The 144179-nt window shown below is 43.1% G+C and overlaps 2 protein-coding genes across 2 annotated transcripts; one reads left to right on the forward strand and one right to left on the reverse strand.

Annotated features, from left to right (window-relative positions):
• The first annotated feature begins 32764 nt into the window (after window positions 1-32764).
• On the forward strand, window positions 32765-112299 carry SCAF4 (SR-related CTD associated factor 4). Its single transcript, XM_075263442.1, has 20 exons — window positions 32765-33071; window positions 48485-48568; window positions 52148-52192; window positions 56152-56313; window positions 58817-58952; window positions 59503-59645; window positions 62120-62266; window positions 62349-62446; window positions 62711-62831; window positions 62926-63096; window positions 63816-63895; window positions 64771-64961; window positions 65547-65647; window positions 65760-65873; window positions 67011-67167; window positions 67267-67412; window positions 68211-68505; window positions 72973-73059; window positions 76188-76352; window positions 110743-112299. Exons 1-20 carry the CDS (start codon window positions 33042-33044, stop codon window positions 112014-112016), a joined length of 3747 nt encoding a protein of 1248 aa, XP_075119543.1. The 5' UTR covers window positions 32765-33041; the 3' UTR covers window positions 112017-112299.
• A 5827-nt stretch (window positions 112300-118126) lies between these two features.
• On the reverse strand, window positions 118127-127263 carry SOD1 (superoxide dismutase 1). Its single transcript, XM_075262565.1, has 5 exons — window positions 127156-127263; window positions 122737-122830; window positions 121918-121987; window positions 119377-119491; window positions 118127-118423 (listed from the first exon to the last, which is right to left on the reverse strand). The coding sequence occupies exons 1-5, from the start codon at window positions 127219-127221 to the stop codon at window positions 118316-118318; spliced, it is 453 nt and encodes a 150-aa protein (XP_075118666.1). The 5' UTR covers window positions 127222-127263; the 3' UTR covers window positions 118127-118315.
• Between the last annotated feature and the right edge of the window lie 16916 nt (window positions 127264-144179).

Here is a 144179-nt window from a genome sequence, read left to right on the forward strand (position 1 = left end):
CAATACAGATGAGCGAACACTGTTCAGATCAGCCGATCCGAACAGCACGCTCCCATAGAAATGAATGGGAGCGTGCTGTTCGGATCGGCTGATCTGAACAGTGTTCGCTCATCTCTAAAAAGCAACTATTAGGACAGTATGTGTGACTTTCCTACGGGCTTCCTTTTTACAGCGTTCACTGTGCAGCCTAAATGACCTGTCACCTGTATTCTGTGTTTCGGTACGATTCCAAGGATACCAAATTTATATGGTTTCATTTACATTTTAACCCCTTAAAAAAAATAATCCAAAACTGTGGCAAAAATGTTTTGCCATATTCTGACACCCGTAACTTTTTTTATACTTCCGTTTTGCAGCGTAATTTTTAGTTCTACCATTTTGGGAAATTGCTTTTGCTTTGGCCATTTTTTATTACATTTTTTTATCAAAAGCAAAACAGTGAAAAATCGGCGGTTTGGCACTTTTGACTTTTTTTCCCACTACGGCATTTATCGTACAGGAAAAATATTTTAAGCGATTTTTAGACCGGATGTTTTTGGACACAAGGATATCTAATATGTACGTATTTCACAGTATTTAAGTACTTTTATATGTGTTCTAGGGAAAGGGGGGTTATTTGAATTCTTAATACTTTTTATTTTTTTATATGTATTTTTTTTTTTACTTTTTAAAATGTTTGGTTTTGTATTTATGAGATCCCTTAGGGGTCTTGAACCCCAGGGAGTCTGATCACTCATGCAATGCATTACAATGCTAATGCATTGCAAAAAAACGTCATTTCTATTGCAGGCTGCATAGAGTAGCCTGCAATAGAAAGTATAGAATGACAGGGCGGAGAGCCTTCACAAGGCTCCCAGCTGTCATAGGAACAGCATGCAGGCCTCAGAGCTTGCTCCGGGTGCCTGTGATCACCAGAAAAATGGCAGCACCTAGCTTTGACCGAGGTGCCAGAGGGGTTAATGCCAACAATCAGTGCAGGCACTGACCGTGGGCATTACCGCATGGTGTCTACTGGATAACACTGGGCAGCCATGGCAGTCATATGGCTCCCGGATGGCCACCATAGTTAAACACCCAGCATCCGCCGTACTAATACAGCGGATATCGGTAAGGACTCATTCCCACAATGTAACGCACCGTGCATTCAGACACGTATACACATGTCAGAGTGTGAGCGCTCAAAACAGATGCCATTCATTTCAATGTGTGCCGGCTCACGCGCTCTACACATTGAAATCAATGGGTTAAAAAGCCTCCCATTGATTTCAATGTGTAGCGCGCATGAGCCAGCACACATTGAATTGAATGGCATCTGTTTTGAGCGCTCACACTCGTGTCTGAATGCACGGCGTTACATCGTGGGAACGAGCCCTAAGGGGTTGAGGCTTAAGAAATTATAGTATACTCAGTACAATAATTTTAGTAGACTATAGTACAGATAGAAATGTCCTGCAGTTATATCTCAGGCAGATATGTAAAGGATTACAGATGTGGTCTGGTGGGACACAAGAAGCCACAAAAAAGTGCATCCACTGCTCTGTCTCTCTGAGGCTACTTTTGGGTAGTGTACCTTTTGGTGAAAGATCATTTATTGAAGGATATGCCCGTATGACACACTCAAGGGGATTCTGACCAGTTGACAGACTTTATGAGGGGGTGAATCATTGAACTGAGACAAGCAGAATGGCCATTTTGACAAATTGTCCCCATAAAGGCCTTTCTGATCTAGCTGTTAGCTGTGGATGAAAATCAGTCCGTGGTCACATGATGGACACACAGGTGCTCAGCATTTTGACTCACTGCACAGTAATGAAGCCTTGTAGCGAGCATGGACTGCATACTCTGGACACAGTGAATGACAACAAGGATCTACAAATCCAAGATACAGGAAGTATTTCCTGAAACTGAACAATCCCTTTAAAGGGGTATTCCCACGTCGCATACTCACCAGTCTTCACTGCTGTAAAATCTTCTTTCTTCCTGGTTTCTTGCATTATTTGGTGGGCGGGGTTTCATATGCAACCTGTTGTTTAGCTCCACCCCCAAATTAGCGTGTAGCTCCGTCCACCGCATAGCGTGATCCTATGGGGCGGCTGAAGGGCCTGTGATGTCATCAAAGGTCCTCAAACAACACTATATGCAGAATATTGGACTATGAAGTACAGGCAGGAGCAACTCCATTCTGTGTTACATACAGAGACCGCCTGTCTCTGCCATAATGAACACAACTGAATTAGCTAGCCTGATAATTGGGAGAACAGAAGACGAGTTCAGAAATGAAAGCAGCTCCTCTCCTCTATCTGAGAGCAGGGAGTTAGGTCACATGTGGTGCAGACACAGGAATAGCTAGAAACACAGGCTCGCTCCCGTGCACTTAGCCCCTCCCCCCTGGCAGCAGGCAGATACATCACTTGACTTTTGAGCAGATAAGTCAAGGGCTGTGTCAACAATGAATTGAATAAAGTAAGATAGTGATCAAACAAAACATTGCTGAAGCAGTGTATTTAGGAAAAGTCTTACATCCACATTAACAAGCAGTGTAGATAGGATCCTTGTGATGGTATCATGGATCAATCAGTCAGTCCAAATTAATAAGCATGTTTAAACTACTAATAATGACACAGACACTGAGTTCCATATCACATCAGCCATGCTAGCCCCTTAGCCCAGCTCAGCACAACTGACTCTTTATTGAAAGTACACACACTTAAGAGACAAAGAAAGGAGGGGTTACTGCCCCCTTTGGCATTCCTGAGTTGCTGTCCATCTCCCATTGGCTCCAAACTTCAATGTCCAGCCAGACACCTCCTTGCTCCAGTCTGTGGAATTCTGCTACTGGGTGTGTCAAAAAGCAACCAAGCTCCATCTTGGTTTTAAGATCCTTTGTCTCTGATCCATGCAACCTCATTAAGGAAAAATTAGTATTTCTACAACAAACATGCAATACAAAGTATAAGAATCTTGATTCATGTTCTCAGACTTGACATTCCCCCCTAAATACTAATTTTTCCCTGAGCTTATGAACCCCCTGATCTGTTCCAATGTGTTTCGATCCACTTCACCTCTTACATGACAACTTATCCCTTGTAGATAAGCTCCCACTTAAAGGGCTTTCACATAGGAAGGTCAGATCCTAACTGTCCCTAAAACAACTCCGTGTATTCTCGAGGGGAAACTGGACCATAAACATGCTTCTTTCCATCTATCTAGTTTCGATCAACTTTTACTGCCGTCTGTGCCTCACTGGGCAAAGTATGTTTACACTTAAACACCATAACATGATCACTAAAGAGAGATACTACACCGATGCAGCTGCTCACCGGTGGTAGGCTTACAATTGCACACAAGATTCCCTACTTCTCACCAAGGGTCTTATGGCCAGGTCCCCAAACCTAAAACTGCAGCTCTACGTGTATCCCCCACACTCCACCAGGGAGTGTCTTGCCTCTAGCAGATGATCTGGACCTTAAGGGTTCCGTGGACACCTGTCCTGATTCCTTCCACAGACGTGACAGCCTCTATGTCCAGTAATTATGTTACGGCATGAGACGTAATACCTTTCTTAAATAAACAGACAGCTTCCAACTATCTCACTTCACTTAAACTTTCTCACTTACATCATCATACACCTTAATTGTCTCCATATCAGCCTCAAGTCTCATTGTCTAAACCCACAGCCTCGTTTATCATCCCCTTTAGACACGGGAATACACAGATTGATATCACTAAAAGGATCAGTCTCTACGTTGCATAAAACATAACAGGAACACAAGTGCAGATTCATCCAACAGTCCTTGATATTTCTCCTCTCAGGATCTCATATCTCATCTCTTTATCTCCATCCAATCTTTGGGTTTAGTTCATAAGTTCCTTCCACTGACTCAGACTCTGGAGGGAAGGGAAAAACTCAAGAATATAAATTAATCATATGTTTTTGATAATTCGTCACATAGTCAGTCAGCACATCATATTACATCTGAGACAATTTGGAAAAACACAATCCAAATATAGGGCTAAGGCTAATTTCTCCTGTCTAGAATGTACCTTACAGAAAACAAATACATGTGACAAGTGATAAATACTTCCAATACTCTGGGAACTACATAGGGGTGTGAAACATTTATTATATACCCATAAGGGTGCATTCACACTGAGTAAACGCTAGCTTATTCTGAACGTAAAACACGTTCAGAATAAGCGGCGTCTAAAGCAGCTCCATTCATTTCTATGGGAGCGGGGTTACGAGCGCTCCCCATAGAAATGAATGGGCTGCTTCTTTCACTCCGTGCAGTCCCATTGAAGTGAATGGGGAGTGCCGGCGTATACGGCAAGCTCTGCTCATGCCGGAGCGTACACGCCGGCACTCCCCATTCACTTCAATGGGACTGCACGGAGTGAAAGAAGCAGCCCATTCATTTCTATGGGGAGCGCTCGTATCCCCGCTCCCATAGAAATGAATGGAACTGCTTTAGACGCTGCTTATTCTGAACGTGTTTTACGTTCAGAATAAGCTAGCGTTTACTCAGTGTGAATTCACCCTAATATAGCATAGTATTTTCCTTATTACCCATATGGTAAGTTCCATTAGCACTTTGATGCTCTCGGGGATACTACTCACACTACATCTTCAGTAGCCGTCTATCTGCAGTCTCGTTTATGGTGATTTTCTTCACCAGATATGCCCCAGACCATCCTGAAGAGAAACAACTACACAAGCACATACTCATACCGTCTCACCTTTAGCAACAGCATATACTTAACCTGCAATCCCTGGAACAGGTACAAGGGCTTCAGGCCTGACTCTTTGGCCTAACGCATGCTATATGGGCTTACATATATATCTGACTATAGTGATGCTAGATCCTGCAGCTGCCCATCCTCCGCTCACCAGGTCACACATGGCTACTTCTAAACAGTGCACTTAGTAAGAAGCTGCTTATGCCATAAATGGGGACAATGTTCTCAGTACATACTCTCTTACCACCAGACACCAGGACTTGTACATCCTCTTTCCAAGTCTCCTCTCCTCCTGGACCATTTTCGGTGCATCAGTGTCGTAAAACCTGAAAAGAGAGCTAAAAACGTTTGGGTCCCCTAGGCTTGTGCAGCTGGGCTAATGGCAGTATCTGCCCACATGTTACCCTACTTTCTTTCCTATCAGCCTTGGTGTGTGGCCTGACTTCTGACTATACCCACCTATGAGCAACGGCAGAATCTCTATCACACAAAATGTTCTTGCCCTCCAGATCGGACCATAATTCTACTATATCAAACACCTACCCTCAGACATTGTACCATGTTCAAGTGATGGCTTCAAGTTCAGCTGAGACCCGTGGAGTCCCATAATAGGTCTCCTTACGCTTGGTTTACCTCATATACGGGGACTGTGGCATATCTGATGCAGGATCCACCATCTTTCCCAAATCAAGAAACATCAAATCTGCAAAGAACTCAGAAAGTCAACGTTAACAATAGGTTCATAATTCAAATAACTAACAGTCTCTTGTGACATATAATCATGTTGTTCTATTCTATATTGTCAGCAGAAAATACTTATATATTTCAGTTACTCCCCCCTTGAACCTATTGTTAACAACTACAAACAGTAATAAACAGGATGGGGTGTGCTAGAAAACAAATAAGTTTACACAAACAACTCAGGGCCTAATAGTTAGAGCAGGGTGGAAAGGTTACATGAGGAACCATCACAGCAGCCATTGTTATCTCTGTCTGCAATACAAGATATACGACCCCTGCCTCTCCTGCAAGCAAGCGTTACAGCCCACATGGCCTTGCCCCCCCCTCCCTCTGACTTCTGCGTGTAAGGAGGACTACAGGAGTCAGCAAGCTCCAGGCACACTTCTTAAAGGAACAGAAACACATTCATACAATCTCATTAGCAGAGAAGACAGAAACACTGAACAAAGGATCACATCAGTCTCCAGATCACATAACACAATTACACACAAAGGACATCACACAACAGACATAGAGGTGGCTTCTAATTCACCTAGTATAGAACAAAATAAGTTTCCTCTCTTTTTACTTCCTAAAACCAAAACATCATTACAAAAATAATCTGTGCTACATCTTTTGATCAATCAGCATACACACACACATGTTGCTTGTTGTTTTTTAAAGTTCAAAACTTGGGACACCTTTTTAAATTTTCATAACCGTTATCCTACAATGGGGAACAATCCTGATTTATAGGAGCATGGTTCATCACAAAATAACACAGAAGGTAACAGAGCAGAGTATACTGTGGACGTCTGGGAGGGTCCAGTGTTAAAATCAAAGATGGCGTCGAAACACTAGGGCGACACCCCTCCTCCTGCATTCCATTGTGGAACAATGACACCAAATCCTTAATGGCGGATAGTGAATGTTTACACAGCACAGATATGGATATATATATACTGCTGAGACAAAGAAAGGTGTGATTAGCATAGTTAAAAGAACAGAACACAAGATAAAGTTACAACACAAGTTTAACACACAACCATTGAACATAGACACATAAATAAAATCAGAATATCCTTTGTTCCCTGAACTCTGGCACAAAAATTGTAACTTGGGATAAAACCCCAACTAGTGGATTGCGGAGGCGACGAAAGGGGAGTGGCCAGTTCCCCCTGCGTGATCTCCCATACCCATGCTACAAAGATTCAAAACTTTTCACTATCATCTTTTTGTTTCCCTTTCATTCAGGTGCAACAGTTTAAATGAAAATAACAGACAAACAATATAACATAACCATCATATATTTGGATATATCCCTGTATACACAGTCAGTGCATTTGACTGAGATTAGCCCTTTGTGTGCCCAACCATGTTCCTTTGAACACCATGCAACTTTATGAACATTTTCATAGCAAACCCCACTTTATAATCACCACAGATGTTCAGAACCTCTTAAACTATACTTTTGCATTTTTCTCTACTAGATCCCAACCAAAGTTTAAACATATAATCCTCTAAACATCATAATAGTAGTATACAGTGAGGTCTGTTATAGCTGAACTTGTCACTGGTTTTACAAGGATTCACATTCAACTTCCAAAAATCCCTCTCTTGTTATAGCACACGCCTCTAAACCATGCTGTGAACATTCCATTGTCTCTCACTACGCCTCTGGGACTAACTACAACTTCACATACTGTTAACCTTTTCATTGCCTGTAACATGCTGCTTGCCTGCACTCTTCACAATAAAATCATGGGGGTTATTCATGTCCCTCAAGGACAGGCTCTTTTGACTTAAACATGGACCATATACATTCTCAACTTTCAGATTCAGTCCATCTACTGAGAACCCTGACTGATTGAGCCACATGAGACACAAAGCAGTAATGCCGAGTTCTAATTACCTACCAGAAAAGAGGTCCAGAAAGCCCGTCCCATATGGGCCTCAGGCATCTGACCCATCTGAACACCAAATCTACGATCCATCACTTCCCGATTCACAGGTGGGGATACATATATATATAATATAAGTAAACTCACCGTGATCAACTGAGATTCCGGACTCTCATCGGAAAATGATGGGGTTCAATTAAGGTGACGCGGGTGTGGGTCAGAGCCTCACTGGATCTCCTTCTGCGTAGTCCTCACACGGGGCACCAATATCATGGATCAATCAGTCAGTCCAAATTAATAAGCATGTTTAAACTACTAATAATGACACAGACACTGAGTTCCATATCACATCAGCCATGCTAGCCCCTTAGCCCAGCTCAGCACAACTGACTCTTTATTGAAAGTACACACACTTAAGAGACAAAGAAAGGAGGGGTTACTGCCCCCTTTGGCATTCCTGAGTTGCTGTCCATCTCCCATTGGCTCCAAACTTCAATGTCCAGCCAGACACCTCCTTGCTCCAGTCTGTGGAATTCTGCTACTGGGTGTGTCAAAAAGCAACCAAGCATCTTGGTTTTAAGATCCTTTGTCTCTGATCCATGCAACCTCATTAAGGAAAAATTAGTATTTCTACAACAAACATGCAATACAAAGTATAAGAATCTTGATTCATGTTCTCAGACTTGACAATGGGACAACCCCTTTAAAGCTGATACTGGTTGCTGATGGTGTGGGCACCGTAAACAAAGGAAGTTAACAGGAATAAACCATCACCTACACTGTAAACAACTCCTTGAGATTCATCTTCAGGACAGACCATAAATACATGATTAGTGGGGGTCTGACAGGTGATCCCTGGACCGATCAGGTGTACGATGCCGCTTCAGGCGCCTTTCCTATTCATTATACAGGGCCAGAAGTAGAGAGCTCTGTATAGCAGCCGGGCGCCATCATTGACTTCAATGAGTGCTGAGCTGCACTGATGGTGCCCAGCTGCTATACAGGGGATGGAGCTTTCTGCTTCTGACCCTATATAGGATAGGATGTGTAATGAAATCAGCTCCATATAGCTGATCGTTCTGGGGATAGGCCATAAAAACCTTAACCCAGGGCAACCTTTTTAATATAAAAACCTGATTTAAAGTGTCATTTTACGATAACTTATTCCCTTTAAATGTTAAAAACACCTTTTAGGGTTAAACTATTTTAAAACAAATTGTAAATTTTAAACGTCATAAAAAGATGAAAAAAAAATTGTTTATTATAATCCTAAAATTGCATTTGACCAAACGAATAAAACTAGGAACGATTGTGTTTTAACTATTTTTTTTTTAAATCACTTAGTATTCAAGATCCATTCTTACAAGTGACAGACTCCACTTACAGACATTTTTACTGTCATTTTACTTCTGAAATGATATAATTTAAGACCTATTATCAAACTACTGACTGTCTTTGACGATTTGGTGTCTAAATGAGTCCATATGGAGAATAGATTTCTCACATTTAACCTAGTAAGGGTGCCTTCACACGGTGTAGTGCGCCGCTCCTTTAGACATGTATACACATATCCGAGCGCGGCGCTTCAAAACAGAGCCCATTGATTTCAATATACAATATACGCGTGCTACCCATTGAAATCAATCGGAGGCTTCTTTACCTATTGATTTCAATGGGTAGCGTGCGTATATTGGCACCCATTGAAATCAATGGGCTCTGTTTTGAAGCGCCACACTCGGACACGTGTATACGTGTCTAAAGGAGCGGCGTGCTACACCGTGTGAAGGCACCCTAAAACTAGATGGGGATGGAGATGGGGAGGGTGTTGGTATCTTTTTATCGTCTGTCTCAGACAGCAGAGAAGGGGGGGGTGCTAGTGGTAACATTACAGTGAATACAGTGCAGTAATATTTTGTTACTTACAGGAGACGTCTTCCCACATTTCCCGTCTCTTGCCTTTGGACCGACATGACCAGTTCTTCAAGCTGTGACTTGACTCTGTGAAGTTTACAACACAGACATCTTTGACTCCTCATTTCTCCACTCTCCACAGTGGGGCGTAATAGAGGTTTCAGGGAGCCACTGTGGGGCATAATAGAGGTTTCAGGGGGCCACTGTGGGGCGTAATGGAGGTTTCAGGGGGCCACTGTGGGGCATAATAGAGCTTTCAGGGGGCCACTGTGGGGCATAATAGAGCTTTCAGGGGGCCACTGTGGGGCGTAATAGAGGTTTCAGGGGGCCAAGAGAATGATGTCTACTTAGTGTAGGGTCCCTTCTGAATGAGGTCGCCTTGTTGTGGCAGACGGGCTTTTACAGTTTGATCATAATGTAAGCGAAAAACCTTAAATTATATACGTATATAACTATAGCAGTACTGCAGTTTAAACTTTACATTATTATTATGCGTAGGGTAGCAAGGTGGCTCAGTGGTTAGCACTGTTTACTTGTAGCACTGGGATTCTGGTTTGAATCCAAATGAGGACAACATTTCCTTGGAATTTGTATGTTCTCCACGTGGTTTTGTAGGTTTCCTCCCACATGCCAAAAACATACATATAAGTAAACTGCCTTCCTGTAAACAACTGACCGGGGATGAGTGCCTTAAAGGGGTTGTCCCATAACAAGGATCCTATCTATACTGCTAGTTTATGTGGATATAAGACTTTTCCTAAATACCTTGCTTTATCAAAACTGCTTTGTTTGGTCGCTATCTTAATTTATTCACTTCATTGTTGACACTGGCCCTTGGGATTATCTGCTTATTTGTCAAGTGACGTAGCTGCCTGCTCTCAGGGGGAGGGAGGGGCTGACAAGCAACAGAGCTCCTCATATAGGGGAGGGGGAGGTGAGAGCTCAGGGATTACTGTGCTGTCTATCTTCAGCTTTTCCACTTATCAGCCAGTTTAATTGAATTTGGCTGATAAGGGCTGAGATAAGGAGTCCGTTACCTCTGTATGTAATGTAAGCTGACTCAAATCCAGCTCTGCTACATCAGTTTCCACATCAGCGTCATACTGTGGATCATAGCAGATAGCAGAGCAAGTGAAACCCCGCCCACCAATGTGCGAGAGATCCAGGAAGTGAAGAGAGTACAGAGCCTTCAGGCTGCAGAACAAGAGTTATGGGAATACCCCTTTAACAGAAACCACTAAGGGCTCGTTCACATAGAATCGACGTCATAATTCGCCCCCTCACAATGGTGGTCAAAAGTGCCAAACTTTTTCACTGTTTTTGATTCTGATAAAAATTTGAATAAAAAGTGATCAAAGCAATAGCATTTCCCAAAAATGGTAGAAAAGACGCCTTATGCATCCCCGTACACGGACGTATAAAAAAGTTACGGCTGTCAGAATATGGCGACTTTTAGAAAAAAAAAAAAATTGGTAAAACCTGATGCGGCCCAGCCTCACCCAGACTCTACCTCCAGTGGCCCCGGGGTAAATTGAGTTTGAGACCCCTGTTTTAGTGGGTGCAATATGATCAGATAATAAGTCGGACATTTTCAGAGTGAAATTTCAATCTGATAAAATTCAGACTGGTGCAATTTCAGTATCTGAGACTCCTTTACTCATGCGCGGCCATAGTTCCAAGGCCGCAATTGCGAGCATGCGCAGTCGGCACTACTAGTGTAAGAGCCGACAGGTGACGCTGCTGAAGAAAGAAGAGGAGGATCCAGCAGAAGACAGAGGCGGCGCAGGATCCTGTTCTCGGGCAGCGGTGGGGACGCCCTCATCGCATTTTAAGTGCTGGGGCCCGCCCCCATCGCTGCCAGAGAACTAATTTACATACCGGTAAAAAACTGTATTACTAAGGAACAGCGCGGCAGAGATCCCATCTAAAGGTAGGAGACAAATAGCCTTTCTAAAGGCTATTCCGACGTGTTATCCACAGAAAAAAGTTTTTTAATGGTAGAATCCCTTTAAGGGGTGGATTTCGCCCTGAATCCGGAGCAGATTCCTTCCGGAATACGCATCCCATTGTTTTCAATGGGAGGCAGAGATCACAGCAGGACGCAGAAAAAAAGAAGTGTCCTGCTTGATCTTGTGGCGAATTCCGCGGCTAGAGACTCCCTCCTCATTAGGCCCATTCATCCAAGCCTAACCGGGAGCACTGCAACGGCGTCCCGTCATGGCTAGACCATGGTGAACATGCCGGCAGCAGAAAATGAAGAGGGATTCCTTTTCATTTTCTGAAGTGTGAACATACCCTTAAGGCTAGTTCACACGGGGGAAGTTGGCAGCGGAATTTGACGCGGAATCTGCCTCAAAATCCGCTGCTCCCATTGAGTTAAATGGGAGCCGCTCACTTCTTTTTTTCCAATAGCTTTTAGCAGAAAAAAGAAGCGAGCTGCCCTATCTTGCCGCGGATTCAGCAGCTGCGGCCCATTCATTTGGGCCTAATCCATTGCAGAATGCTGCGACAGGATGCCAGTGCACAGAATATGTACACGTGGAACCCTGTGTGAACTAGCCCTAACAGGCATACCCTGCACTCTTTAATAAATAGTGCAACATTTCCTAAATTTCAGCATAAACTGGAACGCTATATATTTAGAGGTACAATAGCACCATCTAGTGCTCACTTTATTCTCATACATTTACATTAGAGTTACAGAATCTGAGAAGCCTGGATATTCTTCTGTATTAATAACTATTCTATGGTCACTGTTCTGTTCACGCTTTTTATTTTTTTCATCCTGACAGGTGGAAACTTTTCTTATCATATTCAGGAACAGCTTGTTTCCATAGCACCGGCGACGGAAGGATTTTCAGATTATTACATGATTCAACTTTATGGCCTCGTCTCTCGCAGTAATACTATGCTTTCGAAGTAATGGTGACCCTCACATACCCTTATTGAAGAGACTATTATTAGTGTTACGCCTCTCGGTATGGCTTAGTTTACGTCCAGGAATTTTCACTAAAACCCCAGAGAATTCTGTATAATAAGAAAAATTGCTATGTTTAATGAGCAATATGAGCATGCCCACCATAACCGATCATTATCTAATACGGAATAAAAATTCCTCTAATTAAATTACTGCAGCCACATATAACACCATGCAAATCAGAAGGGAAACCGCATTATAAGGGACTGTGTAGACTAACAAACGCTTAGACCTTGGAATCTCCCCCTCCCGTATAAATAACTACGCAACACTGATTTAAACTCAAAGTGGACGGGGTAGGCCACAGCTTTATTAATTGATTGTAACTTGACTTTACGTCATACTTTAACCTTCATACTTAACTCCCAACGTACAACTTTCCACGAATTACGTGGTGATGTCATAAAGGGGTGGGGTGACGCGATATGTCAGACGCAGGAGTCCCTGCGTACAAATCCGCCATCATCCCACATTAACCATAATACACCGCCAGCTGTGACTTGAAAACATCAGAAACCCATACATCAACGGTACATTCAAAGGGGAGGGAGGGCGGGAAAATTGCTCTGGCAAGGGCTGGAAAGAGGAAGAGGAGGTAAGACTTTATTATTAACCAGGAAGAACCACTTGCCACTGAATGGGGGGGGGGGAAGTTGGGGCGGAGTTACCCCTTTAATAACCAAACCTCAAACAGTAACTGATTTATACCCCTCTGACTTGGACTCATCCAAAGCTGTATCATGCAAAGAGGGAGAGATAAGCCTCCAATCTTTTACATTCTCAACCAACCTGCTCCACAGTCAGTAACGCTTTCCATATAACTTCGGCTTTATGCCAGTAAGTTCACGTGTAGTTTTTTGGTGAGGATTTTGAGGCTGTATCCGCCTAAAAATCCTGACCAAAAAGATGGCTCCCATTGAAATCAATGGGAGCCACTCCGGATATTTTTCTGGGAGCCATTTCTTCCGGCTCCCGGAAAAAAGAAGCGAGGTGCTCATTCTTCAGGCCTGAGTCACCTCGCGATTCAGCCAGAAGACACTCCCTCCTCCGGACTAGGCCCATACATTGGGCCTAATCCGGAGCAGAGTGCCCGGCTGGATGCCGTGCAGTGCACCGGCTTTCAGTCGCGGCTATCCAGTTTTTGGATCGGAACCTGAGGCGGTCTTACCAGTAAGGGGGTCCTTACCAGTTGTGACATCCCGTGTTCCTTCACATGACGGCTGAGGCCAATTCGTGGTCTAAAGAAGGGACGGGGACGTCACAGATAGTGACATCCAGTGTCTTTCCTTGAGGCCGCTGATTAGCCACAGCGGTCATAGGCGGTGAATACTTCTGTCGGAAGGGGTTGTGTAGCGACAAATCATGCATCATGCTGATGACCTATACACAGGATAGGTTTCATCCAGGAGCGTAACTACCGTGGTAGCAGCAGTAGCAGCTGCCACAGGGCCCGGGCCATTAGGGGGCCCGGTGACAGCCGCTACCGCTGCGTTTTTTTTTTTTTTTTTAAATAGTCCGTTACGGGCCCCATTCACTTGCCGATCCTGGCTGGGTCGGGATCGGCAAGTGACACCGCGGGCCCCACAAACACTATCATTATACTCGGGGGTCTTTGCAGACCCCCGAGTATAATGATCAGCGGACCGGGAGACATAAGGAACATAAACTGTGTTACTTACCTCTCCACGATCCTGCCTCCAGCCTCCCTCATTCGTGTTTGACGTCTCTGACGTCACATGACCCGGGTCTGCTACCCGGGTCATGTGACGTCCGACGTCATTAATGCAGGACAAGAGCGGCAGCCGGTAGCCGACAGCCTAGGAGCCGGGCACAGGTAAGCAACTCTTTTTTTAAAAAATGTTTTTATTCCCCCGGGTCTCCAATTATTATACTCTGGGGTCTGAAAAGACCCCAGAGTATAATAATTGTTTATGGATGTCCACAGTGGGACATAATACTGTGTGCAGGGGTCACTATTGGGGTTAATACTGTGTGCAGGGGACACTATTGGGGTTAATTCTGTGTGCAGGGGACACTATTGGGGTTAATACTATGTGTGCAGGGGCCACTATTGGGGTTAATACTGTGTGCAGGGGACACTATTGGGGTTAATACTGTGTGCAGGGGACATTATTGGGGTTAATACTGTGTGCAGGGGACACTAATGGACATAATACTGTGTGCAGGGCTTACTAAGGGACATAATACAGTAGAGTTCTGAGGAGGGGGTCGGTTGAGGTCTTCGGCGTCGGTTTTGGGGGGGCCCCATGTTAAAAGTTCGCCTCGGGGCCCCGCCATTCCTAGTTACGCCACTGGTTTCATCAGTATTTGATATGTTGGGATCTGAAACTCAAACTCTGCACAGATCATCTGTTGTAGTTGTTTGGGTGCTGAATGCTGCTAGAGGACGGGTAGCATATGCTACACTGTTCCTATACACTATACAAGTAATAGAGGCAGCACTCCAGCTCCATCCAATGCATAACAGTGGTTCCTATTACTTGTATGAGAAGGGTGCTGCGCGCCACCCTTCCACTAGCAGCTTCCAGCACTCAAGGCGGGTAGAACAGATGATATGTGCAGGGCCTAGGTATCAGACCCCGGATTATCACATACTGATGGGTTATCGTTATGAATATTCGATTTGGGGTCGGGCAACCCCTTTAAATAAAATATTATTCATTTTGCTGTACAAAGCAGAGTTGGGTACATATCGGGTACCAGTGATGTTATTGGCAGTGACATCAACGGTATCCAAAATGAGTCTGATGAGGCCAGTGACTACTTGCAGTGGTCACCTGGTACTATCTTATATTTTACCTGACCCCTAGTTAGTTTTTCAATTTTCCCTTGCAAAAGTAAAAGCTGGCGTTAAAGTGGATCAAGTGAAGATAATCGCTCACAGGGAATCTGCAGAACCTTACAGAACAGTGGCAAGGTGGGAGGCCAGGATTATTCACGTTGTTGGGGGAATGCCCCAAGGTAGATGCTGCTGGTTTCCGAATTTGGGAAAGATGTGTGCGAGTGCTCGGAGAACACAGACTCAGACATACACTCAGATGCTGTATACCAGGCATGTCAAACTCAGGGTACCCCGAGGGCCACATGAGTAACAAGAGGTTGTTGCGAGGGCCGCACACAGCAGCTAATGTCACACACGTATTTTAACAGCAGTCATGAAAACAAGATATGAAGTAGTAATATGTAACAGCAACTAATATATCTAACAAAAATACAGCAACTAAAAACTAAGCATTTATTTGCTATCATTTTTTTTCAATCTTTTTTAGATTATAAGTGGTGATCAGTCAGCCGTGTTCTCTGAGATTTTGTTAGTTTCATAAAAGAAAATTATCTGTTTACATATACACCCTTCATCTGCCCCAGATTCATGTCCCCCCATCTCTGCCCCCAGATTCATGTCCCCCCTCTATCTCTGCCCCCAGTTTCATGTCCCCTCCATCTCTGCCCCCAGACTCATGTCCCTCCCATCTTTGCCCCCAGATTCATATCCCCATCTCTGCTCCCCAGATTCATGTCCCCCCCATCTCTGCCCCCAGATTCATGTCCCCCCCATCTCTGCCCCCAGATTCATGTCCTCGCATCTCTGCCCCCAGATTCATGTTCCCTCCATCTCTGCCTCCAGATTCATGTTCCCTCCATCTCTGCCCCCAGATTCATGTCCCCCCTCCATCTCTGCCCCCAGATTCATGTCCCCCCTCCATCTCTGCCCCCAGTGTCATGTCCCCCCTCCATCTCTGCCCCCAGATTCATGTCCCTCCATCTCTGTCCCCAGATTCATGTCCCTCCATCTCTGCCCCCAGATTCATGTCCCTCCATCTCTGTCCCCAGATTCATGTCCTCCATCTCTGCCCCCAGATTCATGTTCCCTCCATCTCTGCCCCCAGATTCATGTCCCCCTCCATCTCTGCCCCCAGTGTCATGCCGTCCTCTCCATCTCTGTCCCCAGATTCATGTCCCCCATCTCTGCCCCCAGATTCATGTTCCCTCCATCTCTGCCCCCAGATTCATGTCCCCCCTCCATCTCTGCCCCCAGTGTCATGTCCCCCATCTCTGCCCCCAGTGTCATGCCGTCCCCTCCTTCATCTGCCCTCAGTTTCACGTTCCACCTCTATGCGTACACACATTATACTTACCTTCTCCGACGACTCCGAGACCTCGCTCCCCCGCCGCACTCTCTCTCTCGGGCTAGTTCACATGTGAACTGCCCGCGTGGGTTTTGACACAGAGAGAGACTCGGCGAGCCGAGTCTCTCTCTTGTCAAAACCCGCCTGCCGCGACCATTGCGGTCGCGGCTTTCCCCTCCGTTGTCGGTTCAAATGAATGAGCCGACATAGGAGGGAGCTGCCGGGGGCGGAAGCCGCGCGGCTCAACCCGCGCGGCTTCCGCCTGAAGATTTAGATGCGATGTGACGTCATCACGTCACATCACGTCTACACAGCAGCGTGTAGTAGCGAGTTGTTCTGTCCCCACATGAGGCGAATGAAGATGTGGCAGGTGGATAGGGGCTGGGAGAGGTCCTACCTTCGTTTCCTCAATGCAGGGCAGACAGGACCATGTTGCTCAGCGTCCGGAGAGATGATGCACATCAGGAATGGTGAAGTTCAGGCTTGTTTATTTGGAAGACTGGACATACAGCATGTGATGGTAATGCAGCACTTCTCCAGGAATACAGGTGTAACAAGCAGGATGGTACAGCAAGTTTGAGCAACTACTCATAAGTGAAGTTTGTGATAAGTGAGTGAGTATGTGTGGTCGAAAACTGATGCCTTCTGCTGCTCAGTCCAAGTGTGTCTCTCTCCCAGAGAAAATGGAGACTAATGATAAGTGAAAACAGGAAACAGTTACCCTTGAACCAGGAAGTGAAGGCATGTACAGAATTAACTACAGGCTGTCATACAGAAAAAGGACAGCAGGTGGCAGCATGGAATACAAAGAATACAATCTATGTGTGAACGGTATGACTATATCTAGATGAAACAGCACACTCCCCGTCTGAAATTCTGTAAGGGATTTCACTATATATTTTTTTAAAGTCCAATAACCTAGAAAACAAACACAAATATGCATACAATATAATAATAACTTCAAACGAGGTAAATGACAGGCAGTTCCTGAGATAATCCAAAGATACCCATCTTCGGATCGGAGAAGCCGCACTAGGCCAAACTATCTCCGACCCAGTTGTAATCCAATGAACGAAGTATTAGGGTAGTGTTCTGTTCATGGTTCATCCTACCGGAATGTCCTCAACTGGTAGTATCAGTACAAGCTCGTGGATTGGCCTCTGAAATGTCTTGGGCTCACCTTTCCTAAGGACCTTCAGCTCCACCTTCCGTACCTTACCGTCTTGACTTGGGAAAGTCTTTGTAACGATTCCCATAGGCCAGTCGATTCTTTGAGCTTGTGGTTCCTTCATTAGCACCACATCTCCTTCTTTCAAGTTTGGTTTATTCTGTCGCCATTTTCTTCTTCCTTGGAGAATGACGAGATATTCCTTTCTCCACCGGTTCCAAAAGTAATCAGCGAGGTATTGCACCCGTTTCCATTGCTTCTGATAGGTGTTTGCATGAGTAAACTCTCCGCTGATTGTTAGTGGGTTCCCAGACTTTTGGGTGAGAAGAGTAGCTGGCGTAAGAATGGTCGGCATTTCGGGATCCATTGACACTGGGACGAGTGGTCTTGAGTTGATTATGGCCGAAACTTCAGCCAGGAGAGTGACCAGAGTCTCATGGGTGAGCCTTGAAGAGTTCACGTCCATAAGCATAGAGTTTAAGATGTTGCGTGAGATTCCAATCATCCTTTCCCAGGAACCTCCCATGTGAGAACTATGTGGAGGATTGAAGATCCAGGTACAACCTCCTTCTGCCAGTTGATCCTGAATTGGCTTGATGTTGATATCCAGATCTCGACAAGCACCAATGAAGTTGCTTCCACGGTCGGACCTTAACTGTTTCACTGGTCCTCTGATCGCTAGAAAACGCCGGAGAGCGTTGATCAGGCTGGATGTGTCCATAGACTCTATTACCTCTATGTGGACGGCACGTACACTCATGCAAGTGAATAATACGGCCCAACGTTTGCTGTTGGCATACCCGCCTCGAGTTTTGCGTGCGGATATCATCCATGGCCCAAAGACGTCTAGGCCAACGTAGGTGAAAGGCGGTTCGGCACTCAGTCTGTCAGAGGGCAGGTCAGCCATTTGTTGACGTACCTGTTTTCCCCTGGTTTTACGACATTGAACACAGCGATGTAGTGCTCCTGCTACACGTCTTTTCATACCTATGATCCAAAGTCCTGCAGACCGTAATTTGCCTTCTGTAATCTGCCTGCCTTGGTGTTCGGTTTTTTCATGAAAGTGCCGGATTAATAGATCAGTGATATGATGTTTACTGGGTATGATGCAAGGATGTTGCTCTGAAGCCACAATCTTGGCTTGATTCAAACGACCACCGACTCTCAGCAAACCAAAACTGTCCATCACTGGATTTAAATGAGCAATGGGGCTTTTGAGAGGGATTTGCTGCTTGTGGTATAGGCATTTCCATTCAGTACTGAATACGCTCTGCTGGACGCAACATATTATAAGGGACTCACAGTGAGAAATGTCCTCGGCAGAGAGTGGTTTATGGCAAACGTGCCAACCGTGACAGTCTTTGTCTTCATGTGAGTTGTTATAAGATCTCGCAATGTGGACTAACCTTGCTATAGACTTGACAAGTTTCATCCAATTGGAGAAGCGTTCAAAGCGCTGGCAACCGAGGCTGGAGGTTGTTTTAGTGTTTGTTGTCAAAGCACTAACCTCGGAGCGGACTTCTGGGTCACCATCCGGATCCTGAATGCTGAAGACTTCCTGGACACATTCACTTCCCTTCTGTTCCAACAGAAACTTAGGACCTGAAAGCCAAGAAGAGTTAGCGAAGGAACTTATAGACATACGTCTAGTGGCATGGTCAGCTGGATTAAGTTCGGATGGGATATAGTACCATTGTTCGGGCTTGGAAGATCTCCTTATTCTCTCAATGCGGTTACTGACGTACACATAGAAGCGTCTTGTTTGGTTGTAGATGTAACCTAAGACGATCTTACTGTCACTGTAGTATTGTACGTTATCTATGTTGACGTCCAGCTCGTGCTGTATAAAGTCTGCGAGTTCTACTGCAAGCACGGTGCCACAGAGCTCAAGCCTGGGAATAGTGTGTTCAGGCTTAGGAGCCAACTTAGCTTTGCCGAAAACAAACCCAACGTGATCTTGATTGTCGGGTCCCGTTACCTTCAGATAGGCAACTGCTGCAATGGCCTCCATGGATGCATCCGAGAACACATGAAGTTCCCTTCTAGTGCTAGCAGCGAGTGAGGTTCTGGCGTAACATCTTGGTATATGGATTTCATCCAAGGCACACAAAGATTGTTTCCAGGTTTCCCATTTTGATTCCTTATCAGGGGGAAGTGGGGCATCCCAGTCTTTGACTGTTTCGGAAAGTTGTCGCAGAAGAGATTTACCTTGTATGGTTATTGGTGCTACGAATCCCAGCGGGTCGTATAAGCTATTCACCACTGACAGGACACCACGTTTAGTGAATGGTTTATCTGCGCAATTGATTTGGAAACTAAAGGTATCGGCTGACAGGTTCCACCTCAAGCCTAGGCTTCTCTGCACAGGTGGACAATCTGATCCCAGGTCTATGTCCTTGAATACTGGAGCGTAGTCACTCGACTCAAAGGCTCTCATGACAGCCGGACTGTTTGAAGCAATTTTGTGCAGTCTAAGATTAGCTCGGTACAGCATACCTTGGGTCCTCTTGAGTAGGTCGATCGCCGCTTCTTCTGTGGGTAGAGATTTTAGTCCATCATCTACATAGAAGTCTTTCTCTACAAAGTCTCTGGCGTCTATTCCATATTCGGACTCTCCTTCTTGTGCGGTTCTCCGCAGACCATAGGTTGCCACTGCGGGGGAAGGGCTGTTCCCGAATACGTGCACCCTCATGCGATACTCCACCATCTCTTTGTTGGGGTCATTGTCCTTGTACCACAGGAACCTGAGGAAATTCCTATGGTCCTCTCTGACTATGAAACAGTGAAACATCTGTTCAATGTCAGCGGTGATGGCAATGGGCTCTTTCCGGAACCTCATCAACACTCCTACTAGGTTATTTGTTAGATTAGGACCTGTGAGGAGGACATCGTTGAGAGATACGCCTTGATGTTTGGCACTTGAATCAAAGACAACTCTAATTTGCTTAGGTTTCCGTGGGTGATACACTCCGAATGAGGGTAGGTACCAGCACTCCTCATTTTCCTTTAAGAGAGGCGCTGGCTCCGCATGGTTATTCCGGAATATTTTGCTCATAAAGGTGATAATGTGTTCTTTCATCTCTGGTTTGTTGCTAAGTGTACACTGGAGGGAGTTGAATCTGGACAAAGCTTGTTCACGATTGTTTGGGAGTCTTACCCTGGTGGCTCGGAAGGGTAAGGGAAAAACCCAGTGATTAGTCTTGTCTTTAAGGAACTCATTGTCCATTATCCTGACAAATTCCTTGTCTTCCATTGATGGGGCTACCTTGTTGTCATCCTTAGTTGTATGAAACACTGATTTTCCCAAGTCGTCTGCATAGGGAGAAGGAATGGCATCAGGTAGTTGTACGGGATCTGGGGGCTTCTCTTTCACATCATAGTGACGAGGGCATGGTTTGCAGAAAGTAGTTCGACCGTCCCGGCGTACATAGGTCTTAAAGGAATCAACACATGTTCGGTCCAAGCACACATTTCCTATGATTACCCACCCTAAGTCAAGTCTCTGTGCGTAGGGGGCGTAGTCAGGACCATTGCACTGTTGGCGGACCTTATGTATCCTTAAGTTGTCTCTGCCAAGCAGAAGTAGGATTTCAGCGTCTGTATCCATAGGTGGGATAACGTTGACTAGGTGCCTTAGGTGTGGTTGATGGAACGCAGCTTCTGGGGTAGGAATCTCATCCCTTTGGTTTGGTATTTGATCGCATTCAATTAGCGTAGGTAGGGGTATTTCTACGCCTCCATTGATGGGAGAAGCGATGAAACCTTGTGCCCTCCTGCCACTAGTTTCTATGCGGCCTGAGCAAGTGTTCAGAGTGTAGGGCATCGCTGGTCCTTTGATTCCAAAGACTTCAAAGAACTTAGGTCCAGCTAGGGATCGATTGCTCTGATCATCAATGATGGCATACATTTTTACTGCATTCTCTGGTTGCCCTTCTGGATAAACTCTGATTAGGCATATCCTAGCACAACATTTATCACTTTGGCTCTCCCCACATACTTCTGAGCATGAGCAGGAGACCGCTGTGGTAGACTTGGTGTTAGCCTGTGGCTCCCCGCCATGGTTTGTAGCCGGACTAGAGGAAACTGCGACTGCTGGATCACTGGTGGCTGAGGTTGGATGCAAAGCTGATGGGTGTTTGTCACTATGACACTCTTCACACTTAATGGCAGATTTGCAGTCCTTGGCCATGTGTTCTAAAGAGGCGCAGCACTTGAAACACACCCCAAGTTCACAGAGTATTTTCTTGCGCTCCAGCATAGTTTTGGACCTGAAGCCTCTACATTTGTTCAACGAGTGTGGTTTTTTGTGAATGGGACACTCACGATTGAAAGATTTATCTCTTGAGGAAACAGTGCGCTGTTTATCAGTGGGTACCGCAGGTAGTGGCAGGTTAGTCTTTCTGACACTTACACTGCTCTTCAAATCCTTGCGTTTATGTGTGACGCTTTCATACCTTGGTGAGGATGTTGCTGTGGCTGCGGTGTTAGACTCCAGGAAGTCTAGGCTAGGGTCATTCCTCATTTGGGCCTGTTCGTCGATGAACTTGCAGAATTGAATGAATGGAGGAAAGGTGACATCATGTGACCGTTTGTACCTGGAGACACATACCGCCCACTTCTCTTGCAGACTATGTGGCAGCTTTGAGACGATTGGGTTCACCCCATGGGCGGTGTCTAGGTAGCACAATCCAGACAGACGAGGATCCTTTTTTGCAAGTTCCAGCTCCATAAGCAGATCACTCAAGTCCAGAAGCTTTTGGGCTTCCTTAAGGTTGATCCTTGGAACATTTTGCAGTCTCTTGAATAGGGACCTTTCTATGGCTTCAGCGCTACCATAGGTTCTTTCGAGTCTTAGCCAAGCAGCAGCGAGACCTGATTCCGCTTGCCCCACATAGACGGTCCGAAGGCTTTTGATACGGTTTGAGGAGTCAGGACCCAACCATTTAACCATAAGGTCGAGCTCCTGTTCCGCAGATAGGTTGAGGTCAGCAATGGCGGCCTTGAAGGTAGCCTTCCAGGCTCTGTAGTTCTCTGCACAATCATCAAACTTTGAGAGGCTGGTACTGATCAGCTCTCTGCTCACCATAAACCTGGCAAATTCAGACATATCTGATCCTTCACTCCTTGTTGCCGCGTTAGCTTGTGGTGCTCCTTGGGCGTATAAGCTGTGTGGCGTGAAAGGGTGAATTGCTCCTGGGTAGAATGATGTCGCTGCAGGGTTGAGCTGTGGTTTAACCTCTGGAGATTTTGATGACTGCGGCTTGAACTGTGGAGATGGGCTGGAATGCGTCTTGTGGTCGTCTTGTGATGATTGCTGCTCCTGAGGGGACACATTATGGCATTGGTCTTGGGTCTCTGCAGATGCTGTGGGTAACACTGGCACCGTAGGTTGGGCTGACTTGGATGTTTCCACATTGTTGGGTAGAATGTCACTGGAGAAGGCATGTGCTGCAGATATCTGACTCTGTACGTAGACACTGGTACGAACAGCTGGATCATCTTCTTCCAGTGGTGGTAGGCAAACTGAGTCGAGGTTTTGCTTCAAAGCTTGCTCGAGTATTGTTACTTCAGCTAATGCGATTTTTTCCTCCATTTCTGTTTGAAGGATCTTTGCTTTGGCTTCTGCCTCTGCCTCTGCCATTGCTTTCTTGGCTTCTGCCTCTGCCTCTGCCATTGCTTTCTTGGCTTCTGCCTCTGCCATTGCTTTCTTGGCTTCTGCTTCCGCCTCTGCTTTCTTGGCTTCTGCCTCTGCCTCTGCTTTCTTTTCTGCGTAGGAACGTCTTAGTTTGGATCGCTCTGCGTTTAAACGAGCCTCTAGAATTCTGTCGCTGAGGGCAGAAGTTCTTGAGCAGGATGATCTGTATGATCGAGAAGAGTGCTTGGATGAGCCTGACCTGTTAGATCTAGCTTCTTGCAGATAAGTGATACGGAGCTCTGCTTTATCTTTGGCGTCTTGCACAGCAGCGTCCCTTTCTCTGTTTGTGGAATCTGCTTTGCTTAGCTCTGATAAGGCGTCGTCAATATTAGAGTCTTTTAGGAAGGCAGCATACCTTGTGGATAACCTCTTGTACCTTCCATGGGTCGTATCTAGCCGTTTTATAGTGTCCTGTAGACTAGCTGCATCATTTTTGTGGCGTTGGATGCTTGACATGAGGGAGGTGACTCGTTCCCATAGGTCATGCAGGTTGTCATTGAACTCATCCTTCATGTAATGGTAGTTCTCAAGGACCTTTACGGTTGGCTTAAGAGAGCGTACAGGTCGTGAGTCTTGGCCTGCTTCTGGTGCTGACTCTACTTCCCGTTCCTCATGGTAAGTAGTATCAGGCTGTATTTGCTCTGTTTCGACACTGGGAGACAATGCAGAGTCCTTTTCGGCCATTTTGGTTTAAGGCGCGCTGTCTCTTTAAGAAACTGGACTTTTGAATTGGGGCCTGGAAATCGCAGTGCGGCTTAGTTAAGGTGTTCTGACAAGATTCCCAAGCTGTTTTGGAGAATCGTGGGGTTTTGCAGTCTGACAATCTGCAGTAATGTTGTATAACATACAGAGTCTCTATACACAATGCAGACTAGGGTGACACTGCAGACAGTTTCTTAGCAGAGCAGAGTTGTGATATATGGGCAGGCAGAGGGGTTACTACAGGTTGGGGCCGGGCTTTAAGGCAGTTTTCGACTGTTCTGTCCCCACATGAGGCGAATGAAGATGTGGCAGGTGGATAGGGGCTGGGAGAGGTCCTACCTTCGTTTCCTCAATGCAGGGCAGACAGGACCATGTTGCTCAGCGTCCGGAGAGATGATGCACATCAGGAATGGTGAAGTTCAGGCTTGTTTATTTGGAAGACTGGACATACAGCATGTGATGGTAATGCAGCACTTCTCCAGGAATACAGGTGTAACAAGCAGGATGGTACAGCAAGTTTGAGCAACTACTCATAAGTGAAGTTTGTGATAAGTGAGTGAGTATGTGTGGTCGAAAACTGATGCCTTCTGCTGCTCAGTCCAAGTGTGTCTCTCTCCCAGAGAAAATGGAGACTAATGATAAGTGAAAACAGGAAACAGTTACCCTTGAACCAGGAAGTGAAGGCATGTACAGAATTAACTACAGGCTGTCATACAGAAAAAGGACAGCAGGTGGCAGCATGGAATACAAAGAATACAATCTATGTGTGAACGGTATGACTATATCTAGATGAAACAGCACACGAGTAGCCGCGAGAGTATTGCACCTCTGCGGCCCGCACAAAAGTCTCAAACTTTGTCTCTTAGAGACAAAGTTTGAGACTTTTGTGCGGGCCGCAGATATGCCAGTAAAGGGCCGCATGTTTGACATGCCTGCTGTATACAAAGTGTTCTGAGTTTTATTACAAATTATCATTGGACTATAAAAAGAAATAATGACTTTATGCCATCTTAAGCATCACAAAATACATTACATAGAAATATGAATTATAATTGGCCAGAGTATATAATGGGCATTTACAGATGATAAATACGTGCATACATGAGATAACACATGAATATCCGTGTGGTCCACCATTTTAGCCACTCATCAGGTTAGCACAGTCTGCCAAGATGGATGCTGTGGCCTTGGAGACTTCATAAAACACTTTTTAATTAGATATAACTTCTTATCACGTCTCTCCAAAGATACTGGATCTAAGGCAGGGGTAGGGAACCTTTTTGGCTAGGAGAGCCGTGAACGCAACATATTTCAAGATGTAATTGGGCGAGAGCCATACAAAATTCTGTTGCTAAGCAATAATGAATAATGATGAATAAAGTACTACTTACGCTGGGTTCACACCTGCGTTCAATGTGTCCGTACTATGGTTTCCGTCTTCTGCATGGCAGAAGACGGAAACCATAGATCGGGTCCGGCCGTGCGCCGCGGTGAGCGTTTTAGGCTCTCCGCCGCGAAACCGGATTTTTTTATCCGGACACAGAGTACTGCATGTCCGACTCTGTGTCCGGATTATAAAACCCGGTTTCGCGGCGGAGAGCGCAAAACGCTCACTGCCGCGCACGGCCGGACAGCTTTCTCACCCATTCAAATGAATGGGTGAGAAAGTCTCCTGCAGGCTTCCGTCTCCTGCATCTGTTTTATGCAGGAAACGGAAACCTGCAATAAGGAAAGAAGAACGCAGATGTGAACGAGCCCTTACCATTAATGTGACCTCTGGTATTGCATGGATTTGCTGATGGCTTTGTAGTCTGCTTTATAGGTGGTGAGGTTTAGCTTCATGCAGGCGTTGAGACTTCCATCTGTTAAACGTGAACGTAGGTTGGTCTTAATGTTCCTTAGATGTGAGAAAGACTGCTCACAAGCATATGTAGAGCCAAACATTGTCAGTACAGCAATACTCACACGTTGCAGTGTATGGTATGTGAGAGGAATCGCGTTCCAAGTTTTGAGAATCATCTGGTCTGCGGCTTGAAGTTTTTTCAGTTCTACCCACTTGTGTTTGCTCGCCAACTCTGCTTGCTGTCGTGCAAGTCTTTCTAAATCTTCATTCAGTAACTTGAACTTAGTCACCCACATGTCTGAGGCCTTCAGGTCAGCAGCTTGTAGCTCAAAATCTCTGACAGAGACACCAGGGATGTAACTCAAGTCAGTGCTGTCCACTGCACATTCATGTGGGTGGGTGATGAACTTAAAAAGACGAGTGTGCTGACGAAATTCTCCAAAGCGTGCTTTGAATGACTGCAGGAGATTAGATGTGAAGCCCGCTAGCTGCTGAAGATCAAGATGTTGAGCAGGGTCACTTGCTGTGCATGTATCTTTAAACTCTCCCAGTTTTTCAAAGTGTAGTAAACGACCTGTTTCAATGTCGGTTATGAAGAGTTCAAGCTTGTTTTCAAATGCAAACACTGCTTGTTGAAGGGATAAGACTGTATTTCCAACACCTTGCATTTTCACATTGAGTTGGTTCAGATGTTCAGTTATGTCCACAAGATAGTAGAACTTCAGGAGCCACTCAGTGTTAGCTAACTCAGGATGTTCAACATTTTTCATTTCAAGAAAAGTCCGGATTTCGCTCAGACAAGCTGCAAAACGGCTGAGCACCTTTCCTCTTGACAACCAACGCACATGGCTGTGCAGAAGCAGACCAGGATAATTATTCCCAACTTCTTCCAACAGTGTTTTAAACTGGCGATCATGTAAAGCTCGGGCAACAATAAAGTTGACCACACGAATGACCAGCGACATCACCTCACCTAGTTGCTCGCCACACATCTGAGCACAAAGCGCCTCCTGATGTAGGATGCAGTGAAAACTTAGGATAGGTCTCTTTTCTTGTTCACGAAGAAGTGCTACGAATCCTCTATTTCTCCCCACCATGCACGGAGCACCATCAGTACACACAGAAATAAGTTTATCCATCGGTAGATTTTGTTCTTTAGCAAATTCAGTGAAAGATTTGAATAAATCCTCGCCTCTTGTTGTCCCTTTCAAAGGCAAAACAGCAAGACTTTCCTCACGTAGTGTGTCACCTGCAGCATACCTTGCAATAACACTGAACTGGGATAAGTGGCTTACGTCTGTTGTCTCATCCAAAGCGAGAGAAAAAAATTGTGCTGAGGTTATGTCCTTCACTTGTGTTGCCTCAATTTGAGTTGCCATCATCATAGTACGATCGTGAACAGTTCTTGCCGACAGAGGCATTTCTTTTATTCGTTTGATTATCTTGTCTTTATTCAAAAAGTCATCAAAAAGTTCATTGGCGACATCAACCATGAATGTTTTGGCATACTCACCATCTGTGAATGGCTTTCCATTTCTCACTATGGCTAAAGCACCAGCAAAGCTAGCTGAATTCGAGTTTCCTTGTTGGGTCCAAACACGGAGTTGCTGCTGACTAGCTTGCACTCTGTTAAGTAGCTCTTGACATGCTTTCTTCCTGCTGTCCCCCTCAGGATGTTTGGATGCAAATGTAAAATGGCGCGTGTCAAAGTGCCGCTTTATATTTGACCGTTTCATCGATGCAATTTTATCATTGCATATTAGACATACTGCAGAACCTGCTCTCTCCACAAAAGCGAATTCCTCTGTCCATTCTGGCTGAAAAGTACGATACTCATCATCTTTTCTTCTTTTAGCCATCTTGTTCTTCTCTACAACTACCAGGCGCTTACTTTCCGGGGTGGTGGATGTAGTGGGGATACCTATCCCTGTTCTTCCAGTTATTTCCGTTAGTTCAGTCCTGTTGAGGAGGAAATGAGAGTGCTCAAGTAAAGAGACCAGGTTCACAATAAACTTCACTAAGGGTGCATTCACACTGAGTAAACGCTAGCTTATTCTGAACGTAAAACACGTTCAGAATAAGCGGCGTCTAAAGCAGCTCCATTCATTTCTATGGGAGCGGGGATACGAGCGCTCCCCATAGAAATGAATGGGCTGCTTCTTTCACTCCGTGCAGTCCCATTGAAGTGAATGGGGAGTGCCGGCGTGTACGCTCCGGCATGAGCAGAGCTTGCCGTATACGCCGGCACTCCCCATTCACTTCAATGGGACTGCACGGAGTGAAAGAAGCAGCCCATTCATTTCTATGGGGAGCGCTCGTATCCCCGCTCCCATAGAAATGAATGGAGCTGCTTTAGACGCCGCTTATTCTGAACGTGTTTTACGTTCAGAATAAGCTAGCGTTTACTCAGTGTGAATTCACCCTAAGATTGTAAGCTCTTGTGAGCAGGGCCCTCAGTCCCATTGTGTGAAATGACATTCTTTGTTATGTATCTGTCTGTATTTGAACCCTACAAATTGTACAGCGCTGCGGAATATGTTGGTGCTATATAAATAAAATGTATTATTATTATTACTAAGCAACAGATGGGGATGGGGGGAACTTGCCAGGGCCAGAGCACAACCAAAAGTGTGTGCCAGTCTAAGGAAATAGTCAGCAGGGAAGCAGGAGAGCCAGGAGGGGAGTTAGTAATGAAAGAGTAGTAGAATAGAGCGTTGTCAACTTACAGGCCCAAAGATGGCGTCAGCAACGTGACTCGGTTAGCAATCTGCGGCGGGAGTCTGTCCAGCACTCCAGGACAAGAAGAATCTTCTCCAGGAGGTGAAGAATCTTCACCAGCCAACTCAGGCCCAGTTTCTGCTGCCCAACTGTTTCTGCAGCGATGTAGCTGTAGGAAGGCCCTCCGGCCTAGCAGAAGATGGCGGCGGGAACGGAGTGGAGACTCGCAGGACTCGTCCTGGACTCGGGTCTCTGGCAGTTCAGGGTGACCCCTAACAATACCTGGGGACCTGGGAAGGACCTGGGGAAAGTCTTGGGGTGCCCTCGGGTCACAAGTACTTGTTAACGCTGGAGCTTGTCACCGCACGTCTGTGAATGTCTCGGCGGTTAGATGCGTGACCAACGTGACCAACCTGGAGCGGCGGGATGCTGGCTACGCTGGTTACGTTGGCTACGCTAGTTACGCTGGCGACGCATGTTACGCGTGTACGCACCGCCGAGACATGCACAGACGTGCGGTGACAAGCTCCAGGACCTCTCCCAGTAGTACTGTAGAAAACATTTAGATGTGTATGCGAGCCAGATGCGGCCTTCAAAAGAGCCACATCTGGCTCGCAAGCCATAGGTTCCCGACCCCTGATCTAAGGGAACATTCTCAAGGGTTTAACAACAAAATGTACTAATAACAAATGCTGAAATAATCAACATTTTATAGAAATCTTACTTCAGAAGGCCAGGAAAACTCACAGTAAATTAAACATGGACAATACAGACCAAGATGGCTGAATAAACCAACATATATATCCTACTAATATTATAAATATGATATGAAAGTCTAGCTCTGCTACATCCACTTTATACTGTGGTAATGCATTTACAACCAATCCCTCATTACTGACTGCAAAGATAGCAGAGCAAGTGAAACCCCGACCACCAATGTGCCGAGAAATCCAGGAAGTGAAGACAGCACAGAGCCTTCAGGCTGCAGAACAAGAGTTATGGGAATACCCCTTTAAAATTTTAAAGGGATTCTACCATTAAAATACTTTTTTCTGTGGATAACACGTCAGAATAGCCTTTCTAAAGGCTATTCCGACGTGTTATCCACAAAAAAAAGTTTTTTAATGGTAGAATCCCTTTAAACCCTATTTATAAAGGTACCTGAATTTTCATGAAAAGATGAATATGTGTAGGTTCTTGTTGTTCATTCTGTTCTATGACAGTATAAGCCTTCACAGTTGATGTCACTTTTTCTGCTGCTAATATCCCCAATATGGCTGCAGCACATTTTACAATCATCTCTGAGGCAGTAGGCATGTACAATAAGGTGCAGACTGCCCCTCCCCTATCCATTATAACTATTACTGGTTTGTTTTTATTTAATTCTGCCAGGTGTAACAGTTAACAAACATGGCTGAAAAAAATCCAAGTTAACATATTATAGGAGATCCAGGAACACTGAACTGCAAATACAGGGCAAATACATGCAGGCATGACACTGAAAATGAGCAAGCTATGAGCAGTTTGGAAAGCTACAAATCCATTGTGAGATTTGCAGAATATTCAGTTCAGTGCACAGAGAAAGCATCTTGTAAAGGTATATGGAGGCTCTGAGAAAAATCATCCGCTTCCCTCTTCATTCACTGTGTGGGGGGAGAACAGATCCTCCCTCTCTGCTCACCATGAAGCTGTTTTGTATTTATGAACCAAAGTGAACTGCAAATTAGCTAGAAGGGAGACAACTAGTGGCAGGTATGTTAGGGTATGTTCATACAGAGTTTTTTAGAGCAGATTTTGATGCAGAATCCGGCTGCAAAAATGGCTCCCATTGACTTCAATGGGAGCCGCTTGCTTCTTTTTTCTGCTAGCTACTACACTGCCTTCACCCGACGAGGCCCATTCATTGGGCCTAATCCGGAGCGGAGTGTGTGACTGGATGCTGATGCACTGCACCGGCATCCAGTCACGGCTACCTGTTTTGTGGTCTGGAAACTGAGGCGGCCTCCACCTCATTTTCTGGACCAAAATACCCAGTGCGAACTCAGCCTTATATTTCAATGTCTTGTAAAAAAAAAACAAAAAAAAAAAAAACCATCCACAGGTGTCAAAATGGCGTTTGTACCACTTCCAACTGAAATCGCTCTTCTGGGTGGAAAAAAAAAAGTTGGACTTGCAGGACTTTTCTCCATCCAAAAAATATGGATAAGGATACCAAACGGAGAGCAATGAATCTATTTTTTTAACACTGAAGTCTATGGAAGGTGGACACAAACTGTTAGCAATCTATGCCAGTTTTGCAAACTGCTCAGAATGAACAAAAGAAGCAAAAATAGCAAAGCAAAACACAGATTTGTCAAAAACAGTTTTTTTTGACTACTCCATCTACAAAGACGGATTTGGGTTTCCGTTTTGTAACCATGAGGAATCACTTTTTAGACTGATCTAATGTGGCAGCGGATGGAGACTGTTTAGGTGTTAGTGATGGCTTTCTTTTAGCTTTTCTGTATGTAAATTCTATTTCCTTCAGGCGGTTTCTTACAGTTCGGTCACAGACGTTGACTCCAGTTTCCTCCCATTTGTTCCTCATTTGTTTTGTTGTACATTTTCTGTTTTTAAGGCATATTGCTTTAAGTTTTCTGTCTTGACGCTTTGATGTCTTCCTTGGTCTACCAGTATGCTTGCCTTTAACCACCTTCCCATGTAGTTTGTATTTGGTCCAGGTTTTAGACACGGCCGACTGTGAACAACCAACATCTTGTGCAACACTGCGTGATGATTTACCCTCTTTAAGGAGTTTGATAATCCTCTCCTTTTCTTCAATTGACATCTCTGGTGTTGGAGCCATGATTCATGTTAGTCCACTCTCCAAGGTGTGATCACTCCTTTTTACCTGCACACGAATGAGCAGATTTAATCTGATGCAGGTGTGTTTGTAATGAAAATTTGCAGGGTGATTCCATAATTTTTTTCCACAGAATTGAGTGATTCCATAATTTATTTCATGTGCTTGTTCTAAAAATCTAACTGTTACTGGCTACCACAAATATTTTTCTGGATTTCTTTTAGTGTTTCTTAAACCAGAAAGTTGCCATATGAAATTCCTATAATTTTTCTTGTCATGGCTGTGACAAAAACATCCTCAGGGACTGGTGATTCCATAAATTTTGCCAGGGGTTGTAGGTGCAAATGTGAACGTAACATAAGTTGTCAGTGAACATTTAAAGGGATCCTATCATTGGATACCTTTTTTTTCTGACTAACACGTAGGAATTGCCTTAAGAAAGGACATCTTTTCAAACCTTTAGATGTCTTCTCTGTGCTGCCGTTCAGTGGAAATCCTGGTTTTCTTCAGTATGCAAATGAGTTCTCTCGCAGCACTAGGGGCGGCACACAGAGCTCAAACAGCACTGGGGGTGTCCCCATTGCTGCGAGAGAAATCTCCAGTGCCGCCTCTATCTTCTTCTGGAACGACCTCTCCGGCGTCTTCTTCCGTCCTGGGTTTCAATCTTCTAGACATGCGCAGTCGGCTCTGCCAGCGGGCCTCAGGCAGAGCCGACTGCGCATGCCCCACGGCCATAAGAAAATGGCCGCTTACACATCTTACTGGCCGGTGGCATGTCCAGTCAGCTCTGCCTGAGGCCCGATGGCAGAGCCGACTGCGCATGCCTAGAAGTTTGAAGCCAGCACCGGAAGACACAGGGAGAGGGCGTTCCAGACGAAGATGGAGGTATCACAGGAGATTTCGCTCGCAGCATTGGGCCCGCCCCCAGTGCTGCAAGAACTCATTTGCATATCAAAGAAAAACGGGATTTCTACGGAATGGCGGCGCAGAGAAGAAATCTAAAGGTAGGAGAAGAAAAGACTTTCTTAAGGCTATTCCTACATGTTAGGGACAAAAAAAGGATAACCAAAGATAGGATCCCTTTAAGACATTTTGTCAGTTCTGTCAGATGACAATCACTGAATTATATAGACTCATATATTAAGCATACAGCCGCCATTTATGGAGCTTTCTTGTCAGCAGTTGTCGGTACGATGTTTCACCACACGAGCACCTGACAGACAAGAGCCGCGGGACAACAATCACCTCAATCACCAGACGAAAGAGGCGGGAACGCGGCTCAAGGGTCACGTGACCTCCTCACAGTGGGCTCCCTCTACAGCTCTGGAAGGCGGGAACTCAGTCAGCGACGGCACGGGAAGGCGGATGGGGCGTGTGTGCGGGCGGGCTTTGGTTTCCCAGCTTGCCTTGCGCGGCTGAAGGTCGGCCATCTTGTTCCGGAGGTGAGGCTGCGATCCCGTCTCCTCCATTATCCTTTCCTTCCCGACCATCGTCGGCCTCCTCATCGTCACTGCCTCCCGTTGCTTCCCTCCTTCCGCGGGACATGTCGGGGGTGACGCAGCGGCGGTAGCGGGCAGTCTCGGAGCAGGATACTGAGGTGAAGCAGCGGCCGCCTCTGAGACGTCGCCTGACCCCTCCTCTCCTGCGGCCTCTCCCCTCACACCATAGCACAGGACAGCATGGACGCCGTGAACGCATTCAACCAGGAGGTGAGGAGCCATGGCCGGGGTGTAGGGGTTGTCTGTGAGGTGGGAGGACGTGTCTACACGGCTGGGGCCTATTGTCTCCATAGTTGGCTCCTCAGGGTATAGGTCAATGACATGAGTGGGTTACCATTCAGTAAATAACATTATTTGTTTGTAAATTGACTATTATCTGCGCCATGATGGCCTTACACCATAAGGATGGGGGCGACATGTTGTCGTAGGGCGACTGTGCAAAGATTCCCATGTCGCCCTACGACCTTTACACTGATGCAAGTGAATTGGGCCACAGACACGGCTGGCTCTTTGTTGCGAATAGGTCGATGCCGCTAAAAAAACGTAGTCCCAGCCAAATTCTAGCTACGCTGAGGCCTCTTCTATTCCACTGGGTTTTGCCTGTGAAAGTCCATTCATGTGTGTGACAGACTTACCAGCCTGAACGCTATACACCATACGTATATACCGTAGGGGTGCGGACTCCTTGCGTTATAACTCTCTATGATGCTAGGAGTTGCTGCAAAATACTGTCCCGGTCTGTTAACGCTGAAGAAAAATGTTTTGTGTGGCAGGGACACCTAGTATCATATAGTTATAGTGCTAGGAATCAGTCTTCCTACATAGTGTTTAGTCTAAGGGGTTTAGTGTTGAGCGAATAGTATTCGAATACCTCGCTCCCATAGGAATGCATTGAAGCCGGCCGGCGCTTAACCCCTTCGCGATCAGCCGCTCCCATGCTTTCCTATAGGAGCGGAGGTAATCAGATCTAGGATTCGAATACTATTCGCTCAACACTAGTTGCCAGGTTTCTAACATCACTGGTACCCAGACAGCGAGGCACTCCGTAAGGGGGCATTCACATGATACAATGCGGCACTGATTCTTGTACAAGAATCAGCGCTGCAAAACAGAATCTCATTGACTTCAATGGGTTCCGTTTAGTGCTAACATATTGAAATCAATGGGAGGCTTTTTAACCCACTGATTTCAATGTGTTACGCGCATTAACCGGAACCCTTTGATGTCAATGGGATTCTGTTTTGCAGCGCTGATTCTTACCTGAGTTATTGTGCAAGTATCAGTGCCGCTTTACATTGTGTGAATGCCCCCTTATTGTTCACATACTGCGAGCCGTGCTGCTCAGTCACTGTACAAAGTAGGGGTGAGTGTAAGTATTCCAGTATGGGTCATTCCATATCAAAAGATCCAAATAGGAATATTTTTTTTACCTGACGTCTTTAGATTTTTTTTATTTTTATTTTTTATGAAGTACAACTTAAGTTAATTACAAATAAAAAGTTTTGAATTTTTTTCTTCATCAGTTAATTTTTTATAGACTTCTAAAGTTTTGAAAAAGTGTGAATTTTGGCCTGGTATGGCTTTACATTTTTTAACATATCTCGGGCTAGAATGAAGATAAATAGGTGGGAGAGGCATCATTTTTCTCAGAGCGGTACCGGCTTTCATTTGATATGTCACAAGATGATGTTTCTTTATATTTTGTTTTGGAGAAATCAAATTCAAAATTTTGATGCGCAATTGTGAAAAAAACGTATGTTTTAAAATTGTGAAAAAATGCATTTGTGTTACTTGTGTTCTTGGTTATATTTGTACAGGTTTTCAACTTGGGACCAAATTGGGATCAATTTTTTTTTAATTTTTTTTTTAAGCCTTGAATCATCTGATTTTATGTTTGTGTGAACTTCTTCCTTTTTTCTTTTCAAATTACAACTTGCTGAATTCAACATTTATATGCAACAATAAAAAAAACATAAAAAACAAATACTGTAAGTGCCAGAACAAATACATCTTATCATCAGAACACAGCTTGTTTAGCATTTTCAACCTGAATGCATTGAACAAACCGAAAGAAAAAAGCTGCTCAAATCCTCAAGTGCGATTTTCTAAATAGTCTCATCCTAATTATATGTTAACAAGAGTACAAGAACCAATATTTATAACACCTATTTCTACATGTAACAATTGTTTTTTATTATATCACTAAACATATAATTTATTAAGAAAAATAGTCCAGTAGATAAATCCTCATTCTATAAAATATGAACTAATCAAACAATTAGATAGGACATTTTTAAACTACTGGCCTTTTATCATCAATTTGTCCTTTCTAGTGAGTGAAATGTAATCTTGTCCATAAGCGCTTACTAGCAATGGCCATTTCCTTTTGTGTCACAGAGTATGTACGGCCTGTCATGGTGTTCGGCTCCACCTGAGTTAATATCTGATTTTTGTTGACTTGTAAAATGTCTGGTTTTCTTGGATACAAAAAGGATGGTGCTGGACCAGAAGGATGCAAAAAAGTCAATTTTATGTCTTCATTTTCACAATCTTTGGAGAGTACAGTAGCCAGCCACAAGCGCCGATCATATTCACAGGTCACATAACCAGTTATGTCATCCATTGCCAATCTTGTGCCGCCTTCTACCACTTCATGGACTTCACTGTCATTTTAGACCACAGGCTGAACAGATCTGAATTCAAGATTTTCGTAATGACACTGTAATAGTTATATTTAAAAATATTATCCCATCGCGATCCCAACTTGAATTTTAGTACAGATGTGGCTAAGGGCATAGCAGGCCCATGTGCATTTTTTTGAAATTTTTAAATGTTTTTTTCGGAAATGCGTTTTAAAATTTTGCGTTTGCGTTCACATGGGTAAAATATTAACAAAGATACTCTTGTGACATATTTGGTGAAAGCCTGTATAGTTCTGAGTAGAATGGCGTTTATTTTGTTTCTCTATCTTGTTTCTAGCCTAAGTTATGAGGAGAAATGTAAAGGCAGGCAACACAGAAATTCGCACTTTTTCTGAACTTTGAAAATCAATTAAAAATCAAAAAAAAAAATTCTAGAATTTTTTTTTCTTCACATTTTGCATTCTCTGACACACTATTACCAAATAACAAAATCTCAAAAGAATTAAAAATATAGAGGGAAAAATCATTGGTTCACTTGACACGGAATGACCCGTATTATCTATTTCAGTGGGACCGGTGATCTCTTTGGGTCCTAGGTGTCAAATCTCTGTAGATCTAATAATGATGGTGTTAGGATAGGCCATCAATGTCAGAAACCAGATAATCCCCTAGCGTAAGCTCCCATGTTGTCAAAGCAATTTTTTTTTTCAGATTTTGCTGTTTTTTGAGCCAAAGCCAGGTCTGTTGAGCAGAAGAGACAAATATAAGTGTTTTGTTTGTCTTTCCCATTTCATTTTTAGGCCCCGTTGCGCAGAATGGCGGATTTTGGTTCTGATTCTGACGCAGGAAGCCGCGTCAGAATAGGGCCAAAATGCGCCTGCCCTGACTGTCGCGGCTTCGCGCTTTGGAGTAGGCCGAATGAATGGGCCTAGTCCGGAGGGTGCTGCCTCGAGGCAGACGCCGGGGCTGAATCGGCCGTGGAATCCGCCTGAAGAAAGGGCAGCTCGCTTTGTTTTTTGTTGCCGCTCACAGAAAAAAATAAGCTAGCGATCTACATAGACCGCTATTGTGAGGGGGTAGATTATGATGTGGATTCAGCACCAAAATCTGCCCCCTTTTCCCTGTGTGAACAGGGCCTTAGCACTCCTGGGTTTGGTTTAAAAAAATAAAAAAAAATCATCCAATAAAAGCAGTCTTTCTGCAAAGTTGGGCCTCAGCCTGAAAGGGATTATCTGGAGTGTTGAATGTATAAATGTACTTACCCCTTTGCCCCCTACAGTGGGTCTGACTTCTGGGTCATGTGATCAGAACAAGCCCCCTCAGGTTGCTCCATCCCATTCGCCTTCTACATTTTGCACAGGCTTTTTTATTTTGTGGTATGGAGGCTGGCAGACTGTCAATGGACCAAGTGGTTCAGACCTCGAGTTAGATCAGAAAGAAACAGCCGGAGGAAGGTAAAATTAATTTCCCAGACAACGCCTTTAAATCCTGCAAATGGGAAGCAGTCTTATTGTTGCGTCATAGTATTCTAGGCAGCGTTTGTCTGCTAGCACTTTATTTTCTAGTCTGAAGACAATCATGTGCATTTAAAGGATTTTTTTGGGGAAATGATCCTAAGGATAGGTCATCAATATAATACCGGAAGGGGACCAATGCCTGGGGCATCCATTGATCAGCTGTTTACAGCAGCCACTATATGGAGAAGCGTTGAAAGCAGGTAGTTCTAATCTTTGCGTAGAGTCACTGCAGATCTGCTCCTGTTCCCTTTTATAGGACCTGATTTGCAGTAACTCAGCACAGCCATTACACACAGACCATAGTGATCTGCTTCTAGATTTTCTCTCTGTATAGAGGATGCTGATGGGCAATAGTCACGAATGTCAAACCACTCCCGATCTGATATTGATGACCTATCCTAAGGATCACTTGTACATATGCCAGGAAAACCCCTTTAGGCCAAGGCTCTGGATTGCAGTAAGCTACTCTTTTGTTGTTGTTGAAGACTTTGTTTTTTGGTTGGTGTAGAGTTGTTTGAGCAGAAGGGAGAAGAATATATGAGCTTCCTTTTTCTCCCCCATTCTCTTTGTAGTCCTTGCTGGGTTTGGCTCAATAAACCATAGCAACATCTGCAACACAAAAGCTGCTTTTCCACAATGTGAGGCCTCAGCATAAAAGTGGGTTTCTGGGGTCATGTTATTAGTGGCTTCTCATTAGGATAAGCTTCCAATAGCTATTTGGTTGGAGTCTGCTGTACTGGGGCTCTTTGTTTTAATCAGTCTTGTTGCCAGCACACTAGACCTAGTAATGGCGGTGCAGGATATTGCGTCTTACAGGGGTATCCGGCCCCACTGATATATGGTTGTGCAGACAGACGGATGCTAACAGTGAAGAGACCTAAGCGTCATGAACATGTGAATGGCAAGGGTACCGAGTGTTGGATCCCCATCATTCTTAAAATTGATTGCACAAATTAATAGGCCATTAATATTATGATATTGAAAAGCCCCTTTAACCACAAGGGGTACCCCATTACTTGGCAACCATTTTCTTTGGGCATTAGACAAAGGAGAGGTGTGATGCACTTAGTCCTCTTCACATGGAAGGATTTAGACTACAAAATCCTCTCAGTGCATCGGCCCAAATTCTCAGGGCTGAACTCAGTCCGAAGACCCAGATTGAGTGATATTTTATGCAGTTACTCAAGTTAGCTCTTTCATATCCTGTACATTATTTTGGCAGCACATCTTTTATTTACACAGGTTGATGTCTTGCCGACTAGTTTTCATGTTTGCAGCTACATAAACAATGTGTTCTGACATTTGCCTACTGAAGCATGTTTACACAGGATTGTTTTTGAGAACGAGTGCTCATATGAAGATTATCTGTAAATCGCCCTGTCTAGAAGGCCCTTAAATGAGATTTCTACCCCCAACCCCACCCCCTCAACCAGGTATGTGATGCATGAGGATTTGACAACCGAACACTGCACTGCTCAGCTGTTTTGGCAGTTTTCAGGTGCCAGAAGCTGCCACAAAGGAGAAGAGTGTGTGCAGGATCCTATTCACGTAAGGGCGAGTTCACACCTGGGTCCGGTCTCCACTTTGTGGGTTTCTGTCTTCTGCCCGAGAAACTGGACAGGGAATGGAAACCCGGCAGTCAGTGTCCGCTCATGAGCGTCTTGTGCCTCTCTGCGGCGAAAGTTTTTTTTTGTGTGTGGGTTTTTTTTTTTTTTTTAAACCGTACACAAAGTTCTGCATGTCCAACTTTGTGTCCGGTTAAAAAAAAAAACTGTTTCGCTACGGAGAGGCACAAGACGCTCATGGGCGGGCAAGTTGGAAACCCATTCAAGTGAATGGGTTTGAAAACTGACTGCCAGTTTCTGTCTCCTGTCCAGTTTCTCGGGAAGAAGATGGAAACCTGCAAAGCGGAGAACCTTGTGAACCCGTCCTTATAGAAACAGAGCTGCAGTTTCCAGGATCCACTGTAGGCAGTGGACAGGGCTATGTTATTGCATGAATAGGAGCTGACTGCAAGTACTTCCTGTCCACTGCAGCAGCTATTCTTGTCTTGAGGCTGCCAGGATGGCTGATTGTGAATGGGTACGGGTGTTGTACCCCAGCAGATCACTGCTTCTTTTACATCTATGGAATTGCTTGTAATAAACTCCCTGGAAATTTTATAAAGTGAATGAAACAATGGCCACACATGCACGAGTTCTCCATTCAGATGGGAAACTTGTGGACTCATTTCATTTGTCTTCATTAAAATGTTCATGTGATAAAGGGCATATCACCTATACACAGGATAAGTGGTAACTCTGATTGTTTAGACCTGCAACAAGCACTACAATGAAGATCTCGAGCCTCTGGTTCTATAAAGTGGTTGTTCCACATCTCGACTGCTCCACTTAATCTCTATGGAACCGACGGAGATGGCTGAGTGCAGCATTCAGCTGTCAGTCCCGTGGAGATAGAATGGAGAAACCGCGTACATCCGCTAATACTTGTAAGTGCATACTCATCCAAAACCGGCTTGGGATTCCTATGTTAGTGATCAGTTGGGGTCCCAACAATTAAATTTTTTTTTACAATGCACATTCTCTATGTCGTAAATGCTATCATTGTATCTGCCTTGGCTACTTTTTGGGGTGGAACATTCCAAATCTTCTTACTGTGAAGAGGTCTTTTCAATTTTGATAATGTAGTTCTTTCCTACCAACATAATATGAATGTTTTCCTATTGTGCGATTTTTTTTTTTGAATGAACAACTGATATATCATTTCTTTGCAGTCGTCTTGTGTTTCTAAAAGGGCATCTTTATCCAAGATCCAGCCTTAGTCTATAAGACACTTTATAAGAGAATTCTTAAGTCTACTAGTCCTGTCACAAGATAGTCACACTATAAGGATTACATGCACACGACCGTATTTGTTTTTACGGTTTGCAAATACTGATCCACAAAGAACATGTCATCTGCAAAAAGACATGTATGATCCCCGACACTTGACCGTCTCGCAATTTTGGCCAAGAATAGGACACATTTCTTGATTTGCATGCGGTCCTCTTCTACAAACGTGTATGGAGTATAGAAATCAGTGTGTCCGTACCTTTATCCGCAGTTGCGGACAAAACCTACGGTCATGTGCATGGAGTCTCAGGATATGTGCACATGCTAAAAAATACATGGGGCAAAAACTATGTAGTTTGCAACGGAGCAAGTCTGTGGCAGAAAAGCAGAGTCTCAGCCTGGGGTAATTGTTGTGGTTCAAAACACTGACTAGCTCCCATGAAACAATGGCAAGATGATTATCAGCATGCTGTAAAAAGAAATGTTGGTGACTGCAGGTCCCACTGCTGCATTCACTACAGACTTTGCAATGAGTTGCTGCTATTTCAGTTGTATTAAACTGTTAGTTGCTCCGGCAAACATGGTGACTACACTGCTGAGTGCCCTGGATGTCTTCAGTGCCCTCCCTGCACCACTGTTTACAGAGCTCAGTGCCAGCTACTTTACAGGGGCACAGGGGAGCACTGCGTGAAGGGAGGTAGAAGAATGTCACAAGTGGCTTAGCAGTGTATTATAGCGTTGGGACTAATCATACGTGCAAGCATGGACAGATTGGTGATGGTCCCAGGCAAGTAGTAGACAGTACCTGAGTAAGAACTTGCTTACACGACTGTTATATCCATGAAACGTGTGTGCAGGCCGGATTCCCAGATCTTACTGCATCATAGGGACTAATGATTAATAGTAAGTAACACCATCATATACCTCACATTTATCCCAAGGTAGCATGATACATCATAATAGTAACTGTGTGTGGGCTCTTTTATTTGTAAAGTATTGTTTTTCAAATAAGATTTGTACTATTACGCAGTCCAGATTCTGGTATTGTTACTCTTTTCAATAACACAGATTATACTGATCAGCCATATCATTAAAAACTATTGACTGGTAAAGAGAGTTAGGCTAGGTTCACAACTGTGTCTGTCTCCATAAGAGAAACCGCTTCAGAAACCGACAAAAATCTGCAGAGAGAAAAGTTCTGCACAAAGAGCATTTCTCTTCACCCGTTTCAATATAAAAATGTCGGAATTCACTCAGATCCCATTATAGTCTATGGGGTCTGTGAGTAACTATTTTAGCGGATGGGCTCTGTTGTCTGGGATCACCAGTAGACCTGAACAACTGAGAGCCCAGCGCAAGTGTGAACCTAGCTTAAAGGGATCCTATCATTAAAACACATTTTTTACTGGTTGACATGTAGGAATAGCCTTAAAGGCTATTCATCTCCTACCTTTAGATGACTTCTCCATGCTGCCGTTCCGTAGAAATCCCGATATTTCGCTGGTATGCAAATGCCTTCTCTCGTAGCACTGGGGGCGTCTCCAATGTTGTGAGAGAACTCTCCAGTGACGCCTCCATCTTCTTCTGGAAAGTCCGCTTCTGGTGCAGGCGGTCAAACTTGTAGGCCTCGGGCAGAGCTGACTGCGCATGCCCACAGGCCGCAAGAAAATGGTTGCTTACTTACTGTGTAAGCGTCCATTTTTCTTGTGGCTGCGGGCATGCACAGTCGGCTCTGCCCGAGGCCTACAAGTTTGACCGCTTGTTCCCGGAAGAGGCACTTGACACTACCGTTATTACCGTATTTTTCGGACTATAAGACGCACTTTTTTTCCCCAAAATTTTTGGGGAAAAGAAGGGTGCGTCTTATAGTCTGAAGGTGGCGCCTGGCATCCGCTGTAATAGAGAGGCGGAAGCCGGCAAGTGATAGACGCCATTACAGGTGCCGGGGCCTGAGACATCGCTGCGATCCTCTGCCCTACATGAAGCCAGCAGCAGCGGGAGGAGTGATGCTTAGATCCTCCATCCCCCCCTGCCGCTGGCTTCATGCAGGGCAGGGCAGCGATGTCTCAGGCCCCGGTGTCTCTCCCTCCCCGGCATCCGCCTCTCTAGTACAGCGGATGCCGGGTCAGTATCCGTGGCCCCTTCTCCCCCGTACCTGTGACGTTGCAGGCCGGCTCCTGCGCGGCGATATCGCAGGAGCCGACCTGTTCGGGTGACAGCCGGGAGCCTAATGAGGCTCCCGGGCCTGTCACTGCTGTATTAGTATTGCGGCTGGTCTCTATGACCAGCCGTAATACTAATAGACAGAATGTCCCATAGACGGCAATACACTTGTATTGCCGTCTATGGGACTTGCGATCAAGTGACCGCAGGTTCAAGCCCCCGGGGGGGAATAAAATAGTTTAAAAAAAAAAAAAAAAAAAGCTTTAAAAATTATGAAATAAATAAAAGTTCTAAATCACCTCCTGTTTTTTTTTCAATACAAGGTGATCTAAGCAATAGATATTCCCCAAAATGGTATAACTAAAAAGTACATCTGGCCCCGCAAAAAAAAACGCCCTATACATCCCCGTACAGCTGCAGGGTCACCTGTCAATGTGGCCTTGCAGCTGTTGCAAAACTACAACTCCCATATATTAAATATTTTACCAGTTTTTGCTTCAAAATTTTTTTTCCCTATTTTCCTCCTCTAAAACCTAGGTGCGTCTTATAGTCCGAAAAATACGGTAATTTTTTTGCTGTCACGGAATGAAAGCAACGGGCATTAAATGACAGATGCAAACAGAGCTCCCTCCAGCAGGTGTCTGTCTGCTCTCACCCCAATGTAAACAAAAAACGATGGAAGCTATTTTTTTTTTTTCCATGAAAAAAGTAAAAAATACAATGGATGAAAAATGTGTGCATGCTTGACTTTTTCTTCCTGCACAAAAGTAAACCTACATGATGGAAAATGGTGTCCATCGTTTGTTTTTTTAACACTAGATTTAATTGGAATGGACACAGCTGAAGGGCGCTCTGTCTGTGTCCGTTTACTTTGATGCATTTAATGCCTGTTGCTGTCATCCATCAACATTGGTATTGTGAACATGCCCTTTAGGATCAAAGTGATTTTGGTAAGGGCCAAATAGTGATGACAGGTATCATCAGGTATGTATTGGATAGCACTTAACAAATGCAGTTCAGGGATAGGTAGGTCATGAACCAGTATTGGCCACTCCAGGCTTATTAATGTGCACAGAGAGCAAAAGTTATAGCCGATAGAAAGGTGTCAGAACACACAGTGCATCAGATTGCTATGTAGCTGCTGACTGGTCAGCGGGCCAATGCTGATCCCTGTCGTATCACTTACAGCACCTACTTTATATTGGTCATGTAAGCATGAGAATTGCACCATGGAGCAGTGAAGGAGGCTTGTTCTGATGATTTATTTTACATATATGAGTGGCAGTCGGTATATGCATCACATCTGGGAATAAGATTTGCTAAGGAAATTTGGTGGCAGCAGTGGTATTCTCTGGCTAATGTTCTACTTGAAAATTAGTGATGTTTCAACTTGCCTAAATATTGTTGCAGACTAAGTTGACCCCTGCTTGGCAACAAAATCCAATTACGACCAGGAACTGTGTAGTCTGTAGGCCGACCACCAACTCCTGTTTTTTCCACAGTACAACTTCATAAATGGCCGATGTTCATGGTCATTTTATTTTAAAGCTGAAACCGATCACTTTTTTTTTTTTTTTTTTTTTGACTCCAGCCCTGCTTATTACAGGAGCCTCTTTCAGTCAGCTAATGCATTAAACTGCTCTGCAAAAATTATTTAGGAGTAGTTTTTGTATTAAATTACAACTGCCTGTAGAAGTCTAAGGAGAGGGGAGGAGGGATCTGAAGCCAAGTGAGAAACAGAAACACAAGTCCTTTATTCACATTAATACTGTTCATTGTTAGAGATGAGCAAGTACTATACGAAACGGTCGTTTCGAATAGCACTCACACATAATGAATGGAAGCGACCGGCCTCTTAACCTCCTGCGTGCCGGCTGCGTCCATTTATTCCTATGGGTGCGTGCTATTAGAAACAGGAGTTTCGATTAGTACTCGCTCATCTCTATTCATTGTCAATAAAGTCTATGAAGCCAATTCTTCACCTCTGCTTTGGCTTTCCATTGTGTGGGAGTCAAAGGGACTGAAAATGAAGAGAAATTGAGGCAGCGGTCTGCCTCAATACCTCTTTATTTTTTGTTGTGTGAATGGCTCCTAAGAGAGCAGAATATGTACGATATAGTCAGCATATCCTGAAACGTCGGCCTAAAGTCTTTAATAATTAAGATCAATTATTAGATCAGTCGCTGTTCTACATGTTCTTATTGATGCACACAATTGATCTTTTTTGAAACTATTAAAGCTCTCTGCATGGTCTTCCTGTGCAGTCTGTTCGCTGAATGTTTAAGGCTATGTTGACATCTGGGCATGGGTCTCATTTTTTTTGCGTCTGCGGGGGGATCCAAAGGATGAGCCGAACTGCTAAAACATTTGTTACCAACAGGCAACAGTGATCCCCCGTAGGCGATAATGGGGTTTGCAGGATGTTCACCGTTTTTATAATGAAACCAGCAGAGAGAAAAGTCGTTTGTACAGGACTTTCCTCTCTGCAGATTTCTTGTGGTTTCTGCGGTGGACCTTGAGCACAGTTGTAAATTTGGCACAAACCTTCATATGTGTCCTATCAGTTTTTCCACAGCTTATTTTGCGTTCCTGTCTGAGGCAGGGGGTGTATACAATGCAGAGCATATTGCCCTCTCCCTTTATACATTGTACAGTGAGTGTATAGCGGTATATAAACATTACCAAAAGCTGTGATGGCTCAGTTTTGTGGGACTCCTGGGTATCTTAAGGAAAAGCCTTAAATACTGATGGTATCCCTGGATAGAATAATAATTAGTGTCATATGAAAGCTGAAAATCTCATAGCTTAAAAAAAAACCTCATAGTTTAAAATGTAATTTGGCATTACATTGTGTGATTGTGATGACTATTGAGTTTGTGTTATTATAGTATAGTGGGTAACGTGACAAAATAACAATGCTGCACTTATTGGACCAACCACCAGTAAAATAACGTGCTCTAGAGTCTATGTATATCAAAAAATATATACATACTTTTAATGTTGAAGTAATATTAAAAATAAAAAGTCAGTCTCACAATGGAGACAAATGTCCAGTCAATAGTCATATTATCAATAGATAGACTTGCAGACCCCTTCATGCAAAGTATCGTGTTAATCCAAAAATAAGACCTACCTCAAAAATAAGCCCTAGCGTGATTTTTTTGGAGTTTTGGAGAATGCTTGAAATATAAGCCCTACCCTGAAAATAAGCCCTAGCTTCAGTCCATTTAAAAGTGTCCAGACAGCTATACATGTAAAAAAAAGTAAATAGAATACAGCAGAACGATACAGGAGACCCTTCATCAAGGAAAGCAGAGACCCTCAAAAGAATTGCACCCCCAAGAGAATCACACTGACTTTAAGGGAGCTATCTGCACAAGCTAGCACTAGTGAAAGAGTTCTCCATAACAATAAGGGTCGACTACTGGTAGTACTGGTTTCTCACACACAGATTGGGTAGTCCTGCTGGCATGACAACATTGTGGCTGCCTCCGGTCACCCGGGGGAGCTAACTGCTACACTTGGCAGCAGTGGAACAATACCACAATGGCAAGGGGCCTGAGACAGGAGTGCCACAGATCTGTGTGTGAGAACCCAACATTAGCACTTACCAAATCTAAATTGTTTTGGATGTGAGAGGATCCGGTGAGTGGATTGTTTTTCATGGGGGAAAAAAAAATAACAACCCTTGAAAATAATCCCTAACCTATCTTTCAGGGCAAAAAAATAAGACCCTGTATTATTTTCGGCGAAAAATGGTATGTATCTAGGGTTGCAAGATAAAGGGTAATATATATATAAAAAAAGTGACTTTAAAATACATACTTTAAAATACATGCCTTTAACACAGACGCTTTGTATGGTGTCCATTTAGTTGCATGCTTGAGCAGAACTGCTTTCACGGACTCCTAAGGTGCGGAGTAATTACGTTATCTACTGTGATATAATGAAGTACATGCTGCTGTATTACGTGCATGTATTGGCAGGAACAGCACATGGATGATATTGTGTATTTCCATGGACCCACTGATTCTCTTCACTGAGCTCTTCTTTCCTGAATTAGAGAAGCTTAGGCCCAGTTCACACCCTGCTTGTGGAACCCCTGAATGGAAACCTATTCGCACAAAAAAGCTGTTACGTAACGAAACCCGCTGACCTCATACACTGTAATGGTGTCCGTGTGGTTTCTACACAAAAGATATGGAGAGAAAAGTGCCGCTTGCAGGACAATCGTCTCTGCATATTTCATGCGCATAGGGGATTGGAATGGCTAAAAACCACAGATGTGAACCGGGCCTTAGCTGTTGCTGACTGAGCCCGGCCTCCTCTGTGCCATGCGGTATGCTGAAATCTCTTCCTGAATTGTCAGTAATATGGCTTCAGCTCCAATCTCCATCCTAACTTGTGAGAAGCTGCAGATGTTTCAGCCATGAGTCCGACCATTTAAAATTTTACACGGCGTTTGGGCCAGGCCAGTAATTTTCTGGATAGTTGCCTAGACTTTGTAAAGATGGGTTTGCAGCAATAGATCTATGACTGATCAGACACATCTTGGAACGCTTTTACACATACAGGAGTTGGTCAGATATTTGTCCGGTTAGATTAATATGGAGATAAATATGTGTAAATGGGCAATTGATGTGACAGACAGGATTGTGATGTCAGTCAGGGCCAATATTGAGCAGAGTCTGAATGTATTACTGATTCCATCTCTGGCTTCAAAATTTGCAAAAAATATTTTACAAAATTATTGGGATTTGTTTCATGTTCACTTTCATAGAAAGCCTCTCACTGGCTTTTGTTGTGTATTAGAGAAGCTTTACTGCCTTTGACTAACCATGGCTGTCAGCCATTTATGAAGGAGTCGGAGTCTGGCATTGACAATGATTTTATTGTGGAAACTGTATCTGAAAGACAACTTTTGTTTTAGGAGAATCCTAATGGAGCATGAGAATTGGTTTTGTCTTAACAAAATGTGTAAACAGTCAACATCAACTGTAAAATGTGTGTGTAAGCCTATTAAAGGAATACTCCCATCTCTGTAGCTTACTGTCCATAGAATATTCCATAACTACCTGTTAAATCCGTGTACCAGCTCTTGGACCTGCTTATATCTTGAACAGTCTGTGTCTGCAAGTGAATGGAGAGGGGCCAAGTATGCATGTCTTTTCATTTACTTGTACTGGGTTTTGTGAAACGGCCAAGCTGGCATCTTCAGGTGTTTCCATAATTCCTGTACCAATGGATAGTGAATAGCCACTCCCCTTTCACTTGCAGATAAAGATGGGGGTTCCTCTCTTGATAGATAAAGGTCCCAGAGATGTATTTATTAACCATCCCATGGATATCAAATAGCCAGAAATGCTGAGAATATTGCTTTAAGACTTGAATGGGTTTTCTGGGGCAGAATATATATATATATATATATATATATATATATATATATATATATATATATATCCCTCATAAGAAAAGTCTGTTAGAGCTAGTAATGGGTTAATAAGTACACCTATATACCTTTAGCAGTGTTTAGCTTGACTTCTGGGTGTCTCTGGTTGCTGCTGCATTCTCTGCATTTGTTTCCATGGTGTAACTTCCTGCTGCGCAGCTTCCTGTGTAGCTGCTTCACTAGTTCCCTCTCATTTCGTTACACTCCGCCTCCATGTCTCATATTCCGCCCATTACTAGCCCAAGTCTTAGATAGCTATCTATGACTACTTGGTATTCTGCTCTGTAGATGCTCAGTGATGTGTGATTCTTAGGAGGTGCTAAAGTCTATTGTTTAAGTTTAAGAGTTTAAATTGTTAAAGGCAGTCTGTCAGCAGAATGTAGCATATTGACTCGTCCCCACAGATAGGGCAGAGTTACCTGAATCTAACTGTTCTCCCCTTGTGATGTGTTCTCTGTTGCAGAGATATAATATATATATATATATATATATATATATATATATATATATATATAATCTGCCACGCCCTCATTGCACCAAAGAGCTCATTTGCATATTTAAAAAAAATTCTCTGACATGGAGTCACTGATTCCCAAGAGGGAAGACTGTTTGTTTGTTTTAGGCCCGGTTCACATCTGTGTTTGGGCCATTCCGTTCCCCTTATCTGCATGAGATATGCAGAGAGCAAAGTCCTGCAAGCGTCACTTCGTTCTCTGCATTTTTCGTGTGGAAACCACACGGACCTTTTATAGTCTATGGGGTCTGTGTGGATTCCTTAAGTAACTGCTTTTTAATGTGGATAGGTTTCCGTTAGGAGGGGGTCTCCAAGCAGACTTCCCAAACAGAAACCCGAACGCAGATGTGAATTGTGCCTTAGTTGGCCCTTGCATATTTGTCTCTTGCAATTGTACACCTGGGTTCTGATGTCTCTCCCTTTTAATTCTGATAACATAATTGGGGTTTTCTTGCCCTATTAAACTTTCACTTTTGTTCTAACCTGTTCCATTATTTTTCTTTCTAGCTCTTTTCGCTCATGGATATGAAGCCTCCAATTTCTCGAGCGAAAATGATTCTAATAACTAAAGCAGCAATTAAAGCCATTAAGGTAAGGACATAGTAAACTATTCTGTAAATGTTTGGAAATGTAAATGAAATTGCTGTGATAAATTATTTGCAGCACCTCAGTTGCATAGACGGTGCGTCCCAGCCACATCTGTCATGAGCTACTTCCCATGTTGCATTTGACAGTAATATTCCATTTAAAGTTATAGGAACAGTTCAGATTCAGCTTGGCAATGTATGAGCGCATGTTAGTAAAGTTAAAGAGTGAGAGCTGACTATATACAAAGACAGAAATTAGCATCTCACCATGTTCTTCAATACCATGCATAGCGGGACTTGACACGTTAAGCAATTTCTTCTGAACACTGGAGACATTCTCAGAGATCATTGTTTTCAGTTGCTTGCTTTAGAACAGTTGTCCCCAACCTTTTTTCCACCAGGGACCAGTTTCAGCAAGACAATTTTTCTATGGCCCGGTGGGGGTGCAGAAGGGGTGTGGTTGGGGGGCAGGGTTAAGCATGGGGATTTAAAAAAACAAAGCGGTTTCGCCGTGGGGACCATAAAACATTCACGGGTGGAAACTTTGCAAACTCCTTCAAATGAATGGGTTTAAAAAGTGACTGCCGATTTGCGTCTCCTGTCCAGTTTCTCCGACAGAAGACAGAAACTTGAAAGCAGAGACCGGGCACAGGTGTGAACCAGCCCTCATGCCACTGGGTCCATACTTTTATCCTCAGTTGTGAATGAAAAGTATGGTTATGTACATTACAGCTTATACAGCTTAGTAACTCCATGTGCCTCATAGTAATAGCAGTTAACCTCATCATGTCCCTCACATTAACCCCTATGTGCTTAACATAAGGGTTACTGATATGTGAGACATATGGAGGTAATAATTATCATCATCATTGAGATCCTTTATTAGTTCCTGCATGTCTCACATATTAGTAACCATTATGTGAAGCACTCAGGGGTTAATGTGAGGGACATGATGGGGTTAATTGCTATTAATGTGAAGCACATGTAGTTACTAAATCTAGTTTAATAACCCCAAATTCCTGTCATTAATAGAAGTAGCCTCCCCCCAGTAGGCACCTGGTGGTTTTTCACTTTCACTTTGCTCTACGGAGCTCTTCCCCTCCTCCTGGGGGAGACTTTGCAGGATGCAGACGGCAGGAGCTGAACTGTAGCAGCAGCAAGGCTTCACACGGCCCCGCACCCATTGCTGAGCTGGAGACTGAAGGAGGCAGGGCTATATACAGCAGCTCACAGAGCCTTCCCCGGAGTCTGCTTGCACGGCCGCTGCGCAGCTAGAAATAACTACAAAGCCCAGCGGCCGCTGCACAGCAATTGCCTGGTTTGTCCCCCCCCAACGCCGGCCCTGCGGACCGGTGCAACATGCCCCGCGGCCTGGTACTGTTCCACGGACCGGCAGTTGCCTGCTTTAGAAGGCCAACCACATCTTCCCATACACTCGACCCTTTCCTTTATAATACATGAATTCTTTCTCATTACATTGGTTCTCCCACGGAGGATATTGGGGAAAATTTACTAACCTGTCTACAGCAGTTTTCTGTCATAAATGGGTGGGAATGTAGCATTGTTTTCTTTGTGCCAAAGATGCCTCACATTGTTCATTCTGGGCCTTGTTTCTACTTTTTCGAAAAGTGAGTCGACTTCAGGGCACATTCCTTGGCCCCATAAATATAGAATAACTCTCATACCACAAAGCTGATGTGAGTCATACCTGAAATGTTACACCAGTTTCTGACTGGCATAGATTTCAATTAGATAATACTTGTCTATGGACGAGCACTGTGAACAGAGGGAGGCGTTCCTCCCCGCTCACACTGTACAGCACGATAGGTGCTGCTATGGAGAAGGATTTACCTAACTCACTGTCAGGAAAGCCCTTCTGACTGTAAAGAGCTGTGGTACCGGGACCGATAGCTCTTTACCCGGGGCACAATTGGGAAGGCCGACAGTGCACTGAATTCAGCGCACTGTCGGCTTTCCAGCAGTATATAGAACTGCCTGTGCCCCAAACCATGAAAGGTCCTCTTTAAAGGGGATTTCATTCTTATAAGGAGGGGCTTAGTCAGTGATGCTCAAAAGGTGGATTCACCAGTGACATTGACACCTACTCCATATGACCAACAGGAAAGATAAAAAATAAACATGAAATATTTTTTCCTAATTTTTCTTGTCTAAACATGGGGTGCGTCTTGTAAAATATAGTAAATACTGAACATATTGAGCTCAGACTTTCACCTGATGTCGGACCCTGGTGAGTGCACCTTTGTTAAAAGTAGTTTTATCCCTGGTCAAGGTCAACAATATCAGCTGTGAACAGAGGCTGGAATTATAGAGTCACCATAGTCAGAAGCAGACTTTGTATAGTGGTTGTTCCTGATGTACTGCAGCTTAGTTACCAATTAAGTGAACGAGAGGTGATGTGTTGTGCTTCAAGCACCGCTACAACACCCTGTGTTTCTGGATACATCCAATACATAGTCTTGGTAGCATCTGAGAACAGGTGGTCAGTGAGACCCCCCACTGATGTTAGAGAACCTTTCACGTCCGCTGGCTCCAGCAGTGGTATATACCACTAGAAAGCATTGTGTGCTGAATTTGGCGCACTGCCTAGCTTTGCTGGCATGCGTCCGGGTACTGGAGATATCTGCCGTTAGTTTTGGCACTAATATCCCTTTGACATCAGAAGGGCGGGCTGTACTGCTCAGTCTCAGTCCCCTCTGACAGTACAAGGCTATTGAAGAGTACTCTCGGGGGCATTCCTTACTTCCCAGCTAGACTGTAAGGCCCACCTTTCTGACAGTGGAGAAATATTGGGGCTGAAACTAACGGCACCGATATCTCCAGTACCAGGGGGCATACCGGTAGAGCTGACAGTGTGCTGGAATCTGTGTAATGTCAGATTTCTAGCTGTATATAATACCGCCGGTGCCAGAGGACGTCCTATTTAAATGGGAGTTCTCATGTGTTTTCTGTGGCCATGCATATGCTGCTCTTTATTCTCTTCAATGGAAGTGCAGGAAATAGTCAAGCAAGTGATCTTAAGGGCAGTGATAAATCCTGAGTCCACGCTATCACACAGAGGTCTAAATGTGCTTGAAACATCTAAACTTGGCTGTTTTAGTCCCTTAGATGCCAAATTCAATAGTGAACACAGGGTCTCATGAGGGAGGAGACTGAGGGTTGGGGCTCTTGGCTGGTAGGTCAATGTCTGAAAAGCGCTGCGGAATATGATGGCGCTTTACAAGTAAGACTAATAATTGGTGCTCCTGTGACACTATCTTGGGATTCTGGTCGGTCACGATGACAGCTGGGGATTAAAGAGCTCCCCATGTGGGTCATAGTTATGTGTGATTGTATGATGTGATTCTCTGTCATTCTACCATTAGTGAGCTGTAACACGCTGGAATACTAAAGCTGGACTTGCACTTTAGATAGCTGTCATGCCTGGGCAATAAAATGAAAAAAGTTGTGCATTTATGAACATGGCCTTAGTGATTACATTATCTTTCCTGTCACATGTTCTGTCATACTATCACCTAATGCAATGTTCTTCAACATGTTCTTATTTTATATCTTTTCTCAACAGCTTTACAAACATGTCGTCCAGATTGTAGAAAAATTCATCAAAAAGGTAAACTATTTTTTTTAGTGATTTGTTTCACCTTTTATTCCTTATTCCAAAAAATAGATTGTGTAGTGAGGACTGCAAATTGTTTCCTAAATGCAGACCTTAGGGTGCATTCACACTGAGTAAACGCTAGCTTATTTTGTAGAGTAAAATTACACTTGTAAATTTTGCTATCCCATTGACTTCAATGATATTTTTTTACAAGTGTAAAAATACGCCTGTAAAAAATACGCCTGTAAAAATACGCCTGTAAAATGTCATTGAAGTCAATGGGATAGCAAAATTTACAAGTGTAATTTTACTCTACAGAATAAGCTAGCGTTTACTCAGTGTGAATGCACCCTTAGGCTGTGGCTGCTAAAAATCCGCACATCAATTGTCATAAGTTATCAGCACTTGAACCTGCAAAACAAGGCGGTGTTACTGTGTATACTGTAAAAGGGATACAACTAGATATTGGATTAATTGGCCGCTTGTTATGTTTTTTTTTCTTTTTCTATTGTTAATCTCTTATGAAAAGTAATAAAAATTATTATTTTTGGATATAGATAGATACAACTGAGGATGGCAAAAATTAGACATCCTTTGACTACTTCTTAGTTTACTTGTAATATGTGAAATTAACGTCAAGTAGCCAAAAAGTTTGCACAATATACATCACAACGTCAACAGAAGTAATGACATTGCTTTCCTAGTTTACTGCACAACTGGGTCAGTCACTGCCATAAGGCTACATGGGCATGACCATGTGCAGTTTATGGGTCAGTAAAAACTGCAATGATGACTCACATATTGGTATCCATGTCTCATCCGTGGTTTTGACTGACTCATGTCACTCTGCTAGCTTGCACAGGCTTTGGGCTTGTATGGTACTGCTGGCAGTAACAGCCTGTTACCATACAGGACCAAAACCTGTGCTAGCAGAAACAGGCTATTACTACCAGCACAGGCTTCAGGCCTGTATGGTAATGGTAGCACAGGCTTTGGGCCTATATGGTAATGTCCCAGACCACGTGACATCTGGGACATTACCATACAGGCCCAAAGCCTGCTAGGATTAACATCGGATCCCTGAGAAGTGAGTAACAGTGTTTATTATGTTCCCTCACCTCCCCTGGGGCTCTGATTATTATACTCGGGGATCTGAAAAGACCCCTGAGTATAATAATAGTTCATTGGTGTGCAACTGTAGGGCATAATAGAGCTTGAAGGGTCCACTATGGACCTTGTAACCTCTATTATGCCCCACAGCGGCCCCCCTGCAACCTCTATTATGTCCCACAATCTATTGTGCCACAATATAGGCTGCAGGGGGGGCCGCTGTGGGACACACACACACACACACACACACACACACACACACACACACACACACACACACACACACACACACACACACACACACACACACACACACACAGTATATTAGCGGCTCGCCATGTTTTTTATGTTCTGCAGGCGGCTCATGTCACGTCATCCGCTCAATTTCTCACTGATGTGATTACAACACTCAGCCTCTCCAACTGTTCCATATGTGGATCCAAATCTATATGTTCTTATATATGTGTAGCTAAAGGTCTATAGCTTTACAGCTGTTGTGGTACTATATATCGCAGCGTGCCCAGTCATCGCACTGCATTTCCCCCCCTAGGCTTATACTCGAGTCCAATAAATTTTACCATTTTTTTGTGGTAAAATTAGGGGCCTCTGCTTATATTCGAGTATATATGGTAGTTATAAAATGTATGGATAAAAAGTAAGATGGGGAATGGGCACATGAGGCTGCAGAGTATCAAAGCACTTGCATAGTGCACCAACCCGTAATATCAAACAATATTAACTACATAACGGCTGTGCTAAGCACATGTGTATAATAGTGCACGGGTGGACCAAATGTATCTCAGATATTAATACATCCGCAGTTACCTTCCCCAACTCACATTTCACCCACACACTTCTTGTGGACGTGCTTCTTAGCGTTTATATGAGTATAACTGAGCTGTCATTTCAGCCATGATAATGGGCTTTTGAGTAAGTGCTGTAGTCCTTTATGGTTTCAAACTTAGAGGCTTTCCGGGTAAAAAAAAAAAAAAAAAAAAAAAAAAGTTCTGTTAGTGATAATGGGTTAATAAGGGCACCCCAAATACCTTTAGCTGTATTTTGAGTGATTTCTGTGTTTGTCTGAGAGCTTACTGATGCATTAGCTATCTCTCTGTCACTACCTCCCCTTCCTTCTCTCTCTAGCTATCCTGCCCACTACTAGCCCTTCCGAACTAACTTGGCTAGCCCCATCATATTTGCTGATCTTCCTTCCAGACTTCCTCCTGTGAAATGGTTCCTCCCTCTTTTCTGAAGGAGGGAGGAGCTGTCCCCACAGGTGAAAGCCTGGAAGGAAGAGATGCAAGTATTGTGAGGCCCAGGTGTATGGGTAAATATACATTTTTGATAAATGTGATTTAGAAAGTAGTCCGTCTTAGCTGGAAAAGTTGAGCTAGAATACCCAAACTGTTACTGGTATGCCTAGTGCAGGAAATTCACAGATTGGTTAGCAGCTCTTCTTCCAACGATAGGTACAAGATTCAGAATATACTTTTCCTTGAAGTATAAACCACAGGCAAATGGGGAAGACTTAGTTTCATTTCTTGCCCAGGAACCAATTACACCAATGCTTATATTTCTTATAGTTCTCCTGCAAAATAAATGCTGCTCTGTGATTGGTTGAGGTGGATAAGAAAATGTTGGTTTTAGACACTTTTCATAATGTGTCCCATCGGGTACATTTGCTCAGTGCCAAATGCTGTCTCCAGCTGCAAATGTCACCTATGGCCATTGACCTATTTATAACACTTAGGATCCTCTGGCTTCATTCAGTGCCTGAAGCAGGACGTTGTGTTCTCTAAAACATGGCATTACTTCATGGCAGTGAACTGAATAAAATGCTGTGAAGAATAAGTAGATGAACCTATTGTCCGATCTTCCTGGAAAAGTTTCTAGTGCAGGGTCTGAGGGGAGCGTTGTCTGTACTCCTTGGATTCCTGTGTCATGTGAGGTCCTTTCAGACCCTGCACTAGGCTTGATACCCTACAAACTTTCTATTTACACAGTTCTCCTTTATAGTGGTGATTTAGAGATGAGCAAACACTATTTGAAACAGCCGTTTTGAATAGCACACTCCCATAGAAATGAATGGAAGAGTCCGGCATGCAGACTTTGCCAGCGGCCGGCCACTTAACCCCCCGCATGCCGGCTACGTCCATTCATTTCTATGGGAGTGTGCTATTCGAAACGGCTGTTTCGAATAGTGTTTGCGCATCTCTAGTGGTGATCCCTTGTGAGACATTTAGGTCATATCCACAACATCCTATCCTATTCTACTAATATTATAAATGTGAAACATGTACATACAGCTTGGGTATCCTATGCATATGCAGCGATGTAGCAGAGCTGAGACGCGGGAGCAGGCTGATCGATCTGTGGCAAATTTCTGCAACATCCTTTCAGCCATTTCCAACAAAGAAGCTGCTCAGACACTGACATAAGAACACCCCTCTAATCCAAATGGCCAGATGTAGCAGAGCTTAGGCAGCGCTGTAGCACAGCTGAGTACACTCCCCATATGCAGAGATGTACATACAACTGAGTATGCTGCGCATATGCAGCGATGTAGCAGAGACGCAGGCAGATGCTAGTTTGTCATAAATTGCCTGGAGGATGGTGTTCAAGCCAGAATACCCAACTGTATTGGGGGATTCCGAGGTACTTTAACCCTCCTGCTTGACTGAGGGTTTGGGCATGCTTTCTCCATTGTTAAATAATGACATTTGTGGGACTTGGACCTTTATAACATATACTGTCAATGTGCCATATGAACAATCTGATACCAGGGACTGGTGTGTAACCCTGTATTCTGTATGTCCGGACATCATTAACTTTTTTTTTTTAATTTTTTATCCTCTCTACAGTGTAAACCAGAATATAAAGTACCAGGGTTATATGTCATTGATTCAATTGTTCGTCAGTCTCGCCATCAGTTTGGAATAGACAAAGATGTATTTGGCCCAAGATTCACTAAGAACCTAACAGCAACCTTCCAGTGTTTGTATCTGTGTCCAACGGAAGATAAGGTAGTACATGCACATCTTGGCCTCTGTGCAGGAGTTAAAAGTGATATTGCCCCTCCTGTAGCCTTATGTTTTATGTCTTAGTGCCTAAATGTCATTTATATATCATCATTTTCCTCTTTTAGAATCAGTAACACTGTGCCATAAATTTATTGTTCAGGTGGTGGTGGTGGGGGATTTCTTCAACACACGTCGTCATACATTTGTGATGATCACACATTACTGCTATGGCCTGGTTCACATCTATGCACAGGTTTCCCTTTGGGGTGTCCGCTTGGGGACTCCTCCAACGGAAACCTATTCTGCATAAAAATCAGTGGACCCCATAGACTATAATGGGGTCCGCATAGTTTCTGTTTGGTTTCTGCTTGAAAAAGGCAGAAAATGCAGAGAGGGGAACGGAATCGGCGTACTGAACAGCAAGCACAGATGTGAACCGAGAATATAGCTTCATTTCCATGCAACAGTCAATAAGCTACTGCTGTTGTAACTGTTTAGATGGCGTGTTGTCCTGATGGATGCCATGACAGCCAGTGACAGAGCCCATTAGTTTCTGTCTGTAGAATACTGACAAGCAGACACATTATACTGCATCGTACAAATTCTGTGTGATATGTAAGCTTTGTGTTCTAAATCAATAAAACTAACCACAATCCAACACTTTTGAAGGGATTCTACCATTAAAACTTTTTTTTTTTCTCGTTGCCACGTCGGAATAGCCTTAATAAAGGCTATTCTTCTCCTACCTTTAGATGTCTTCTTCGCCCCGCCGTTTGGTTAAAATTCTGTTTTTTTGTTGGTATGCAAATGAGTTCTCTCGCAGCACTGGGGCAGGCCTCAGTGCTCAAACAGTGCTCTAACAGTGCTCTAGTGAGCTCAGTGCTCTAGCGACGCCTCCATCTTCTTCTGGAACATCCTCTTCATGCATTTTCTTCCGGCGCTGGGGTCAAACTTGTACGCCTGCGCAGTCAGCTCTGCCATCGGGCCTCAGGCAGAGCCGAATGCACGTGCCGGCGGCCATGTTTCTGTGGCCGTTTACGTGAGCATGCACATTATGCTCCTGTAGTTCAACAGAGTACAGAGTTTTATATTTAATTTTTACTAATTCATACTGGGAAACTATCTCTTTATCCTGCATTGGGAACACTATAGAGAAAAGAATATGGCCAACTTTTTTTTTTTACCCCACCTCCTAAAACCTGGAATAAAAACTTAGCAAAGTTTGTATATGCCATTTGCACTAAAGTGGCATGAACTAAAGCATGTTCTAAAAAAGTAAAATGGCACAGCTTTATTTACAGTAAAAATACAACAATAATGGCTATATAACATTTTGGTACCATTGTAATTATGACCCCCAAAATAAAGTTATCACTTTAAACCACACAGTGAATCATGCAAAGACTTTCCATACAGTTTTTATTCTTTAAGTTAGATGTAAGATGGGGCTACTGAAAAGTACAAAAAAAAAAACCCTTCACATTATATCAAACTAGGCCTAATTCTTGAGACCTTTCATGTCTAACCTAGGCGGTGTGATATATTGTGCTCTGTCAGCTTTCTAGTGGTATATAACATGACCAGTGTTAGAGGACAGAGGGCCTTTTTAAGAGGCTTAAAATGTTTATAAAAAAAAATTTGGCACTTTGGGCTAATGTGTTTTGCCTGGGCACTTCTTAATTAATGAGTATTTTTCACCACCCCAAGGCTGTGCAGTTTTCTGCACCGTGTTATAGGCGCTGCTGCACAGACTCTGGGGCACTTTGAAACTTGTCTCGAGCCCCCCCCTCGTTGCGGAGTTCTGAACCCCATTCTTATTAGCACCCTGTATGTTAATTAAGCCCTTCACTGACAGTAGGGCATTTCTGACAGTGAAGGGAACAGCGACGTCATTCTGACACGGTCCAATTAACAGAGGACAATGTCAGAGCAGCTTCAGCAGCGTGATCTCGCGACTTCTCTCTTTACAGGACTGAGAAGAAGAGTCAGAGGAGCGATTCACTGTAGCGATGTCACTGACATCGCTCCTCCAGCTCTTCTTCTCAGTCCTGTAAAGAGGGAAGTGTGTGATCTCGCGAGAAGTCTGCTGAAGCTGCTCTGACATTGTCCTCTGCTAATTGGTTAGTGTCAGAATGATGTCACTGTTCCCTTCACTGTCAGAAACGCTCTACTGACAGTGAAGGGTTTAACTAACATACAGGGTGCCAAAAATAACAGGGTTCAGAACTCTGCAGCGAGGGGGGCTGGAGACAAAATTCAAAGTGCCCCAGAGTCTGTGGTGCAGAAACTGCTCAGGCTTGGGTGGTGAAAGGTCCTCTTTAATACGTGATCAAAGATTTTATTTTATTTTCTATCAAGTCTAATAGGCCCTTACTGTACCCCTAGATGACTCTGATAGTGTCTAGGTTCCAGTCTCCTTGACTTTTTTTTTTTTTTTTAAATAAATTCATAGATATTACTGAATTGTACACAGCTAACTTTTTCTCTCCCACTTTTTTGTATTAAGAGTAAGATTGTTCGGGTGTTGAACTTGTGGCAAAAAAATGGAGTCTTCAAAATTGAGATCATTCAACCATTACTGGATATGGCTGCAGGTGCTGCTCCTGCTGAGTTATTGGCTGATAGTTCTGCTAATGAAGAAGGTAGGACCTTTGTGGTATGGTTAGATTATTCAGTAAATCGCTTGTTTTAAGCTTCTCCTAGACATAGTAATTTGTGCCACGTTGCAAAGCCCTACAGTTATGTGCTTTGTCTCTCCAAGCTATGGCCTAGTACAGCGCTGTTCTCGGGGAGATAAACTACTGCCAGCTTATTGCCCTCTCCCTAATAGTGCTGAGTATAGATGGGGAAAGGGGGAAATAGCTATTGGACAAGCCCGCAGTCAGCTGCTGAAGTTTTATGGCTATCGGTGCAAGATGTGACTTGTAAATGGATGTCCTGGCAAGCAAAGATTCAAAGTGTAGTGTTAAAATTGCTCAAACAAGGGTTGGGAAATTATTGGAATTAATTTGCTATTTCAAAGAAGTTTAATTCTAATAATCCCGGTGCCAGCTCATTTAATTTTTAATTTCCTTAAGAAAAAAATAAGAACATTGAGTTTAAAATCGAGAATTGCACATTATTTTGAAAAAAAAAAAAAGACAAAAAACTTTATGCAAAGTCACTAATACTATGCAACGTATTTTCTTACAGGAGCTTCTCCTCCTCCAACATTGCCTTCAGACCCTCAAGAAGAGGCCCCTAGCTCTGTCCCTGCTGTGTCTGTTCCTCAAATGCCCAATCCGGACGCTTTTGCTGCTGTAGCTCAGTTGTTTCAAAGCAGCCAAGGGCAACAGGTAAGTCTTTTCCTCTTTAAGACTGAGGCCCCACGTTACGGAAATTCAGCTTCTTTTGTTGCAGATTTTGCTGCGCTTTTTTGAGCCAAAGTCAAGAATGGCTACAAAAGGAATGGGAAATATACGGGAAGTTCTTATACTTCTATCTTCTCCTCAATCCACTCCTGGCTTTGGCTCAACAAACCGCAGCAAAATCTGCAACAAAAAAGTTGATTTTCTGCGATGTGGGGCCTCAACCTAAATCCTCACCTTTTGGTTATTTGGTCAGAAGGGGTAATGTGTGTCATTATGAAGAGACAGTAGATGGATTTATAAGACCATGCACTGCCTAGTTCCATAAGCGTCTATAAGTAGACTCTGTTCTTATACACAGCATCACACAGATTATTCCAGTTCATTTTTACTGATGACTTCAATATAGGATAGATCACTATTAAAATATCAGTGGATCTGTGACCCAGGACCCCCTCAGATCAGCTGCCTGATGGGTCTTTAAACATGGCTGTTTGAAGTTCTAAATGAAGTCTCCAAATGTTATGTAGTAAAATGTTTTGCACAGTTGCACTAAGGACTGACGATTAATACTAAAATAACCAAGGGAAACAGTCAATCTGGATAACCAAGGTGATTTTGTGCATATTGGTCAGTGCTTTCCTGCAGTTTCTTTTTGATTGAAAACGTCCAAACTGGAACTGCTTTTATTCTTTGCGGCCTCTTCAGGTGAGAATGTAATTAGCAAGTGTCCAGTGGCGTAACTAGGAATGGCGGGGCCCTGAGATCAAGGAGGGATACAAACATAAAAAAAAAATCCTATCTCCCGTTCCACTGCAGTATTCGATGGTGTCGGCCATCTTTAATGGTGTACTGAAGTCACATGACCCAGGACACTGGTCCGGGTCATGTGACGTCAGCGACGTCACATAACTAGGCCCGGAGCATGAAAAGGTAAGTAACTCGTTTTTTAAGTTCCTTTACCTTTCCAGGGCCTCCAATCATTGTACTGTGGGAAGGGGGGGGTCTGAAAAGACCCCCCGAGTATAATGAATAGTGCTTGTGGGGCCCACGGCGTAACTTACTGATCCCAGCTCCTGCCAGGATCGGTATGGTATGTAAATAGGGCTCGTTACTGGCTGGAGTAACTCCAGCCAGTAATGGCGTATTAAGAAAAGAAAAAAAAAACGCAGGGGTAACGGCGGTTGCCAGACCCCTAATGTTTCGGGCCCTGTGGCAGCTGCTACCCTGGTAGTTACGCCACTGCAAGTGTCCATGGGAGGGGAGCAAACATTAAAAAAAAAAAAAAAAAAAAGTGATACTTCCCGTGGGCTCTGACACTGTTTTTCAACCTCTTTAGGCCTATCCTGGTCTCCTGAATGATGTCACGTGACCACTGAGGCCCAATTGCATGCCAGTACAGTTGATTGCAAGGTCTCATTACAATGGGCAAAATGAGCAATAGCTTGCCGTTGTGCCCCCGGCTACAAACCATTTCGCCATTACTATATTCCGTCCCTTTTGGCTTGGCCTAAATCGGCATTAATCTGTAATTGAGTAAAAACACTCAATTTATTATGATTTTGAGTTAGGCCCGAATTGCCAGCACGTCACACTGTCTTTAAAGCGCATTTTATTTGTGGATATTGTCATTTGACTTTTTGTCCGTGTTTGGAAAAGGGATCTCGTATTATTGTTTTGGGTTTACGAAAGAAACTAAGAAGGAGCTGATACTTGGAGACAATATAATCAGGTGGAGATTAACCAGATGGTCATCTAAGGGTGTGTTCACATAAAGGAATATTGGAGACGATTTTGAGGCGGCTTCCGTCTCTGTTCCATATTCTCCTATTATATTCAGTGGAGACAGTGACTGCTGCTGTTTCACAGCGTCCTGCTCTAACTTGCCACAGTTTCTTTCGTTCAATGACTACGGAAACCTCATGACTGACTGGCCCCGTTGTATTTGAGGCTACTCTGCATGTAAACTTGTGAAGCTTTCCACAATGGTTTCTACAGGGCTGATATTCAGGGAAGAATCTGAGGTGAGACTGCTCAAAGTCCTTTCTAGATTCCTCCATGTGAACAGGCCTTAGTGGTGTCATGGACATGCATATATGGTAGATTGTGGGGGGAGGGTTAGTGAAGAATGTATTGTGTACAAGTTATAGTAAATTATATTGATGACATTTTCTGAAATTGGCAACTTATTACATCGATACCTGTTAGGGCCGGTTCACATTAGCGCTTGCCTCCTGTCCGGAAGGAGTCCGCAGGAGGAACCCCCCCATAACATATAATGGGGTCCGTGTGCTTTCCGCGCACTGCCTGCACGAATTATTCATGTGGGCAGTGCGCGGTGGGAGGCAAGTGCTAATGTGAACCGGCCCTTAGTCTGAACTTAGGTCTAGATGTATTCAGGTATTCATTTAGGACATTTTAGAGATAACTTGTAATCTTTTGTACTTTTCGCCTGTATAAAGCTTCAGCAGATTCTACAGACTTTTCAGCAGCCTCCTAAACCCCAATCTCCAGCTGTGGATGAAAACGTTTATGCTCAAGTACAAGCAATCGCTTCTCAAATGAATCCATCACATACGGCAGAGAGGAAGACGACTGCTTTTGACAAGGTGACTCTTGGTATAAGTATCCGTACAGCAGAGCTGACACTCGTTCTCGTAAGCAATCTGTTCATAAGTGTTTTCCTTTCAGTTACTTGACAGATTTGATTACGATGATGAGCCTGAAGCGGTCGATGAGACCAAGAAAGAGACATCCAGCCCTTCTACCTCACCTCCGCAACCACCTTTGTGAGTTCAGAGTATTAACCTAAATCTAATAAATTAGTTGTAAAACAATTATATGTCACTGCAAATAGCTCTTAAGAGTGTGGGAGGGGATTTTGTTTTTGTATGTTGAGCAATGGGAGTCGCCGTGTCTTCAGAGAACATAAGCTTCTTCACAACGTCATCACATGGTCTTTGTGCCTTATGCACATGGTTTGGCAGCATTGTGTATATGATATATAGTTTCAGGATTGCTGATGTCTCTTGTACTCTGTCATCACAATTTAGTCAGCTTCCTGGAGAGGCCATGCAGGCCCCTGCATCATTTTCGCAAATACCAAACCTGGATCAATTTCAAGGACTTCAGTCACGGATGATGGGAATGCCTCAGGATTCTCTACTTAGTCAGGTATGTTCACTAGACTAGTAGCCTTCTCTTTAATATGGGACTCGTTTTCTTTCCTTCAGCTTGACTTAGATATTTAACTTTTTTTTTTCCCTAGACCCCAGTACCCCCAGGTCCAGCGACTGCACAGATGTTTGGCTTTAGCATGGTACCAGGTCAGACTTACCCTACCATGGTTCCTCCAGTAGTTTCCCAGGCATCTACTCCGTCCTTTATACCAGCTTTCTCAGCTCAACAGAATGATGTACAGATGAAAGATTCTCAGACGGTAAATCTGATCACTATTGTCCAGGCTTGTTTCATTGTAAGATGTCTTAAATTACAAAGGTCTTTCCAGTTGCTCAGTTTCTATTTACCAGCACCTTTTTGCTTGACAGATCCCCTTCTCCGACTTTATGTAAAGTTTTAGGCATAGTAGTCAATTTTTGCCAGTAAATCTGTTCACTACATTACTCTAAGACTTTGTTCCGGGTACACGCGTCACTTGTTGGTGATCATCTTTCAATCACATATTTTAGCTTGGTTTGTCACTAAAAGCATAGGTTTAAAGTCCACACGTATGCATATAAGAAAAAAAAGTAGCTGAAGACTTGAGCTTACCACATATATTGAAGTACTTCGGGGTGCTAAACCAGGCCTCCGGACTGAAGAGGAAAATCAGCAGTGTGAAAGAAGAAAAAGATAGTCCGTGACGCACCGAATCTTCTAAAACTTGAAAATCTTTAATTCATCTTAGATTAAAATACAAAGTCCAAACAAAAAAGTGCAATAGTAGGAAAAACATATATGGTGAATAGGGATAAAATTATCGTTGTCTCGTTTCGGGGTAAATACGCCACTTAGTCATAGCCACTCGCTATGAAGTTTTAGAAGATTCGGTGCGTTGCAAACCATCTTTTTCTTCTTTCACATAAGTTTAAAGTATGTCTCATAACTTTATCAAGTGAATACTCAAGCTGTTTTTTTTTTTTTTTCCCCTCCCCTTAGGACATTCCTATGGAAGTAGAAGAACCCAGTGTCCAAGAATCCAAGCGACATATGAGCGATCGCCAAAAGTCTGCATCCAGGTATGTAATGTTTATTGAATGCATATGTACATGTATTTTGTAAGGGATGACACATTTGCATTCTTGGTTCTGAAAAGTTCATGTCTTACTGCGGTCATGTGTCACTTTGCTCCCAGTAGTCTGTGTTACATCACATAGCAATTTTGTCACGCATACATTTTAGTCACACTAAACTGCTTGCACGACAAGACTTCCAGTTTTTCTTCTCTCAATCTATTTTTCTTTACCCATTTTGGCTTCAATTACTATTGTTTCGCCACTATCCTGTGCAGCTGAGCAAAAAAGATTCCGCCCCACCACTTGGCTGAGCATTGATGTTGAGGTGTTCTCCAACAGGAGTGTGTGTCCCCTGTCCCCCCTGTACTCTCTGCAGGATTTCTTTAAGCTATTTTAGGAACATGTAGAAAATTTTTCATATCATCGAACAGGATGAACACGACTACCCCTGTTTTACTTGTGTTACTCAACAATTGCACAAGAGAATAGGCTGGACACTGATTTTATTCATTTTTTTTTATATGCTTGAAAACCATATACTTTGTATTTTTGCGTGGCCAGAGCATTTGTCACACATTCTTTGCATGTGGCTTTCAGCATTTAAGTGTCATGTTCATCTTGGGAAATCGCTCCTGAGATGGGAAGAATGGTTCCTTGGTTCCGACCTTCTAGGCCAGGACTTATAGTGAGGAATGGGAGCATCAGAAGCCGCATAGATGGAAGTTATAAGAGCAGCATTGCTCGCTTGTTGGTAATCACGTCTGTTTGTAGATATCAGGACAAGGGGCAGGACATGGTTTTGCAGAAATGGAAATAACTCTTTAATGTTACATTTCATTATCAGAAGTAATAAGGACATGTATGTATTTTGTTTCTAGATCACCCAAAAGACGGAGATCCCGTTCTGGTTCTCGTTCTCGTCGTTCTAGACATAGAAGGTCACGGTCTCGGTCTCGTGACAGACGGCGCCACTCGCCAAAGTCTCGCTCACAAGAAAAACGTGATCGTGAAAAAGAACGAGAGCGCAGAATGAAAGGACTTCCCCCTATTAAATCGGAGGCTGTCAGTGGTGAGTTTGTGGAGCTCTTTTGGGAGATAGTGTCCTAGATTGATCAGATTGCGTTGCACTTATGGTTGTGTCCCAGGCAGTTATGCTTTGTAGAAACTGACCTATATTTACCCTGTTCTGTGCAAAAAGTCTGACCATCCATTTAATTTTGCTTCTGAGGCCCGGTTCATATCTGCAATTGGGCCATTCTGTTCCCCTCTCCGCATGAAAAATGTAGCACTTTTCTCTCTGCATTTTTCGTTTGGAAACCACACTGACCCCTTTACAGTTTATGGGGTCCGGTGGTTTCCTAAGGTAACGTTTTTTTTTTTTTGTTTTTTTTAATGCAGATTAGGTTTCTGTTCGGGGGGTCCCCAAGCGAACTTCCCGAACGGAAACCCAAATGTAGATGTGAACCAGGCCTAAGTTTACCATTCTGAAATTTTGGATTGGAAAGGCAGGAATAAGAGGGGTGTGTTATGTCCTGTAATACTTACTATGCACTTAGTACTACAAATAGTTCAGCGCTATTGGGGCATATACTTTCATTTAGAGCTGAAGGTTTAGTTTTCAATGTCTTCCACATTCACGTTTCACGCTCTTCAGTTTGCAGTACTACACTATGGGTTGGACAACTAGACAAAAGAACTACTCAACAAGATGTCGGCAGCCTCTTGGAAGAGTTTGGACCTATTGAATCCATCAATGTAAGTGTATATATTTTCTAGTTAATTTTCTATAAGTTAAGGTTGCCTCATGTCAATATTTTGTCATCAAGCTATCGTGGCAATTACAGAGTATGTAACCCTTTCTCTGCAGATGATCCCTCCACGAGGCTGTGCTTACATTGTTATGGTACACAGGTTGGACGCATATCGTGCTTTACAGAAACTGAGCAGAGGAAGTTTCAAAGTTAACCAGAAAGCAATAAAGGTATGTGATATCTTCCACTCCAATATATAATGTGTGTGTATATAATGAATCCATTTATTTCACCACCTCTTTTTGGTTAATAGAATTGCATACAAAAAATAATCTGCAGTTGTGTGAACCCTAGCATTATTAGTGTGTCCTAGCAGTCTAGATGAGTGTCCAGCACATATGACAGACCTATTTCCTACATATGACTGAGTATTAGGATTATATTTCAGTAAACTGGGAACAGCCATGGCAAATTACATTGGAAAATACGCAAATAATATTTGTTGCTATACTTGATGCTGTGCAGTAAAATTTATTTCATTCTGTTCTGTGTAAATCTAAAAAAGTTATAAGTTGAACATTGACTGTTGCACTTGGACAGGTTTGTAAGCACAGACACTAACCAAGTATAAAGTGTAACTAAGCTTTCAAACAACTTGATTTACTGGCAAATTTTGCAATCTAGTTTAACAGATTTGGTTCCTTTCCATGAAATCCTAAGCCAAAGTCCACATTTTGTTCACTTCGAATTTTCGACATCCCTGAGCAGCAGTTACTCCGCCTGTCCACTATGCAGTGCACAAGAGCTGTCTGATCTGCCTCTGAGCACTGTGTAGTATGGAGATCGGACGCAGCCCTGAACAGCTTATCTGTTCTGCGTCCAACTATCATCCCCCCACGGATTAGATTGTGGCCTGTCCGCAGGATAAAAAAAAATATGTATTAGTTAGACATCTTTGCAATGAAATCAAGTTTTAGATTTATGTAGTAATAAAAATACTGGGCAAAATGAAGAATGAAAAGGTAAACTGAGCTCCAGTATCTAAGAAAGACCTAACTGAACTGAGGCGGGTGCAGAGGAATCGACCCAGCTAAATAAGAGGATGGATTAGACTAAAAAGATAAGGTTATTGAACTCAGGGTTATTAAACTTGGTAAAAAGTGACCAAATTATGTTCAGTATAGAGAGATTTCTCATTTCTTTACATGTAGGTCTGTAAGAGGATATCCCCTAGCTTTAGAGGAAAGTTTCTGTGTTGTCAGACTACTTTACAGTAAGAGCGTCACAACTATGGGAGGATGTTGTTGTGCTTGATACTACGTTATAGGCATAGAGGTGTCATTTATTTTTCTGAACTTGTCTTTTAGATTGCATGGGCATTGAACAAGGGAATTAAAGCTGAATATAAGCAGTATTGGGATGTTGAAATAGGGGTTACTTATATACCATGGAGTAAAATCAAACCTGATGATCTTGAGGCCCTCTGCGAAGGAGGAATGTTGGACAATGATACACTTTCTGCAGGTAAATTACATATTTAGCACTGAATGGTTTTGGGGCTTTATTTAGATTATTCTTTTTGAGTTAACTTTTTTTTCTTTTTTTCTTTTCATTCCTCTGAAGAATGGAAACCTTTTACTAAGAAGTCAGAGAGTAAAGAGGCGCCGCAAAATGGGGCAAGTGACAATGCACAGGCTGAAACCATTTCATCTATACCTCAACCTTTACCTCTGCTGTCTCTGCAGATTCACCAACCAATGCCAGCAGTGGTGAGTGCTAATGTTTGTGGTATTAAAAATAAAATAAAACAATTAGTATCTTAAGCTCAGGAGTAGAGATGATTTCTTTAAGTGACCTAGTCTAAATTTTGTTGTTTACTCCTCAATGACTTTCATGGAGGCTAGCAAAAGGGGAAAAAAAGTATTCTCCAGAATTCCCTTTAACCAGATGCCAGCCGTCGGCAGGTTCACATCTGCGCCCCGGTCTCCGCTTTGTGGGTTTCCATCTTCTGTCAACAGCAGACGGAAACCCAGCGGTCAGTGTCCGCTTGTGAGCATTTTGTGGTCTCTGTGGCAAAAGTTTTTTTTTTCCAGTTAAACGGTTTTGCAGCAGAGACCACAAAACGCTCACGGTCTAACACTTTGCAAACCCATTGAAATGAATGGGTTTGAAAAGTGACTGTTGGTTTCCATCTCTTGTCCAGTTTCTCAGCCAGAAGATGGAAACCTGAAAGCAGAGACCGGGGGCAGGTGTGAACCCGCCCTTTTGGAAAAATCAGTGCAAAAAAAATAAATAAATTTAAATAAAATAAAATGTCCACAAAGGTCTTTTATGACTTTATATAGGGCTCATTGTAAATAATAAAAAAAACATTTCAAAAATAAATCCCATATATCACTGAAAAAAAAGCACCAAAAGTTTTAGTAATCCTAGGGAAACCAGGAGCTGCTGACACCAGTTCTAATATGGGATGATTGTAGCATTACAAACTTGTGTGGAACAGATATTATTTTATGATGTCTCAATTGATTCTTATTTTTTTCTTCTTTCCTCTCTGGCACCATCAGCCAGGTCCTCAGCCAGTGCCATCTGTCCCACCCCTGTCAGCGGTTCCTGCAGTTCCTACTCTCCAGCCTAGTGCTACTTTACCTTCTCTCCAAGGTTTACCACCTCCACAAGGTTTGCCTCCACCCCCACAGGGGTTGCCTATTCCACCGTCATTGCCACCGTTACAAGGAATGCCTTTGCCTCAAGGAATGCCATTCCCAGGGCCTATAAACATACCTCCTCCAGGGTTTGCTCCTGGTGTTCCCCCACCACCATTTATGAGGCCAGGATTCAATCCCATGCAGATGCCACCAGGTAAGAACTAAAATTTCTCTTTCTAACGCTTGGTCATTTTTGCTGCTCATAAATGTGACTAATATTTAGTAATTATTATACCCCAGCACCATGGCTTATTACAGCAGAAACTACTTGGCTTGTTGAAGATATTTAATGGGTAACTTTATTTTTGTCCCTTTTGGCAAGGTCAGATGATATAGGAGAAGGAAATGTGGCTTCTTGGTGTAGAAAATGTCAGGAACGGTTTTCAGTGGTGACAGTAATGCTCGAGCAAGTTACTATCTCGATTAGTGACACCCTTGGACATGGAAAACATTTTTGCTTGTGGTTACTTGATGTTAAAGAGTTGCACTAAGTGTGACTGCCATGTTCATTCATTTTCAGACCCCTGGTATTCCGCTTCCTACCTGCTGCTAGTTTCATATGTTTTTCACGTGGCCATGTTCTCCCCTGTAATAAATGCTGGATTTCAGGTGTGTGTGTTCAAGATGATGCTGCCTGACCTGGCCCTTGTACACCATAAATAGGGATGTGTGTTACCACTGGCGTCCGCATCTACTATGAAAGCTCCCAAAACCCCATGACCACTGTAAGAGGGCAGGGCTGTAAGAGGGCAGTTTCATTCATTCTCCACTCTCAGGTGTGACCTCCCATAGGGGGTTCTATAAAATGTCCAAGATAGGAATACTTCTTTAACTGCTTCAATCACTGTTGTTGCTTGTCCTCGCCCAACCCCCCCCCCCCCCCAAAAAAAAAATAAAAAAAATAAAAATAAAATAAAATAACATAACAATCAATACATCAGACAATCCCCAAAAGGTAGAAATAAAAAAATGCATCTTGTCCTGCAAAAAGATTCCTTACACTGCTCCGTACACAGAAATATTGAAGTAACAGGTGTAGCTTTGATACGGAAACTTTGAAGTTGCCCCATTCTAATTTTTTTTCCAGTTATGAAGTACAATATTTACCACCAAGCCCTCATATACCTGAGAATGGAACAGTTTTAGAAGTGGGGATTAAAAAAATGAATTGCAAGGGTTCAAAAAAAATGTCATATGAAAATGACCGATAGGTTATTGTGACCTGTGCAGAGACAAAGACCGATGAGCTGTCAAACTATATATACATGCTAGCAGTGACCATGGGGACACTTATAAGGGAGAAGGCTGCTCCTAAAAGAAATCAGATCATTTGGTCTAGTGGGCAAATTTTATTTATTATAAAAAAAAAAAAAGTCATTAAAAATCTTATCAAATACTTAAATATATTCCGTGTAAAGCTTGATTCAAAGAATAGGTTGATTTCAAGTGACATGCCATTTGTTTGAAACCCAACCCAAACCCATATCATGTGTTAGATTGTGTTTCATGTAATCGGCTTCCAGACATCTGGTGGTTATATGCTGTGCACATTAGTGTAAATATCACATCCTTGTGTAACACCAGGTAATCTGCTGTAAACCTGCACCCTCGCCACACTGAGATCCCCTTGGTCACCAAAGGGCCTGATCAACGTCCCTGGCACTGCCATCATTAACCCCTACCCACTGAATTTTTTCGTTTTTGACTCCCCGCCTTCCAAACCCCATAGTTTTATTTTTCCATTCACAGAGCCATATGAGGGCTTAATATTTGCTGGACAAATTGTTCTTTAAAATGGTACCATTTATTATTCTGCACAATGTACTGGGAAGCCGACAAAAAACTCAGAATGGGGGTGGGAGGGGGGGTTGAAGAAAAAAAATGTATTTGTGAGACTTTCTTACAGACTTCATTTTTACAGAGTTCACTGTGCAGCCAAAATGTCACCTGTATTCTATGTTTTAGTGCGATCCTGGGGATACCAAATTATATAGTTTTATTTACATTTTAACACCTTAACAAAAATCCAAAATTTTGGAAAAAATTAAAAAATTCTTTAAAAATTGCCACATTCTAACACCTGTTACTTTGTTAGTAACACTTTCATTTCTGTGTTTGGGGACGGATAAGGGCTTCTGTTTTTGCGAGGCCAGGTGTACATTTTAGTTATACTATTTTGGGGAATGTTTATCGGTTTGATCACTTTTTTTTTATTCAAACTTTTATCAGAAGCAAAACAGTGAAAAAATGGCGGATTGGCTCTTCTGAATTTTTTTTTTTTTACACCAACAATGGACAATCTCCAAGAAAATATAGGTGGTGTGTTCCTTCTATTAAAGTCTATGGTAACCTCCTTACACGTTACTTACACACTGTTAGATTAGGGCGGGTTTACACCTGCGCCCCGGTCTCCGCTTTCAGGTTTCAGTCTTCTGCCCGAGAAACTGGAAAGCAGATGGAAACCGGCAGTCACTTTTCAAACCTATTCATTTGAATGGGTTTGCAAAGTGTCTGCCCGTGAGCGTCTTTTGGTCTCTGGTGAAACTGGTTGTTTTTTTTTTTTTTTTTTTTTTTTTTTTTTTTTTTTTATAAACTGGACTCAAAGTCGGACATGCAGGACTTTGTCCGGTTTAAAAAAAAAAAGAGACCTGCGGAGACCACAAAATGCTCACAGGCGGTCACTCTCCGCTGGGTTTCCGTCTCCTATTGGCAGAAGAAAAGCGGAGACCAGGGCGCAGATGTGAACCCGCCCTTACTAGTGTATTCTGTAGACTTTGCTGCTGTCCTATTCATTTACTTGTATCTGACTATTCAGATACAGGTGACACATTTTGGAAAGTGTTGTCTATACACCAGACTCTGTAAAGTGCTTGGAAAGGTAATCTGTATAGAGTCGTCAGAGCTGGACAGTTAAAGGGCTATTCCGGATACAAGAAGTGACTCCCTATCCTAGGGCTATCTTCTACACTGTGTGCGCTCTTTACTACCAGCTGTTCTGGTCATAACTGGGGTGCAAAACACCCCGGTAGTGGAGATCACCTACTAATGAGCAAGTTGATTAGGAAGTAACTTGTTGTAATCGGAATACCACTTACATCGCAAAATAACTAAATCTGAGAGCAGCTCAAGCAATGTGACTTTGCTCACATCATTTGACTTTTATCCCATGTCATCCTGTCTGACACCGCCATTGACTAAAGGATGTGTTACTGACTCCACTACCCACTTAAGATAGCTGATAACTGATGACATTCACTGGCATAGAAACTGGGTGTGTGGCATGTAAAAAGCAGCACATCCTTAATCGTTCATTAATCGTAATCGAGATAAAATATTCAGTTATTTGTGGGTTTGATTTAGCTCCTTATCCCCAAGCTCCTTGCTATTGGTCAGGAAGTTTGTCACCTCTGTTTTATGGCAATTGGTAGTGTAAGGGTAAATTCGCACAGAGGAATTTGATGAGAATTTGGGGGCAGATTCCTCCTAGATTATGGGCCTCATTGTTTTCAATGGGAGGCAGAGGTGGCAGCAAGATGGTGAAGAAAAAAAAAGCGTTCTGCTCAATCTTGCTGCAGAATCCGGAATAATCTGGGCCTGGTCAGCAGCAGTGTGCTGATGTCCTGCATTGACTTCCTGCCGTGGCTAGACCTCCTCTTCTTTTGACACTGTGTGAACTTACCCTTGAAGGTGCAACTAAGTTATATCTGGATATTGTGCCAACCCCATGTGACTGAATTCCTGTCTGCCGGGGCAGTTTACAGTGAAGTCTGAATATGGAGCAAGCTATGACATCTTTGTGTAAATACTTTTACCTTAAAAAAAAAAAAAAAAAAAAAAAAAAGTGAAATCTTTTAAAATGGTGTTCAGAGATTGTAGTGTCTAAATTCTGTCTTTCTGCATCGAGCACTCCTTCATGTTTGTACTGTTGCTTTGGATAGTCCATCATTATTAGAGAAGTGGGTAGCCCCTTTAAGAACTCATTGTTTAAAGATCAGTCATTGGTATTTTGATTTATCAAATGGTCATTGGTATCACTGGCACTAAAAATGTTTGTAAAAAATTATTAAACTGGTAAAATGTGTGTGGTGAAGGCCATGAAGGGGTTGTGCAGGGTTTAGAGCACCCCAAGCTACGACCAGGATGGATGTAGAAGAAAAGGCATTCTCTCCTGTCCCTGAGGACTTGTCGTCTGCTCCTTGTTCTTTTTTGTGTCCACCTTATGCTAGGGCTGTCACTTCTAGAAGCCGTGAAGCTTATGTGACTGCTGAGACCAGACATTGGTTTGCGAGTGACACTACCATTCCCTCTCCACGACATGAGCTTCTTTGCTTCCCCCGGTGAGAGGCCAAGCGAGCGTGCCTTTTCTTTTACACCGTCCCACAGGTTGCTCCAAATCCTAGGCAGACATCTGCAGTGTTGTAATGTTGGCACGTGCACCTTGTGAACTGTACATAGCCGGTCTCCTTTATGAGCAGAAAATCGATTTGAGAGTGACTGTGCAGGTTATTTGCTGTCAATAATTCTACAAAATATATCCTCTAAAATGATGGACCTGGTGACCTTTAAGTGCACCAATTTCAATCCCTTCTGCCTTTTTTCTAATGTTGTATTTGCCCTTCAGGCTTTCTACCTCCTCCGGGGATGCCCCCTCCCATGACTCCTCCAGTAACTCTTCCTCCACCTATATCTGGATTAGGCATCCCGACCTGTAAGTGACTCCCCTACTGGAGCATCATGGTTTATATTTATTTTAATTGTTTATAGAATTTGTTGGGCAGTTGATGATGAAATGAAACATAAGTGTACAGGAAATACAAGTTATATTGGGTTTATTAGATTTTATACACTACAAGGAACCCCAGAGCTTCAGGCCCCATGCCCAAGGGAGACCCCATGCACAAGGGCCACCTATACAATGGACGGATTTCCCAGCCCAAATCTAGTCAGGAGGTCGGGGCTCCTTGTGTCATTGTGATCTAAATGTCTCCTCACAGCTCTTTTGTCCTATACGGTATACAGGGTGGTGAAGCTGTGGCTAAGCAGGGACTCCCAGCATCATAAATCACTATAATGCAAGGAGTCCTGGTCTTCTGACTCTGTTCGGGTGGGGAAATTTGGCTAGTGTTCAGACTGGATTTTCAGACCCAGGTTCTTCCATATGCATGGAGCCCCAAAGTGTAAATTATATTGGCAAAACCTGTAAGGCTTGTGTTGGATTAGAAAAACAGAAAACGATTTCAAAATTTCTCCACAGTAGTGTAATAACTAAGCGTTGTGGGGGAGATTGGTCCTGTATTCACCCTGTATTCCCAGTATATACAGATATTGCAAATGGCTAACGCTAGGTTCACATCTGTGCTCTGGTTTCCATTCTTCGGATTTGCTTGGGGGCCCCCAAAAAAACGGAAACCCAGTTTGCTTAAAAAGTGGTTAGAGACTACAATGGCCTCTGCCCGAAAAAGGCGGAGAGAAGTCCTGATTGCAGGACTACATTTTTCAAGCACAATGGAGGACAGAATCCCAGAACGGGAACAGAGCTGGTGTGAACCCAAAGTACTGCTTGTGGTGGTGTTTTAAAGCGGCACTAAACTTTCAGAAAACTTTTGTTGTATTTGTGTCATAAATTTTGTAATTATACTTTTTTTTTTAAAACAATTTTATTCTTTGTGACATCCTGCATTTTCTCACTCTTTCCCTTATTAGGGTTGAGCCGATCTTGAGATTTCAGGATCGTTTTTAAAATCCGATTTCTGATCATTTTCCATCTGATCTCGATCCTAATGCAATTCAATGGGATTTTTTGTAATGATTGAAAATCGTGAAATTTACTCGATCGCTGATCGGGTTCCGATCTTTTCCGTTTGCTCAACCCTATCCCTTATTTCTGAATTGAGAGCAGTTTCTGCCTCTCACTGAATGTTACTGTGTATGGGATGTGTAATATGTAGAGATAATGTCAAAAAACAAAAACCCTTACTCCATACACAGTAACATCCAGTGAAAGGCAGAAACAGCTCTCACTAAAACAGATGGAGGGGGAAGAGTGAAAAATGCAGGATTTCACAGAAAGGAGCCAAAATATATTAAAGTATATTACAAAATGTATGACACTTCCAGAAATCAAAAGTTCTTCAAAATTTTAGTTCTGCTTTAAAGCTGAGACACTCTGCTTCAGATTTGTGCTCTATCTGTGTTAGAAAACGGGAAATCGCTGCTTAAATACATGCAGGGGATGTGATGAGCAGTGATATCTCCATTTTTGCTATAGCTTTCAGACACCAGACTCTTTTGTAGGTGATGTAAAACGAGATACCTAAGGATTCTGTCATCCAAATATCTGTATCTGTAAATACCGGTAATAGAGGGGGAATAACAGGACTGAACGAAGTGTTGCTAGGGACAACTTAAGAACTTTTCTGCTAAAAGAAAGTAAAGGATGTGAATAAGGGCTAGTTCACATCGGGGCAAGGAGGTGGATTTTGACAGCGGATTTCGTCTCAAAATCCACCTCCATACAATGGTGGTCTATGAAGACCACTAGCGTTCTTTTTTCCTTGTTGCCGATAGCGGAAAAAAAGCGTGCTGCTCTTTCTTCAGGCGGATTCTGCGGCTCGCCGAGCCACGGCTTCCGTCTGGTGGTAGCAAACTCCAGAGTCGGCCCATTAATTTCAGCCGACTCCGGAGGGGGAAGCTGCGACGGTTGTGGCAGGCGAGTTTTGACCCGAGAGTGATGCAGCTCCCAGCGTCATCCCCGGTGCCAAAATCCGCCCCACCTGCCCCCGTGTGAACTAGCCCTCAAGGTGAAAACTCCCTCCCTATAAAACAGCAACGATGACATTAAGTAGTTCTACCTTGTTTTTTCTGTGTGGTATTGCGGTTCATCCACACGTATTTCAATAAATCTGTTACACGAGGCAGTCGTATATTGCAACATCCTTTTCTAGTCCTCTGTGAGCCAAGCATAGTACATTGTGATTGGCTCAGTAAGAAGACTCCTTTTGTGATGTTTGCATTGGCAGCATGAAAAACCGTTCTAATCTCCTGTATAGAGACTTGTATACAGCTGTATAGAGACATTTATACGGTATAAACCTTGGTGCACAGCTAGGATTAGTAGCCTGGTGGTGGTTTGACGCACCACATCACTGCAGTAAACCCTGCAGCGTTTCTGAAGCTAGCAGGCTATAGGCTCGGCTTCTTTGGCATGCAAGTTACCCCTTGTTCACATCTGCGCTGGTATTCTGTCTGGGGGAGTCCACATGCCCCCCCCCCCCCCCCCCCAAAAAAAAAAAAAAAAAAAAGGAATACCAAACGCAATTGCAAGCGCTGTGCAGTAACAGCACACGGACCCCATAGACTATAATGCAGTCAGGAAAGTAGTTCATAATCTACTTTCCTGTCCGCATAATTTGTGCGGGCAGCGCGCGGCAAGCACATGGACCCCGTTATAGTCTATGGGGTCCGTGTGCTTTCACTGGCACACCACGTGCAATTGTGTTTGGTATTCCGTTCGGGGGGGTCCCCATCGGACAGTATGCCAAGACAGATGTGAACCAACCCTTAGACTGTCGCTCCATTAAAATTAGAGAGAACTGGATTCCAGTTCTCATGATTGATTGGGAGTCCCCCTGGTACCATCCCAAATAATCAGACGTCACTCATCCTGTGGATAGGTAATACGGTTAAATCTTATCTCCTATGTAAAGTAACTGCAGTCTCCTAAAAAAGAATGACTGTCATTGGGCTATACTGGTTTACTTGATGATTTTCTCCAGTTCTCCTCTTGCTGGCTTCCTTATATACTGTGATCTTTGTGAATAACTTCTGGTTTCTTAGCTACAGCAGGTCCTTCACCAAATGATTCAGATGTATCACAAGGAAATACTTTGCCTCTTGGACCCGGAAGAGAAAATATTGAGTCTGATGATAATGGAAAAGGATTTGGGCCTGCTCCACAAGGAGGGCCAAATAATGCTCCTGGGCCAATGAACCCACATCACGGTAAGCCTCTCTTGAAATGTTTTTAGAAGTTTTTTGTTTTTTTCTGTGCTATAATTGGACATTTGTTTTATATTGCGTTGTATGGAGTGATAGGATACCTGGAATTATTTTAGACTATTTAGCGTCGTCTTGCATCTGGCTGATGACAGACTCCCCTCTGTTACAGTAGTGTAAACTGGTTCTTTTCGTGTACTGTTCCTTTCAATGATTTTTCCACTGAAACTGAGCTGGCAGATCATATGTGCACTATAGAAGCATACATATGTGTCCTTCCTTACCTTGGGTCAACGTATTTGGCCTGATAACCAGCTTAATAAAAAAAAATGTGATTCTCTGTCACAGGATGTTTGTCCTATACATGTTGTGGATTGGAACTTGTCGAGGGTTTTGCTAGCATGTTACCATATTGCAATAGATATTTGGGAGAAATTGGACTCTTGAATCAAATTGACCAAAAGTAAGGATGGACACATCTGTAGGTTTGTGTGAGCAGCATGTGTATTACATTTTAGGTGGCGTACCGTTCATATCTCGTGAGGGTCATTCAGTGCGAGTACAGTCCTGGGAAGATTTTATTGGATGTTTCAGAGTTGACTTGTAATTTCTAGTGGAAGGACATACGTTCTCTGGGGGGGAGCAAAGTACACTTTTCTATTTTAAAACAGGATTAGAGGTCATTGTAGATTGTCTGAGGAATGTACAACTCCTCAAGATTATCAACCTTCATGGAGATTAGATATCGGCAGTGTTGTAGATGTGAAGTGCCTGATCCTCCCACCTGCTATTGAGCTGCTATGAGTGAAAGCAATTGTTTGGGGCTTGGCAGGATCAATATCTGCTCTCCATAAAGTGCAGTAACCTGTTCTAACTTTTGCTGTGCACCCAAAACCTCCACACAGATAAGGGGAAAGGGGGGGGGGGGGGGAAGCACCGTAATGATAAATAGTAATGAATAGCGCTAACATATTCCGCAGCACTGTACAATTTGTAGGGTTCAAGTACAGACAAAGATGATACATTACGAAGAAAGTCACTTCACACAATGGGACTGAGGGCCCTAATGCAAGAGCTTACAATCTATGAGGTAGAGGGGGTGACACGAGGTAGCAGGGGCGGCATTGCTTATACAGAGGTCAGACAGTTTTGTAATAGAGGTTACTGGCATTACACAAACATAAAACTGTATGAGCTGTATGTGGTGTCCTTTAATGTGCAAATGGTGCCTGGACATATAAAGTTAACCTGAAACGGCATTATATCCTGTGGGAGAATGAACGCAGGAGGGTTTAACATTAGTTTGCGCTTGAAGTTCTAGAAATTGGGAGTTAATCTGATTGTCCGGGATAGAGCATTCCAGAAAAGTGGTGCAACTCAGGATTTCCAGTTATTACATAGTTTCTCTTCTATTGACATGTGAAGGTTTAGTTCCATCATCTCTTAGGTGATCATGAGAAAGAAATATGGCAAGCCTTGTCTTTGGAAGTAATATTTGGTACATTGTTTGTTGAGATTAAGGAGCAAGTAATTTACTTAGATACGGATCAGCAAGTTACAACTTGTTCACTTCTAGTGGCTGGACAACGCCTTTAACCGGTATGAGCAAAAACCATTTAATATATCAGCAACTGTCTTTTAGGCCTGTATTCAACACATCCTATTTATTGTACAGATCATGAAAAATTAAGTTTTCCATTTGTGACTTCTTACATTTACGTAGTATGGCACCACTTAGTGTTCAAAGTAAATATCAATATACCTGTCCACCTAGTAATTTGAATGATGGTGGACACTCCTTGACAGTCGCTCTTCCCTCTGTGATCCTGTTTTCACTAAACCGCAGCCAATCCAAATTCCTCCTCTGTTTGTCTGGGAAGGAGCCATGTACTTTAGCAGAGCAATATACAGCAAAGCAGAGAAGACTTGTGAATAAGCAAGTAGTATTTCCGTGTCCAGTACAATTATCTAATACAATGTTAATAGGAATTATACAATATTTATGGCTGCCAGAGGGGGAGGAAGACTGACCAGGGGAACATATTTACAGCTACCAGAGGCAGAAGTAGACTGACTATAACATTCTTAGGATTAAGGATAAAGGGCTATTATTAGCATTTTGGGGCAACTTGCATCAACCAGATTCACAGGATACCTTCAGATAAAAAGAATATCTTATTTTAATACCTGTGTGATGGATCTAGGCGTTATTTCATTGTGAGCCATTGACTGCTTATGAATTTGCATTTGTCTATATTGCGTATTTCTGTGCCATTGACTATACACTCTTACACAGGATTGATCTGTAACATGTTATATGTGTCCTCCAAAAATGTGGCTTTTTTTCCCCTCTTTACCTGGCTTTTGAATGTCTGCCTATAATAGGTTTTAAGCCTTTTTCTATACACCTTAAAGTTTGTTACATGGCAATTGCACTTTTGTAATGGGTCAGGGTCTAAGCGGCAGCTTAATGGTAAATATCTACAGTACATGGCCTACCTGCCTAAAACACCAACACAATACACCCTACAAGCCATTTGGTTAACTAGTAGTATTAACCACGATATAACATGCAGGTATACTTGTACGAAACATTACACAACTGTGTTACTGGATTGCATGTATGACTTCTCCCTAAATTGGTTGGTTCTTCCTTCTTGAGAGGTATAAGGCCTCCCCCTTGTTCTCCAGTACATCTGCAATGCTCTTACGATTTACAAGGAAAATGGTAATGAGTATAAATATCCGAATTACAGACTGTCCAGGCACTGCTCATTACTGTAGTTTAGGAGGTTCTGAGGTGAGTCTGTTTAAGCCTTCTTATCTTTTCTTTTGCTGACCATAGTTGTAAAACTTTTTGAAACTTACACTCGGTTCACACTAGCGGTCGGGTTTCTGCCTGCCTGGTCTGCATGGACGGAATCCCTGTCCACCTAAAAAGTGTTACCCACAGACCCCTAAGGGCTAGTTCACACGGGGGAAGTTGGCAGTGGGATTTTGACGCAGAATCCGCCTCAAAATCCGCTGCCAAAAATGACTCCCATTTAGAGATGAGCGAGTACGATCCGAACAGCACGCACGCATTGAAGTGAATGGACGTAGCCGGCACGCGGGGGGTTAAGCGGCCGGCCGGCGTCAAAGTGGAAGAACCAAGTGCTTCCATTCATTTCAATGTGTGCATGCTGTTCGGATCGGCTGATCCGAACAGTACTTGCTCATCTCTACTCCCATTGACTTCAATGGGAGCTGCTCGCTTCTTTTTTCCGCTAGCTAGTAGGAGAAAAAAAGCGAGCTGCCCTATCTTGCCACAGATTCTGTGGACGAATCAGCCACGGCGCGAGGCTCCGGCCCATTCATTTGGGCCTAATCTGGAGCAGAATACCGCGATGGGATGCCAGTGCACTGCAATTTCCATTGATTTTACGCAGAATCTGGGACTGAGTCTCCTACAGACGCTCGATTGCTAGTGAGAACCTAGTGTTACTTAAAAAAAAAAAAAAAAAAATCAACCCATCCTCAGTCCAGTTAGTCATTTTTGTTCTTGTAACCATATATTACAATTTTATTTAACTGTAATATTTATAAATATTTAAGTTTTTGTTTAAGATGCAGAAAAAGAAAAATGCACAATAGTACAATATAAGCAAATATGGGGTAACATTATTCCAGCCATGCAGAACAAACGTTCCTGGAGAAGCTTTTTGTGGTGGTTGAGCGTATACACAGAACACATCTGTAGGGCTTGTGCTCAATAAGTGAGGTCTCAGAGACAAATACTGCAAATGGAGAAGGGACAAGACAAACCAGACAATACATTACAATACTTTGCATGATGGCCTCACTACCCAAAACCTCCTATTAAGCTTGAGTAGAAAATGAATCCCAAGGGGGTCTAGATTACCTGGAAGGCCTCAAGTTTATCTTGCACAGTGACTGAGACGTTCCATGGTGCGCTCATCCTAGACTATACTGTAGAGCTCTAAAGCTGCTGTAAGTAGATGGAGGAATAACTTCCAATTTTTTTGTGGGGTACATTAAGTAAACAGGGATCAAAGGGAATATCCGTGTCCAAGATTTGGTCAATCAGCACCTACTGTTACGGAGAACCCCCAGATACCCCACAAGTCTAGCTGCAAGATGTGATGTTAGCATTAAAGGGGTTTTCTGGACTAAAAATATTGCTAATTGTCACTAATATCCGATAGTTAGGAACCCGACGGATCTGTTCTGATTTGTGACCAGTTACTGCTGCTTAGCCCCTCCATTAACGTGTGGGCTGACCTGCAATAACTGGTTTGGCCACTACACCAGGAACAGAGCGATCTGCTTCATTCTGTGTCCACTGCTGAGAACAGCTGATCAGTGGGGGTCCCTGGTGTCAGACCCTCACTGATCCTTACGGCTAGTTCACACAGGGAAAGTTGGCAGTGGATTTTGAGGCAGAATCCGCCTCAAAATCCGCTGCTCCCATTGACTTAAATGGGAGCCGCCTGCTTCTTTTTTTCTGCTATCTAGTAGCGGAAAAAAGAAGCGAGCTGCCCTGTCTTGCCGCGAATTCCAAGGCTGAATCAGCCGCCCTTGTTAACGAACCCTAAGACTACATCACCAATATTTTCAGTCCAAATAACCCCTCAAGGTGTTTGAGCAGCTCCTTGTTTTTTTTTGTTTTGTTTTCTGATGAAAATAGAGACACTTAGGTTTGTTAATGGGCAAATTGCTTGTTGGATATAAGTCCTAGACACAACATACACTCAGCATTTGTGAAATACCTCAAAAATAAGTATCTGTGCATTGGATCACATTCTTCTGAGATCACTAACACCATGAAAGCTTGTGGGGTAATGTCATGGAGACTATGTACAATGTTCATATCTGTGAAGGAAGAGCATGCATGGAGCTCCATTGCACTGGTCCTGCTCTTGAGTCCTGCCTGCCCAGGGGTACATGAACCTTTTAGAGACCTTGGTCTCTTCAGATGTCAGATGTTCATACAGTATTATACATGCAGGAGAACATAAGCCGAGCCCTTCTAAGAGGAAAGGTAAGATTCTCTCTCCTTACAGACTTTATACCATGCTTCAGACATCAGTCCATTATTGGGAGATGCGGGTTGGCACTTCTTGGTGACTTCACCTAACATATGTTTAGATAAAAATCCAAACCTTAACATCAGGGATAATCTTTACACGTAACATTGCATGTTACACTGGGAAGTCCTTTTTCCGGACAGGTGTCATACTAAGGCCATAGCTGTACTCCAAACACCTTCATTACGATAGTCTGTTTCCCCATTGTCATAACCTGACACTGGTTTTACATGAGGATCAATACCAATCCTGCTTCATTAAAACATACCCACAGCACCATTTCATTTATGGATGCCATACAGTAATGCATTTTCTGTATTCCGGGTTTTAAGTCATTAGGTCTTTGTCCATACCAAGGCTAGACAACCGACCACACTGATTTCATCTGGAATGAAACCCTTTCTTTTTATATTTGCTATAGCCTGGGACTCTTGAAGGTTTTTTTTTTTTTTTTTTTTTAACCCTAAGGATGTAAATTTGCACCTTTTGTAATGTCTTGTTTTTTTTAAATAAAAGTTTATTCTAAATCTGTGCCTTGTGTAATGATTTGTTAGTCGTGACCTGCTTGGGAGCTGCCACTTATTCCTTACACATAATAGGTGACTTGCATAACATGACAGTCCTAAGGAAGGCCTTATATAAGGAGTGACGTCCTGTAGATCCTATTAAAGTACAAGGTACAGACTCCCATGTCCTAATGTTTTCTGCGCAGGTAGATTACTTACTAAGTCTACTGACTCTCTTCTGTTGGTAGAACCCTCTTAGGTGGGTAAGTACAATGTTGTCGCATTGTAAGTCACACACTTCCTGAATTTTCTGGCACATATAAATTGCAGAAAAAATAGAATGGTCTGCCAAGCATACTTAGAGTTTTAGGACCTTCGTGTCCATTATCACACTACTCATAGGGATGGATACAACACATTTAAAGGCTATGGACGCTGTGTATTTTATTAAGCGGTGGTTAGTTTTTAGTAGGAAGAGAAACTCCTGCAGCAACACATGCTATTGTTGAGGGGGGAGATCATCTTACAGTAGTTCATATCCAGCAAGCACAACACATTGCAGGGGAAAGATCAGCTATAGAAGTTCACAAAACGGTCTAGGGGAATAGCTATAGCATAGGGGGAAGATCTACAGCAGGTCGCAGCACAGTCTATAGGGAAGATCATCCACCGCTGTTCCATCAGCTTTCACAGCACAGCGTTGGGTTCTACATCAGGTTACTGCACAGTGTAGGGAAAAATTACATACAGCAATGTTCAATGGGAAAGGTGTATCAGATATCTGTGTAGTGGCCGTATAGTTGTGCAAAACAGCCCCTAAAAGAGAAGGAAGGAGGAAAACCGAGCTGGTTTATGAGCAATCCAGTCCGCCAGTGAAAATGTGTAACTATTGATAGGATCTCTGTCAGAATAAGGGCTGGTTCACACCTGCGCCTGGTCTTCACTTTGCAGGTTTCCGTCTTCTGCCCGAGAAACTGGACAGGAGACGGAAACTGGCAGTCAGTGTTTAAACCCATTCATTTGAATGGGTTTGCACAGTGTCTGCCTGTGAGCGTCTTCTGCCTCTCCGCGGCAAAACTGTTTTTTGGTTTTTTTTAACCGGAGAGGACTTTGTCTCCGGTTTAAAAAAAAACAACAAAACACGGTTTAGACGCGGAGACCACAAAACGCTCACAGGTTTTCACTGTCTGCCGGGTTTCCGTCTCCTTTCGGCAGAAGACTGAAACCCTCAAAGTGGAGACTGGGCGCAGGTGTGAACCCGCCCTAAAAAGTTTTAATGTAGAAAATGTTGTAAAGCAACTCTGCCATTCCATAGCCTTTAAATTGAACATCATTATAAGCCTTCACTTTAAAACAATTCACTTTTGCAACTCTAGGCTAATGTATATGGCTGCAATGTCAGGATATATAGGATGGTAAAAGCTCATTTACAAATGTTTGTGAGGATATGCAGTTATTTAAATATTCCACCGGCAGAAAATTCATCTTAAAGAGATGTCTCTGTTTTCCATGCACCGCTCTGTATGTTGTACTTTTTAGTTGCAGCCCAGCCCATTAACCGTACAAAGTGTAAAACCAGGTACAGATACTACAAAAAGTACCGAGCTGTGCCTGGTTAACATCATAGAGGACAAGGTGCCTGGAGCTGGAACCCCAGTGATTTTTAATATTGATGGCTCCATTCTAAGGGTAGGCCATCATGTTCACAAAGAAGTGCTTTAAGTGACAATGAAATTTTTGGACGTTCACATCTGTGTATGAAATCTAGGCCTTCAGACAATGTGTAGACAGCGGTTTCCATTGCACACATCCTTCACTATAGACAGACTTTTCTGAATGATCTATGTTGTTAAACTACTTCAGCACTACATAGAGAATTTCATTGAAATAATTTGTGAATTGTAATAATTTGAAGCGTACCTAAACTTTTGAACAACTTAATTTTCTACCAAAATGGGTAATTAAGACATTTTGTAATATGGGTTTAACAAATTGTCTCCTTTCTGTGAAATCCACATTCTGTCCCTTTATATATTCCTTCTATTTTTCTCACTTGGGGTTCTTGTCACCCAAGTTTCACCGGAGGGATTACTTCCATTATGAAGGGTAGAAAGTGATTCTGATCACTGACTGATTCTTAATTCCAAGATCACTTTAGGGTGCATTCACACAGAGGAAAACGGTGCTGAATTTGGTGTGGAAAACGTGAAAAAAACAACCCAAAAACCATTGAAGTCAATGGGAGGCTTTTTTTCAGCGCTGAATCTGAAGCAGATTCCACACCAAATTCAGCGCCATTTTCCTCCGTTTCCGTATGAATGCACCCTTATTTCAGTAGCTCTCCGGTTGATAACATAGTTGGGAGTCGCATGTTTGTATGCAGCTGCATTTGCTCCCAATCTCAAGTGTGTGTTAAACTGGGGATGAAAGAAGTAAAACTGTGCTCTTGGTGTCATAGAAAAACTGTTTCATAATCCTGAATTACAATCCTACTCACTTGTGCTCCTAGCCTGAAGCAGTGAGGATTTCTGATGCCAGAAACCGAATATGATTTTTTTTTTTTTTTTTTTTTTTTAAGGATTGAAAAGTTATTTGTAAGTTTAGGTATGCTTTAAGTGTCGGGTCCCAGAATAGTTTGTCCATTACACTTTAACATCCTTGTTTGGCTGAATTTCCTCTTATGGAAAAGTTGCATGTTTTTTTTTTTGTTTTTTTTTTTGTTTTTTTTTGGGGGGGTGGGGGGGGGGGTTTGAAAAATTTGCTGCATTTTTATGAGCCAATGCCAAGAGTGGCCTGATCAGAAGAGAGAAGTAGAAGTGTTTCATTTTATATTTCCCATACCTTTTCTAAATACTCTTGGCTTTGGCTCAAAAAATGTAGCAAAATCTACAACAAAAAGTAGCTTTTCTGCAACATATAGGTGTTTTCATGGCTAAGGTTAATGTCCACTCTGAACTCTGCTCTGACTGTAGTAGTCGGGCAGGTTACTGGGAGTGCCAAGTGTAAGGCCCCCCCTCCCCCCGATCTGATATTTATTATACCTTTAGCTTAGGGCTAGTTCACACGGGGGCAAGGAGGCGGATTTTGACAGCGGATTTCGCCTCAAAATCCGCCTCCATACAATGGTGGTCTGTGGAGACCACTAGCATTCTTTTTTCCGCTAGCGGCATGTTGCCCTTTCTTCAGGTGGATTCCGCGGCTCGCTGAGCTGCAGTGTCCGCCTGGCGGCAGCCTCCGGAGTCGGCCCGTTCCTTTGAGCCGACTCTGGAGGGGCTCCCCACGTCACTCTCGGTGCCAATATCCGTCCCCCATGTGAACGAGCCCTTACATTCATAGTGTGCCTCATTTTACATATCTTACTAATATGTAGATTTGCTGTTTTCTTAAACTACACTATGTTTTCTAAGGTTGGGTTTTCATGGGGTGCGTTTCTTATACATATAGTGTTTTGTAAACTTATAGAAATTGCAGTTGAATGTATGTCGATATTGGGAAGTGCTTTATTTTATTTTATTACTTTGAAACATGATTTTTATTATCCCAAAACCTACATTATAAATTTCAGAAATGTGCCTACGAAATGCTTGTTACCAGAACTGCTCTAATGTGCAAATTGAGTTGGACTGTTCCAAAGATATCGAATCCGATCAATGCTAATCCTGTTTCAGTTTTCATATACACCGCTTATTGCCCAAATAACATTTTTCATATTCTTGTTAGATTTTTTTTTCTTTTTTCCTTGTAGCAAAGTTATGGTACCAACGTAGACATTTCATACTCTACCACCATGTGTATAAATATGGCTAATTCAAAACTTTTGTTCACTGAAACTTGGCAATAGCAGACACAGGAAATTAAAGGTGGTGGGAATAGTGTGCTAAATCTGTCATTGCTTTAGGCATCGTACACTTGGAGAAAACCTTAAAGGGTTTCTACAATTAATAATCTTTTTTCTGTGGCTAACACGTCGGAATAGCCTTTAGAAAGGCTATCCGTCTCCTACCTTTAGATGGGATCTCCGCTGCGCCTCTCCTTAGTAATACCGTTTTTTACCGGTATTTAAATTAGTTCTCTGGCAGCGATGGGGGTGGGCCCCAGCGCTGAAAATTTCTTCGGCGGCTTCACCTCTGTCGGCTCTGACACTAGTAGAGCCAAATGCGCATGCGCGCAATTGCGGCCTCGGAACTATGGCCGTGCATGCACATTCGGCTCTACTAGTGTCAGAGCCGACAGAGGTGAAGCCGACGAAGAAAGAAGGGGAGGATCCAGCAGAAGATAGAGGTGGCGCAGGATCCTGTTCTTGGACAGCGGTAGGAATGCCCTCATCGCATTTTCAGCGCTGGGGCCCGCTCCCATCGCTGCCAGAGAACTAATTTACATACCGGTAAAAAACGGTATTACTAAGGAACGGCGCAGCGGAGATCTCATCTAAAGGTAGGAGACGAATAGCCTTTCTAAAGGCTATTCCAACATTTTTGCCACAGAAAAAAGGGTTTTAATGGTAGAATCCATTTAAGCAAATGTCCAGTGAAATAAGGTGCAAGTTTTTACATAACTCTAATACACACAACACTGAAAAAGTCTTGTAAAACCCTTGAGAAGGTCACAAAGAGTAGCCCGAACCTATTGAGATGACCAGTGGTAGTCGTGTCATGGTAGACCTTTGCTTGTAAGGTTACTGTTATTGGTCAGTGGATTGTCAAGATGACATGGAGAAGCGGAGCAAGTGCTTCATTGAAATTCACTGTTGGATTCACACAAGGGGAGTGTGGTGTCAGACCATACACTATGCTTACTGCAGCTGGGGAACAACACCCCTGGTAAGTAGCAATGATGTAACCAATGGATTGAGAGGAGAAAATATATATTTATCTTTTGACAGATTCGAACACTTTCACGTTACATACACACCAAATGTTTTTTATTTGATCTATACTTGTAGAAGGCTGCAATCCTGAGGTCTATACACAACAGCGCTTATGTCTTTAGAGAAAAACATATAAACTTTAGACCGGCCATTGAAAAACTTTTAAGTACAGTTTGGGGAGTAACAAAGCATGGTTTAGTGTATTTTGGTTTCGGGGATTTATTTGATAAATCAAATTCTAAAATGTGAACTTTAGGACTTTGAATTGTTTTATTGTTTTATATATTTGACAAATATACTGTTCTGGTGCCCCTAGGCATCACTCAACTGGTTACTGTCTTCAGGGGATAAATTTGTACAACTTCATCATCACTGGGGGTCTGATTGCTGGGTCGTCCTACTAAATCCAGTGAATGGGGCCATGGTACTCCCATTCTGACGGAGTGAGTGCACTTGGCTTGCTCTGATGCTTTCTTAGAGACTGAATGGAGTGACAGGGTGCATGCTCGGCCTGTCTGTCTATCAGGGCCACCTCCTCTCTACTTTCATGGAGTCCAATCAGTCGAATCCCCATGATCATGAAATTATTAGATATCAATGAGGGGAAGGAGTAACTTCTTAGGATGAGTACGAATTATCAGATTGAAGGAGGTTCAACTCAACTGAACTGGATAAAGCTGTAATTCCCTGCACAGTCACTACTTTGCAAATGACATGTAATCTTCAAACAAGAAATCGGATATTGAGCACTTCTCTTTAATTTGGGAGACCCTTTAATCCATCCTATACTGTACATGCCTATATGAATGTAAAATATCCATTAGTTGGTGAAACTTGTGATCACGTTTTGAGCGGCCTTAAGAGATAGGTCTCATAATGTTACATGATAGGGAGAGTCAGCTTCTTATAAAAAAAAAAATCTTAAGGAGATTTATTAATGTCTTCAAGGAAAAACAGGAACAGGGAAAACTTCCAGAATAACAGAAATATCAGTCAATGCTCATTAGCTTACATCATCAGAGAAGCTCATAGGTAGGTTCCTTCATCTGGTTGTCTTGTAGAGTTAACGCTTGGTTCATGCTTGTCATCTGGTGGTTGGACTCTGGGCTGGTCACGACGTCTTGTCCAGTATGACAGAGAGAGCAGGCAGACCTGCCATAGATCCCCCCCCTCCCCCATGGATGACCACCACCACTGGCCCCCACGATGACCAAGATGTGTTTCTGTCACTCATTTATGTTCATGAGAATGGGTGTTGCCCTCCATCTTGTTGCGTTATAAGGACAATACTAAAATGGTGTAACCTAACTGCACCCATGTACCAAAATATAGAAGAGTGAAGTCAACAGAGTATTAACCCTATGTATGCCATGAATATTGTAATATAATATTTAACAATGAATTAGTCAAACACACTTGGTATGTATAGTGGTAGCAGCGATAAGAATACACCACACATGCTTATTGTAGGACACAAATGGGTTGTCAGCCAATGACTGTCATGAATGGATGGTTAATTTATATCTAAAATTGTCTTTGCTGAAAATGTCAAAGGCCAGCTCCATCGGAGTACTGACAAGAACACTGATCACGACTTTCTCACGTGCGGCAGCTCGGAATGACTTACGTATATGTGTAAATATCGGCTGACTTAAGTCTGTGTTTTGATAGCAATTGCATCAGTTCTGAAAATTACCATAGTGTGTTTCAACTGTTTACATTGTAACTCTAATCTAGGTGCATACATAACCAGGGCAGTGATAATCTCATTGTGTCTTTAATTACATAGATATGTTAAAGAGGACCTTTCAACCCCCCCCCCCCCCCCAAGCACCGACTCAACTCATTAACTGAGTTAATAGTCGCTGCTCCACTGATTCTGGTACAGTTGAATTTTTTTCTCTAGCCCCCACCATTCCTGGGCAATCAATGCTGTTATCTTTTAATGTCTGATTTGCAATTTAGTTTGTCGGGGGGGGGGGGTGATTCTGAGCTCTGACACTGGCTGCCTCTGATTGGAGCTCTGAATCACGCTGCCCATAGCCCCCCACCCCGTTCTGACACCACCCTATTGACGTTACAGAGCTTAAGTAGTATGTCAGACACCAAAACTAACTGCTGTTGTTGTTTTGGAATGGTGAGGGCTAGAGAAAAAAAGTCCAACTGTGCTGGAATGGGTGAAACGGTGGCTATTAACAAATGCCAAGATCTAGAGATGGTGGTGGACGGTGAAGGGTCCTCTTTAAAAGAATTTTCCAGGATCTGAAAATGGAACCCTCACTGATCCTAGGACAAGAGGTTTCTTTGCTTCCATTCATTCTTGTTTTGGAATTCATGGCTATTCTTGTTGAAAGGAATGTATCAAAGCAGCTCAAAGTAAAGTGTACCAAAACTTTCAAAGAACTTTTCATTTTCTACCAGCATTTTTCACAAAGATTTGAAATTTGTTGCCATATTTTTGGCTACTTGGCACCTGTCCATAGGCTGCTTTGTGAACTGGATACAGACTCTATATAAACAAATAGTCTGAGTGAAGATGGGTAGGAGAGAAGTCTAATGGAGAAGGAAGCAGATTTCTTTGATAAATTACAAAGTTCCTTATCGTCACATGTACATTTATGATTTTATTTTTTTACTAGCTGAGGTATACTTAAATTATATTACAAAATTGACACTTGCTGCCACAAAATCAAAACTATAAACTCGTGTACCACCCATGTGTCATTCTACTGTATAGTAGGGTCATTATTTTAGAAGACGACTTTACTATGTTATCCCTGCTCGTACAGCTAGTCTTAAAGGGGTATCCCCAACTTGCCTACTCACCATCTTGTAGGCTCTGTTCACTTCCTGGTTTTCTCAGTATGTTGGTGGGCGGAGTTTCACTTGCTGTCTCCCAGACAAAGCTTTGCTATCTCTCTTCATAGCAGTACATGTTTGCAGTCACTAGTGAGGGATGGTTGTAAATAATTTAGCACAGTATCACTGGAAGATGCACAATATGAAGCAGATGTAGCAGAGCTGGATTTGATAGGTGATGAGAATCCCAAATGTACATGCTACAGCAGGGGTAGGGAACCTTTGGCTCTCCAGCTGCTGTGAATCTACAACTCCCAGCATGCTCCATTCACTTCCATGGGAGTGCCCAGAACAGCAGAGCCAGTATGCATGCTGGGAGTTGTAGTTTTGCAACAGCTGGAGAGCCATACGTTCCCTACCCCTGTGCTATAGGAACAAGTCAGCCTGCAATAAACTCAGTTTTAGGTCTGTGTTTACATACAGAGGTAATATACTCCCTGTCTCTGCCTTATCAGCAAAATTCAATTAGCTGACCTGATATCTGGAAGATAAACAGCTCAGAAATACAAGCTGGCTCCCAGCACTCAGCTCACCCTCCCTCCTGAGAGCAGGGAACGAAGTCTCTTGTCCTGGGTGGAGAAATAAGATCATCCCCAGGTCCATGGTTATGGAAACGCAGTGTAAGCAATGAATAATCTCAGCGGCCAAACAAAGCAGTTTTGCTGAAGCAATGTATTCCCGAAAAGTCTTAAATCCACATAAGCTAGCAGTCTAGATAGGATCCTTGGGGTGGGACAACCCCTTTAATGCAACTTTCACTAAGTATGGAAATTATTTTGTCGGGGAACATCTATTAGGGAGAGTAAAGATTATATGAGCCATAGTGAGGAACCCACCCGTGCAAACAATACATTGTGACCATTACATCATTGGGGGGACTGACTGGGATGAACGGCAGTCAAACTAGGTTTTAATAGATGTTGTGCTAGGTTCACACAGCAAAATTTTATGTGGATGTTCGTTTTGGATTCCTCCCCTCTCTGGTGTATGTTTTTTTTGTTTTTTTTCCCCCCTTCTTATATTTTCCTTTAAGGACATTATACCGTAGCGCTTCACAGTCATATGGGCGTTTCCGACACTGTCAGAAACGTGCTTCTGTACAAGCAGCGCCAATAGCGTTGTTCTCTGAGACCGGGGAGGAATGCCTCCTCCCCTCTTGATAATCGTCTATGGACGAGCACTGTGAGCAGAGAGAAGGGGCGTTCCTCCCCGCTCATACTGTACAGTGCGATAGGCGCTGCTTCTACAGTCATGGCCAAAAGTTTTGAGAAATATACAAATATTAATTTTTACAAAGTCTACTGCTTCAGTTTTTCTAATGGCAATTTGCATATACTCCAGAATGTTATAAAGAGTGATCAGCTTAACAGCAATTACTTGCAAAGTCAATATTTGCCTAGAAAATGAACTTTATCCCCCAAAACACATTTCAACATCATTGCAGCACTGCCTTAAAAGGACCAGCTAACATAGTTTCAGTGATTGCTCCATTAACACAGGTGTGGGTGTTGATGAGGACAGGGCTGGAGATCAATCTGTCATGATTAAGTAAGAATGACACCACTGGACACTTTAAAAGGAGGCTGGTGCTTGGCATCATTGTTTCTCTTCTGTTAACCATGGTTATCTCTAAAGAAACACGTGCAGTCACCATTGCACTGCACAAAAATGGCCTAACGGAAGAGTATCGCAGCTAGAAAGATTGCACCTCAGTCAACAATCTATCGTAACATCAAGAACTTCAAGGAGAGAGGTTCCATTGTTGGCAAAAAGGCTCCAGGCCGCCCAAGAAAGACCAGCAAGCGCCAGGACCGTCTCTTAAAAGTGTTTCAGCTGCGGGATCGGGCTACCAGCAGTGCAGAGCTTGCTCAGGAATGGCAGCAGGCAGGTGTGAGTGCATCTGCACGCACAGTGAGGCGGAGACTCTTGGAGCAAGGCCTGGTCTCAAGGAGGGCAGCAAAGAAGCCACTTCTCTCCAGAAAAAACATCAGGGACAGACTAATATTCTGCAAAAGGTACAGGGAGTGGACTGGGGTAAAGTCACTTTCTCTGATGAATCCCCTTTTTGATTGTTTGGGACATCTGGAAAACGGCTTATTCGGAGAAGACGAGGTGAGCGCTACCACCAGTCTTGTCTCATGCCAACTGTAAAGCATCCTGAAACCATTCATGTGTGGGGTTGCTTCTCAGCCAAGGGAATCGGCTCTCTCACAGTCTTGCCTAAAACACAGCCATGAATAAAGAATGGTACCAGAAGATCCTCCAAGATCAACTTCTCCCAACCGTCCAAGAGCAGTTTGGCGATCAACAATGCCTTTTCCAGCATGATGGAGCACCTTGCCATAAAGCAAAGGTGATAACTAAATGGCTCAGGGAACAAAACAGAGAGATTTTGGGTCCATGGCCTGGAAACTCCCCAGATCTTAATCCCATTGAGAACTTGTGGTCAATCATCAAGAGACGGGTAGACAAACAAAAACCTACAAATTCTGACAAAATGTAAGCATTGATTGTGCAAGAATGGACTGCTATCAGTCAGGATTTGGTCCAGAAGTTGATTGAGAGCATGCCAGGGAGAAATGCAGAGGTCCTGAAGAAGAAGGGTCAACACTGCAAATATTGACTTGCTGCATTAACTCATTCTAACTGTCAATATAAGCTTTTGTTACTCATAATATGATTGCAATTATATTTCTGTATGTGATAAAAACATCTGACAAACACACATAAATACCAGAGGGCAGCAGATCATGTGAAAATATATTTGTGTCATTCTCAAAACTTTTGGCCATGACTGTACAGAAGGATGGTCCTGACAGACTGTCAGAAACTCCCTTCTGACTGTGAAGAACTACAGTACCGGGACCGCTAGCTCTTTACCTGGGGCACAGATCTGGAAAGCCGACAGTGCCCTGAATTCAGCACACTGTCGGCTTTCCAGCGGTATATAACACCGCGTGTGCCCAAACCCATGAAAGGTCCTCTTTAAAGCTACAGGTCAGGAGCCTAGTGCGATCTGAGCACTCAATGTATCCCAACAATTATTATTATTTTTTTTTTTGTCAGCTACCTTGGTAGGGAGACCTTACGTGGATACATCACATCGATTTGAAACAAGAGCATTAAAGTATTTGCTCAACTTTATGTACAATAAGTAAGCTTTGGTATATTCAGATGTTGGCCTTGAATGGTTATATTCCACCTTATAGGGAAGATATTGGAAAACTGTTTTTCATTGAGAGAAACTCCATGGCATTCTAGGTGTATTTTGACATCCTTTGCCACTTTCAACTTGACCAACATTATACTTAGTATATAGTGTCACTATGGGCTACAATCTGTCAAGTAAAACTGAAGAATGGGAGAATCAAAACATGTACAAGATCAAGTGGAGGAGCCAAGTGGTCGATAGGAGTGGGTAACTTTATTTTAAGCATTTAAAAAATTGCCATTGACAACGATGATACAGATTCTCTCAGGTTTACATACTGTAACTGGATTTAAAGACTTTGTCTGCAACAACCTTTAATCAGAACCTCACCCCACCCCTAATCTCCTGTCTGCTTCATGTCAATGACATCTTGATTGTTTTTTGTTTGTTTTTTTTTTTTGTTTTTTTTTTTACCGTAATCCTTTTTCATACTCTGCACAATACCAGTTTGATGCCTTTTCACAAAATCAAATGAGTGAAAGAAAACACACTATTTGTGTAGTCAGGAAGACTGAGCTTTGATCTTCATTACAACTGTAAAAAGAATTAGTAAAGGCCGTACAAACATGGAGGCTCCAACAATTGGGCAGATTTTTGCTGAACGAAGGCTTGGAAGTATTGGAGTCCAGTAGCTATTTATTCTACTCTATTGATCACAAATACCCATACTATCAACATGCATGAGTATGGCAGAGCCAGTGAAATGGCTTTTGGTCACACAAGTGTTTAGTGAAGTTGTAACTACCTCTACAGACACCGATGCGAACACTGTAGAACATCCAGTGAGAACAATCAGATCCCTAGATTAGAGTCACAGACTTATCCACATTGCCTGAGTTTGACACCAAATCTTGATTCAGACTGAGTATCTAGTACAGATAACCAAAAAAAAGTGATGTTGCAAACCAACAAAAGAAAAGTTCTGTACGGAGGACAGAACTGATTCTAGTTTTTAAGACGAGACATCCGATGAACCCCCATTATAGTCCATGTAGTCCTTTGGGCTCTGTGTATTACCACTATTATAGCGGTCCTCTGCCAGACTGGAACAACGGAGAGGAACCGTTAGTATGAACCTAGTCTTTGAAGCTAACGCGTTGGAAACCAGTTTAGGGCACTTTCCCTTTTTGAAATTTTTTTTTCTTTTTCTTGTTACATTTGATAAGGTGCTGCTTAGTCTGTGGAACAATGACTATATGTAAACCTATGTCTGCCTTTAAAGATGGGTTCACTACATCACTGATCCTACATATGCATACTATGACCGTTAACACTGATTTGTATACGTTTGTAAAATTGTCTGTAAATACTGAATGATATCAAGTCGTCCTACAAAAATGAATGAAATATAGTCAAGGTATTAGTAACTATTACAAGTAGACATCATTGGTGTAATGCCACCTAAGAAAAACCAGCCATTTGTTTACATTCCAGTCTGAATAGAATAAATCTAATTGCTGAAAAAAAAATTCTAGTGTTGCTATTGGTGAGGCAGACCCCAATGGAAATAGTCACCCCAAAGTAAGATACCAGTGCTTCAAACAGGTGTTGTAGAGAAGTTAAAGTAGTATATGTGTTTTAGGCAGCTGCCCCATGTTGTGGAAACGCGGTTTTGTTTTTGCAGATTTAGCTGTTTGTTTTTTGAGCCTGTAGTGAATTGAGCAAAAGGTAGAAGTACTGTATAAGAGCCTTCTATATATTTCCTATTCCATTTGTAGCCATTCTTGGCTGAAAACAAAGAAAAAACCGCAGCAAAATCTACAACAAAATTAGCTGTGTTTTCGCATCAGCCTTAAAGAGTAACTGCACTTTTCATAAAACTTGTGATGTTTAGTTTTGTTCCAGGTCAGGTAAGTACCAGGGCTGTCCAACCTCCGACTCGGAATTTCCTGTTTCTCCATATTCCGATTCCACCGACAGAAGCCGTAAAAATCCTTTCACATTTTAAATTTTAAAAAATTCATTTAAAAAATCAGTAACTGATTTCCTATGAAAGTAAATATGTAACAAACTAATTGTACAATATCAATAATTTATATTAAAGTATGACTTGGTGATATTTTCCAACTCCATAGCCCTGTAGGCAGTGCACCCATTTGTTTCAGTGAGGGGTCTCTGTGCTTGGGTTTCTTCTCAATCAAAATGTTTCATAAAAGTGCAGTTACTTTTTATCTTATTTTAGATGCAAAAGTAATGTTTCAATGCTGTAGCTAGTACCCTTTTTATTAAAATTTTTCCCTGAGAGTTGCCATGTTGTAGGCACATACTTCCGTCCTGTACTGTAAGTATAGACGTCGGTGCTATATGCCATCTGAAATGAGTGGTAGAGCTGAGAAATGTCATAGAGTAAACTCTCAAGGGAGGTACTTGAACAATTCATATGACTCTGCGGACTCTGAACTGGTCTATGCAGCAAAGCTGAGAAGAGACGCAATTAATGTTAGTCTTCGTATAATATAAAATACACACTTTTTTTTTTGTAATTTTCACAATAATGTAATCTGAATGTTTTCTGATTATACATTTTATTCAACTGGTGCAATATCTTACAACCTGTACTTCATTATAGCTTAATGGATTTGCATGTATCTAGCGTGGATTCCCAAGGTTTTGGACTTAAAGCAGTTTTCCCATCTCAGTGTCTTCTCACTTCTTGTATTTCTTACCCCTCATCACTCTAGCCAAATGGGCCAGAGAAGTCTCTCAACACTTATACAGATCAGATAATATACACATGCTTGTACACAATGGACTCAGTGTTATCTGTGTGTCTACATAGCCAGATAACAGACCAGGCTTTATCAGCAAACTGCAATTAGCTTGAACGATTGTCCTGTCGGCAAGAGCACTGAATAAGTGATGTCACTTGTCCTATCACACAGGTAACGCTGTGTAAACAATGGGAGGAATAAGGTCACATAGCAGGCAAACAAAGCAGAGTTTCAAAAGCGATATATTTAGGAAAAGTCTTCAATTTACATAAACTACCGGTATAGATAGGATCCTTGAGATGGGACAATCCCTTTAGTGTTTTTTAATCAATATGACATTTAGTGTGCAGGGAAGCCATGTCCAGTGACTATAACAAGAAACCGAAGAAACCAGGATGTTTTCTGCCCAAGAACCTGCGATCCAGGCCTTTCTCTAGACACTGTAGCTGGTTACTAAAACTCCTCCAGGGCCTTTCACTCAGTTTTGCCAACCAGAGGCAACTCAATCTGTAGGTGGCTATATACGTTAGGTCAAAGTTAGTTGATAAAACTACAGATCCTTTGTCCGGCTACCTGATAAAAATGTATGAAAGATGAGGGCCGGCTATATGTCATTTGACATGGATTAATTGAATCAATTAAACACTGATAAAACTACCAACCACAACTGATTTGTCTCTAGGCCATGATTTCTCGGTCGGCTACAATGTTTACGATTGGTATGTTTGCCACTTTTTTAGTATAATGTACTAATATGGGAAAAGGGTGAGTAGCAAACACAAGCCCACGGAATTGAAGGACCAAGCAGCAACATTCATCGAGTTCTACAATGTGGAGAATACTTCCTTGAAAATTAAATATTTCATATAGTTACAGCAAATGGGATTTCAGGAGCGCTTGACTGTCTCTTTTGCTGAAGGTATGCACTAAATGGAGGGTAGTTGAACTGGAATGGTTAGGTTGGGTTTTTATTGTGCAGGATATCGATAATGATGTGTAAATGTTAGCAGAGTCACGTGATCATTTTGCATAAGAGGCCGAGTGTCAGGGTGCTACATAAAGGTGAACTGTGGAAAGTAAAGAGGAATTTGAGGCGGAAGTCCGCCTCGTATTCCTAGTCAAGTTTCAGATACGGCCAACCAGGTTTCAATAATCTCTGTACAAGTCAAGCTGGTCATATAGGTAACATTTTGGCCAATGGTTATTCATCCTGAACTTTCATTAATAGGAATGTCCATGTTGTTCAAGCAGATGTGTCTTGTGTTGTGGTTGTATTTATGGTCTCCAAATTTTGTCTTTGATCTTTACAATTCTTAGTGTAAGAAAGGTGTATTTTCATAAATGAATAGCGCGGGTGATGAGAACAAACTTTGCAATATACTTCACTAAAGAAAAGTGACACTGGTAGGAATGTGTTGCCACAATTTTGTCAAATTTTTGGTTAAATATTTTTGGTGAATATTGAAAATTCATGTCTGTTAAAAAAAAAAAAAAAAAATTGAAAAACTAAAGAATCTTGAAATTGCAACTTTGGCCACTAAGCTTAAAATCCTGACTTCCTGTTTCCTGTAGAAAGACCTTGGGCTGTAGACACAATGACCTGGAGCAGGCATTACTCACTTCTATTCACTAGTCCTTCCTGGAAGAATAGAGGAGTAGATAAGGTTGGAGATAGTCACAGACTGCCAAACATTTTCGGAAAAAAAAATGTAAAAAAAATCCTGCACTGTCAGTGGAATCCACTGTTTTCCATTTGTAACCGCTCTTGTAGTGCTCCAGCTCTATCGTCTGGGTCCCCTGACTGAGAGCCTGACGCTAGTGTGATCCTAGCGTGAGGGCTCTTTCACATCTGCGCCCGGAATCTCCGCTTTCAGGTTTCCGTTTCCTGCCCAAAACTGGGCAGGAACCAGAGACCTGCAGGCATTTTTCAAACCCATTCATTTGAATGAGTTTGAAAAATGTCCGGCCGTGAGCACTGGTGAGCTTTTTATGCTCACCACAGCGAAACCGTTTTTTTTTTTTTTTTTTTTTTTTTTTTTTTAACTGGACACAGAGTCGGACATGCAGTACTGTGTCCAGTTAAAAAAAACAAACTGTTTTGCCGCGGAGAGCATAAAACGCTCACCAGCGTGGGCATTAGCACCGGGGTTCTCCTGTATAATACAGCAGAGATGTGGCTTTCCACTCAGCTTTCATATCTAAATACTAGACTTCTATTATAATAATATGGTAGAAGTCTGGTTAAAATAATATATTGAAGTATATTACAAAGTTTATCTTCTCCTGATCGATCTATTGAATTATGGAAAGAAAATTAAACTTTAGTTACCCTTTCTGGGGGGAGGAAATTCCATCGAAGAAGGCAATAAACACAAGTCTCTGTGGCGTGTGTGAAGTCTTCTAAACAACTTGCCAGCATTTTGTTTTAGAATAACAGGCCTTACAATTCAAAAACTTGGTTTCTTCCAATGGGAATGATGCTTTAGAGCCTCTCTTCCATTAGGAATTGCCATAATGTTAGAAGCTTTCATATATTAAGTGAATAATACTGAGTGCAAAGAATCCTGTCTGGGAAATAACATTGAAATAGGTTTCTTTCAATGTGTATAAAGGGGGAACAAGCACAAATGAACATTTGGGATCTATTATATAGTAATCAGCAAAAGAAGAATTATGTTTAACCCTATGTGCTCTTCAAACTACGTTATCCTTTTGTAAATGGGGAGAGAAGAATAAGCCATTGCTAAAGTCTTCTGCTTGTGTGTTATTTACCCTGTGAATAAAAGTATCTGGTGTATAGAAATCCTGGAGTCCAAACCACCATCTCCATGACTCCTGTCTGGGTGGTGAGGGAGTTGTGAAACTCCATTCACATTACATGGTTGGCCTGTCCACCAAAATCAATGGGTTTGACCAACATTAATGTCTTTAACCATCTTTAGAGAATACATTCAGGTTCCTGAAGTATAAAGTGTGATACCCTCACAGTGACATTGTTACCTCAATATGTTGGGTTTGGTTGGCTGTATGGGTGATGGACTTGAATTTATATATGGTAGCTAATCTAAGCACAAAGGTTATGTAGTAGACCCATAGACATGGCAATAGTCCAAGTTTGACGTCTGAAATGATATAGGAACCAGGTTTGTGACTTCAATAAACAGAACACTAGCTGAGACAGAGTCCTTCGTAGATGAGTCCTAATGGAGCAAAATGAGAAAGCAGCCAAAAGAAGGAAACCAGAAAGTGATTGGCAGGTAAGCACTGTAGGACTAGGGAATTGTCCTGAATTTTCTGTTTCCTTAATGTCTGAAGATCGTTACTGCATCCCCCCCTCCCCCCTTAACTTCTATGGTCAGTAGCGGCTATGACATCCCATCCAATAGGTTTGGTTGTTGATATCTAGTGACATGTTGTTAGCTGAATCCTAACACTATGCCCCCAATTCTGCCTATTAGGCTGAGTTCAAACAGTTTTTTGGTCAGGAATCCGCCTCAAAATCAGTCTCCAAAAAAAGCCTCCCAGTAGAGTTCTATTAGGGCTAGTTCACACATAGGCAAAGGGGCGGATTTTGACAGCGGACTTCGCTTCAAAATCCGCCCCTTTACAATGGTGGTCTATGTAGACCACCGGGCTTTTTTTCTCCGCTAGCGGCGGGCTGCCGCTAGCGGAGAAAAGAAACGACATGCCCTTTCTTCAGGCGGAAGCCGCGCGGCTTCCGCCCCCGGCAGCTCCCTCCTATGTCGGCTCATTCATTTGAGCCAACAGCGGAGGGGAAAGCCACGACCGTGATGGTCGCGGCAGGCGGGTTTTGACAAGAGAGAGACGCGGCTCACCGCGTTTCTCTCGGTGTCAAAACCCGCGCGGGCTGTTCACATGTGAACTGACCCTTAGGAGGCTGATTTTGAGGCAGTTTACTGACCAAAAAACTCCATGAGAACTCAGCCTTAGGCCTAAAAGTTTCTGGTCGGTGTACTATTGACAGCACTGTGTATTACAGCGCATTATACTAGACCTTTTCGCAGGAAAAAAAAAATTGTAAGAAGCTGTAGGGGAAACATAAACTTATTTATACCATCGTGTAAGAAAAATTACAAAAATTCTATGTATCCCAAAATGGTACAAGTGGAAACTCCAGATTATTCTGTGTAAAGCAAGCCCACATACAACTTCAGCAAAATTGGATATTGAAAGACGGCAGAGCACAAACATAACAATTTTTATCTTGCAAATGTAGTAAAATAGGGGAAAAAAACCTACATATTTGGTATCAGAGCATTTGTAAGAAGTGTGAAATTTAATATAAGTCCTTAAGGGGAAAGCGTGAATGATGGTGGTGAAATTACAGAATTCACTCCATAAAAAAAAAAAAAAAATAATGCAGGAAAGTGAATACATTTTATTTACCCAAGAATTGTGCCATGTACAAAAATAAGCCCTCATACTGGACACCATTTTAAATATAAAAATGTAAGGATCTTTCAATTCAAGGAAGGATGAAGAAAAACGCTTGTTTATTAAATGACACTCAGGCCCAGTCATTGGTTTTTGTTTTTTTTTCCTTTCCTAATTTCTGCTTTTTGGTTTAGCTGTATAAATGAGTACATTGGACATTTCTATAATTTATCATGTATTGCACTACAGACACAAGCTGTGGGCAGATTATTGTGCAAGCCCACTGCCTCATAAACCAATGTGAAATGTGCTGCAGCCTTAGTGTGACTATTAGCAGAAAATTTATAGGACACAAAGTATGAAGGCTTGTACAGTAAGAGAACAAACTGCAGGTATTTCAACTTTTCATGAAAATTTAGTTATTGTTAATATTCCCACCTTCACACTTTTATCTTGTATCAAATTAGGTAAAAACTTGCAAACAATTTGTCTGATTATAAGCTGTCAGTCAGCAGAATAAGGCAAATGATGTGACCATCAACATGCCAGACTAAACAGGTGTATCAGGATGAAGCGTGGCCTTGCCATACACATCTACTAGCAACAATAACCAAAATAATCTTACATGACAGCTCATTTTGTTCTATATATTATTTGATGGTCACCCTAAATGATCAAGTTTGGTCACTTCTCCTGCCTTAGTGGTCTATGATCAGCTTCAAAGGGGTTATCCAGGGATCTAATTTTATGTACATCTGGCTTTGTTTGGAACCTTGGGTTTCTGGACAGGTTCCAACACCAGGTCATGTAATTGACATTCAACTCTCTCCTATTCTTCTTCCTGTTCCTTTGTTTGATGTACATTGTGGGGCCAAGGAGTTGCGCTTACTGTGATAGCAAAAGCAGCCTCCCCCTCTGTTGTGTATGGGATGTAACTGAGAAGGGCGCTGGCTTTGATATCACAAAGAGTCTGCCAAACCCTACAATGTACGTTATAGAAGGGAAAGGAGGAAATCGAGTGCCAAACAAGGAAACCATCCTGGAAACCCAAAGTTCAGAGTCCAGGCTGCTGTATATTTGAAGATTGTTCTTACACCCGTCTTGATCCCCCGTGCACCATGGTGAAGGTTAGCAAAATTTACCAAGCTCCAAAAACTTAAATGTATACCAGCTGAGTATACATTTGAGTTATAAGTTGCTCTCCTTCCAGGCAAAAATTGTAGTAAATCTGCCACACTGGGGTTCCACATACAGAAGTGACGGCACCAAAAGTTGCAAAGTTTAGTCTAAAATTGACCGTGCATCTTTTAATTGCAAATTTATTTATTTTTTTTACATCAATTTCTGGAGTAAAATGAATAAATTCTGCAGAATTTTTTTTGGGGGGGATTATTCCCTATATGCCATAAATGTAACATAAAAGAGTATGGTTGTGATGTACCTTTTTTTTTTTATGGTTTTGTGCCCCTTTTTATGAAAGGGCGGGATCACATCAGCCTCACAAATTTACAATAACCTATAACAGAAACTGCCATGGATTTCATTTCTGGTTTATGAGACGACCTGCACCGAAATTTGGAGACCAATCCCTCTTAATAATCTGGGAATTCAGAAAAACTGTCATAGAAAACTCCGGTCTTAATAAATTCCTCCCAGTGTATTTTACTGTGAGTTTTAATAACGCTAGTTTAAAACTTCTTTGCCGAGTGCCCTGTCGTAGTCGGATTTGTATCGTATATCGGTTCAGGCAATCTGAATTGATGAGATTATGGGATCCTAGTTTTGTTGTACCATTGAAAGTTCTCATATTACAGATTGCAGTAAACTAAGGGATTAGTATAAAAATGAATATTATTTTACTTGGGGATTTAAATAAAAATTAAAAAAAATACTGAGCTGAACATGAGATTTATTTTTTGCAAAGTAGTAGGATAAAATTGGGTCAAATGAAAATAGAACAGCAATGAGTATTTTAGGAAGCTGAATTGTAGCAGCTAACTGCTGTGCACGCGCTGTGTGCAATATAAAAGACAATAGAAAATTTGGGCCCCAATTTTATAATCTATGGTTATTTTTAAAAATCTGTTAAAGCTAAATGATGATTTAGGGATTTTTTTTATATATATATTTATTTTTTAATCTGTGACATGCAAACCCAAAATTAAGTGCACCATGACTAAAAATAAATGCCCGGTTTGGATATTTTTTGCTTTGAGGGACAGAACCTGACAGCTTTACTCTCCCCAGCATCACATTACACATATTCTGTCAATAGAATGGACAATCGCAATGGTTGTGCAAAATGAATCAATATAAAAATTCTATGTCCTTGGTAAGTTTTACAAGAGACTGAGTTATCTATTTTCAAGTAAAGATAATCCTCAAGTCTAACAATCCTGTATCTTTGTCCACTGGGAAAATCTGTGAACATTCTAAATATTGATTTTTTTTTATTTATTTTTTTTACATTAAAAGTTCATACACAGATCAATTTACTATGAAGTTTGTGGAGGAGGAGAAGGGAGACATGAGACTGTCTACAGCATCTAACGAGTCATTGCTCTCACAGCAGAACTGGATGTTCATTCACCAGATAATCCAGCTCACTGTATAGTGCAGAGGTCTCTCCTGCTTGTCTCTGCTTTCCCCACCCTTCCCTCTCTATAGACAAATATTGCCTATCAATTAGAGTATGGGAAATTAATATTCAAATAAAAACTTACTCTAGTCCCACCTTTTGGAAGGTAGCTCCTTGTAGACCAATGCCTGGTTTTCGACTAAACCTAGATTTATTGTCTGTGATTAAAAGATGAACCAGAACATCTTTTCCCAAAGGAAGCGATCTATTCATAGACAGCTGTTTCTGGGTTATTGCCCCTCAGTGTGAAGCAGTTTGGGCTGGCTCAGGGGTTAGAAGGGGTGGGGGGGTATTATGTCTCCTTAGGAAGGCTGCCTTTGCAGGCAATCTTACGATGTGTAAAATCTTCCAGGCTATGTAGGGTATACTAAGAATTCTGGGAAAGTAATATTTAAATAAGTTAATCCCAGACCATGTCTCTAGGTTTTATAGAAAAACAGGCATTGGTCAATAGGGACCTACCTTCTAAAGGTGGCGCTAGAGTGAGCTTTCCTTTTTCCATCTAAACTTATTCCAATATTCCTTTCCCAGAATTTCTAGTAGAGCAGGCGTATGTAACGTAACGTGGCCTGTAAAGGCAGCCTCTGTAAGGAGACACGATACCCCTTCTCACCCACTTAAAGTGAACAGACTTCGGTGTATGGATTTGATCTGGGGCAGAAAGAGGAATCTGCATGTAGAGAGACCGACCCTTTCCTGTGCTAAAATATATTACACAATTAAAGTTTAGGTAGACTTTAAAGGGGTTGTCTGAGACCCAGGTTATCCGTATCCATTATGCCTGGTTCTCAGACAATCCCGTTAGGCCATGGCCCAACGTTGCGAAAATGTAGCAAAAAAAACCGCAGCATTTTACATTACCTGAAAAGTGGATGGGATTTTGGTAAACCCCATCTAACACTGCAGGAAAGTTGAAGCATTTCAATTAAACCTCTGTTTCCTTATAGGTACAATAAGGGCAGAAAGTTCACGTTTCCACCACGGTGGTTTTTTTGAAGGGGGGGGTTTGTGCCGCGTCTTGCTATGAGGGGCTTTAAGCCTTGACATTCTTTTACTGAAGTACACAAATTAGGTTTATTTATTTGGTATGACAGGAAGTAAGCCTGGTTGTCTGTGTTTCATATGATGGAAGGAGAACCAATTCTCTGCGGGTACAGTCTGTACAGAGGTATACAATGGCCTAAGTATAGTAAGTACTGATAAACACTTTCTTCTGCTCTACTCGTTGCTAAAGGATTTGCATGACACGTTGCATAAAATTACCAAACTGCGTCTGTAATGCAATACATGTCCTGTAAGTAACCCGGCTCGATTCTTTTTCCCCAGCAACTATGGTATCGCTTAGGGAGCGTTCACACTATTGTCGGTGTCCGCTGCTAATGTCCATGCAAAATTTTGTGCGGACATTAGCTGTGTCCGTGACTTTTTGCATTGATTTAAATGGACATTGGGTGCGTTCTTTTACTGTCCATGCCTGTCCTTATGTGTCCGTTCCCAAAGATGTCCGACTTTTCAAGCGGACAGCAAAAACCTACATGTCAGGTTTTGCTGACCACTTGAAAAGTCGGACATCTTTGGGAACAGACACTTAAGGACAGACACGGACAGTAAAAGAACGCACCCGATCTCCATTTAAATCAATGCAAAATGTCACGGACACAACTAGTGTCCGCTGCTAATGTCCGCACAAGATTTTGCACAGACACTAGCTGTCGGACACCAACGGTGGTGTGAACGCCCCCTAAGCTGTATTTATTGACAGTGCACGAACCATCGTCCTGCTCTGAATGGTGTCTTCAGTAGGACTCTCATCACACTCCCCTTTCTTATTAACCTTTGAAGCACCTTCTTGTAGTATAACCTTGTAGAGAGGGATACATTTATGGGTGAAGGTATTTGGATAGATATACACATACCCACTCTACAAATATATATATAAATATATTATATTATACTACTTTACTATTGGCATTAGATCCAATTCTACAAGGGGATATCGGCTAAATTTTACAAAACTGTCCATAATCCATTCACAATGGGGCAGCTAAATATGGGAAATTGAGTAAAAATGAGTAGTTGTAAGGTAGCCTCAAACTATACCTCAAAGTGGCTAAAGAAATGCTAGCTATGGAAACCACTAACGCCGGCCGTACACTTTTATTGTTGGATGATCTTCTTATTTCAATAGAACTGACTGATCATATAATGTGTACAGGGTCATAGGGTTGCTGGATGAGATAAGGATCAGGTTCCGTTGGATTTCGGTTGGATTCAGGAGACCTGCACTGCTGTGTATGCGGGAATTGGTAAACCTTTGCTTTCGTTCTTGGTTTTCTCCATCAGTTAGATAAGATCTTTGAAGAACTGAAAATAAGGGAGTGGTCCCTTAACTTTTTTTAAAAATTTTTTAATGCAGATTGTGATCCCCATATAGGGATCACAATGTGCATTTTTATTTTATTCCTATTAGTATGTCTTTGTAGAATGGGAGGAAATCCATGCAAACATGGGGAGGACATACAAACTCCTTGTAGATGTTGTTCCTGGTAGGACTTGAACCCAGGACTCCAGCGCTGCAAGGCTGCAGTGCTAACCACTGAGCCACAGTGTTGCCCCTTAACTTGTGATAATCTAGTGAGAACACTTCTACTTGTACACATCTCTCAATAAGCCTGTACAGAGCTATTGCTAGTTGTAGAGAACGATGTGTTGTAATGCGGTATAATCTCATATGCATCCATGTTTTGTTTTTTACTTTTTATATACACATGAAAATGGCCTTACTAGCAATAGACGTTTTTATAATAGTAACATATTAGAAGTGTACATTGATTTACATGTACAAAAAGAAAAGACCCTTGTTGGAGAAATACCAGATGGTCAATACGTGTTTTTTTTATATTAATGGCAATGCAGGACTTTTTCTTCTGACGTGTTTTTTACATTAGAGTGAATGCAGACAAAGGGGTCGTCTGCATCAGTCATTTCAGCACCTGTGACAGATGAGGGCAACGGACAGTGATAAAGGGATTGAGAGCTCAACCTGACATGACCATCTGTTTACATAGTTAATTTGCTTCCATCTATTCTGTATCCATACAATGGATCCATTAAATGGATGATCAAAATGTAACGTGAACAGGCCCTAATATGATATATGAAAATAGCTTTTCTACAATAATCGTATATACACAGCAAATAATGGAAACTTCTGCAATATGATTCTGAAATGGTTTAGTGGAGAGTCCTTAATTAAAAAAAACAACACAATGGTGCTCCAAGTATAGGATATTATTTTAGAAGGATTATCTGTTATAGACATTACCACCTGCCCTATTTGGTAGACGTAAATAAAAAATGTCCGAAGAACATGGAGCTACGAACGTAGACAGCACAGACAGGACATCCATCTTTTTTTTTTCATCGGACCATTAATCCATGGCAAACGGAGACATTCACTATGTGGTTCCATCTTGTGGACCAAACATGCACATTGAAATCGATTAGGTCAGGAAAAATCATGGACAGTGTACTGATGTCACTCATGCACTGTCTGTTTTTCTAGGTTCACGTCTGTATTAGGGCTAGTTCACACAGGGGCAAGGAGGTGGATTATGACAGCGGATTTCGCCTCAAAATCCGCCTCCATACTCCATACAATGGTGGTCTATGGAGACCACTAGCGTTCTTGTTTCCGCTAGTGGCATGTTGCCACTAGCGGAAAAAAGAAGCGAGTTGCCCTTTCTTCAGGCAGATTCCACCTGGCGGCAGCAACCTCCAGAGTCGGCCCATTCATTTGAGCCGACTCCGGAGGGGGAAACCGCGACAGTAGTGGCAGGCGGGTTTTGATCCGAGTCACTCTCTGTGCCAAAATCCGTCCCCCGTGTGAACGAGCCCTTAGAATCTCTGTAGGAGACTGCCACAGATTCCACTCAAAATCATTGGAGAGCAAAGTCCTGCTCATGGGATTATACTCTATGTGGCCTACGGCTTGAAAAACCCTTTGACCTACATCATGCGTTTGGCACAGTCCCGCTGAGCATTTTGGTGTTTTGTTTATCCATATCTGTTTAGCTATTCTGCAGATATAAGCCCTCTTAGTGTTGATAAAAATGAGGGTCTACTAGCCAAGCATCCCTGTGGTTTTTCTAGGGGTGGGGTCTGTGTGTAGTCATGCCATGTTACCGCCCCCACTTAACATTATAACACTGTCTGTTTTATACTGCTATACATGATAAGCAGATTAACATCCGTGCCCTTACAAATATTGATGGACTGAAGAGTATTTATAGGAACATTTAAGCTGGCCATACAACGCTAACTGATTGGTGGGATCGTTACTGTGCAAACAATAACTAAACTGCCCTGATGGTCAAAAGTGACCAATTTTGTTTTCAGCCGCTTGTTCATCCAAAAATTTCCAACATAGCTAATTTATTTTTGGTGGCCTTTGCCAGCAGAACTTTGCTTTTATTTGTTTTATTACCGATCGTTGGCTGAAACAGGTCATGGCCAATGAAAGTCTATGTTTGGCTAGCCTTAGGTAGTAGATTTTTCCCATCCCTGCTTGATAATCTTTAAGTTTTGTTATTGCTTTTTGCTGACCAGTAGGAGCATCCAAATGCATGTATATTTATATTATAGAATGGGAGTTAATGGTCAGAAAAGGATCATAAGACCCGTAAGGTCACCAAGGTGCATTTGTATATATGTATATAGTAGTGCCTAACATACAGACTTCTAGCAGTAAAGCTGACTCTTCCATTTAATGATAATGAAATGATTCTGCAAGTCTACACAGTAAAGTAGAAAGATGATCTACAATGAACATCTTATGTCAGCCAATTGTGTGAGCTTCAAAGGTTTGCGGATTATTTTTTAATAGGTATAATCCTACAAAAAAGTTAATAGAAATCAGATTTAAATAATGTTGTAGGGCGTAACGTGTGGTCAAGTTGGACTTCTTGTTATGAAGGTTTATGTTTTCACATTTCGCTGTTATGGCCTCCTGCAACACCATAGTCAGTAGGCAACTAGCTTTACTTTTAGTCTAGAAATATATCCAATCAGTGTTAAGACTCAAGGAGATACATATCGGCACAGTCTTGAGATTTCAGTAATAGACTTATCAAAATCTAAAATATTTATATATTGGGTTGAAAATGGACATCTAACCATACAGATGTTGCCAAGAAGAGCTGCCTCACCGAGGGCTCAAGCGGCCATTGTTCTGGTGTTGTCTTTGCATGGTATATCACATATTCCAATTTCACGTTGGCCATATTGCCTTTAATGTCTCGCTTACTGGTGGCCCAATATAGCTATAGTTCTGGTCCTCCTAATTGGGTGGAGACTATTGGAACCGGAAAAAAGTGTCAACTTGGAGGAACATGACCACAACCATGGAAGCGTTGTTGTTACTTTGATGACTTACCTTTCTTTATAAATGCTCGCCCCACCTCTCCTCAGGGTTCAACGGGATCTCTACTCAAGTGTAGAAGGAAAAAGATGGTGGTTCTTGCACATAGATTGGAGGTTCTGGAGGAGTTGGCTCAATACCAGTGATACTAAAGAGGACATGTCTGATTAAATAATTGTATTCCTTACGAAATAACAATTCTAGAACGTTATGCCATTCCTGTTGGTTTTTCTAGAGGGGATAACACAGAATTTTTAGGAGGGATAACATAGTTATGGCAAAACTCCAAAATGGTAATATTCTGAGGAATAGCAGTATTTGCTAAAATAGACCACTTAGGTGAGATGAGGGGTAACAATCGTTTATAAAAAAGGGGGAAACCTTTAGATCTTCAGCTGAATTCTGTCAAAATCGATAGGATTTTGTGAGGTTGATCTAGGACTGGGCCATTATAACAAATCAAAATAATCGTAATTAATCAGGAATTTTACCTCAATGACAATTTATGGCAATTATGTAGGTCACACCCTTGCTAAACCACGCCCCCTTTACAGCATAATTGTGTTGGGTGAATCTCGCGAGGTTTGTCCATTGGTTTCATTTGGACCGAACATGGCCAAATCGCAATTGCTGTTATATACTGAGGTCACTTCAGACCCCAGAGTATAATGATTGGAAGACCAGGGGAGGTGATCAATGTTACTCACTTCTCCTGTGCTCCAGCATGACTCCCTGCTGTCTTCGGGCCTTCTCTCTGGGGCCCAGGAGAGGTGTATGTTGTGCTTGAACACCTCTCCTGGTCCTCCGATCATTAAGAAGAGTCCCCAAAGTATAATAGGAACTCCGATTCAGATGTGTTCGGTCTGAACGAAACTGGAGGTAGAACCTTGCAAATAATGTAATAACCGAACCAAAATAACCAACATGAACAAAATCACGTCACTTATCCTGGTTTGTTTTCGGTTATTTTCTGATGAATCGTCCAGCCCCCAGCCATCTTACTGTGGCTTCTTATATCTATATAATATACAGAGAGATTTCTCATCGTACATACATTACTTACACAAGTCCTGAGATGCAGTCACAATGTTTGAGAACCATCTATGAGGTTGTAATATTACTGTCAGCAGCATATCCCCTTCTTAGATGGGACATGCTAATATCTGCGTAAAGATTTGTTGACTGATCGGTGGTCTTGTTTTTTTTATGGTCCAGTGATCCATTTCATTGTATCTTAATCACTGGGTGACGTTACGAGCCTTTAGTCAATATTCCATCCTGGTTAACTGAGAGTGTGCCAAATATTAGTTACAGGGATTCTATAATTAAAATGAGTTTTTTATTTTTTTGTCCCTAACACGTAGGAATAGCCTTAAGAAAGTCTATTCTCCTACCTTTAGATGTCTTCTCCGCACTGCCATTCGGTAGAAATCTGGGTTTTCTTCAGTATGCAAATGAGTTCTCTCGCAGCACTGGGGGCGTCCCCAATGCTGCAAGAGAAATCTCCAGCGCTGCCTTCATCCTCGTCTGGAACGGCCTCTGTCCGCGTCTTCTTCCGGCACTGGGGGGTCAAACTTCTGCGCATGCACAGTCAGCTCTGCCATTGGGTTTCGGGCAGAGCCGACTGCGCAGGCCCGTGGCTTTTTTTTTGTGGCCGCGAGTGTGAGAAGAACACAACGCAGGGAGAGAAGGTAGAAGAAGAATAGCCTTTCTTAAGGTGTTAGGGACAAAAAATGTCATTTTAATGATGGAAAACCTTTAAGGTTGTCTAACTTGTCTTGAATGAATAATTTTGAGATCTATATACTGTACTTTTTTTTCTTTTTTTTTAAATCAAAAAATTCTGATGTTGTTACCATTTTTGTAACTATCGATTGGTGTAGTGCTACTCAACTGACTGAGATGGTCAGTGACAAACCAAGCCATAGCCCATACTGGTCCTAATTTTTTTTCTGGGAGGGGAGGGATACTTTTTGAATTAGAACTTATCAGGTTATGGACTCTAGATTTTAAGGACGCGTTGGGTTTTTATACTGACTGCCAGATTATACTTAGGAATCAGATTACTGCCATTCTTGCACATGTTTTTAGACTTGAGGAACCTGTTCATAAAATAAGGGGCATTATATGATCCCTTAATAACATCTGCAAATATTTACAGTGTTTGCAGTGCATTTATTATGCTACCGATACTATGCATAGTTATACTAGTCAGTGCAAATTTGTTGAAATGATTTTGTCGTATTACGAGTTTACAGACCCCACCCCCAATGATTGACAGTGATCTTAATCACCTGGAATTTACAGTGAACAGGCATTTGGAAAGCCTGTCCATTCACTTGGTAATCCTACATATGTGTTCTCCATACAGTAAAATAATCCATGTGCAAACATTCAGTAGCGCACATAAAGCACCCGTGAATCTAAAGAGGCCCATAGGCTTCAGAAATGAATTTGCTGAAGTGTCAGCTTCTGCCAACTTACAAAAATTAAGTGAACATTTCCATGTCTGACAGGCAAGTTGTCTGGATAAAAGAACTCGTGCTGGATTTTGTGTATTTGGTCTAGCTAGCTGCTGATTAAGTCGATAAAGATTTATCAAAAAAAAAAATCTTACTTAGTTGTGTATTGTATTTGTATGCATCGTCTTTTTGCATTTTCCTTTCTTTTAATAAAGTAAATTTTTGTATTTTTTTATTGCAGGTGCTTCTACGGGTGGAGCACCCTCAGGACCCCAGACAGGTTCCACACCCGTCTCCACCCAAGGTCCTCCTGGCCCACCCCAAGGGCCTCCAAACTCCTCCCAAGGTCCACCTCCAGGTCCTCAAGGCCCTCCACAAAATACTTCAGGTCCATCACCAGGATCTTCTCAAGGTCCTCCAATTCAGTCTCAGTCTCCACTGACTGGTCCACCCCAAGGGCCCCCCGCAGCAGGAACACCACCGGGTCCTGTAATTGGATTACAGAGTCCATCAACTGGTCTTCTGGGGGCAAGACCAGGGCTTATACCACTGCAAAGACCACCTGGAGTACCCACACCTCACATGCAAAGATTTCCTGGAATGCCACATCGACCAATGATGCCTCACATGGCACACAGAGGTCCTCCTCCTGGGCCTGGTGGTTATGGAATGCCACCACCACATGGGATGAGAGGTCCTTTCCCACCCCAGGGCCACTTTGGAAGGCAGGGAGGACATGGGGGACCAGACGAAGGCAGGCCATTTAGGAATGATAGGCGTGGATTTATTCCTGAAAGACCTGGGTTTAATCCTGATAGAGGTGATAGGCATGGATTTAATCCTGATAGAAATGAAAGACTTAGGTTTAATCCTGAGACAGATGATGGATTTAACCCTGAGATGGATGAGGGGCCAGAGTTTAATCCAGAAGAGGATGAGGGCCAGGAATTCAATCCTGAAATGGAAGAGGAGCAAGGATTCAAGCCAGACAGACCAGGTTTCAACCCTGAGAGGCAAGGTTTCCGACCCGACAGGCCCGGTTTTCATCCTGAACGACCAGGCTTTAATCCAGAAAGGCAGGGATTCCATCCAGATAGAAATGACCGTCCAGGATTTATTCCTGACAGAGAGAGGTTTGGTAGGAGGCCATTTGGGAACCGTAATGAGGATGAAAGAGAACATTTTGGTGCCCGGTTTGATGATCGGGATCATGAGCGACCAGGACGTGGTAGAAGACACTGGGGCAGAGGAAGTCCTGACCGTGATAGACTTAGGGAAAGTGAGGAGAGAAATAGGTGGCCACTGGGGCGGGAAAGGGAGCCCAGAAGAGTACTACTTGATTTTCCTGATGGTCGAAAGCCAAGTATAAATGAAAATCATGAGCCTGTAAAGGCTAAACCTGAAAATCCAGAGAAGGATAAAGCTGAACCGAAAGAGCAGAAACCCGCCGAGGAGAAGACCTCTAAAATGTCACCAACTTCTGACCCAGCAAAAAAGGAATCCGGGTCTACATAAGGAGGTGCACACTAGGACTTAACTAGGGTTGGGATGGGGGTTAAATCTTGTTGTGTAGAGCTTCAGAGTTGTACAATATGCTGTAAAATATTTGCTTCCGCTGTATGCCATCCTGTTATAGTTTCTTGAGAATTGTAAACTAATTTCGCTTTCCTTCTACTTAACCGGTTACGAAAAGCTTCAACATATGTTATTAAAAAAAAAAATCAAACCTCCGATGTTTTGCTGTAGCTTTTTAAATATCATCTTTAAAAAGTTTAAAGATGTGGGTTTTTTTGTTTAAATGGAGGAAACCCTAAAAAATATTAGGGTTGCATTTTTAATAAACTCTATTTTCGTAACAAATTTTGTGTGATTATTAGTTTTGGCTATCTGGCTATATGTTGCCCATAGGAACCAATCCGAGCACAGTTTAATAAAAGGGTGTTTATCAGAATATGAGCCATTGTTTAAATCGAGTAGGAATTTTAGACATTTTCGAAAATTAAGAAAATAAGCCTCACACAAGGCTTGTACTTCATATTCTGTAGAAGTCACTTTCTGAACAGAAGTCTAGTTCAAACCGCATGGCCACAATGCTCACCCTTAGGGCTAGTTCACATGAGAATTCTGCGTGTGCACATTCGATCGCAGCTGCCACGACGGATGTCTGTGCAATCGTGGCTTTCCGCTCTGGAGTAGGCCCAAATGAATGGGCCTAGTCCGGAGGGTGCTGTCGCGAGGCGGACACCGCGGCTGTATCAGCCGCAGAATCCGCCCGAAGAAAGGGCAGCTCGCTTCTTTTTTCCGCTAGTGGGAACAAACCGCTAGTGGTCTATATAGACCTCAATTGTGAGGGGATGGATTTTAAAGAGGATACCATGCCAAAATCCGCCCCGTGTGAACTAGCCCTAAGAGAGAATCCTATCCAGACATGTTTATTAAAAATAAATGGAGCTTTACAAAAAGGTGATAGTTCCTGTTCTATAGAGATGAGCGAGTAGTATTCGATCGAGCAGGTATTCGAACGAATACTACGGTATTCGAAATACCTGGCCTACTGTTGCAGCTCCGCCTGCCAGTGTCCATAGATGACTCTCAGCCTGCGCTGTGAAGAAGCAGACAGCGGGGATGCCTGGCTGCATCCCGCGATCGACCCATATGTCCATTGCAATCGACCGGTAGATCGCGAACGACGTATTGGGCACCCCTGGTGTACAGCATTCGGCCAATTGATGCTGGTTCTGCCGAAGGCTCGTCTGTGAGGAGGCGGAGTCTAAGATCGGACCACTATGGAGACTGCTGTGGTCTCCGCCTCCTCACAGACAAGCCTCCAGCAGAACCAGTGTTGATTGGCCAAATGCTGTACACTGTATAGTGTTTGGCCAATTAATGCTGGTTCTGCAGGACGAGTAAGGGCTGGTTCACATTAGCGCTTGTCTCCCGTCCGGAAGGAGTCCGCAGGAGAACCCCCACGAATGGAATATCAGCGCAACTGCAAGTGCTGGACAGTTAAGCACACAGACCCCATAGCATATAATGGGCTCCGTGTGCTTGCTGCGCACTGCCCGCACAAATGATTCATGCAGGCAGTGCGCGGCAAGCACACAGAGCCCATTATATGCTATGGGGTCTGTGTGCTTAACTGTCCAGCACTTGCAGTTGCGCTGATATTTTGATCGGGGGGGGGGTGCTCCTGCAGACTCCTTCTGGATAGGAGGCAAGCACTAATGTGAACCGGCCCATAGTCTATGGGGTCCATGCGCTTTAACTGCACAGCGCTCCTAAACACTCTCCTCCTGCTATTCGTGGACTTGGTGACTCTCCTTTAGTCGATTAGTGGTTTTCCCTGAAATGAGCATTTTTTCCCATAGACTATAATGGGATTCAATCTTCAATCAAGTAGTTGAATATTGAGGCTCTACTCGAAACGAATATCGAATATTTCACTACTCGCTCATCTCTAATAGAGATCACTTTCTGATCGTCTAACCTTTTGGACTAGGCCATAAATATCTGATTGGTGGGGGTGAACAGGTGGCCCCCACACAGATCATACATTTGGGTAATTTTCAAAGGTCATACGCTGCATGAAACTGGATCAGACGGTTCAGTGCCCTGCATAGTGACTCGGTTCTGTGACTACTGTGCTTTTCACTACAGGGACTGGAACTGTCTGCCTTCAGCTCTGTGTAGTGTATATTACGTTTCTTTTGAAGTGACCCCGAATAGCTCAGTGGGTGTTCACACTTGAGCCTGTGTCCCCTGTTATTTTTGACTGGACACAAAGTTGGACACTCAGGACTTTGTGTGTGGTCAAAAAAAATCCACAAAAAAACGTTTTTCCCACGGAGAGGCTGCATGCGGACAGCGGCGGTTTGCTTTTAAAGTCCATTTAAATGAATGGGTTTTAAAACATCTCCTCTATGGAATAGGACAGAGAACCACAGGCGCAAGTGTGAACACCCCCTTATCTGTGCAGGATGGTCCATTGATCATATATTTATGACCTATTCTAAGGATAGGATATAAATACAAATTCATGGATTACCCCTTTAAGTATTACACAGGGCCCATTCAAATCAATGCATTACCTGTGTGATAGAGGATAGGTTCTCTAGAGCACTGTTTCCCTAAACGGTGGGTGAGTTGTGATCCTAGGTGAGAAGTTTTTCATGCTGCAGGACTGCAAACTGTCGGCGATAATATTTGCCAGTATTTTGCAGTTCTGCAAAATTAATTTTGATGTCACATTTGTAGGACCAAACAGATCAGGGGGCGGAGCTTGTATGATGGCTCCATATACAGAAGCTGTCCAGGGCTTGGCTGTAGGGGAAGAACATGAAAGTAGCGTGTGGAGGAAAGTAAGGGATGTGTGAGTTGTGTGTGTAGGGAGCATGGTGGCTCAGTGTTTAGCACTGCAGACTTGCAGTGCTGGAGTCCTTGGTTCAAATCCTGCCAAGGACAACATCTGCAAGGAGTTTGTATGTTCTCCCCGTGTTTGCTTGGGTTTCCTCCCACACTCCAAAGACAAACTGATAGGGGGGAAGAAAAAAAGGAAATGTGGAAGAAGCAGAACTGTGGGGAAGGGAAGCGGTTGTAGCAGGGCTTAGTATGTGGGAAATGTGAATGTAGAAGTGTGTGTTAGGGAAGTGGATGGAGCAGAATTGTGTGTGGGAAGTAAATGTGCATGCAGCAATAATGTGGTGGAAGTAGAGCTGAGTGAGTGGGGGACATACAGAATGCAGTGTATGGAGGATGCAGGTTGTATGCATGGAGGAAACAAGAAAGCAGAATTGTGGGAGGGAACATTGAGATTGAGTTGATCTGATTGGTTGCTATTGGCATCTAGGTGGTTTTATCTATGAGTTCTGATAAGGAATCCCATTGCATACAATCAATCATATGAGCTTGGAAATGTAGAAAATACAGTAAAAAAAAAAAAAAAAAACATTTAATGGACAATAATGTTTGTGTCTTACACAGTATTTTCCCATTCTATGAATTAATTAGAATCAGTCTAGAGATGGATGTATCACTGATGTCATGGTGCTAATGTGAACAGGGCATTACAGTGACTTTTTTTTTTTGTCCTCATCTAATAGTTTATAAAGGGTCAGGCACATTTGTCCAGCAGCTTTATTTTACTTTCTGCTCCTTGTGTCACTAATGTGTCAATCTGAGAACAAACTACATCTGCCTCCTCTTTCACTGCTTCTCCACTCTCCTCTGCAATGAAATCACAGGTAATAAATCACTCCCACATCCAGGGTCACATGCTGTGATGTTTTGTTTCCTGGCTGCACTGCTCACATGGAGGAGTAGTGAGATTGCTAATAAAACGTCACGTCTGGCCCCAGGGATGCTCCACCCTCTTCCCCATTTTAAGAGACAGCTATGAGGAGCTGGTCAGCTGCTAGTTCCAATTACATTACCCAGATCCATGTTAAATAAATCCTCAGACAAATCCCTTTAAACATCACCAATGTTCAATATGCTGATCTAGACTTTCAATATAGTTTTCAGGTTCTCTCATGAGAGATTTAAGGAGTTTATCGCCTTACAAGGACTGTATTCACTTCTTAAAATTTCCAACCAACTGGAGATTATAATTTGATGGTTTAAATCCAGTAATCCCTACGGTTCAGTAAAGTAATAGATGTAATCTTTTTATTCTTTATGTAGAAGGATCCTAATCATGTCTTATACAAAGTCATACAGCAAATTTATTAAACTTCTGATACCTGAGGAATAGATGGCAGGAGTCATTCTGAAAATGAATGGGGGCTATGCAGAAAGTGTAAATTGTCTGACCTGGACCAAATTAATTCAGCCAGTCTTCCATAGCACAGGTAATCTAGAACCTATGAGATTGGGGAAGCGGCAGAGTGATCCAAGACTTCAAACAAGTGACCTGGGGTTCCCGATGTGGCCATCGTCTTCATCCATCAAACCAGGTAAGACTGTAAACTCAGGACAATCCCTTTAACAAAGTTGAATGGTCACTTGACAAGAAGGTGCTTGATATAGTCAGCCATTCTCCTGATCACAAGATCCCACTCAGAATTTCCTAATTAAGGGTCCGTGCACACAGTTTTTTGGCACTGATTTTGATGCTGAATCCACCTCAAAAATCAGCCTCCCAATAGAGTTCTATTCAGATTCAGAATCAAAATCAGCGCAAAAAAAAAAAAAACACATTGCACACGGACCCTTGTATAGTGGTTGTCATACTCCCGGAGGCCAGTAAAGTCAAATTCTAGATTCCTTAGTATCCAGTATGAAAACAGATGCATCACTGCTGTCACGGTTCTGTTGAGAATGAGATCCATGATGCAAGTGGACATGTTGCCAAGATAGTTTCAGAAACAATCAAGTGACAGACTGTCTTCTGGTAGTCCCACAGAGAAGGGTTGATAGTCCGCTCAATAGTTGCACTTGGTCTGACTGAGAGGCTCCCGCTGCAGTCAGTTGTCTAAATACAAGTCCATATGCAGTGTGGATTTTCTACTGTAGACAAACCACCCACATATTACACATGGTTTGACCTCTGCTATGAAAATGACACAGATAGGAAATGTATGTTGTGAGCGACGCTCAAGTGCTGTGAAATAGGATGGTGCTATATAAACCAGAACCTACTGCCTTGTACAAGAGGGCTCTCATTCGATCACTGAAGTACTGTATATACTCGAGTATAAGCCGACTTTTTCAGCACATTTTTCATGCTGCTCTCCTCGGCTTATACACGAGTCAGGGTCCACAGAGCACAGAAAGCTGGAAGGGGGAGGTCCTTTAGTGCTACTGCTGTGATTGGCTTGTCATGAGGTCACATGACTGATGTCAAAGGTCCTGTAGCCACTGGTATGTAACATCTGCAGATAAGGTTGAGTCTAAATCCTAGTATCTGCACCCACACCAGAGTCCGATCACATGGTCATGCCGTCATCAGAGGTCCTTTAGCACACTAGGATTTAGCATCTCCCCTGCAGATAAGTGGCCGGGATTCATTGTGTCTTATGGAAGATGTCTGTTGTATGGAGGAGAGGAAGCTACAGTAACGTGACACACACAGGGACCTTCCTTTAGTTACTCTGCCTAGTAATGTCAGGTATTTGGGGTTATTCATTTAGTTTCAGTAACTCCATGTGCCTCACATTAATAACAGTTAACCCCCATCATGTCCCTCATATTAACCCCTGTGTGCCCCATATAAGGGTTACTAATATGTGAGACACAAGGGTACTAATGAAGGACCTTAATTATGAAGATACCCAATTATTACCTCCATATGTCCCACATATCAGTAACTTATGTGAGGCACACAGGGGGTTAATGTGAGGGACATGATGGGGTTAACTGCTATTACTACGAGGCACATGGAGTTACTAAGCTGCAATGCACATGAGCAGACTATCTGCATTGGTGGATTTCCCCTCCTCGGCTTATACTCGAGTCAATAAGTTCCCAGTTTTTTTGTGGTAAAATTAGGGGTCTCTGCTTATATTTGGGCCGGCTTATACTCGAGTATATACGGTACTTGTGTTCACAGCTGATTGTTAAACCAGATTTTCTTCACTTCCTCCCAATTATGAAAATGACTTCCACATTTATCGCAATGACCAGACAAGTAGTCTCAATGAGGTTTTATATAAAATGATGCAGTGTTATACAGCCTCTGACAGAACTGGAGAACTTTGCTAAATAACGTGAATGACAGAACTATGTAGAAGAGTAACACGACACAAAGCTTGTTTCCTGGATATTCTGCAGTGGCGATGAACGAACAATGCCGAGTGGCAAATCTGATGCTTCTGCATTTACTGACAGATTCCAATGACTCCACAAGCCAAACGACCACCAGCGTTGCCGGTCACTAGACTCTCATCGTTACCACCCTTTCCCAAGTCATCTGCTTTCTCATGGACCTAAAAAAAAAAACAAAAAAAAAAAAACAAAGTGGGTGTTACATCTAGAGTATGGACCATTACAGTAATATGCTAGCAAACACGTTTTCTATACCTGCAGCCATGACTATGTATACTGCCCCCTTTGCCGATGGGGGGGGGGGGGGGGAATAAAAAACAGCAGTGAGCTGCCCTTTCTTCAGGCAGATTCCATGGCAGATTCAGCCCCGGCGTTCCCCTCGCGGCAACACCCTTCAGACTAGGCCGATTCATTTGGGCCTACTCCAGAGCGGGAAGCGGCAACTGTCGGAAGCTGCATTTTGGTCCTATTCTGATGCGGCTTTCCACGTCACAATCAGGATCAAAGTACACCATTCCGTGCCCCGAGTGAACTAGCCCATAGGCTTCTACGAAGGGGCCACAAACTTATTTGGAACAGATCATATAGAAAGTGAGGTCACTTAAGACTATGGCCCAGAGATAATTGGGGGGGGGGGGGGGGGGGGGGTAATGTCTGATGTGTGTTTTTCTAATATTTTAAACTAAGATCAAAACCCACCTACTACGCTGCAATTATTTCATTCTTATTCCTGCCCTGTTTGATTGAATAAAATAAATTTATCATGGCTTTTGTAGGTAGCTCGTGATAGCATTCCCATCAGTGTATTGGTGTGAACATTGATTTAATGCTGTGGCAATGCGGCTAACAAAAAGAGAAATAGTTTGCATGTTACGGAATGCGGAGACTTACGGTTGAGTAACTTCAAGCCTGATAAAGAAACTTGTTAATTCACATTCACCCTTCACATTAGATTATAAAGTTAATTGAAATATTTTCATTTGAATAAAAGTTTATAAATATTTATAAAGTTGCGTTTTATGGCTCTCATTAGAAAGGGGGTGCTAGAAAATAGTCTCAAAGTGGGCAGTAGACAAAAGAAGTTTGAGAAGCTCTGCTTTAAAGTAACACTTACCACTAATGAACGACCAGTGATGTTGTGAGGTCCACTCAGTGAGATAACGCCATCTTTAAATTTGAATTCGGCCTTGCCATCTTTGGAGACTATGTTGCCAAGATCCCCAACATGCCTGAAGGGAACAAATTTAGGATCAGGAATACTTTACCTTCATAAGAGCTCAGCTGAACTTCAACAAATTCTCTACATGCAGCCACAACATTTAAAAGGAGGAGTCAAAAGAATAGAATTTCACAGGACTGAAGGGGGACCAAGTTTTGTCTGTCTTCACTGCTGATACTGGGTCATGTGATGAGATCCTGTTCTACTCTGTACAGGGATTGGGGTCCATTCACTAGGATAAGGTCAGAGTCTGCAGAGTTTCTAACACTGTTCACATTAGCGTTAGGAATCTGTTGGCAAACCAGATTAGACCAACTGACAGCTAGAATAGTGGACCCCAAGCGGCCGATGGACACTGCGACAGTCCCCAGTGTGAACCCAACCTCAAAGTAAATATGTAACAAGCTGAACCACCAATTACACAATATTCTAATTTGTAAAATATCACTTAAAGTTTAACTTTGAAGCAGATTCCACCCAAAACTGGTCCGACTCCAAATTCAAAACCCTGGTGAGCAGAGATAAGACTTCAGTCCTCTACAGCACTGTGAAAACCTTGAATCGTCCCAAACGGGAGCAGGAGAAGGGGATGTATGTTACCAAGTGTGGCCTTGTGCTACAAGAGTTACACTTCAGAAAGATTCTATTCCTCACAAGTTCCCTTTAACATCATTGTCCGCTTTTCACTATTGATGGCCTATACTTGGGATAGGCCATCAAAATTAGATCTGCAGGAGGTCTGACACCGATCGGTAGTGAAGAGACAGCATGGTTCTGGAATATTTACATACAGAACTGACTGTAGCAGAGGGTATAGGTGTTACAGTGCTGTAGTATTGAAGTCTATGGGCAGTGCTGCAATACCTACTCCTGCCACTACAGTTTGCATGTGAGTGAGCAGTGCAGCTCACAGTATGTAAACCTAACTGAGCGCCATGCTGCTGATCTGTAGAGGTCCCAGGTGTCACATCTACAGATCTAAGGTCACCAGTATCTCTTTAAAATAGTGTAGTGTAGTAAACTGGATAACCCTTTTAACCATGTCAGCACCAACAAAACGCATATACAAGATAACATGTTAGTCTTCCACACAATACAGGCAGTCTAGGAATGGAGTATGTTTTACGGAAAGTGAAGTTTCTTTCATCTTATACACTATGTGATCAAAAGTATCCAGACACCCCCAAAATCATACGTTTTTCATATTAGGTGCATTGTGCTTCCACCTACTGCCAGGTACTCCATATCCGCGACCTTAGACATCGTGAGCAGAATGGGGCGCTCCGCGGAACTCACGGACTTCAAACGTGGTCAGGTGATTGGGTGCCACACATCCCGCAGGTCAATGCCAAACGACGCCTCGCTTGGTGTAAGGAGTGTAAATATTGGACGATTGAACAGTGGAAAAACGTTGTGTGGAGTGACGAATCACGGTACACAATGTGGCGATCCGATGGCAGGGTGTGGGTATGGCGAATGCCCGGTGAACATCATCTGCCAGCGTGTGTAGTGCCAACAGTAAAATTCAGAGGCAGTGGTGTTATGGTGTGGTTGTGTTTTTCATGGAGGGGGCTTGCACCCCTTGTTGTTTTGTGTGGCACTATCACAGCACAGGCCTACATTGATGTTTTAAACACCTTCTTGCTTCCCACTGTTGAAGAGCAATTCGGGGATGGCGATTGCATCTTTCATCACGATCGAGCACCTGTTCATACTGCACGGCCTGTGGCGGAGTGGTTACACCACAATAACATCTCTGTGATGGACTGGCCTGCTCAGAGTCCTGACTTGAATCCTATAGAACACCTTTGGGATGTTTTGGAACGCCGACCTACATCAATACCGCTCCTCAGTGCAGCACTCCGTGAAGAATGGGCTGCCATTCCCCAAGAAACCTTCCAGCACCTGATTGAATGTCTTCCTGCGAGAGTGGAAGCCGTCATCAAGGCTAAGGGTGGGCCAACACCATATTGAATTCCAGCATTACCGATGGAGGGCGCCACCAACTTGTAAGTCATTTTCAGCCAGGTGTCCGGATACTTTTGATCACAGTGTACATACAATTCAGGAAGTTTATAATGGGGCTCGTTTCCAGAACACCATTAATAAGGATTATGCAACTAGTGGTTAAAAAAAATCTGGTAAAAATTAACTGTGAAGTCCAGAATATTTAATCTAAGTGAAATTGTCCAATTGATGCCCAGGTAACCTAAATAGATACTAGCTTGTTATCTGATTGCAGTGTACGGAAGTCTCTAGATAAGCCTTGCTCCTTGAGAAGTGATAAGTTATGTCCAGCTCGGCTTTCAGATCATATATAAAGCAGTAATTGATTCTTTCTAATGCAGTACTTCAACTTCAGTAATCAAAGAAACTGTGCATACCACAGGAAGATTGCGTTGATATAGGCCACAGTTCACACAAAGCACCAATTACCTGTTTTCGTCTTCTGGACCTCCATGGGTCTTGCCATGTGGATTGAAGTGAGGACCAGCACTGACACAGCCTGTAGAGAGTCACAAGGATTCTTAGTTAAAAAGCAATGTTCAGTAGAGCTTACATTTGACAGTTTCTAGGAATATTCAAAGACATTGTCCATAAGATAGGTCATACACAGCTGATTGTAGAGAGGGATGTCTGCCAGTCCCCACACAGATCAGCTGATCAGTGTCTGATCCCATACTATACAGTGCATGGAACAGGAAGCAGATAGCCCTGTACAGCATCTAGTGGCCAGGCAGCATTACTGCATCGCAACCACCATTAACAATGTTTGGTAGCCACCAGGACTGAGCTGCAGTACATGGTACAGCAACTACAAAAGGTATGGCACTGTACCCGGTATACTGTGAAGTAACACTGAGCTAGCCAAAGGGCCAAAATCCTATTATTCAGCTGAGAGGTGTGGGTATAGTAGTCCAATATTAAAGAGGTTGGACAGGACCACAAAAACGTGGCTGGTCTCTTCTCATCGAGCGACCCATCCATGGGTTACATGGCCATGCTGCAGAATGGTCACATTTATAGCAATGGCATTGAATTGCCATGTGACCAATGGACATGAGGTCACTTCCTAAGAAAAAAAACAACGCAGCAGTCATGTTTTCTAGTCCTGCACATTGCTTTTAATGGCCTAAAATTTGGACAGACTCCTAAGAAATCCTACATAAGGGCTCAGAGGGGAAATGGACCAGGATGGGGATATGGCTAATGTCCTTAAAATGGCAGGAAGAAGTGCCAAACCTATCCACTTACCATTAGTATTATCTCCATAAGCATGGATATGGAAGCCATGGGGCCCGTCTGTCAGTCCAGAAATATTGCCCGTTATAGTCACTTCATCGCCTTCCTGTAAACAAGTAAAATAACTCATCTACTGCTATAATGGTCACATAGTCAACACACCTTAGATAGCTGTAGGCCAAACCGCCATTCAGCCAGCATCTATCCCTCCCATATACACCTGCACAGGATTAGCTTTGTATACGTTTACTCAAAAAAATAAGCCATTGCCAAACACCTCTGGCGACTGTATCTCCAGCGAGAACAAAAATGCCAGGCATAGTGAAGTTGCACAATCCCAACGAATAAGAGTAGACCCTCCCATACACATTACATGGTTCTGCCAAATGCTGCAGGGTCATGCAATAGTCATCTAATGTGTATAACCCAAGTCATTACCTGCAAAATGATGGCATCCATGGAGTGCTAGACCATACGGAATATTCAACTCCTCCAGCAAAGTATGAACAACATGGTGCAGAGTGTTACAAGCTAACATTTAGCTCACACTTGCTTAGTTTTTGCTCTTCTGGTCTGTCGAGGGACCAGAAAAATTGATCACTCCATGATGAACACAAACCAAGCTCGAGACACCCCACTGACTAATGAACTGATGTCGCCAGATGAAAAAGCAGAGACTTTGGCTATTTTAGATAGATCTGTGCCGAGACTCTGAATGGAGTCTCCGATCCAGATGTGATCCCAAGTCCAAGCCAAGTGATGGCAGACTACTGCAGTTGTATGTCACCACAAAAAGTAAAAGGAAAAACCCTCCAAACATTAAAGATGCAATAGATCCAAGACAGTACGAAAACTGCAGAGTCATTATACAGAGCCAGTGTGCCAAGCCTTGTGTGGCAGCCTGCCAAGTTCAGGATTGCATTTACAAGCTGCAGCATACAAGAATGCCATTTTGTGCCCATGCCAACCTCCAAATATTACTATGCTGATTTCTTAAGACACACACTATAAGGGATTTCACATTTAGCAGCTCTGACATTTTGCACAGCAGCCAGCCATGGCACAGAGGAGTTACTGCCTGCACTAACACTGTAGCAAGCACAGACCAAGTGGAATGGCCTTATGAGCACAGCATACATGCAGAGGTTAAACAAGTGCAATAAACCAGCGAGTGGTTGGAGAGGATCATGTCACACACATTGCAGCCACTGGCAATTGTGCTGATATTTGCCAAGTTCAACTCTGCACATTTTCGTTGCCTTTGACCTCATTTTGCCAGACTAAAGGTCCAAAGAGCAGCATGTGATAGGTGAGGATGTGTAAAGAGCTTAGAGGCCTGTCCAGGGTGCAATCCTCTCACTGTAATGGGATGAAGGGATTCTCGCCGTGCAGGGGCTGAGGTCTTGTGTAATGAGCCTCTAAACTGCAGAGTTCTGTTGGTGTATAAACTTGCATACGAGGCCTACTGTAACAGCAACACATTTACCCAAAACCTATGGCTTCTACCAGGCCACATTACTTTCCCTTTCTGCTGCTTAGAATTTCCTGCTCCATTATGCAATGCTATACAGAATCACAGCAACCTACCACATGGTATTCTTTAATATGGGAGCCATCTGGTGACACCACATGTTAGAGCTTTCAACTCCGAAATACTCCCAACACTGGAAATATGTGAATGCACCTCATGATATTCTACACTGGCATCTATAGTTATACAAACAAGCAGATGCATTGTTTTCCAGAGAACTTTCTGTAACAATACCTGACATTCTCAAGATCTCTGCAAGTCAAGGACTGCTAAGGCCTGTGTTTCTGCCACAGCGACAGATGGCGTTGGGATGCATATACAAAAGTGCCACAACACCATGTGACCGCTGAGGCTGGTAATGTGGCAGAGAGTCAACATCAGGTAGTCGTGTCGTAGCCCTGAGAGACGAGCAACTTGTTTTATGTTTGAGCACCTCTGCTAATACTACTCCGAGGTCCAGCGCCGCACCTCCCATGAGGCGACCGCTTCAGGCGGCGCTATGCCAGGGCCCCCGGAGGGGGGGGGGGGGGGGCAGCATTTTTGCTTACCTAAGCCAGTCCAGGACAAGCTGTCCTGGACTGGCTTAGCGTCACCAACTCGGCAGCCCGGCAAAGGAAGTGAGCGGTGGATTGGGGAGGCCCTGTGGACGCAGAGAGCAGGTCCTCTCCCTGCCTGCTCTTTGCCTGCTAATGCCACTCCGCTCCACCCCCTTCGCTCCACCCCTCCTCCCGGGGGGGGGGGGGGACACAGCTTTCTGACGTCCGCCTCGGGCGGCAAAAAAGGTAAGTTCACCCCTGCCGAGGTCTCAAGGGCAGTTTTGGTCTGGTCCAAACAAATCTGCAAATATTGTTATAACTGAAATAATCTACATGAACAAAGTCACGTCTTTTTAAGGGCAGGTTCACACCTGCGCCCGGTCTCCCCTTTCAGTCTTCTGCCCATGAAACTGGACAGGAGGCAGAAACCGGCAGTCACTATTCATTTGAATGGGTTTGCAAAGTGAGCATCTTCTGGTCTCTGCAGACATGGTGTCCGGTGGAAAAACCCAGTTTCACTGCGAAAACCAAAAACGCTCACGGGCAGACACTGTTTGCCGGGTTTCTGTCTCCTTTTGGCACAAGAAGGAAACCTGAAAGTGGAGACCAGGCGCAGATGTGAACCCGCCCTCACTGGTTCAGGTTTTGGTTATTTTTTGATTATTCACCCAGCCCTACTAGGCACACATGACTTGCACTCTTTGGTCATGTTTGTTTACTTAGTAACAGAATAAGAAGCACTGTACATAGGACTTTCTTCTGACTTCAGTAAGGGGGGGGGGGGGTTTCACACTACAGTCAGTGTCCGACAGGTAGTGTCCACTCCTAGTGTCCGTTCAAAATCTCGCACGGACATTAGGAGCGGACACTAGCTGTGTCTGTGACACTTGTCATTTATTTAAATGGCGATCGGGTGCGTTCTTTTGCACTCCGTGCCCTTCCTTCACTGTCCGCTTGTAAAGATGTCTGACTTTTCAAGCGGACAGAAAAACCCGACATTTAGGTTTTTTTCTGTCCGCTTCAAAAGTCGGACATCTTTACAAGCAAACATGACAAGTGTCACGGACACAGCTAGTGTCCGCTCCTAATGTCCGTGCGAGATTTTGAATGGACACTACCTGTCGGACACTGACGGTAGTGTGAACACTCCCACATACATGACAGAACAAAGCTTCCGGTACTTTTTTTTTTTATCTTGAGAAAATACAGAAGGACACCAGTCGGAGAGGACATAGTTAATGTCCGTTGCTCTTATCCCATGAGATCCTAGTCCGCTGCAGATTCGCATGTACTGAGACCGCAAGACTCCTAGTGTTGCACAGTGGGCAAGCATCGTGGCTCTGGATGCAAGTCAGATAACCCCTTAGAGAGGGTTTGCAGGATTATATATGTTTATATAATTTCTTCTCAGGAAGTGACATCAGATCCATTGTCACATGGCAGTGCTGCAGTTCAGACTTCATTTTAAAGGGACTGGGCAGTAGTGGTGTCACTTCCTGAGAAGAGTAAAGCAGCGATGTTTTGTAATCCTCCACAGCGATGATAATGTGAGAGTACCCTTACAGTGACAAGTGTCAACCAAGGACAGGTACAGTATGACATCCTATATCTGTAGTAGGTGCATGCCATTTGTAACGTACTGCATGTTCAGCTGTGTTCACATGGTGCAGTTACATCTAGTATATATTACAGTTCATTATCATATACAGGACACTTTACTATGCCAGTAATTCAGAGATTTGCACCATCATTCTCATTAGCATACAGGAGAAAGGCAGATCATCATGTGTTACTCAAACTGCAATAGTAAAGCAGCACTGTGTGAACCCAGCCCTATACTCTTCACAGAGAGGTATGCCAGGCTTGGCTGATATGCCCACTGTGTACCAAGGGTGTATTCACCAATTCCCCAAGTCACGAGACTTCATGTTACACAACAGGGAGAGGGGGAGGAGATTATGTAATTATCCCAAGGAGCCAGAGCTACACAGATGATAGATAGATAGATCTGTATACACACACAGTGGTGTGCAGTGTGGCCTGCAACTACAAGTCCCAGCATGCTCTGGCTGTAGTTCTAGATCTGCAGAAGCCACATACATGTTGCAAACTAGCAGGACTATAGAACCCGTGCACACGCTTAAGCTGCAAACTGCACAAGACACTATAATCAATAGTCAAGGCCACAAGTGCACGAGCACAGGGCGCCCTCCCTCCTAGGCCCGCGCAGCCTTCAGCTCCTGACAGCTCCAAGTCAAGGCGTCCATGAATCAGCAAAACGACTCCAGTCCGGGAACCTCACGACTAGGTCTATACAGGCTGCAAGGAAGGAGGAGGGGGGTGAAAAACAAAAGCGCTGCTTGCCTGCTGGAAACACACGACGCCTTCCACGGGCCCGGTACCCTTCAGGACACAGATCGCCTTCGCCATGACTGAAGTCTGTACGAGCTACGGTAAGGGAGTCGGGCGCGCAGGCTTATATACACGCAGTGACGCAGGAGACCAGTCCTCGGCCAATGGAAGAGGCGTTCCCATTCGCGCCTCTTCGTGACTGGCCAATCAGAAGCTGCGAAGGGCGCACGTGACGCGTGAGGGCGATTTCTGTCAGAGAGAGCTGGTGAGAGGGGAGAAGTTACCTCACAGGTTTGTCTTCTGTCATGGTTGTGCCTGAGGGGTTAGTCTGATCCTAGAGGGCTAAAGGTTTGGGTTACTGAGAAAACTAAACCCTACTTGGTTAAATGTATTGTGTTTTGTTTTTGTTTTTTTTTTCATATCCCCTTCCCACTGGTGCTATTTTTCGATTTTGACTCCCCACCTTCCGAAACCCCCTAACTTTTTTATTTTTCCATTTCCGGCGCTATAGGAGGGCTTAATGTTTGTGGGGCAAATTGTTCTTCATAATGGTACCATGTATTATTCTGTACACTGTACTAGGAAGCTGAAATGAATTCGGAATGGGGTGGAAGTCAACAACAGGTGCATTTGTGCGACTTGTTTACAGTCTTCGTTTTTATGGCATTCACAGTGCGGCCATAAAGACATGTCAGGGTGGGGGACGCACCTGTGCCCGCTTTAGGCAATCCTGCTGGGTTTCCGTCTTCTGCCCTGAGAAACTGGAGAGGGGACAGAAATTCGTCAGTTTTCAAACCCATTCACTTGCACAGATTTGCAAAGTGACCGCGCATTTTGCGCTTTTCCACAGCAAAACCGTTTTGTTTTGTTTTTTTTTAACTGGACACAAAGTCCTGCCCTCACCTGTATTCTATGTGTAGGTGCAATTTTAGGGATACCAAATTAATATTGTTTTATTTAAATTTTAACTCCTTAACAAAACAAAAGTTTTCTTAAAGTCACCATAATCTGACACCAGTAACTTTTTTTTTTAAAGGGATCCTATCATTCAGATGGAATTTGTTTTGTAACTAACACATCAGAATAGCCTTAAGAAAGGCTATTCGTCTTCTCCACGCCGCTGTTCCGTAGAAATCCCAGTTTTTGCTGGTATGAAATGAGTTCTCTTGCAGCACTGGGGGAGGGCCTCAGCACTGGGGGCGTCCCCAATGCTGCGAGAGAACTCTCCAGCAACACCTCCATCTTCTTCAGGAACGTCCTCTTCCTGTGTCTTCTTCCGTCGCAGGCGGAAGTAAGGATGCTAAATCCTAGCGGGCTAAAGGACCAGCTCCCTCTGTCTGCTAAAGATAGTTTTGAGCTCAAGGACCTGGTTCCTCTGCCCACTTGGATTTAGCCCATGCTCTATAGGTATGCCAAATCCTAGTACTTCAGTTTGTCTCATTCTCCCTGCTCCACATATGCATCTCCTCTCATAACAGGAGCCCAATGGCAAATTTAGATGCCTGCGTATGGTCTGGACAAAACAGTCCATGTGTTGGTTGCATTTCCTTGATTGACCATGGGTCAGATGAGAAAAGCTCATTGTAATATAGATCACCATGACACAGTACGTTTGGTTTAGACATAGTGTGGTCAGTCAGGCAAATGAGGCTGTCACATGGACCGACATAGAATGTGTTTTGTTAGTTGTAGACTCCAAGAAAAGCTGTACAATCACCTAGATGCCCCACATACCCCCTTATTCCATATTTTGTTGACAATTATAACTGATTTCTTCTTGGGGGTAGTTGATTTGAACCTTTTGTCACTAGTTGAGAAACGCTAAAAAAAGTTGCATTTCCGCACTGTGAAGCCTCAGCCTTATACTGTATAGAGCATGATAAATCCTAGTGCGCAGAGCGGCTGAATTCTTATGTTCAGAACCAGATGTATTCTAGTGGACAGGGTGAACAAGTCTTTTAGCCCATTAGATTGTAAATGTAACATTTATACAGTAAGATGGCTGCCATAAGAAAAGCAAAAACTCTATAGCAGAAATGTTTGTTTGTTTTTTTTTGGTCATGCTGCCTCTTAACATGTCCAGGCTGTGCTTAGAATTGCAGCTTAGCCTCATTAATTTAAATAGCAGCAAGCTGTAACTAGGTCATGTGACTGATGTGATCAGCTCATTTGTGAGGGTGCTAGATGTTATACCGCTGATATAATATTGATGACCTATCCACAACCTGCCTACCTTCCAGAAAGTGCCAAGAGTGGTGTAAAATAGGCCATTTGCACCAAAAGTGTTTAAAAACAATACTGCAAAACCAAAGTTTGTCATTGGGAACCTAAAAGTCATCAATGCATGTGAGGAGTGACTTTTTTTTTTTTTTTTTTTTTTAAATGTAGATTGTGAGCCCCACATAGAGCTCACAATGTACATTTTTTTTTCCCTATCAGTATGTCTTTTGAAATATGGGATGGAAATCCATGCAAACACGGGGAGAACATACAAACTCCTTGCAGATGGTTTTCTGCCCTTGGCGGGATTTGAACACCAGGACTCCAGCGCTGCAAGGCTGCAGTACTAACCACTGAGCCACCGTGTGGCCCCCATGTGAGGAGTGAAGACTTGCCCGCCTGCTCTGATCCCACTAGAGCTATGGGCACTGCCATGATGCGGCTCTCCTCTGACCTGACTGTCACTTGATCCGCCAGCATCAGAGTCTGTTAGAGCCTGTCAGAGTCTGTACAGGACCCAGATCAGCTCTATAGTTATTGGCAGGAGGCCATACCAGCCCCAGTTACAGGGAAAATCAGCCTCCCCCACAAATAAAAAGTGATCAGATATTCCCAAAGGTCTACAGTCCCTGACAAAAGTTCTGTCACTTATCCATGTTGTGGATTCAAAAGCTTATAAACTGACTTTAAATTCATCTATTGGTTTAAGAAATTACTCATATGAGAGCTGAAACCCTACCGAATGTGTTTTTTATTAAGAAAATAAATTGGCTTTACTGGCGAAATATTGATCATGTAATGAACACAGAAAGGTCAGATTTTGGCAAGACAAAAGTTTTTTTGCCTTGTCATATAATGCACCCAATCCTAGTTTACAGCCTCCCCTGTGCTCAGTAATTGATCGGTTAATTAGTGGGTGCGTATAAAAAGAACTCCAGCACCCCAGACGGTCCACTTGAATTGCAACTTCATCTCTGACAACTTGTCAAAAATCAACCCTGCCACCAAAGCCTTATCAAGAGGCTGAAGACCAGAGCCACTGCAGAGGTGGCAGGCACCTTTAAATGTGTCTCAGCGTCAAGTACAAAGAATTAAAAAAAATATTTGAACAAACTGGAGATGTTTTTGACAAGCCCGGGTCCGGCAGACCCCACAAGACAATGGCTCAGGAGGAACGTATGTTGGTTAGAAAATCAAAAGCCAGCCCCTTTTCCACTGCAGCAGAGCTCCAACAGGCCTGGTCACCTCAAGTACCTTGTGTCAACTAGAACAGTTTATAGGATTCTGTCTCGAAATGGCCTCCATGGTCGAATCAGTGCCCAGAAGCCATCACTAAGCAAAAGGGAATTAAAGGCCTACAGCCTGCTAAACGGATGGACAATGGAAAAGTGGCAGAAGGTGGATTTCTCAGATAAATCTTCAATTGAATTACATCACAGCCGCCGCAAATACTGCAGGAGACCTACTGTAGCCCATATGGATCCAATATACACTCAGAAAAATCATGGTCTGGGGTTACATTCAGTATGGGGTGTGCAAAACATTTGCAAGGTGGAAGGCAATATCAATAGCCTAAAATATCAACAAGTATTAGCTTCCTCTTACATTCCCAATCATAAAAAGGGTCAAATTTTGCCTCAGGATGGTGCTCCATCTCATACATCCATCTCTACATTAAAGTTCCTCAAGGCAACAAAGATGAAGGTGCTCTAGGACTGGCCAGCCCAGTCACCAGACATGAACATCATTGAGCATGTTTGGGGTAGGATGAAAGAGGAAGCTTGGCAGACAACTTTGGGAGGCATGTAAGATTGCATTCTCTGCTATTCCTGATGACTTCATCAATAAATTGTATGAATCCTTGTCTAAACACATGGATGCAGTCCTTCAAGTTCACGGAAGTCACACAAAATATTAAATATGGCTCTAATAGTGCCACAACTTCATTCACCAACGTTATGAAACATACACTATGTGATCAAAAGTATCCGGACACCAGGCTGAAAATGACTTACAACTTCGTGGCACCCTCTATCAGTAATGCTGGAAGTCAATATGGTGTTGTCTCACCCTTAGCCTTGATGATAGCTTCCACTCTCGCAGGCATACGTTCAATCAGGTGCTGGAAGGTACTGCAGCAGAGCGGCCACCAATATCTTTACATACCCGCCATCCGCTGTAATAGCCCAGCAGATGCCAGAGAGAGGTAGTGCTGCCTGAACGAGTGCCGGGGCCGCAGCATCGCTCCACTCCTGCAGCTGCAGAAATCCGGCGGCGGCAGGAATGTGGCGATGTTGTGATCCCTCTACTCCACCCCCCTCTCCCGCCAAAACAGTCCACATTTAATTACCATATAACCTGCATATAAGATGACCCCCGACTTTTGAGAATATTTTCAGTGGTTAAAAAGTTGTCTTATACGCCGGAAAATATAGTACTTTGTGCTGTTAAATAAAAAAAAAAAAGAAAAACAGACCAGTTTTCCCTGCTCTTTTGTTTATATTTTTCCAGATATAAAAAAAATTAAAACACTTGCAAAAATAAAAACGAGCAAGGTAGGCGTCAAGCGGCTCTTAGAGCCGCCAAAACACCAGAGTAGGCGAATCATCGACACCAACAACACGCTCGTTATATAGTGACCCAGCGAACTGCTGAGATGCCAGAACAATCACAGGCACGGTGCGATAAACAAGTTCAGTGCCAGGCCAGCTTGAGAGCTGCTTAAACGCCGGAGCAGGCAGATCATCGACGCCAGCAACATGCTCAATATAATGCGCCCAGCGAGCTGTTGAGTTGCCAGAACAATCACAGGCACGGTGTGAGCAACAAGTTCAGCACCAGGTCAGCTTGAGAGCTGCTGAAACGCTATCAGAGAGAACAGGTGAGAAGGGAGAAATTACCACAGAGGTTGTCTTGTCCTGTCATGTTTGTGTCCCCCAAGTTACCGCAGAGATTATCTTCTCCTATCCTGTTAATTCTCCCACCTCCCAAGTTACCAGTTAGAGGTTGTCAACTGTCATGTATGTATAGCACAAGTTACAACATAGGTTGTCATTCTCCTGTCATGTATATGTCCTCTAAGTTACTACAGAGGTTGTCTTCTCCTGTCATGTATGTGCTTCCCAAGTTATCGCAGACGTTGTCTACTGTCATGTACGTGTCGCACAAGTAAGCAAAGAGGTTATCATCTTCTCCAGGTTATATATCTATACCCTGTGGACATGGGCAAAAATAGAGCTTGCATAGAGGAGTATAAAGTCTCTGTATGTTTCCGGCAGTTAACAAATGGTGGTATGTTGATATGTGAAGATATTGTAAACTGTCTTGGACTTGTCCTGTCTGTTTCATAACTTTACCCTCTGTTTCCTGCTCTGATTTGTATCTGTCCAAGTTTGTAGTGTGAACTATGTCTTAACCTTGAACTTGCACAAGCAAGCTTCTGTTTTTCAAGTTTGGTATTTTAACCCTTTCCTGATGCATCCAGTTTTGGATTGTGATAAAAGGAGCCCCACTTGCGTATATATCGTTACTGAATTATATTGCTTGTGAATATAGTGTTTATCCATGTATCATAAGTATATTATATGGGTATGTTTGTATACAATTAATGTTGGAGGTGGAGGCACTCTTGCAGGAGGCGTGGCTAAGCACAAGCCAAGAGCTTTGCATTATAAAGGACTGGGAACACCAATGAACAGTGTCACACCGTTGGAGCCAGCCAACCTGGGTTCTAGCCATCGTCATTCCTCTAAGTTCCATAGAACTGTTTTTCTCCTTTTTGTTTTAATAACTGTTTTGTTTGCCTTGACATCTTTTACTATACCCCACAGTCAAATCCCCTTAAGTTTTTCTGTGATTGTAGAAAACATCTTTAATACTCTGGCCCCCTCAAAAAGCTCAATTGTCATATAGAACCAAAGAAGAGGGGTAGTGTAAAGTTGGCATCACCTATAGGCATTAGAGATGAGCGAACAGTGTTCTATCGAACACATGTTCGATCGGATATCAGGGTGTTCGCCATGTTCGAATCGAATCGAACACCACGTGGTAAAGTGCGCCAAAATTCGATTCCCCTCCCACCTTCCCTGGCGCCTTTTTTGCACCAATAACAGCGCAGGGGAGGTGGGACAGGAACTACGACACTGGGGGCATTGAAAAAAATTGGAAAAAGTCATTGGCTGCCGAAATCAGGTGACCTCCATTTTAGACGAATAGTGGATTTCAAATCCGGGTCATATGAGAATGTGAACTTTGTGACTATGAGACAGGGATAGCTGTACAGGCAGGGATAGCTAGGGATAACCTTTATTTAGGGGGGAATGTTATTAAAAATAACTTTTTGGGGCTCTATCGGGTGTTTAATTGTGATTTTTGTGAGATAAACTTTTTCCCATAGGGATGCATTGGCCAGCGCTGATTGGCCGAATTCCGTACTCTGGCCAATCAGTGCTGGCCAATGCATTCTATTAGCTTGATGAAGCAGAGTGTGCACAAGGGTTCAAGCGCACCCTCGGCTCTGATGTAGCAGAGCCGAGGCTGCACAAGGGTTCAAGCGCACCCTCGGCTCTGATGTAGGAGAGCCGAGGGTGCACTTGAACCCTTGTGCACCCTCAGCTCTGCTACATCAGAGCCGAGGGTGCGCTTGAACCCTTGTGCACACTCTGCTTCATCAAGCTAATAGAATGCATTGGCCAGCGCTGATTGGCCAATGTATTCTATTAGCCTGATGAAGTAGAGCTGAATGTGTGTGCTAAGCACACACATTCAGCTCTACTTCATCGGGCTAATAGAATGCATTGGCCAGCGCTGATTGGCCAGAGTACGGAACTCGACCAATCAGCGCTGGCTCTGCTGGAGGAGGCGGAGTCTAAGATCGCTCCACACCAGTCTCCATTCAGGTCCGACCTTAGACTCCGCCTCCTCCGGCAGAGCCAGCGCTGATTGGCCGAAGGCTGGCCAATGCATTCCTATGCGAATGCAGAGACTTAGCAGTGCTGAGTCAGTTTTGCTCAACTACACATCTGATGCACACTCGGCACTGCTACATCAGATGTAGCAATCTGATGTAGCAGAGCCGAGGGTGCACTAGAACCCCTGTGCAAACTCAGTTCACGCTAATAGAATGCATTGGCCAGCGCTGATTGGCCAATGCATTCTATTAGCCCGATGAAGTAGAGCTGAATGTGTGTGCTAAGCACACACATTCAGCACTGCTTCATCAAGCCAATACAATGCATTAGCCAGTGCTGATTGGCCAGAGTACGGAATTCGGCCAATCAGCGCTGGCTCTGCTGGAGGAGGCGGAGTCTAAGGTCGCTCCACACCAGTCTCCATTCAGGTCCGACCTTAGACTCCGCCTCCTCCGGCAGAGCCAGCGCTGATTGGCCGAAGGCTGGCCAATGCATTCCTATGCGAATGCATACTTAGCAGTGCTGAGTCAGTTTTGCTCAACTACACATCTGATGCACACTCGGCACTGCTACATCAGATGTAGCAATCTGATGTAGCAGAGCCGAGGGTGCACTAGAACCCCTGTGCAAACTCAGTTCACGCTAATAGAATGCATTGGCCAGCGCTGATTGGCCAATGCATTCTATTAGCCCGATGAAGTAGAGCTGAATGTGTGTGCTAAGCACACACATTCAGCACTGCTTCATCAAGCCAATACAATGCATTAGCCAGTGCTGATTGGCCAGAGTACGGAATTCGACCAATCAGCGCTGGCTCTGCTGGAGGAGGCGGAGTCTAAGGTCGGACCTGAATGGAGACTGGTGTGGAGCGATCTTAGACTCCGCCTCCTCCAGCAGAGCCAGCGCTGATTGGTCGAGTTCCGTACTCTGGCCAATCAGCGCTGGCCAATGCATTCTATTAGCCCGATGAAGTAGAGCTGAATGTGTGTGCTTAGCACACACATTCAGCTCTACTTCATCAGGCTAATAGAATACATTGGCCAATCAGCGCTGGCCAATGCATTCTATTAGCTTGATGAAGCAGAGTGTGCACAAGGGTTCAAGCGCACCCTCGGCTCTGATGTAGCAGAGCTGAGGGTGCACAAGGGTTCAAGTGCACCCTCGGCTCTCCTACATCAGAGCCGAGGGTGCGCTTGAACCCTTGTGCACACTCTGCTTCATCAAGCTAATAGAATGCATTGGCCAGCACTGATTGGCCAGAGTACGGAATTCGGCCAATCAGCGCTGGCCAATGCATTCTATTAGCCCGATGAAGTAGAGCTGAATGTGTGTGCTAAGCACACACATTCAGCACTGCTTCATCACGCCAATACAATGCATTAGCCAGTGCTGATTGGCCAGAGTACGGAATTCGGCCAATCAGCGCTGGCTCTGCTGGAGGAGGCGGAGTCTAAGATCGCTCCACACCAGTCTCCATTCAGGTCCGACCTTAGACTCCGCCTCCTCCAGCAGAGCCAGCGCTGATTGGTCGAGTTCCGTACTCTGGCCAATCAGCGCTGGCCAATGCATTCTATTAGCCCGATGAAGTAGAGCTGAATGTGTGTGCTTAGCACACACATTCAGCTCTACTTCATCGGGCTAATAGAATGCATTGGCCAGCGCTGATTGGCCGAATTCCGTACTCTGGCCAATCAGCACTGGCTAATGCATTGTATTGGCTTGATGAAGCAGTGCTGAATGTGTGTGCTTAGCACACACATTCAGCTCTACTTCATCGGGCTAATAGAATGCATTGGCCAATCAGCGCTGGCCAATGCATTCTATTAGCGTGAACTGAGTTTGCACAGGGGTTCTAGTGCACCCTCGGCTCTGCTACATCAGATTGCTACATCTGATGTAGCAGTGCCGAGTGTGCATCAGATGTGTAGTTGAGCAAAACTGACTCAGCACTGCTAAGTCTGCATTCGCATAGGAATGCATTGGCCAGCCTTCGGCCAATCAGCGCTGGCTCTGCCGGAGGAGGCGGAGTCTAAGGTCGGACCTGAATGGAGACTGGTGTGGAGCGACCTTAGACTCCGCCTCCTCCAGCAGAGCCAGCGCTGATTGGCCGAATTCCGTACTCTGGCCAATCAGCACTGGCTAATGCATTGTATTGGCTTGATGAAGCAGTGCTGAATGTGTGTGCTTAGCACACACATTCAGCTCTACTTCATCGGGCTAATAGAATGCATTGGCCAGCGCTGATTGGCCGAATTCCGTACTCTGGCCAATCAGCACTGGCTAATGCATTGTATTGGCTTGATGAAGCAGTGCTGAATGTGTGTGCTTAGCACACACATTCAGCTCTACTTCATCGGGCTAATAGAATGCATTGGCCAATCAGCGCTGGCCAATGCATTCTATTAGCGTGAACTGAGTTTGCACAGGGGTTCTAGTGCACCCTCGGCTCTGCTACATCAGATTGCTACATCTGATGTAGCAGTGCCGAGTGTGCATCAGATGTGTAGTTGAGCAAAACTGACTCAGCACTGCTAAGTCTGCATTCGCATAGGAATGCATTGGCCAGCCTTCGGCCAATCAGCGCTGGCTCTGCCGGAGGAGGCGGAGTCTAAGGTCGGACCTGAATGGAGACTGGTGTGGAGCTATCTTAGACTCCGCCTCCTCCAGCAGAGCCAGCGCTGATTGGTCGAGTTCCGTACTCTGGCCAATCAGCACTGGCCAATGCATTTCTATGGGGAAAAGTTAGCTTGCGAAAATCGCAAACTGACAGGGATTTCCATGAAATAAAGTGACTTTTATGCCCCCAGACATGCTTCCCCTGCTGTCCCAGTGTCATTCCAGGGTGTTGGTATCATTTCCTGGGGTGTCATAGTGGACTTGGTGACCCTCCAGACACGAATTTGGGTTTCCCCCTTAACGAGTTTATGTTCCCCATAGACTATAATGGGGTTCGAAACCCATTCGAACACTCGAACAGTGAGCGGCTGTTCGAATCGAATTTCGAACCTCGAACATTTTAGTGTTCGCTCATCTCTAATAGGCATAATACCAACAGGTGCAGCTACCAGATTACCTTTGCTGTACATGTAGTCCTTGCTTCTCCATGCTGCTATGTAAGGCCCTTCCTATTTTTTATGCTGGATCCAACTATACGACAGGCACGCCCTTGCTCCCTTAACAACCAATAACGTTCAAGTAGGTCATTTGTCCCTAGGGACTGTATGGAGAGGGCTCAGTAGATGCTTGTGGCTGTTAACCCTTTCATATAATGTGGTCAAACAGCATGGTGGCCATTTTTAACAATTGCTACCCTCTGGAGGGCATTGATTGGCTGCCATGACAGCCAGGAGCCTATTATTACTATAGTTTCATAGAAGTCAATGACTTTTACAATACATTGCAGTACATTAGTATTGCAGTGTATGTGGAGGATCAGACCCCCGAGGGTTCAAGGTCCCTAGGGGGTTTTGAAAATAAAAGCAAAAAGATTATTAAAAGTTTTTAAAAGTATACAAAAAATAACCCCCTTTCTCTAGATCATAAATAAACAAACACAGATATAAACACAGGTATACCGTGTACACTAATGCCCGATTTATTAAAATATTAATTTATTTATCCCATACTAAAATGGCCAAATGATGGGATTTTTGTCAACACTAAAAAAAAAAAATAGAATAAAAAGTGATCAATCAGACATTCTTGTCCCACATAAAAAGAAGCCTTACCCAGCCACATATATGTAAATGTGAAAAAGTCACAGGTGTCAGAATATAGTGACACACCTGCAGAATATACATAACGTCAATTTAACCACAAGTTAATACCGTAAAAATTAAACCCATAGAAATTGGCTAAAATATGTTTTTGTCGGGGGGATGGGGGGGGGACTCTGAAGCTCATGGAAGTGAGTTGAACAAAAAAAATATATAGCTCTTGGAATATGAAAGGAAAAAACCAGAACACGAAAATGAAAATTGCGGTAGTTCTTAAGGGGTTTAATATTTAGTGTTCACATCTTTACCCAGCTTGACAATCTAAATGTTGAAAAGCCAATTTCTCTAGCCAGGCCCTACATGAGCAAAGGTTTCTAACCCCTCGTTTACATCTGCGTTTGGTAATCCATTCGAGGAGTCTGCATGGGAACCCCTCGAATGGACTACCGAACGCATTTGCAAGTGGTGTGCAGTGAAAGCACATGGACCCCATAAACTATATTGGGGTGCATGTGCACTTCACGAGATTTCCATAGATGTCTCATAGATTTTAAGCCCTCGCGGGCAGGGCCCTCTACCCCACTGTGCCAGTCAGTCATTGTTAGTATTATATCTACCTGTATATTCTGTGTATTGTATGTAACCCCCAAATGTAAAGCACCATGGAATTAATGGTGCTATATAAATAAACAATAATAATAATTTCCGCATGAATCATGTGGACATGAAAGTAGATTGTGAAGTACTTTCCTGTCCACATGTTCCCTGCGGAGATCTCGCAGCAAGGACACGGACCCCATTATAGTCTATGGTGTTTGTGTGCTTTCACTGGCACACCACTTGCCAGTGCATTTGGTATTCCATTTGGGGGGGGTCCCATGCGGACTCCCCCAAACGGAATACAAACACAGATGTGAATGAGGGGTAACTCGTCTAGTCCCTGCTTGTATGGCACCACAACAAGAGGTGGAGGCCTTGTAGCTTCCTCACAGTGAAGGCAAGATTCCTACAGTTTGTGTGCTAGTAGTTTAGTTAGACTGAGACTTATTTATCAATAGATGTCGGACGCTTTTCTATTTACATTTGCACAAAAATTTGTAGTGCGCAGAATTTACCACATATTTATGAAGAATGTTCACCAGAACAAAGAAAAATACAACAGGCTCGACATTTTTAAAAATGTGCCCCAGAAGGGGAGTGGTTTAGAAGTGTCTCACTTTACGACACATATAAGACAGAAAAAAAACGAATATGGCACAGTTTTTCGAGTGCAAAATAGACAGTTTAAAACAGTGTAAACTTATTAATTTACGACAATTTACTTTGTGCGCCATAAATTCCCGTCATGCTTCACATATTTGTCTCCTTAATAAGCGAGAGATGATTTGTGTCTGCTTATTTTGTGCTAAAAATTGTTGGGTTTTTGATGCGTGAGCCAAATATTTGTTCCTTACAGCCTACAAGGTAAGTTTTTGGTTTTTTGTCTCCAGATTTTGTCTACATGTTTTGTGCCAAATATTTCTCTCATGGTGAAGCTTGGCACTTTTAGTCAGATGGTTTTTGAGTCAGACTTTTGGAGTTTCTAGAAACCCTCCATATTTATGAAGGGCCATATGAAAGATTCATAAATATGTCTGAAACTATGAACGGGAAAGTGCAACATTCAACAGTATTGATAAATTTTCTCCATTGTGTTGTCTGTAAATGTGACTGGGATAGCAATCGAACTACGCTTTATTAGTAACTAGCTTTTACCCGCGACTTCATCTGCGGTGATTTGAGAATTGGGCGGACACAGACGTGTGAAACTGTAAAAGTGCTTTAAAAAGTTTGGTGGGATAGCAAATGTGATGTGTTATATTGTGTACGTAGTAATACAGACAATGTGATCTGTTATATTGTGTATGTAGTAATACAGACAATGTGATCTGTTATACTGTGTATGTAGTAATACAGACAATGTGATGTGTTATATTGTGTATGTAGTAATACAGACAGTGTGATCTGTTATATTGTGTATGTAGTAATACAGACAGTGTGATCTGTTATATTGTGTATGTAGTAATGCAGACAATGTGATGTGTTATATTGTGTATGTAGTGATACAGACAATGTGATCTGTTATATTGTGTATGTAGTGATACAGACAATGTGATCTGTTATATTGTGTATGTAGTGATACAGACAATGTGATCTGTTATATTGTGTATGTAGTAATTCATACAATGTGATCTGTTATATAGTGGAAAGCTATATGTAAATGTGAGTGAGTAGAGTGAGGGCTACTCCTGAGGTGACAGTAAGGGTCAGTTCACACGTGAAAACCGCCTAGCTTATTTGTGCGAGGTAAAAAACCTCGAGGAGTTTTTTGACGCTGTTTTTTGCATTCCACGCGGTTTTTGACGAGGTTTTTGACGCGGTTTTCGCTAGCGGTTTTCGCTAGGGTTTTTTTTCCTATATGTGCTATAGAAACTGCAGGCGAAAACCGCGCGTTTTTTGCAAAAAACCGCGCGGTTTTGTGTGCAAAAAACCGCGCGGTTTTTTACAGCGCGGTTTTCGCCTCCCATTCACTTCTATGCAATTCTTCAGGCGTTTTCCGCCTGAAGAAAGGTCATGTCGCTTCTTCAGGCGGAAAACGCTAGGAGGAAAAAAAAAGCTAGTGGTCTACATAGACCACCATGTTAAAGGAGAGGTTTTTGAAGCGAATTCCGCTGTCAAAAACCTCCCCTTTGCCCACGTGTGAACTAGCCCTAAGGAGTGTGCAGGCAGGTTGAGGCAGGAAATGCCAGGCAGTGTGTGTGAGTCTATAGCTGGGGCTAGGAGTCCTGCTTTTGTGAGTCTCCTGCTAGGAAGCCATGTTGTTTAGTGGCACCAAAAGTAGCCTATGACTCAATCCTAAGGGAAAACTATGTTTGTGGAAAATTGCACGCAAATCCGTCCAGGCATTTTAGCGTGATTGAGGAACAAACATCCAAACTCACAAACATCCAATATTAGTAGGATCTATGCAGAAATACGGGTACGTTCACAAAGGATTCACTTTTTTTTTTTCTTCCTTCTACATTATTGGAAAAATGTACAATTTTCATTTTTATTGCCCAATTCTAATACACTTAGGCTAGGGCCCAAGTTGCTGAAACGCAGCTTTTTTTGTTGTGGTTTTTTGAGCCAAAGTCAGGAGAGGATTGAGCAAAAGGTAGAAGTATAAGAACTTTTTATAGAGTTCCTTTGTAGCCATTCTTGGCTTTGGCTGAAAAACCCCCCCAACAAAATCTGCAACAAAAAAAGCTGTGTTTCTGCAATGTGGGGCCTTGATGAAACGCCTATAAGGTCAAAATGCTCACAACAACCCTAGATGAATTCCTTTGGGTCCATTCACATAATGGAAAATGGTGAGGAATTTGGTGTGGAATTGCTAGCAGAAAAAGGAACCCATTGAAGTAAATGGAAGGCTTTTTATTCAGTACTGAAATTCCACACCAAATTCCTCACTATTTTCCTCTATGTGAATGGACCCTAAGGGTCTAGTTTCTAAAATGAGTTCTTTTGATAATGGTGTGAGGGTTTTTAAGGATCACATGCAACATCAGTGGGCAAATATAATGCAAGTTATCATAAAGAGCCAGTATTACTCCATGCCTCTTTACAAACGAAACATCACAGCAACATGTGACTTCAGATATGGGAGTGATTTATTACCTGTAAATTCAGGGGTACACAGAGATTGAGAGCAGGCAGATGAATTATGGCAAAAGTAGTTTGTCCTCCAACTGCATGTAAGTAACTAATACAAGAAGCAGCAAATAAAGTAAAGCCAAGCAAATGGTGCACATGGGAATTTTGAGGATTTTGCACTCAATTTTTTAGCGACCTGTTTAAAGGGGCTCAATCATTCAGAAAACGAATTTTGACCTAAGCATATGCCTGAATAGCTATGCTGAAAAGGCTATTCAGGTGCTGCCTCCAGTTCTTCCAAAGACCCCTTCCCCCCAGTTTTAGTAAAAATGAGTAAAAACTATATGCTTATGAGGCTCACTCCAAAAGACCTCCTCCTCCACACTTGCTGTACCACTTACATCCTCTGTTGTCTCGCTCCTGGCGCCTCAAATCCCATGCATGCGCAGTAACTCTCCGTTCTGAACGCTGCTGTGCATTCCCAAGTGCCATTTTCTTGTAGAGAACTGCACGACAATACTGTGCATGTGCAGCATGCTCGTGTAGTTCCCAAGGCAACCATAGCATGCTCAGTTTCCCTAAGAACTACACAAGTGTGCTGCGCTTGCGCAGTATGGTTGTGCAGTTCTCTACAAGAAAATGGCGCTCGGGTATGCGCAGTAGCACCCAGAACAGTGCGTTACTGCACATGCACGGGATTTGAAGCGGCAAGAGCGAGACAGCGAGGATGTAGGCAGTACAGCAAGTGTGGAGGAGTAGGGCATAACGGATCACAAGCCATGGAGAGACATTACAGAGAGAGACATCGTTAGCATATCATTTTAACCGATATTTACTAAAAGCGGGGGGGGGGGGGGTGTTCTTTGGAAGAACTGGAGGCAGCACCTGAGTAGCCTTTTTAAAGGCTATTCAGGCATATGCTTAGGTCAAAATCCGTTTTCTGAATGAGTGTATAACGTCACATTAAAGGGATTCTACCATTAAAACCTCTTTTTTTGTGGATAAGATGTTGGAATAGCCTTTAGAAAGGCTATTCGTCTCTTACTTTTAGATGTGATCTCCGCGGCGCCGTTCCTTAGAAATACTGTTTTTTACCGGTATGCAAATTAGTTCTCTCACAGCGATGGGGGCGGGCCCCAGCGCTGAAAATGCGATGGGGGCGTCCCCACTGCAGCTCGAGAACACGAAACTGCGACGCCTCTATCTTTGGCTGGATCTTCCCTTTCTCTGTCATCTTCCTCCTGCGTCACCTCCAGGAGGAAGACGGCAGCCATTTTTGGGAGGCTGCTCTGGTAGTTCAATGCAGGAGCAGCCTTCCAAAAATGGCCGGCATGCGCAGTCGGCTCTACTAGTGTCTGACTGGCAGAGCCAACTGCGCAGGTGTCAGAGGTGACTCAGGAGGAAGACGACAGAGAAGGGGAGGATCCAGCCGAAGATAGAAGTGTCGCAGGATCGTGTTCTCGAGCAGCAGTGGAGACGCCCCCATCACATTTTCAGCGCTGGGGTCCGCCCCCATCGCTGCCGGAGAACTAATTTACATACTGGTAAAAAACGGTATTTCTAAGGAACGGCGCGGAGGAGATCACATCTAAAGGTAAGAGAAGAATAGCCTTTCAAAAGGCTATTCCGACGTCTTATCCACAAAAAAAGAGGTTTTAATGGTGGAATCCCTTTAAAAAACTGCGACAAAACCTGTAACAGAAACACACATCTTTTCTTTCACCGACTGGCATTGGAGATTTGATCTGTAAACCAAGTGTTAAAATCATAAAATCCTTTGTTCTCTTTTTTTAGTCCTTTTTAATAGGACACCTTGAGCAGAGCCTGCTCATGACAGTCACATTCCTCACACTTATTGACAAATGGAGGACATCACAATGAATCAATTACAAAATGCAAATTCGCCTACAGAACAAATTTTGGGCTGTCTTGATGTTTTATTGAATATAATTCCTTATCTTCCGTGCACACAAATGTCATTTCTTTCTATTGTTGTGGAATCTACATCGACGCTCCACTCATGCTGATGTAATTTGCTTTACTCAAAGTCAATGGAGATTTCTAAAGTGACCGTGAAAATTCCTGGTACTCATTTTGTTAACTCCCTAAATGTCCTGCACAAAAAATTGTACATAGACTGATTTACTTTGTGGTATGACCGGCTCCAAGTCTATGTGAGCCTTTGGATAGGGGTTTCAGCAGGCCCTATTGTAGTATGTACACACCACAGTAAAACTGACAATGGCTCTTTGCTCCGCCATATTGTGGCTCCGCCTGAGTTTGCTGGGTGCTGATACCAGCCCTGCTTTTCAGGATGTGTTCTGTTCTGGTGAGAAGCCATTTCTAGAGGTTGCATTTCTGCTTGCAGTCTACTTTTTCCTGTTATAACTGTACAAAATCTATGTCCAACCATACGTAACATCCCTGCTTCCATTACTGAGGATGCAGCAGAAGCTGTACTGTATTCTACTGAACATCCATAACCAACAGCATCTCACTAGAATGACCTGCACAA

Source organism: Leptodactylus fuscus, chromosome 2 (assembly GCF_031893055.1).
Source record: "Leptodactylus fuscus isolate aLepFus1 chromosome 2, aLepFus1.hap2, whole genome shotgun sequence".
NCBI lineage: Eukaryota > Metazoa > Chordata > Amphibia > Anura > Leptodactylidae > Leptodactylus > Leptodactylus fuscus.

Excerpts from the sequence above, each read along its gene's own strand:
- SOD1 (XM_075262565.1), bottom strand. The coding sequence starts at position 127,221 with ATGGCGAAGGCGATCTGTGTCCTGAAGGGTACCGGGCCCGTGGAAGGC. Across the intron at positions 121,988-122,736 it reads TTATGGAGATAATACTAATG|GCTGTGTCAGTGCTGGTCCT; the intron begins GTAAGTGGATAG and ends GACTCTCTACAG. Across the intron at positions 118,424-119,376 it reads TCACTGGTCGTTCATTAGTG|GTCCATGAGAAAGCAGATGA; the intron begins GTAAGTGTTACT and ends TTTTTTTTTTAG.
- SCAF4 (XM_075263442.1), top strand. The coding sequence starts at position 33,042 with ATGGACGCCGTGAACGCATTCAACCAGGAG. Across the intron at positions 65,874-67,010 it reads TTAACCAGAAAGCAATAAAG|ATTGCATGGGCATTGAACAA; the intron begins GTATGTGATATC and ends CTTGTCTTTTAG. Across the intron at positions 76,353-110,742 it reads GCCAATGAACCCACATCACG|GTGCTTCTACGGGTGGAGCA; the intron begins GTAAGCCTCTCT and ends TTTTTATTGCAG.